Below are 123,151 nucleotides of genomic sequence, written 5' to 3'. Positions count from 1 at the left end.
CCCCCACGGCTGAACAGGTGGGTAAACTGAGATCAAGGGCAAGATATGGCTTCATCAGTCACCTGTGTGTTACAGGCGACCTAAGTCAGCAGCCCAGAGCACAGGCCAAGGCCTGTGGGTTCTAGACCTCCCAGAGCTAGGGGCAGGGCAGGGCACGATGCCTGCTTCCAGCCTGCGCCTGGGAAGCGGGGCAGGGACTGTGCTGTGTGGTTGACGTCCTACAGCAGTGTTAGGCCACCTCTGTCACTCCCCTCCTGCCCCAGGGAAGGAATCTGGGGTGGCTGATTCTACAGAGAGACATTACAGACATCAAGGCCGTGGAACCAAGGACTGGTATGCAGAGTGCCCTCACCTTTGTCTCCAAGCTTTCCCGGGTGCCGAACGCTCAGATCCCAGTGAGCTCGGCCTCCGTCAGTGGATCCACAGAGCTCCCACGGTGTCCGCAAAGCGCCAGGTGCCGTGTCGGGTGGGGTCGAGGAAAGCAGGTGCAGGCCTCACCAGGCAGGAAAAGAGCTCCAGGCAGGCTGCCGTCTGGGCAGGGACCCTAGCAGGGCCGACTGGTCAGGCTGAGCCGGGGGGGAGGGAGGAGGTGATAGAAGCGGGCTTGGCGGGTCCTGGGCAGAAGCCCACCCGGTTTGCCGAAGGGGCTTGTGGGGCTGGGGAGCCTGGAGGGAGCCTGCTCCAAAACCGGAGGCTGCAGGACTGAGACATACAGAGGGCCAGTAACTGGGAGAGGGAGGCCGAGGGAAGCCCAAGAAAGACTCACGAAGAGGAAAGGAGGGGACGGGGAGGCCAATCCAAGGACTGTGTGTGTGTGTGTGTGTGTGTGTGTGTGTGTGTCTTAGGGGAGAGAACCAAGGGCTGAGGTGACCATTCAAATAGCAGACATTCTCTCTCTCTCTCTCTCTCTTTCTCTCTCTCTCAAAATAAACAAATGAACTAAAAAACATTTTTTTAAACATCAAAAAAAAGGGGGGGGCACCTGGGTGGCTCAGTCGGTTAAGCATCTGACTTCAGCTCAGGTTATGATCTCATGGTTCTTGGGTTCGAGCCCCACGTCGGGCCCTGTGCTGACAGTGCAGAGCCTGCCTGGGATTCTCCCCCTCCCTCTGCCCTTCCTCCCCCACTTGCACACACGCTCTCTCGTTCACTCTCTCTCAAAAGAAATAAATAAACTAAAATTTTTTAAAACAAAACCATCAAAGAGACAGACGCTCTGTCTCCTTTTCCATGCCTGGCTGCATGGAGCGCCAGCCTGGACAGGGACTTGAGGCCAGTGCTGGCTGTCCAAGTGCCGTGGTCCCCGATTTCATCCATGGTCTTCCGGAGCCATTGCTAGAACAAGGGATTAGGAGCCAGAAGGCCTGATTTTCAGTCTCAGGTCCGCTAATCATCTGGCTAGAGGAACCTCAGTTTCCTCTCACGTAAAATGGGTCTCACAGCACCTAACTTACAAAGTTGGTGTGAAAAATGCAATATACCCATCAGCAAGTATCTTTTAATAATGCACAGTAATAAGCCTTTACCGAGTGTGGCTTCGTCTCTGTGCCCTCCCGTGTTCCAAGCAGACCTGTGCTCCTGGACGCGGGGACTGGCATGGTCACTAACATGTTCCTAGATCTAGGATAGAGACCTCTCCCAGGCCCAGCATCTCGGACAACCAAAGAGCGAGGGTACAGCCGGAAGCCCCCTGTTCCCCCCCTCACCCCGACACGTAGCTGCACCATAAAAACGTATTCAGGCCATGCCCCTGCCGCAGGCTACTGCCTCAGGTCTGTCAGCTCACTGCGGTGTCCCCAGACTGGACAATCATCTTCACCTTCCTAACCTTCTACGGACACCAGGCCCAAATCCGTGGGCCTCGAATGTTCCCATCTACAGGTGGTCAGGGCAGCCTCAAGTCTAGGCCGCGGCCCCTTGATGGGTGCTGGGAAGGGGCTGGTCCTCCCACGGCCACTGCTCTCCACCGGCACCCACCTCTGCAAGGCCACCTTGGCCCATCAGAACCCTAATGGTTCCTCCCCGGCAGGGGTGGGCAACCGTTTGCGGAGACTTAAGGCCTGGCCTCCCTGCGTGGCCGGCCTCCGCCGTGGCCTACTGGCCCCTGGGCGTTGTCTGAGCTCAGGCACCCCCGGTGCAGCCCAGTACTGCTCAGCAAGCATCCCCACCTGGCCGCAGCGCTGTCCCTTTACGGCCTCTCCCGCGTGTCTCCCGTGGGAGTTTGCCCAGAAGCAGAGTATGTCTGCAGCAGCCAGCAGGTGTGGTCCAAAGACTCACACAGGTCCCACCCTGTCATTAGCAAGCAGGGTTCTTCCCTCCCAAACCAGGGCACAGACCCAGATTCTGGGTCAGCATCTGCCCGGCTGGATCTCAGGACCAACGCCCTCACCTTAGCCCATCGCGTTGCCATGGCTGCATGTCCATCCACACCCCTCAGTGAATGGAGTCCCACAGCGAGCCCTCCCACCTCCTCCACTCGGTGTATGCGGCCCAGATGCACCCCAGCGGGCAGGCCTGCCCCCCAGGGTGAGGGAAGGTGGCGGCTCACGGCCTCCTGCAGGGGCTCCTCCTGATTCTCGCAGCTTGAGCCCCACATCCCCACAGCCTGGTTGGTCTGGTCTCTGAGTGTATCAGGATGTGGCTGACCCAGGCCTGGGAAAGAGCCAGGGTCTCCTCTTTTCTAGAAGGCTTCGCTGGGTCGTCTGCTCCGCACAGCTCTGAGGATGCGAGTCACATCTCTGCGTAAAGTAGCATCCCAGAGGAAGGAAACACTTCTCTCTCTGCCCGTCCCCTGCTTGTGCTCTCTCTCTCTCTCTCTCTCTCTCTCTCAATCTCTCACAAAACTAAATAAACATTGAAAGGAAAAAGAATAAAGGCAGAAATGTCCAGAGCAAATGTAGGGATGAGATGATGTCCTTGTGTTCTACCCTCTTCATTCCCCAGGAAGGAGAACGAAGTCTCCTGCAACAGTCATCAGATTTGGTTCCCGGGTCATCTCTCATGTCCAGCAGGGGAAGGAGGGTATGTCGCACCACTACTTCGTTCTAAACTTGCTTCAAAAAATAATAAACTCTTGGTCCTGTGGTCACATAAGACCTATTATGAGACGTCACTAAGCGCGGGGCGGGGGGCGGGGGGGGGGATATTTGAATGATTTTTCTGCTCCTTAGAATGAGTGAGAGAAAGCAGAACTGAAAACAGGTGCCTTGCGTTCCTCATTCTTCCCTCCTGGGGTCAGCGGGTTTGAAAGATAAGAGAAGAGTTTCATTTTATTTCCAATCTCTTCAAAATTACTTCTCAGGTAACACCTGTTCCTTAAAGACAACCCAGAAAGTGCAGAAAAGTAAGGGGAGTCAAACCCCGCATAGTCTCACTACTCCCGTGCAACACGCGGCCGGAAGGCAGCTTGTGATTTTCTTGAATGAGCACGGACTGTGATGGGAGTGTTTGATTCCCGTTATCCCTAAGAGAAACTATCTATGTAATTATTTCTCTTCCCCTAGAGGACTCCATGCGAGCTCACACAATGGAACTGATAATTGTAGAGTACTTGAAAAATCGCAAAAGCAAGAAACGGGGGGATGAGGGGAATGACCCCAAGAAACCCAGTCTGCCTCTTCCCATCGGTGACAGCGGTGATGTTTGGGCTGAGTATTTAATGTCAGGACTGCGGGTTGGTGCACCTGCAGAATACTCCAAGTCCCAGATCCACCGCGATTGGGAAATACGGTGGTTGCAAAAGATATAAATGGACTTCATTAGAGAAGCCACAACCCAGCAGGTGTGGTCTAAATATCATGCTGCTGCCTCCGGGGATGAGGAGAAGCCCCCGAGAAGTGGCGTGGCCACTGCTCCCAGAGTCTCCATCACCTGCCCACTCAAGCCAGCTAATTTTATTGGCCTTCGGTCTACATTACCAAGAGGCCATGGAAGTATAAATAATAAAGCAAGAAAACCAGATCCATTTGGCTGGCTCAGTGGATTTCTCCTGAATGCACTGTGAGTATGATATCTTGTCTTTGGAAAAGCCCAGTGTGGTTGGTTTGTTTGCTGTCTATTCCAAACAAAGTTTGCTTTCGCCCGTGGGAAAATGCGGCGCCGTCCCAGGGTGGGTGTCTTGAAGAAATTCCGGAGGAGTTCCAAATCTGGGAAACCCCTCTCTTGAAGAGCCTGATTGAGTAGGGATTTCCACTCTGATCCGGCAAAATGCATGTCGTGACCTTAGACAGCTCCTTTGTCCTCTGTGCCTCTGTTTCCCCTTTATGGCACAAGTGGCCCCGAAATCGATGGTCGCTCAGCCTTCCCAACGTACATATTCCCTCATCCTGGAATGAGGTCACTGAAGGCAGGAGAAACGGGCCAAAGAGCCGGAAAGTGCCTGAGGATTTGGTGAAGTCTGTGGGGCTGGCTGTGGTCATCGCCTCTCAGGAGACACAGCTCCATGTTTAGGCTCCAAGGAAGGTCACAGGGGGCGTTGCACCTCTGCCCCTGTGCCTGGCACGGAGGGAAGGCTCAAAATATCTCTTAAAAGAATGAAGGCACGGGGCACCTGGGTGGCTTAGTCGGTTGAGCCTCTGACTTCGATTCAGGTCATATCTTGTGGTTCGTGAGCTCGAGCCCCGCGTCGGGCTCTCTGCTGTTAGTGCAGAGCCTGCTTCAGATGCTCTCTCCCCCCGTCTCTCTGCCCATCCCCTGCTCGTTCTCTCTCTCTCTCTCTCTCTCAGTCTCTCGCAAAGATAAACAAACACTAAAAAGGAAAAGAGTAAAGGCAGAAATCTCCAGGGCAAATTTGGGGATGAGACGATGTCCTTGTGTTCTACCCTCTTTGTTTCTCAGGAAGGAGAACGAAGTCTCCTACAATAGTCATCAGATTTGGTTCCCGGGTCAGCTGTCACGTCCAGCAGGGGAAGGAGGGTATGTCTCACCACTATTTCCTTCTAAACTTCCTTCAAAAAATAATACAGTCTACTCTGTCTAAAGCGATCTCTCCTTAAAACGGTATTAACCCCTGGGGCGCCTGGGTGGCTCAGTCGGTTAGGTGACTGACTATGCCTCGGGTCATGATCTCACAGTTCATGAGTTCGAGCCCCACGTCGGGCTCTGTGCTGACAGCTTAGAGCCTGGAGGCTGCTTCGGATTCTTTGTCTCCGTCTCTCTCTGTCCCTCCCCTGCTCGTTCTCTGTTTCGCAAAAGTCAATAAATGTTAAAAAAAAATTGTTTAAAAAATGGTATTAACCCCCTTAAAGTAGGTAGACCGCAGAGCGTGCCCGGGACATCTCCTCAAGCCCAGGGTTTGGTGCCAGTCTTTCAGGATGCCAAGGCACATCTTTAGGAAGTGTCCTTCAGGTCCCGCAGTCCAAGGGAAGGCATTAAGTTTATGCAGGTACTGTGCCTTCCGTGGAGAACTCTGGAAGGGACTGGAAGAAAGCTGGGGTCTCAGAGGGCCCGTGGTTACACAGGGCATGGCAGGACGCCTCTGTCCAGCCTGTGCAGGAAGAGGCCCCTCGTGGAGCAAATAGCACCGTAGCTGCCTGGCAGTCACTCAGCAGGGCTCCGGCCACTGGGGAGGGGAGCTCATCCAAAGCGCCCTGAACTTTTCAGTCTCATTGGTGTGAAGACAGACACTACATGAGCTTTTTCTTGCCAGGTGGCTCCAAAGAGACCCCAACCACTGTGCATCAAGTAGTTCTGATTCCCACGTGGGCTGTTGGCCGCTGTATTGTTTTTCCCAAACTACTGGTAAGAGTAAGAATGAAAGGACTTTCAGCATTCTTGTTGAAAGTGATAGCATGTCCCACTCTGCCCACCCCTTAGTCCCTTTGATGGGCAGATCCCGGTTACTAAGCTCATCAGTATGGTGTGGGAGGGGAGACCAGAGCTCGCTGCGGCAGCCCTGCTGGCCTCTCCCTGAGGCACCCCTGCCTGGGCTCTCCCCGCAGCGGCCCTCCACATGCAGACTGAGGGTACCTGAGCTGCTCATCCAGAGGGCTCCTCACCTGGCTTCGACCTGTCTCCAAGAGGAATGACTCCTGAGTCAGGGCCATACTATTTATCTATTCCTAACTGAAGGGAATTGTTTCCTGAAATTAATAGGAAGTGTGGGACCAGGATGGTCAGAGAGGAGTTGAAAGACTGATTCCCCCGACGTGGCTCCAACCAGGTTCAGATCTTTTCTTCTTATTTTGTTTATTATTTTATTAGTGAAACAACAAAACACACACACACACACACACACACGTGCACGCGCGCGCTCACTCCAAACTAAAAACCAACAAAGAATTGCTCAACACGGGCAGTCTATCAATTTATTGGGAAACAACCAGTTGTTCAGCTATTTTAATGAATGAAATAAAAGTTAGCCTACTCAGGCATCTGGGACCAGAGCCCATCTGACAAGTCTGAGTCAGTTTAGAGCCCGTGATGACAGATGGAGAGGCCCAGAAATGGGGCTACTATGGGCCATTTGGGGGGAAGAGAGGCCAGGCTGTTGGGACTCAGTGGGGTGGGGCAGGAGGCCGGTGAGGAGGTGGGGGACGCAGGCTCATGGAGGTGGAGGAAGCTGAGACCCAGCCGGGGTGTGGTCCGCGTCTGCAGGGCCAGGGGCAGTGAGATGAGTAGCCGCAACTAGTGGGGAGGAAGTCAAAATGTCACTCCCCTCCCCATTTAATAGATGAAGAAACTGAGGCTCTGAAGGGTTAATAGGCTTATTCCGTGTCACCTAACAGACCCACAAGCAGGAGAGGACCGATATCTACACTTGTAATTCCATAATCAGTTCTTGTTCCAAGAGCTTGGAGAAGTAGAAAACACTTGTAGGGACCACTAACCAAACATCGCTTTAAAAATGTGGTGTGTGTATGTGTGTGTGTGTGTGTGTGTGTGTGTGTGCGTGTGTGTGGTGTGGTCTATGCCAGAAGCTTCCAGCAGCTTCCCTTCTCTGCTCGAAGGTCTGGCCCTCTGCCCAGACCCATACTCCACTCCCGGTAAGTTGCCCAAAGGCTTTGCACCTCACCTGGCTGGTGAACCTACTGCCGAGAATGTAGGTCCTTTCAGCTCCTTAACTGAGGTGGATAAGTTCTCCACTCCTGGGTATCGAGAACTAGCATCCAGACAGGCAATTATCTATTCTGAATACAAGAAACTTCTATTTTTAAACCACACAAATTTTGTAAATAGTCTAACCCACTAGCCTGAGAGATCGACTCCTTTCTAGTTTCTGTGTTCTTTCCTTTATCTGAAACATCCTCAGGGATTTTATGAATCTTCCTTTTTATTACCTATTTTCAGACAGCTCCTAGAGCCCTTGTGCATCACCATCGATTTTTAATTTTTACTAAAATATACATCATGAGGAGTATAAGATGCTGAGAGATCACATAAGCTGAGAGAGGGGGATGACCTTTCCGAGTGTCACACAGCCAAGAGATCGGAGATCAGAGCCCAGAGTCCTTACTGCTTGGTCGCTCAGGCATTTTTTAATATACATTTGTATTTTTTAGGATGCTTTTGGCCTTGAGTAGCTGACTACATTACTCACACCAGCACCACTGGGAGTCTGGAGGCAAGGCGGGCTCTGAGTTCACCTAATCTGTGGCCCAGCTCTGGTTTCTCTGCAAAACCCTGCATGTCCCTTCTCTGTGTTGGCTTTGCCCCAGAGTCACTTCCCCCATGGGGCAAATGGTAGTCCCTGGCATCCACACCTTCCTGCCCAGGAAATCCAGAGAAAGAGAGAGTGCAGCACCCCCATATGCCAACAAAGAGCCCCAAAATTCATTCATTGGATCACATAAGTCATGTGCCCCTCCCTGAACAGCCATCAGGGCAGAACCTCACTGCATCCTGCTTGGATTGGGCCCAGCTCCTGAACCACCACAGTCAGGGCCCCCTTGGAGCTGGAGATAGGGCCCTGCCCCTGAGGCACATGGGTTGTCTGTCTAAGGAGCGGGAGATACCTAGAAATATAAAGTCCTGTTAGGAAAATGGAAGAAATGGGTAGGATTCACTAGAATTTTCAAACACTGGGTCAGAGCCTCTTTGAAGACCCTGTCCACGGTGCTGAAGGCTGTGTCCAAAGGACCTGGCATAGAGGGTTTGAGGACATGAAGAACTTGGGGATTCAGGGCACCCCTAGGTGTAGATCCTGTTCAGGTATTTAGTTACCCTCTTAGTCACTCAACTGGAAAGAGCCCACTAGGTGGGCTCAGTTCCCCTAGGATGGGGATCCTGAGGTTGGTTGCTAATAGCTCACAACTTCCCTCCCCATTCTGGAAAATTGCCTTTGGTGGGTAGGAGCTAACTGACCTGGGAAGTTCTACCCCAGGATCTGCATCTTGGGGGCAGACTGACCATAGCCACTGACAGTTGTCCAAAAGCCAGCCCCCTTTGTCTCACAGGGTCAGTGCTGCCATATGGTTGATGCTCCAGAGCCCTCTCCTGTGGATCAGGCCAAGTCTCCATATTACATGGGGCCACATCCGTGCTCAGTTCTTTCCCTCTCTGTCCTGCTTGCCTCACTTCCTGAGGGACTCCTCCTACACAGGCAATGAATTCCTGAATTCTCACTGCGGGCTCTGCTTGTTGGGAACCCACTCTAAGACAACCATGAACAGTCCTGACTGTTGAGGAGCACATTATTTCCCATGGATTGCAGATAAATAGAGATATAAGTTACAGGAAAATACACAGTAAAAACAAAGGACGGAGCAAAGAAATATAAATTGGTGTAAAAATCATTGACAGTAGCATGTCCAGCTAGAGAAGTCAACACACTTTTTAGAATATCATGCTTTTGGCATCTCTCTGTAGCCTTAGGACTAGAAATTGGGGAAAAGCAGAAAATGAAACTTTTGTCCCCCAAAAGCTCAGTCTTATTGGGAGATGCTGTGCTGAGAAGTGGCAAAAAGGAGCAGGAGTCCTGGGGCCAGGCAGATTTGGCTTTTCTTCTCTATAACACTGCCTCTCTTTCCTGGAAAAGGGATATGGAAAGAGGGTTATTAGAGACCTGGGCTCTCCTGGGCTGGGTATCCACCACTTATAGACCATGTGATATTAGACAAAGGGATTTAGGGGCGCCTGGGTGGCGCAGTCGGTTAAGCGTCCGACTTCAGCCAGGTCACGATCTCGCGGTCTGTGAGTTCGAGCCCCGCGTCGGGCTCTGGGCTGATGGCTCAGAGCCTGGAGCCTGTTTCCGATTCTGTGTCTCCCTCTCTCTCTGCCCCTCCCCCGTTCATGCTCTGTCTCTCTCTGTCCCAAAAATAAATAAAGGTTGAAAAAAAAAAGACAAAGGGATTTATTTCTGCAAATTAGTCAGGATTTTTGTTTGGTTTTAAGGAAAAAATCCAACTCAAACCAGCCAACCCATAAAGGGAAATTTACTGGCTCTTATAACTTGGAGAAACAGAAGTGAGTGAGCTTCGGGTGAAGCTTGATCCAGGGACTCCAAAGATGTCACCAAGTATGTCTCCTCATTTCTTTCTTTCCATCCTTCTCTCTCTTCTTTCCTTCTATATATGGAACCCATGGCCACCTGAGTTCTAGGACTGCATAATGAAGCCAGACACCCCAAAGTTAAGAGTATTGTGCATTCTCAGGGAAAGACAACGACTTTTCTGATGCTGGTCATTCTCATCCCTTAACCAATCAGTGTGACAGTGGATGGAGTATTCTGATGGCCTAGCCCCAGTCACATGCCCACAGTGTGGGGTAGTCTTATTATGATCCAATGTAGTGGAGGGAGTTTCTCAAAGGAATTGAGATACCATGATTATAGGATGAGGAGAGGAGTACAAAACCAAGAGATTTCTTCTACACTCAGTCGTCTCATTTATGAAATAAGGACAAATGTTTCTAGTCCCCAGAGTGATTGTAAAGTGTAAATGCTAAAATGGATGCTAAAGAATTTATAAACCTCACTGTGCTGCTTCTTTCTTCTGGTCTTTATGAATAATAGAAGGGCAGTAGGATTGTTTTGTTCTTTTTTCTACTAACCTCAGGTCTACTACTCAACAGGACAATCGCCAAAGAAAATGAACCCCATCTTGGGCCTGGGCCTACTTTTGGCTGGCCTTCTCACTGTGGAAAGTCTTCAGCAGCCCAACCTCCCTCTGAAGAATCATGTACCAGTGAGCCAGATCGAATCATGGAAGGGAAGGAGGGCAGCCCAGGAACTCACAAAGCGGAACACAGAATTCGGCTTCAAGCTTTTCAGGAAGCTGGCGTCCAATAGCCCAGACAAGAACATCTTCTTTTCCCCCTTGAGCATCTCTTCAGCCTTTGCTATGTTATCTCTGGGTGCCCAGGATTCCACCCTGGATGAGATCAAGGAGGGTTTCAACTTCAGGGATATTCCAGAGAAAGACCTTCATGAAGCCTTTCATTACCTCATCCACAGGATAAACCAGGAGGGCCAGAACCTAAAGCTGAACCTCACAAACACCTTGTTCATCGACAAGAAGCTGAAGCCACAGAGGAAGTTTCTGACAAATGTCAAGAACCAGTACAATGCAGACACCGTCCCCATCAACTTCCAGAACTTGGAAGATACTCGGAGGCAGATCAATGACTATATCAATGAGAAAACCCAGGGGAAAATCAACAACCTGATCAAGAATATAGATCCTGGCACTGTGATGCTTCTTACAAATTGTATTTTCTTTCTAGGTAAGGCTTGGGGCATGTTGGCATGGAAAGGATAGGATGACCAGTAGACTTAGATTAAAAACCTGGGTTGGCCACTTGCTTGCTCTGTGACCTTAATTCATATGTAATGAAATTATCAGAACTCTACTTTCCCTATCTGCAAAATGAGTACCTTTATTCACAACTCATAGGGCATTTATTGGGATCCAAAGTAAAAATGTATGAGAAACTAATTTGGGGAAGTCTAAATTATTCTCCATATGTGCATTTTCATTATTACTGATTATCCTAATACAACATTGGTTGTAGAGATTGGAGTGACATTCTTTTCCCTGTTTCTTAGATGAGGGATGTGTAGCTTGGAAAGAGATTGATTTAGGGTTACAAAGCCAGTCAAAGCAGGACTAGTCAGGACTAGATTCTAGTCAGGACTAGAATCTACTTCTCTTGACCCACAGGCTGTGCATTTATAGCACTCCAAGTAGACACCCAGGATGGTAATTGTGTTGATGATGGCGATGAGGTTCACTTTGGCGGGTGCCCTGGTCTCCTTGTCACATTTTGTAGATGTGACAAATCTACAAGGTGAGAGACTGAATCTGAGGGTGAGAGACTGAAAAAGAAGATGAAAGAATATTCCCAAATCTAAGTTTCACTTACCACCCCCCCCCCAACCAGTCAACACCACACACAGCCACTCACATGCCACATGCACACTCAAAGGTTGGCCAATATAGGCAAGAATCAGAGGCCAACAACTCTCAGATCAGGCAAGATCATGTCGGGGCTATCAGAAACATGGTCCTGAATATGGAAGTTCAGCTCTTCCCAAATCCACAGTGAGACTGATGGCATAGAGGAAAAGAGCAGAGGGAGAGAGGAGAATCTGGAATTTCCCAAAGTTTCTACATCCCCTATATTAAAAAATTTTTTTTTCAACGTTTATTTATTTTTGGGACAGAGAGAGTCAGAGCATGAACGGGGGAGGGGCAGAGAGAGAGGGAGACACAGAATCGGAAACAGGCTCCAGGTTCCGAGCCATCAGCCCAGAGCCCGACACGGGGCTCGAACTCACGGACCGTGAGATCGTGACCTGGCTGAAGTCGGATGCTTAACCGACTGTGCCACCCAGGCGCCCCTACATCCCCTATATTTTAAAAGCAATGACAACAATGATGCTGATGATGACTAGCATGCACTCAATACTCAATGTACAAGGTCATTGATCTGTGCTGCCTTTCCCACTCAGTCACACAGCAGCCCTCTAAGGTACTCATCAATCTCTTCATTCTTCAGACAAGGACGCTGAAGCCGAATGCAATTGAGACACTTGTTCAAGGTCATCCTTCTGGAACAGTGAAGTCAGAAGTTGAGTTCAGGGACTTGGCCCTCAGGGTCCCTTACTGGGGGCTCTGAGATTAGTGGGTGTGAAAAGACCCAGGTCTCACTTTATGCTAAATGGTATCAAAGAGTAGTCAGGATCAAAATGGAGGGGTCCAAACACCCAGCTTTGAGTGTTTTCTTCTCTTCGGTAGGCTCCCCAAAGCAGCCTGTTCCATCGGTTTTCTCAGTCCTACCTGAGGGCAGCTATTCCAGGACTGACTTAGAACAGAGCTGAGTATTTTCACTCACATAAGACCAAATAGTTCCTACTAAGTATAACCCAGGCCTCTCTACTGGGACACAATCCAAGGGCTGTCTCAGCCTCAGCAGCACCTGGGCTTCAGGCAGTCCACAGGTTCCCTCTCAGCCCCGCAGCCCTGATCATGGCTTCTTTGGGAACTGACAGTCAGACCCATGCCACCTTACCAGGAGATTTCAGGGTATGGCACATGGGCAAGGATTCCTGGAGACATGTCCTGATATCCCAGAGTATCCAAACCCCGTCCTTGAATCCACGTGGATAGAGATCATTGGTTAGCTGGGTCCAGTCACCTCTTCCCTTTCAGGAAACTCATGTCACTTTGTCCTTCTTCAATCCTAAGCCAGGTGGAAACAAGAATTTGATCCAAAAGCAACTAAAGAGGAAGACTTCATCCTGGATGGAAAAAAGTCAGTGAAGGTGCCCATGATGTTCCGCGGGGGCATATATGAAGCCGGCTATGATGAACAGCTCTCCTGCACTGTCCTGGAAATGCCCTACCAGGGCACCATCACTGCCATCTTCATTCTTCCTGATAAGGGTAAAATGAAGAATGTGGAGGAGGCCATAAACACGGACACTTTGGTCAGATGGAAAAAACTAACAACACGAAAGTAAGAGGGTGCCTGCCATATTCAGCAACTCCCTTCTTCCTTTTTACTTCTTCTAGCCCAGATCTATTGAGCTCTAACCCCATGACCAAGTCCTATTTTGGGCTCCGTGATGAACTTGTATTTTGGTAGGAAGTAGACCAGAAAACGAGTCCTAGGAATATAGCAAAACACTTGTTCTTAGAGGGAGATGGTTATATCATAAGAGTGGAGTGGACAGAGAAAAATCATGGTGGGCAGTGGTGGGGGGCGGTGCTCTATGGAGCAGGTGGCATTGGGGTTAAGTCTTCAAGGCTGAACAGTGGTGTGTGCGGATGAGAAAGAAGTGATGGAATCCTAGGCAGAGAGAAACTGCAGGGACAAACATGAGGTGTCAAAGGGAGTTGTCTGTCATACACAGAATCATGTTTTTAACTGTAATGTTATCATAAAACGGGTGAAGTGCAGCCCAAATAAGTTATACTAATAACAGTTGAAGGACTAAAGTGAGTAACTAATTTTTTTAAGCATAAAATTAGAACAGATTTAAGATGAGCCTACAGAATTCTTCTCAGGCATTTGCTTAATAGTAGATGTTCTTGGGAAGAGTAAGGGCTGGGGACTTGGCATCAGTGTCGACTTGGTGTCAGTGTAGATGTGCATGGTGCCTGGGGAGCTTCAGGGCCAGGACAAGCATATGGCAGCTGGAAGTGCACAGGAGCGTATCCCCGGAGCAACTGTTGAACACATGTTGGATCTCTAAATTGAGCTGAAAACTCATGAAAGAGAAATTCCAGTTCTGAAGGCCTCAGATAAAGTCACTGTGTCAGAATGGGGAGGAACAGCAGGCTAGATGGTAGGTCTTCCCAAGAGGGCTGCTATGTCTTGGGATCTGCACAGCAGCTCCTGATCCTCCCTGCTGAAAACCAGGGCCCGCGGTGGGTAATGGCATCTGGGCCCTGAAACGGGAGGAAGTGTCTGGGTTCCAACCTTAGCTGAGACCCAGTTTTCTCTTCTGTGGCATGGTCCACTAACGCCGGCCTCAAAGGACTCTTGAGGGGATCAAATGTGCCGTAGCAAATCATGACCCCACGGAAGGCACAGACCTTTGCCTTCCAATGGGTTGAAGAGGCAGGGTTCCAAAGTTCTCAGAAGAGCATCTGAACTTCAGGTTTATTGAAAGACAGGCGTCTTGTAGGTCTGGTCCGCTTACCTACGTGGTGAACCTCTGGGATGGCAGCCCATTGGTTGAAGATGAAGGCACATCTCTTTTAACCTGGGGATGCCACCAAGAAGGCTGGCAGTTTCCAGCCCGTGCCCTCCAATTTCTGAGTTCACAGAGGTGCCTTGGGGAATGAAGGGTATGGAAGGGTGTGAAAAGTGGGCTGCACACCCTCCACCCACACTTTATCCAGAAGTCCTGGCTTCATGAGACGTGACCTCCATAAGGTCACATTTCTCTTAGTATTCAAATTATGATGACCAGAGACCCTGCAGCTGGGCTGGAGGGACTCAACATCCCCATCTCTAGGCTATTCCTACCAGTTTTCCATGGGGCGCAGCTCTGGTCCCAGCAACTGGTGCTGCATGTGGCCTGTGCCCAAGCCCCTCTGCAGCCCTTGGAGCTGAGACTGCCATCAGGACACCGGTTCCTAGAAAACTGTGGCCATCTCTCTGGTTTCGGGAGAAGGGCCCACGCTCCACCCTTTGTGAGATAGGCCCTTTGAGATTTCCTGCAGGCCAACAAAGGCCTTCCTGGAGGTTTGGGCTTAACACAACCAGAGATCTTCGCAGAGGCCCGGGGATACTCATAGCACATAGAAGCGGCTTCTTGTGAAGTCCAAGCACAGGCTGCTCATAGGGGTTCCTCCACAGTGCATCCTAGCTGGCTCCTGTTCCTGACCCTCCCACATCACAGTAGGACTGCAACCGCTTCCCAGGGGAGTCCTGGCACCAACTCCTGTGACCCCCGCCCCACACCAGGAGCATATCCTTCACAAAGTGGACAAAATGACCGTTTTCAGCCCTAAGCAAGAGCGTGTCGAGCCTCTCTGGTCAGCACCCTATTGTGGCTCCCCATTTCACTCAGAAAAAAATGACCCAGCTTGCCTGATTCCTTTGTCTCCTTCAAAGTTTCTCCAATCTTCCCTGTGTCTCAGCATCCCTAATTCCCCCAAGTTGATCTGGATTTTTTCCCATCGCATGCATTGCCTCCTTATACACAGGCTCCCCGTCTATGCATCGATGCTTATGGGATGCTTTTCATCGTTTGGGTTTTCTTGTCTGTCTTCCCTGCTAGAGCACACAATCAAGGTCACGAGTTTTGCCTCTTTCATTCACACATGCATCCAAGCACCTCGAACACCACCCCCTGTATACAAGAGGCACTTAATTTGTTGAGTGAATGAATGAGTGGGAAGGTAAGTCTTGGAGCCACAGGCCTGTGGCTGGTATTTAAAGCCCTGACACTGAATGAGATCCTTCTGGAGGGAGGAAAGATAGAAAATAAGAGGACCGAGGGGGTGGGGCTTGGAGCATCACAGACAGTACAGATGGGCAATGAGGTGATGCTGGCAAAGGGGGAGAGAAGGAGTGGCCGGTGAAGGAGAGAGAGCTGGACTCAGGTTGGAATGCTTCCACGTGGAGAAAGGGGACCCACTGTCTGGGAGCTGTCTCCTGGGTTAAGCGAGCAGAGGTCAACGGTGGCCCTGGACAGTGGGATGTTGATGGCAAAGGTCTAGGTGGAATGGGCCGAGACATAGTGGGAGAAGTAGAGATCTCTGGCAGAGATGATTAATTTCTGCTTAGAAAAGGAGGAAAAGAAATGGGCTGGGAGCTGAGAGGTGACTCGGGGCCAGGGGAGATGAGTTTGCTTCTGTTCTGTAGGCTAGAGGTCATCAGAGAGCATGACCTGTTCCTGGGGGGTGATCAGGCAGATGCCATTTATGATGGGGGCTGCAGAAGAAGAGAAGAAACGTGGGCAGGAATGAGGTTGTGAATAGGCAACAAGAAATAGAGTTCAGAGCCAGGCGGACAGGAACCCAGGGCCCGCGGGTACCCCAGGGCCCCTGGCCCCAAGCCCCGGGTGGGGAGGCCGATCCGGATTCCACCTGCAGAGGATGCGAAGCCACCAACTCATGGGTGAAACGAGAAACACTTGCTGGTTGGTCACCAGCAGTGCCTACACGCATTTGCTTTAGCATCCTTCCTGCCTCATGCTTGCTGTGATTGGCATCATCATTTCGCCCAAGTGGCTTAAGAACGTGAGATCATTTGTTCCAAGAGTCGGAATGGATTTGAACTCAGTTCTGCCTGGCTTCAGATCCCAGGACCTTGCTGCCTCTGGCATCTGGCTCGCTGGGTCAGGACTGGTTCAGGGCTTGGGCAAGGCTGAGACCGCGGTGGGGACACCTCAACGTCTGTGGCCCATGGGGCCCTGAAACAGTGGAAACTTGAGAACATTTCTGTGGATGAGGGCTCTGGGGCAGGTTTGATAGGGAGAAGGGACATAGTTGAGAGGTGTTTTGAAGCCAGGGTCCCAAGGTCAGAGTCCCTCCTCAATCTGGGGACAGAGAGAAGGTCTGAGACCCTCAGTGCTGAGAGGGCCAACGTCCCACTCATCCCTGCCCTGTGCCTGCCCAGGGAAGCAGGGACACCCTGCTGCTCACCTGTTACTCCCATCTCCCCCAGGGTCGTGGACATATCTTTGCCCAGATTCTCCATCACCGGGACCTATGACCTGAAGAGGACGCTGTCCTACCTGGGTATCACCAAAATCTTTGAAGAGCATGGTGATCTCACCCGGATCTCCCCTCATCGAAGCCTAAAAGTGGGTGAGGTAAGCGGGCCTGGCCTGGATGCCACCCCCTCCCACGGGGAGCCTTCGCACAGCCCTGGGCCAAAGCCATTGTCACAGCAGCCATACGAGCCAGGTCTCATCCCTCCAGTCAGGCCGGGTGCCAGTCCAGCTCTGTCCTTAACCAGCCATGTCATCCTGGGCGGACCACATAACTTCCCATGCCTCATGTTTCTGGTCTTTGGAGTTGGAAATACCAAGCTCCTGATGCTATTTTGGAAGTCGATTCTGTGCAACGAATGACTGCTCAGGGCCTGGAACATTTGTTAAGGCCTAGGACTGGTCTAGCTCAGACCCAGAGTCTGTCCCAAAGGCCTCACGGGCTTGTTGGGAGTAAGTCGCAAACATGTTCTACGTGAGCAAGCCAAGGGCCCTGTGATTTCCAATGAGGCTGAACACCTGTGTGCTGGGGGCAGAGAGAACCGCATGGGGTGGTGTCCTGGGATATAGCAGATCTCAGACAGGACCTTCAGTTAAATCCAAATTTCAGATACGTGACAAATAGTTTCTTTAGTCCAGAATATGGGATATACTTACACTAGAAGAAAGTCATCATTTCCCCGAAATTCAGCTTGAATTGTACATGCTATATTTTATCTGGCAACCCTACTTTTAAGGTAAAAGGGCGTTGGGGGGTGGGGGGAGACTTCAACAAGCGGGGATAGGCGTAGGGAGGATCTTCCATTAAAGGGAACGGCTTGGCCAAAGGCTTGCAGCCTGGACAGCACGGCGTCCCGAGTGGTGGAGACTGGCTGGTGCTACCTGGGAAGTTCAAGCCGATCTGGGAGAGATCTTGGTTGCCAAGCCCAGCTGACAGCAGGCACTGATTCAGATTTATTTCCCACTTTGCCAGAGGAAGAAAGACAGTTAATAGAATTTTCTCGCTTTTAATTTTTTTTTTCAACGTTTATTTATTTTTGGGACAGAGAGAGACAGAGCATGAACGGGGGAGGGGCAGAGAGAGAGGGAGACACAGAATCGGAAACAGGCTCCAGGCTCTGAGCCATCAGCCCAGAGCCCGACGCGGGGCTCGAACTCACGGACCGCGAGATCGTGACCTGGCTGAAGTCGGACGCTTAACCGACTGCGCCACCCAGGCGCCCGAATTTTCTCGCTTTTAAGTTCTTCCTCCCGTAAAGAGTCAATGCCAGCTACCCCTTTCCGGCAGGCTTTTATTGTGTTCAGTGGCTCATTTCTTTTCCACAGTTAGACGTGCTGATGGCTGTGATTCTATGTGTCAACAACGGCTACCGGCCCGCTAGTGAACTTGGTAGAATTCCGTAGAGTGGAATGCCATGCGTCAGTATTCCGGGAAGCCCATCCATCCCCCCAGGGCGGGTCACCTGGTCACAGATGTCGGTGTCCTGGGGTAGATCTGGGGTCTCGGTCATCTCCAACGGCTCCCCCAGAATCTGGCTCCTTCCTCGCTGTCCTCCAGGCAGATGAGAGGACTATGGACACGACTTGGTGGGGATACGATCCCCTCCCTTCCATCTAGCTGAGGTTCAATAGACTCCTTCTGCCCTTACACCCCTCGACACTTCCCTGTAATTCACGGAAGGTTAGCAAACCACCCCACCCTCCCCGCTGCAGCTGGCACTCCCCTCGCCTCACTCTTTCCTTCACGCTGTTTGCCCATATCCTTCTGCAATGATGGCGGAAGAACGAGGAGCCCCGGGGCAGCTGGCACCAGCCAGGTTACTGCCGTGCTGGGCAGCCTCGGCCGAGACCTCTCCCTCTCCGGAGCTCCGAGGAGCTTGGTGACACTGACCGCACCCCTGATTTCTGCAGGCGGTGCACAAGGCAGTGCTGAAGATGGATGAGAAGGGGACAGAGGGAGCAGCGGGCTCCGGAGCACAGACGCTGCCCATGGAGAAGCCGCTCTCCATCACCATAAACAGATCCTTTTTGGTGCTTATTGAGGATAGCGTCCTGTCTACTACAATCTTCATGGGAAAGATTACTAATCCTACTGGGGCATAACGGGGACTTCCAGCGATGGCTCGGGGCTGAGAACGTTTTGTCTGCCTGAGATCAGGATTGAGGACCTTCTAATCTAATCCTACACCGTCAAGAGCTCCCAAGACCACCGTCCACACAGGCAGCACGGCTGGCTTTGGGGGCTCCTGTGCCTCAGCCCTCTCCCTGCCCTTTCTAGTGTAGGATTCGGACCCCCACCACCACCCACTTGGCCGGCTGTGATCTTCTCTCCCCGGAGAGGCAGAGGGGCTTCGTGATTTAATAAACCCCCCCCTCAGTTCTGCTGTCTGTTGGTGGATAATTTGGGGAAAGCAACAAGATGGCATGAGCACCCAGACTTTGGAGGGAGAGACGCTTGGGTTCACATCTGAGGAACAGAGTGTCTCTGGGAAAGCCACATACCTCCTCTGAGCCTCTATTTCTGTGTTCCTGAAACGGGGGCAGTGACAAATCCCGTCTGGGGCTCTGAGGAAACTAGCAGCCTTCGTTAGAAAAGTTAGTTCCCCTTGGTGAGCCCTTAGCCTTGGATCTTTGGTATGCGATCTACAAAGTTATGTCGCCCGCGGTGTCCCCATGGGAACTCCAGGATCAGCCAGGCATCCAGTTGGAGGGTAAAGTAGGGGTGGGGCTGGCCCAGCGCTGGGGGGTGGAGCCCGGAATAGCAGCCACGAGGGTCCAGTGCCAGGTGTATCTGATTCCAGAGCCCACAGAGAAGAGCCTGGGGTTTGAACCTGTTAGCGAGCTCAGCTCAAGAGTGAATGGGGTGGGGGCAGGGGGTTCCCTGCACCTGCCTAGAAAACGTGGCCCCGCAAGATCTGTCCCACATGCCCATGGAGCTATGTAGATTAGAAGCATGGGAGCCCTCGTTTCCAGCAGCTGATTCCTTTGCCTCCTGCCGTAAATGCCCACGGCCCACGTGTTTTGGGGGGAGGGGGTCCTGAGTGGCGTGGCCACGAAGAAGCCTGAGCTGGCATCCCCTGGGGGTGCCTAGCAGCTCACCGCTTACTGTGCCTTTTGTGTTCTGGTCACAGCTGCCCCGTGGGGTGGCCAGAATGGACAGACGTGGAAACTGAGGCAGAGCCATAAAGTGATTTTCCTACGGCCTTGTGGTTTGCCGTGGGCCGCAAGCACTTGTCTTCTGGGCCAGGGCAGGGAGGGGTTCCACGTGGACTTGGGGGCCTAGCTAGCCACTCCTGAGCTCCTCTCCCAGCTAAGAGAGCTGCCCAGTCCACTTCAGCATGGGTGTATCCAACAGGCGCCCTCTCTTCCGTCCTGGGCACCCCCAGGGCCCTGGAGACCCCGCCCACACATGGGCTGGCGGAGGAGGTCGTCTGGAGAAGGATTGGGCTACTTTACAGTGTGGTGAGGGCTAAGATGGGGGGGCACCGGAGTAAACATTCCTCTTTGAGAGGGTGGGAACCAGAGAAGGCTGAGACCCTGTGCCAGTGACACAGACATGGGGCAAAAAGCAGGGAATCCCTGCAGAGCACACTGTTGATGGTCACCATTTCCCCTGCACCAGCCTGAGGGAGGTGGGGGGGGGGGTGGTGGGAAGACACCAGATACACAAGGGAACCCTCAGTGGTCGGCTCAGGTCTGCGACATTATCCACTGGGGACAAGGGACAGTCAGACAAGCCACATAGTAGCTGGGTGGCTTGGACATGTCACTTAACCCCCCTGAACCTCATTTACTTTACTAAAACACGTGTAATAATACCTAGGTCCTGGGGCTGAGGAGCTCTGAGGGTTACAAGGCATGACATGCAATCCATGCCCGGCACATGGCAGGCATTCAGCAGTGGCCCCTGTTAAGCTCTCCTCTCACCGTCCCCCAAGCGTCTGAGATGACGAGCTCTTTTCCAAAATTCAGTGCTCCGGGCCCTTGCCTTGGCATTCCCCTCTACTGGGAATGCCCTCATCCTGCCTAACGAGCTCCTGCTCGTCCTCCAGCGCCCAGTCCATTAGGATATCTCTATGAGACCGTCCCTACCTTTCCGGCATCTTCCAAGCAGCGTCTCAATAAAGCACTCACCTCCATGGCTCCTGGGTCTGAATTTCCCCTCCACCCCCACGCGGGCTGCAATCAATCCTGCATTATTAAGCAGCGAATTATGGGGCGACAGCCTGTGCACGGGTGGCCGTTACAAACAGACCTGGCCCCTGCCTCCGTGACATTACTATCCAGCGGGAGAAACAGCCGTGAGTTGCAGACACACACACGTGCATTTCTGATCACGAGCTCCGGTGAGCATGAAAAGAAAGACAACCCTGGGGGCCTTCCAAGGTAGGTAACGGGGGTCCGACCCGGTCTGGGGGCTCCGAGAAGGCTGAGAAAGCTCCAAAGGCTGGGAGCTTATCTGTTCTTGAGTCGCCACAGTTAAACCCGCACACAGGTATGATTGCCTCAGTGTGGTTAGCGATCTAGAAAATGCTGGCTGGGCTTCCAGATAGAAGTTGAGCACAAGCTCCAGTGCTCACTGGTCTTCCCTCTGACCAACTTTATTGTCAAAGGACTGTTGCACGTCTTAAACACTTTTCAGACGATGTCCCACCTTCACAGACATACTTTTGCTCTGCACGACAGAAATAAATCCTATCGTGGGGGAAAGAAAGAGGAAGAGCTTGGAGTGGGAACACAGACAGATTCCGCCAAGCAGGGGAAACAGCAGGTGCAGAGGACCTGGGGCAGGCAAGCGGCAGGGATGAGGAACTGAAACGGGATTAATGTGGCCAGAACAACAAAATAAAGCAGGAGGAGGTGGGCAGTGAGTGAGCCTGGGGCCTCGGGGGCTACAGGGAGAACGCTGATCTTTAGTCCAAGAACCACGGTGAGCTGTCACCGGTGCTGAGCTGGAGGGTGTCTTGGGCAAACACATGTGTTTATAAGTGTCCCTCTGGCTGCAGACTGGGGCGTCCCTCGGCCCCATTGCCTGGGCCATGTCTGTGTTTGCTGCAATGAAAGACTGGCACAGCAGTCCCCTTGCTCCGGACGCAGCCAGCCCCCCTCCAGAGCTCCCCACTCCTCTGGGACGGAAGGCCACCGCCTGGGGAGATTGGCCTTGCCTGCTTCTCCCCCTGGGGATTGCCGCCTCCCTGCACCTGCTCACTCCACCCCACCCTGCTCTTGCTCCCCATTCTCTGCTACACCCACCAGCTTCTTTCAGTGTGTTACTCCCGCTTCCAGAAAGATCCACGCCTACTTCTGCTAGAACACCTTCACAGGCCACCTGTTTGTGGATGGACTGACCCCACGGATGAATAAGTGAGTAAATTCGCCTTTGAAGCAACCAACACTGACTACCTGCCTCCCGCGGGACTGGCATCGTGTCGGTTTTTCCACCAAGAAACCGACCCGCCAACCCTTCAAGCTGGGCGACGGTTCCATTCTACGGATGAGAAAACCGAGGCTCAGGAAGACCACGTAACTTGCCCAAGTTCCCACAGCTGGAAAGCCACAGATCTGGAACTAAATGCAAGTCCCCTGAGCATTTCAGTTTTTCTTCGTCCACCCCCCCCCCCCAGCAAATATTTTCTGTGTGTCCGTCCTGTGCAGGGACCGTTCTACGGGCTTGAAACGCATCAGTGGACAAAACATACAAAGTGTCTTGCCCCCCCAAGGGTTCCAAGCTAGCAGACAGAGGCATACGATAAACAATAGGGTTAATAAATGAAGAAGACAGGTGAGGGTGGTCGAGGTGCCGGTGGGGCTGGCGGGGGTCAGCTCGGCCTCCCTGAGAAGAGGACACCTACTGCTCAGACAGTAGATTCTGTGGTTCTGCTCTCCACGGCTTCTGTGGCACGATCAGCTTCCGGAGACTTCTGGCCCCAGGGATGCCCGCCAGGAGCGTACCTGACGATAGGAGCAGGGTTACAGCCCCAGCCAAGAAGGGAAGTGCCCCCATCAGTGTCCCACCTTTGCGATGACGGGGTGGCCCCGGATGATCTCCAAAAACCCTCCTGTCTCCAACAACACTTTGACATTCCTCTTGGAGATGAAAGAGCCTGCTCCAAAGTTTCACTGCCATGCGTTCATTTAGCCAGCAAATACTTAACAAGCATTAAGTGTGCCAGGCGTGGTCCCAGGCGTGGAGAAGCCGGATGAGAGCTTAGGGACCCGTGGCCCTGCTTCCTCCCATTCAGGCCCAGCTGGGTCACATCAGTGCTCAGGGGCGACAGTAGGAGTGTGAGGCCGGGACTCCCTTCTCTTTGGGAAACATGCTCACTATTTCCACTCAATTTCCTCTTTTAGTTTCAGTCCCAAGCCGCTCTTGATATTGCGGCTGAATCCACACCTCTTTTGTGCTACTCTTTACTCAAGATGGATCTTTAAATCAGCGTACGTTAAAAAGAAAGCAATCGGTTCGAACAGAAAAAATAATATCTGGTTTTCTATAGATGATAGGCATCATCTATAGAAACGTATATACATCATCTATACATCCCAGGACGCCATGATGCCTGGTGCGGCCGTCTTCCATTTCAGGGACTTTGTCAGGGGCTTCAAGTGGCTGGAGGTGGGCGGGAGGTCCCGGAGTCGGACAGACTGAAGTTCGAATCCCAGCTCTGCCGTGTATTTGGTTCGTGATATTAGGCAAGGCACTTAATTGTGCCCAATCCTTGGTTTTTCCTCTCTGTGAAGCGGGGATCATCATATTCATCTCAGAGGATATTTGGGCAGGGGAGGGGGTTACATAATGTAATGTATATGAACCTACTTTGCACACAGTAGGCACCCATCCGCATTAGTGACGCCTGGTAAAGGCATCCAGAGCCAGGGAGGAAGGCTACTGGGTGGGTGTCTCTCAAGGTAACCTTCCAGCACAGGTAACCTTTCGGTTGGTTTCTCTTGGTGGGATGCCAACGAAGGAATCCCAGATTCCAAGACTGGGCTGGGAAAGAGTCCCGGCAGGGTGAAGATCCTTCCTGGAACAGGAAGCCTGTGTCTCTTGGAATGTTGAAACAGTGACCTCTTTGCCAAAACCAACAGAAAACAAAGGAACAATTAGACAAAACTCCTCAGGGCCTGAGGGTCCGTCTGGATCTACCCCCTTCCCCGCCCTCAGCCTGGCTCACGCGGCCACTCTGGGCGGGCTAAGGGATGAGCAGGGTTGCAGCAAGAGAGTGCAGGGGGCTCTGGGGAGCACCCCCACCACGGGACAGGTGCTCACGTCCACACTCGGTCATGTTGGGTCCCGACAACATTGTGGGGTCGCCCTCTTGGCGAGCTTCTGAACAGCAGCTTCTGGTTGACGTGACATGGCAAATTCCAGCCTCCAGGCGTCCCATGTGCCCCACGGTCCCAGCAGGAATAGGCGACATTAAAAAAATATATGCGGGGCGCCCGGGTGGCTCAGTCAGTGAAGCAGCCGACTCTTGGTTTCGGCTCAGCTCATGATCTTGCGGGTTCCTGAGTTGGAGCCCCGCATGGGGGCTCTGTGCTGCCAGTGCAGAGCCTGCTTGGGATTCTCTCTCTCTCTCTCTCTCTCTCTCTCTCTCTCTCTGCCCCTCCCCTACTTGTGCCATCTCTCTCTCTCTCAAAATAAATAAACTTTAAAAAATATATGAAAAAAGTACCAAGATATAGCCAAATTTAAAAAGTGATGGGAAGATCCATATAAACCAGAAATGGGGCAGAATCATAAAGATGTGTGAGGTAGGCAGGAGATCTGACAGCCAGGAACAGAAGAGTCTAGAGCAGCCTGGGCGCAGCAGGAGAGGCCCCGAGGAGGTGGACAGATTTGGGATAAGGCTCCATCTAGATGGGACCTGGGATGGGCCCGTGGGATCTGCATCCGAGGCGTCATTTCTCCAGCAGCAGGATTGGTCTTGTGAATTTGGGGAGAACCAGGGGTTTGCTTTTCCCGGGACCCGAGGTGTTCAGAGCCAGAGATAAGAATATCTCTGAGAGCTTCAGAGAAGCCCCAGAGAGATTCTGTCTGCAACCTGAGCGGAAGTCGTGCGGGAAGGAAGCACCCAGCGCCCCTCACTCCTAAGTTGGCTCATCTTTCCCTGGAAAGTCTGACTCAGTAGTTCTAGGCGGGGCCTGGGAATGTGCATTTTAATGAGAACACAGGTTCTCCTGACAATTAACCCAGCCTGGGAAACTCCATCCTTCAGGATGCCAACCTGTCTCACCAACTGTAGGCCTTTACAAAAGTCCCTGGGTGTGGGCCAGTCAGCAGAGCCTGGCCCTCCGGGTTCCCTACATTCCTCCCACTGCCCTCCCACCTCCTCCCCCATCTTTATACTCCCTTTATTGTTCTCCCTCTCTCCCCGTCACTCACCGATTATGGTCCCTGCCCTGGAGGAAGCCACACAACATCCAGACTGTGCACTCGGGGAGACAGACACCCGAGGAGGTAAATTGCAATGGTTTGCTCCAGGTGTGGGCGAAGGGAGGGGCTGACTTTCTGTGGGATCTGGAAGACTCTGCGGGGTGAGAAGTTTGGAGCTGGAGCCGGCAGGATGCAAAGCAGCTTGTCAGAAGGGGAGGGAGGGGAGAGCAGCCTAGACAGACTGAGAGTCAAGTGCAACCATACAGCTCAGGGGGAAGAAATGACCGGGCCGTATTCATTCTACTGTAGTTCGTCTTTTTTTACTTCGTTTACGTAGAGTAAGGGGCACAAATATTTCTGCCTGTTATTTCTTCCAGGCTTTTCCCCTCCCACCCCCTCCTTGCCTAGGACTCCAGCTGCCCATCTGTTCGTCCGCTTGCTTTCATTTCACAGATCACTGGGGCTCTGGTATTTTCCTCCCCCCGCCTGCTCTCTTTAAAGTTTGGACAGCTCCTGTTGACGTGTTTTCAAGCTCACTGAGCTTTTCTTTCAACCATTTAGATTTTCTCTTATAATCTTTTTGGTCTGGATTTTGTTGTCTCTCTTTACAACGTGTTGACACTTGTTTTGGAACGGCCAACACAAGTACACGCAGGACTTTTGTTTGTTTGTTTGTTTAATCCTGTCCAGGATCTTATCATGGTTTATCATCTTCTCATGATAAAATGTTGCATTGCAGACCAAGTGTGTTAAGGTGTCTACAGCGGCTTTAAACTAAAGTTAGTTGAGCCCTAACGTCAAGATGTGACGCTTCTAGGGTCTCTGCTGAATGCCTTAGGTGCTCATTGACAGCCCACAACTGTGTCCAGTCGGAACCTCCCTCCCTCCCCGTGCTATGAGAACTCTGGAAATTGTTCTATATCTTCACGGTGGTTTTGGAGATTTGCTTTTGCTTTCGGACCGTCCTGGTGGAATTGCACTTTACGCACGCAGCGCTGAGTGTTTAGCTTCGGGCCGAGGCTAACGCACCCTTTTGCTGCACAAACCATAGCTGCTTCTGCTTTCCTAAACTCCTTGTATCTGGAAAGTGTCTTTAGACAGAATATGGGGACAATCACAGGGCTTCCCTCATTTGTTTGCCTTCTCTGCCTGTTGTCCAATGTCTGAATTGTCTCACATATTTTTTAGGGTCTCGATTATTTCATGTATTTTACCTAATTTTCTATGTTTTTAAATTTTGTAATGTTTATTTATTTTTGAGGTGGGGAGGGGCAGAGAGAGAGGGAGACAGAATCCAAAGCAGGCTCCAGGCTCAGCTGTCGGCATAGAGCCTGCCATGGGGCTCGAACCTATGAATCGTGAGTTCATGACGGGAGCCGAAGTTGGACACTCAACAGACTGAGCCACACAGGTGCCCCCAGTTTTCTTTTTTTTTTAAGTTTATTTATTTATTTCTTTTTGAGAGAGAGAGAGAGCACAAGCAGGAAAAAGGTAGAGAGAGGGGGAGAGAGAGAATCCCAAGCAGGCTCCATACTATCAGCTCAGAGCCGACGCAGGGCTCCATCTCAGGAACTGGAAGATCACGGCCTGAGCCGAAATCAAGAGTCAGACGCTTAACCCACCGAGCCACCCAGGCGCCCCTTTTGTCCAAGTTCAATGTCAGTTACTTTGTCTTGGCCAAAAATCTAAGTCAACTCCAATTTCATAGATGGGGATGCCATGTAAGTATCACCTTAATTAAGACCCTGCAAGGGTCTTTCTCGCTGATTTCCAAGCAGTATCACCTCTCAGAGGTAAATTGCACACTTAATTTATTTCAATTCATTCCTTCCTCAAACCCTTAACTGAGCCCTTTGTACTGGCCACACCATGAAGTACAGCAGGTACGAGAGGGACAAGTTCTCTGTGACTCCTTTAATTTTGCATCACACAAAGAAATGTGAAATTGTAGCCATGGTAAGTATCTCACTAAAAAATTAATAGTGCTGTAAAAACGTTTCGAGGGGGGAATTTTCCTCATCTGAGTGTCAGAGAACTTCCTTAAGGGTATGACATGACATAGGACCTAAACAGTAGAAAGACATTAATGGGAGGTGGGGGGAGGGCAAGGAAAGTTTGGTGAGGGCAGCAGGGCACAACGAAGATCACCTGTGAGGATCAAAAAAATGGGTACAACGGTTGGACGCAGCAGTCCCGAGCAAGGGGCTCTGACATCCGAACTGAAGTTAGAGGGGCCGGTGGATCCCAGGTTGTGCAGGCTGGATGGGACACTGGTACCAGCTCTGGAAAATGGGAGGCTACTGGAAGACGTGAAAAGAGGTAAGCGATGTGTCGGCGTGGACAAAGAGGAAGAAGGACACACAAAGATGAGCCCTGGGCTTGAATAACTAGGTGAACGAGAGCGCCGTGGACGGAGATGTTCAAAGAAAGTCTCAGTTGAAACTTTTACTGGGAGACGGGGTTTGGGAAACCGTGTGAGTTCAGTTAGGGTCTTACTGAGTTTCAGGTTCATTTGTGACATCAGGAGAAAGTATCAAGTAGGTGGTTAGAAATACAGAGTCCGTGGGGCGTCTGAGTGGCTCCGTCGGTTAAGCGTCCGACGGCGGCTCAGGTCACGATCTCGCGGTTTGTGAGTTCGAGCCCCGAGTCGGGCTCTGCTCTAGCAGAGGATTGGGATTCTCTCTCCTCCTCTCTCTGCCCCTTCCCTGCTCGTGTGTGTTCTTTCTCTCCCACTCTCTCTCAAAATAAATAAATGAACATTAAAAGAAACTTTAAGGGCGCCTGGGTAGCTCAGTTGGTTAAGTGTTTGACTCTTGGTTTTGGCTCGGGTCGTGATCTCACAGTGCGCGAGTTCGGGCACCCTGTCTGGCCCTGTGCTGGCAGCACGAAACCTGTTTGGGATTCTCTCTCTGCCCCTCCCCCCACCTTTCACACACACACACACACACACACACACACACTAAATAAATAAACTTAAAAAAGAGATACGGAGTTCAGAGGAAAGGTGTGGGCTGGGGATTAAAAATAATACGCAATTTGCTTTTCAGTCATGAAGCCCCGGGAGTGATGAGATCAGCGGAGGTGGAGAACACCGCAGAGGCCGGGCTCGAGACAGAAAGCACAGAGGTGACTCAGGAGGAGGAACAGAGGGAGAGGAGAAACAAACAGCAGGAGAATGTGGTGTCACAGAGCCATGGGGAGGGACTGGATAAGAAGAGGGGGGTGGCCTCCAGTGTCAGATGCTACCGGGAAGGCAGCTGAGGTGAACCCAGACGTGTTTGCAGGCTGGTCCCATCTCTGTGGACCCGGAGGCCAGACTGGAGTGGGCCAAGGGTGAGCGGAAGTGAGACCGTGAGGACCATGAAGGATCCGGGCCAGGATCCGGATCACAGCTCGTGAGGATTCGGGCCAGGATGGGGAGGACGGAGACAGGGCAGCAGCTATAAGGCAATGAGGGGCTGAAGAAAGGTGTTCACTGGGCTGATGGCGGGGGGCCATTCGTCTCAGCCGGGAACGTGTTTAAAGGCCGATGGCACGGACGTAGTTGAGGGGGAGCGTTTTAAGTACGGAAGAGAGAGGTGTGAGGGCCCCGGGACGGACAGACGGATGCTCTCTGAAGTTTGGAGAGGGGTGGAGGGGAGGAGTGAGATAGGTTCCTTTTCTGAGGGTCCTGCATGGGACGCAGGAGACGAGGCGGTCTGACATGTGTGCGTGTGTGTGTGCGTGTGTGTGTGCGCACGCACACGTGCATTCGTGGACGGCGAGGAATCCGTCGTAAGGAAACGGAAAAGACTGAGCTGCGCCCTCTAGTCCATGGGAGGGTGAGGTGACCGTGCTCTCCTGCCAGGCAAATAAAAATTGCAGACTGGGGATTCACCGCGGACCAAGCTGCCTTGCTGAGCCACAGTCTGTCCAACATTTGGCAAAGAAGGAGCAGGCGGGTGGGCTCTTCCAGGTCTGGGGCCTCACCAGGAGTGTGCGTCACAGGGAGGGTAGGGTTTTACAATGGAATGAAGCCCTCAGACAGTCGAGCTAGCTAAGGAGGCCGATGAGGACGGGGCAGGGGGGCGGGGCTGAGGGCCATGCCATCTTTCCAGGGAACTGGAACAGCTTTGTGCTTGAGGATGAGCTGGGGAGGTAAGTCGGAGCCCAACAGAGAAGGACTGCGAACGACAGGTGCTTGGCCTTTCCTCCCAAGGTCAGTGAGGAATCTGAGTAGCTGAGGGACACGTGAGCTTTGTGGCTAGAAAGCTCCCCCTGTCTGCAGTGTGGTTGAGTGACCGAAGCTGGGAGCCAAGTGGGGAATTGAGCAGGGGAGAGAAGGTGAACAGGGGGGGGGGGGGCCAGAGGGGCCCCGGCGGGGGGGAGGGGGAGAGGCCAAGTGTCAAAGGAGGTTGGATTTCAAGAGCCGAATGAACAAGCTTCTGTGGAGCTTTTCCTCAAGAGCATAAGGATCTCCCCCTTGAGACCCATGGCCACAGACCCCTTTGAGGCCACCTCCCTGGGGCTCAGAGAGAAGCAGCCACTTGCCTAAGGTCAGGACCATGAGGGGCCGAGATATTTACTAGTTGACTGCCTGGCAGGACTACTGGCCAGGCCGGTCTCCCCTGCTCAGCCCGGGACTTGGGACACGTAACCAATCTCCTCTGGCAAGGCCATGCCTGCTGATGGGGGTGTGGATCCTCGGCCTTAGCAGGTGCCCCGAGAGCCCCGCCCCCACCGGCACCCTGCCTCTTGTGTGGCGCCTCATCCCTGGGCATGGCTGGCCTTCTCATCCCTCAACCCCCTCCCTTCCCACAGTCGGGAAGATCCAGGGACAAGCCTGCCCTTCGCCTTGCTTCCAAGTGAGGAGGGCAAAATCACAACAGCAGCCACCCGGGGTGAGGGTTGGGGGGGAAGCAGCTTTGACCTCATGCCTTCCGCGGGCCAGACACGGCTCTGGGTGCTATACAGACCCTCTCACTTCTTCCTCGGAGCCGTCCTTCTTCACAGATGGGGGGTTGGGGGACACCCTGGGAGCGAGGGGGGGCACCCCGGGAGGACACGTGGCATAGCAGGGGTTGTGCGGGCCTCTGGTTCCAGGACAGCCTCCGGCCTGGGGTTTCCACTTTTTTTTTAAGTTCACTTATTTTGAAAAAGAGAGAGAGATCGCTTCTCGGCCTTTTGGCTAAGATCAAGTGGAGAAAGCGAGAGAGAAAGAGAGAGAGAGCACAAGTGGGGGAGGGTCAGAGAGAAGTAGAGACAGAATCCAAGCAGATGCTGCAATATCCCCGCAGAGCCCGATGCGGGACTTGAACTCACGACCGTGAGACCGTGAGACTCCTGACCTGAGCTGAGATCAGGAGTCGGACGCTTAACCGACTGGGCCACCCAGGCGCCCCCGGGGTGTCCACTTTTTGAGGGACATACCAGCAGATGCCTGGGGCAGGCGGTGGGCAGCCATGGAGAGCTGTGATCGTGTCCTCACAAAAGGGACCAAGACTATCTGGAGGGTTCTCTCAGGGGTAAGAGGGCGCGTCTGGCTGCGACGATTGGGACTGTACCATCTGGTTTCACTGTCTTACTTTCTGAACGATAAGCCTTCGGAGCAGAAACAGCAAAGCGCGTGGGATCTGAGATTGTGGCTTTAAGACCCGGCTTTGAATCCCAGACAGAACACGACCCAGCTGCGTGGCCTAAATCACACAACCTCTCTGAGGCCTGTTTCTTGGTTTGTAAGACAAGGACAACAATAACATCTGCATCAGGGGGGTTGCGAGAGCTTTGTTCACCGTCCAGTGTGTCCCGGTTCTATCACGAATGGGGGTGGGGTGTCACAAGGTCTCTGATTCCAGGCTGGACGCTCGGCTTACCTTCCCTCGGTGGTCCTTTCCTCTCTTGCAGACTTGTTTCGTCCCAAAATGGCCTCTCCCTTTTATCGACTTTTCCTGGTTGTCAGCATCTGTGCTCCGGTCTACTGTGTACCCCCATCCAGTGGCCCCTGCCCTTCCCCCACAAGGAACAGCGCTACCCCCTGGGTATCTTCCAGCAACACCAACTTTGCCTTCCGCCTCTACCGGAGGCTGGTTTTGAAGACTCCGGATCAGAACGTCTTCTTCTCCCCCCTGAGTATCTCCGCTTCCCTGGCCACGCTCTCCCTCGGGGCCCGCTCAGCCACCAAGACCCAGATCCTCCAAGGCCTGGGGTTCAACCTCACACACGAGCCGGAATCCGCCATCCACCGGGCCTTCCAGCACCTGCTCCACTCACTCAGTGTCCCCAGCAAAGGCCTAGACTTGAGGATGGGAAGCTTCCTCTTCATCAAAAAGGAGCTGCGGCTACAGACAAATTTCTTGGACGACGTCAAGAGGCTGTATGATTCGAAGGTCTTTTCTACAGATTTCTCCAGCACCTCCACCACCCGGAAGAGAATCAACAGCTATGTGGAGAAGGAGACCAAAGGGAAGGTTGTAGACTTAATCCAAGACCTTGACCCTCTGACGGCCATGGTCCTGGTGAACCCCGTTTTCTTTAAAGGTAAGGCTCTGACGTCCGACTTCAGCCGGGTCACGATCTCGCGGTCCGTGAGTTCGAGCCCCGCGTCGGGCTCTGGGCTGATGGCTCAGAGCCTGGAGCCTGTTTCCGATTCTCTGTCTCCCTCTCTCTCTGCCCCTCCCCCGTTCATGCTCTGTCTCTCTCTGTCCCAAAAATAAATAAACGTTGAAAAAAAATTTTTTTTTTAAAAAGAAAAGGTAAGGCTCTGAGAGGCTGATTTTGATTTTAATGTTGTTTCTTTTTACCCCCAGTTGAATAAGCAAACTAGACAAGCCCTAGACAGCACGGTGAAGTAAGGGGAAGCCTGAGTTTGAATCAGCTGTGTCAGAAGCTGGCTGCATGAGACCTCCTGTTCCCTCTGCTAGCTTTAGTTTATCAATTACGGTGGTGGGGGGGTCATTCAGCTCTGTGTCTGGATAGCCTGATTATGCGTCCTGAGAGGCTGACCCTGGCCTCCATGGACAGCCCAGCAAATCCAAAGGTGAGAGCACTTTTATAGGTGGATGTGTAGACTGGCCAGTGTATGGAAGTGTAGACAGTCCAGCTTAACTGCCATTCACACCCCCTGGGCAAATGTCTCGAGCTTTACAGTTTGCAAAGACACTGTGCTGCCACAGAATGGACAACGGCTTTGAAGTCGGACAGCCCTGGGTTCGGATTCCACCTCTACCCCTTACTTGCTCCATGATCCCGGGCATGTGCCTAATGTGTGAGTCTCTCTACTAACTGGATGGGTGATGATACAGCCAGCACCATGGGCTTTTGCTTCTGCCGGTGTGCTGGACACTCAGGGCTGAGTTATCATGGATGCCATTGTACCATCCCTCCCTGCTTCTCCTCTCTCTCCTCCCCTTCCTTTCTCCCTCCTGCTGTCCCCCTACCCCCCATTTATCTTTCCCTCTATCTACCCGCTCACCTTTCCACCCATTTCTCCATCCATTCTGCAAGGAGGGAGGGGAAGGAAAAAGAATCAATACGCCATGAGCCCCTGTTATGTCCTCTGTGCTTTATCTACGTTGTTCATTTAACTTAATCTTATTTTCTTCTTGAAATATAAGTCACACAGCACGAAATTCGCTATGTTAAATGTACAGTTCAGTGCGTCTTGTTTTTAGTACACCCACAAGGTTGTGCAACTATGTCCATACATGACTCCAGAACATTTCCATCACCTCTCCGTGAGCACTCACTCGTCATTTATGTTCTTCCTCAGAAACAAGAATACACTTTCCGTTTCTATAGTTTGCCTCTTCTGGACATTTCATATAAATAGAATCCTTTAATATGTGCAGGGTTTTGTGGGGACACAGTTTTCAATTCCTTATGCCAAGGAGCATGCTTGCAGGACTGTTTGGCAAAAACATGCTTGGTTTGGAAAGAGACCACCAAACTGTCTTCCAAAGTGGCTGTACCGTTTTTGCATTCATGCCAGTGATGTGTGAGAGTTCCTGTTGCTCCACAGCCTTGCCAGCACTTGGTGTTGTCAGTGTTCCAGATCTGGGCCACGTGAATGGGTGTTTTGTTGATATCTCGTTGCTGTTTCAATTTGCATTTCCCCGGTGACATATGACATGGAGCATCTTTTCATCTTTATCTGTCACCTGCCTGTCTTCCTTGACAAGGTATCTGTCAAGGTGGTTAGCCCACTTTTTTAATCCAGTCATATGTTTTTCTCATTGCTAAGCTTTAAGAGTTCTTAGTATATTTGGAATAACAGTCTCTTATCAGGTGCCTCTGTTACAAATATTTTCTCTTAGTCTGTCGCTTGGCTTTTCATTTTCTTAACATTGTCTTTCACGGAGCAGAAGTTTTAAATTTTAATGAAGTTTGGCTTACCAGTGATTTCTTTCATGGATTGTGCCTCTACTGTTGTATCTACACATTTTTTGCCATACCCAGGGACATCTAGTTTTTTTCCTATATTATCTTCTACGTGTTTTATGTTTAGGTCTGTGGTCCGTTTTGAATTAATTTTTTTAAAAAATTTTTAATGTTTATTTTTGACTGAGAGAGAGGGGCAGAGTGTGAGTGGGGGAAGGGCAGAGAGAGAGGGAGACACAGAATCTGAAACAGGCTCCAGGCTCTGAGCTATCAGCGCAGAGCCTGATGCGGGGCTCGAACTCACAAGAGTTGTGAGATCATGACCTAAACTGAAGCTGGTCGCCCAACCAACTGAGCCACCCAGGTGGCCCATTTTGAGTTAATTTTTTATGAACGATGTAAAGTACGTGTCCAGATTCTTTTTTTTTCTCTTTGCATACAAATGCTAGTGGTCCCAACACCATTTATTGAAAAGACTATTTTTGCTCTATTATATTGGTTTTGATCCTTTGTCAAAGATCAGTTGGCTATCTTTACATGGGTCTGTTTGTAAGCTCTCTCTTTGTTCCATTGATCTAGTTGTGTATTCTTCACCAATACCACACTGTCTTGAGTACTACAGCCTTATAGTAAGTCTTGAAGTTGGTTAGTGTGAGTGCTGCAACTTTGTTCTTCTTCAGTAATGGATTGCCTATTCTGGGTCTTTTGCTTTTGATATAAACTTTAGTATTAGTTTGTTAATATCTATAATATAACTTGCTAGTATTTTGACTGAGATTGCATTGAATCTATAGATCATGTTGGGAAGAATTGACATCTTAACAATATTGAGACTTTGTATTCATGAACATGGAATATCCTTCTATTCATTTAGTTCTTTGATTTCATTATCTGAGTTTTGTAATTTTCTTCATATAGATCTTGCATGTATTTTGTTAGATTCATACCTAAGTATTTTTTTGGATGCAAATGTAAGTCGTATTATGTTTTTAATTTCAAACTCCACTTATTCATTGCTGGCATATGGAAAAGCAATTGACTTTTGTATATTAACCTTGTATCCTGCAACTTTGCTATACTCCCTCATTAGTTCCATGGATTCTTTTGTTTGTTGACTCTTGGGTTTTCTACATAGATGATCATGTCATCTGCAAACAAAGAAAGTTTTACTTCTTCTTTCCCAACCTGTATACACTCTATTTCTTTTTTCTTATCTTATTGCATCAACTAGAACTTCCAGTAAAATGTTGGACAGGAGTGGCAAGAGGGGACATCCTTGCATTACACCTGACCTTAGTGGGAAAACTTTGAGTTTCTCACCATTAAGTATTATATCAGCTGTGGGCTTTTCGTAGCTATTTTTTTTTTATCAAATTGAAGAAGTTATTCCTTTATTCCTAGTTTATTGAGAATTTTTATTATGACTGGTGTTGGATTTTGTCGAATGCTTTTGCTTCATCTATTCATATGATTAATTTTTCTTGCTTAGCTTCTTGATATGATGGATTGTATTAATTTATTTTCAAATGTTGAACCAGCCTTACAAACCTGGAAAAAACCCCATTTGGTTGTGGCACATAATTATTTTTATACATTATCGGATTTGATTTGTTAGTATTTTGTGCAGGATTCTTATATCTGTGTTCATAAAAGACACTGGTCTGTAGTTTTCTTGCAATGTCTTTGTCTGACTTTGGTATTAAAGTAATGCTGGCTTGATAGAACAAATTAGGAAGTATTTTCTCTGCTTCTATCCTCTGAAAGAGATTGTAAAGAATTCGTATAATTTCTTTCTTTTTTAAAATGTTTTTATTTACTTTTGAAGGAGAGAGAGAGACAGACAGAGCATGAGCAGAGGAGGTGCGGAGAGAGAGAGGGAGACACAGAATTCGAAGCAGGCTCCAGGCTCTGAGCTGTCAGCACAGAGTCCGATGTGGGGCTCGAACTCACAAACTGTGAGATCATGACCTGAGCCGAAGTCAGACACTTAACCAATTGAGCCATCCAGACGCCCCTATAATTTCTTTCTTAAGTGTTTGGTAGAATTCACTAGTGAATCCATCTGGGCCTGGTATTTCCTATTTTGGAAGGTTTTAATGATTGCCAATTTCTTTGATAGATATAGACCTATTCATATTGTCTATTTCTTCTTATTTAAGGTTTGGAAAATTGGAATATTTCATCTCAGTTATCAAATTTGTGGGCATAGAGTTGTTTGTAGTATTCCTTTATTTTCCTTTAATGTCCATAAGATCTTTTTCAGTGTCCCTTCTTTTATTTCTCATATTAGCAGATTGGCTTTTTCTTGTGTATGGCCCATACTTTCTTTTTATGCCTCATATTTTTTTGTAAAAGCTGGATTTTTAAAATAATGCAATGTTGCAGCTCTGAAAATCAGATTTACCTCATCCCAAGGATTTGTTGTTTTTGCTTGTTGCAGTAGTTGTTTCTTGAGTGCCTTTTCCGAACTAATTCTTTAAAGTCTATACTTTGTCATGTGTGGCCACCAAAGTGTCTTCTTGGTTAGTCAAGTGGTTAGTTATGACTGGGCAGAGATTTTTTTTTTTATTATTTTTTTTAATGTTTATTTATTTTTGACACAGAGAGAGAGAGACAGAGCATGAGCTCGGGAGGGGCAGAGAGAGAGGGAGACACAAAACCTGAAACAGGCTCCAGGCTCTGAGCTGTCAGCACAGAGCCCGATGCGGGGCTCAGACTCACAGACTGCGAAATCATGACCTGAGCCGAAGTCGGACGCTCCACCTACGGAGCCACCCAGGCGCCCCCTTGGGCAGAGATTTCTTAAGTGCTTGGACCAAACAAATCTCCTAGTCTTTGCTGAGGACTCTTGTGTGCATGGGGGGCTGATGTGTCATCAACACTCAGCCAGGCAGTTTATAACTCTGACTCAGTCTTCACTTTCTATCTCTGCAGACCCTCAAGGTCAGCCGTAAGTGAGAACTTACAGCCTTCTCATATGTTTTCTCAAATAGGCACACAGCTTTACACATGCATGAAGCTTCTAAATGCCCAGGATATAATGGAGGTTTCCAAAGCTCCAACGGACATCTTATGCCTCAGCTTTTCCTTCTAGAATTTTTTATCACTTTGTTGTTTGCCCCATCTGTTATCCCCACCCAGGCAACCATAAAACTAAAACGTTTGTCTGTAATTGTTTCTAGCAAAAAACTTCCAGCCCCCTGGGGAGAAGGCTTTGATCACTGACTGTGCACCAATCAACCTTGGAAGTGAGATCTTCCAGTTAACTATCCGACGGGTCAAGTGATAATAATTCTTCGAAAATGAGACTTTGAAAGACCTCCAGGTCAATCGCTCTCCCAATGGTAGTGGGAACACAGGCTGCTATTTGTCAAGGCTACTGCTGAGCTAGAGAGTAGAGGACAGGACTGGCACAAGTTAAAATAACCACAAAATTGACTGTTCTTTCTGAAATTCGGCCATTTGTCTTGAATCAACTCTCCCTAGGTTGCTACAAGGCTTTGATTAATTTCCAGAGTTCCAAAGAAGTTGCTTCTGAATATGTTTGCCAGTTTTCCTTATTGTCTTTAGGGAAGGGTGGCAATGCAGAGGTCATTACTCTTGTCGTTTTTGCAGATGTCACCCCCCACCCCTATCCCCAGCCTGTCCTGTTAACCTTTTTGACTCGTTCATTGTTTGCCTCAAGTGTTCTCTACTGCCCCTGGCAGCTGCAAAATGTATCACTGCCTGTGACTGCTTTTGACTAATTTCCTCTGAGGAATAGAGTTTTTTGCATTGGTTGAGCTCCAAATCAGATCAAGTACAGACAGTTCTGCAAATGATGCCTCCCAGGGAAGCACAGGATAGGTCAAATAACAGTGTTTAGGGATTGAGTCTTTGAATGGGTTCCAGCCCTATTTTTTCCCTCCTGGGGCTGCCAGGTTTCTGGATTTCACTGGAAATGCACACTCTTGTTGTTCAAGTCTCCTGAAGAGTTAGGACATGGGGAATGGAACTAGGGCAAGTTAAAATACCCCAAAGTTCACCTTCTTCCCAAGATTTAGCTGCTTCACTTGAATAAACCATTCCCTAATTTGCCGAAAGAGTTTGGTTAATTTCTAGAGTTCTAAGAAAGCTCATTCTGATCATTGTTGGCAATTCTCCCATTGCTTTTATGGAGGAGAGAGTTTTCAGAGATCCTGACTTCATCATTTTTGCTGACAGCACTTTGACACAAAGACCTCTCTTTTCTCTCTGTGCCAGCCAAGTGGGAGAAGCCCTTTCACCCTGGATATACAAGAAAGAGCTCTCCGTTCCTGGTGGGCCAGGGGGCCACTGTGAAGGTCCCGATGATGCACCAGGTGGAACAATTTGCTTTTGGGGTGGATCCGGAGCTGAGCTGCTCTGTACTACAGATGGAATACAGTGGCAACACCGTGGCCTTCTTTGTCCTCCCTGGCCAGGGCAAGATGAGGCAGCTGGAACAGGCCTTGTCAGCCAGGACACTGAGGCGATGGAGCCTCTTACTCCGGAAGAGGTGGGAATCTGTGTCCATTTCCAGACTCCTAGGGCAGGTGATGGTGTACACCCAAGCATGGGGCAAGGGATGAGGACGTACATCCAAGGGTGGCAGCTGTTGAGTAATCGCTCCTGCCAACTGAGCGGCCGCTGCACGCTGGATGGTGAACTTGGTGCCGTGTGTGTGTGTTCCCACTTGAACTTCACAGTCACCCGACAGGTGAAGAACACTGGAGCACTGTCACCCCCACCCACACGTAAGGAAGTCGAGGCTCGGAGAAGGGAGGTGAATTGCCCACAGCCACGTAACTAATATGTCCTTGCAAAGCTCTTCCGTCATGGCTAGCAGAACTCACCCTATCAGCCAATCCAATATTAAACTCCATGGACTGATTCCATAAAAATAAATAAGCAAAGAAAGCATTGATGCTCACCTATAAAATGAGAATCATGATATTACTGAGCCCATAAGTTGTGGAAAAGATAAAACGAGTTACTGTGCATAAAGTACTTAGCTGATTAGTTCTTTCTTTTCCTTTTCCCTTTCAAGTTTTGTATTTTATTTTTTGTTTTAAGTTTATTTATTTAGTTTGAGAGAGAGAGAGAGAGAAAGAATGAGCTGGGTAGGGGCAGTGAGAGAGGGAGAGAGAGAAAGCATCGGGCTCCACACTGCCAGGACAGAGCCCAACGCGGTGCTTGAACCCACGGACTGTGGGATCATGACCTGAGCCGAAATCAAGAGTCGTTTGCTTAGCTGACTGAGACACCCAGGCACCCCAGATTATTATTAGTTCTGTAACCATTATGGAGAGTATCAAGAGGATGTTAACCATAAGATACAAAGGACTATCAAGGCCTCACATACAATCTCTTAGCAATATTTTCTTGGCATTCTTGGCATCATTCCCAGGTGCCCACAGTCCAAGAGGAGAGAAGACAGGGCCAAGAGAAAGACAAAGATCAATGCCCAGGGGGAGGCAGGCAAAGTGCTAAGGAGCTTCAGAGCAAAGAGAGATCACTTTTAGCAGAGACGGAAGAAGGCTTCAAAGAGATGGTACATTGGAGTCAGGAGCATAGATAGGACGTGAAGGGATGGATGGGACATAGAGGCTGAGGCAGGGCGCTTTTGGCAAAGGAAACAGCCCTGGCAAAGAGGTGAAGTTGGGAATTAAGGAACACTGTAGGATCCTTCAGAGGTTTCTTCTCTTTTCTGACTGCAACCAGGGCTGGACAGAGGAGGCAGCAGGGAGGCTGGGGCAGGGGGCGGTTCATAAAGAGCGGCAGACAGCTCAGGGAGGAGATGGCCAGGCGGGTGCTGGAGAAGCAAGAGGGAAGAGAGAGCTGTCCATTGTGCTGATGCCCATCAATGAGGACTTGAGTGTCCATCCAACACTTTTGTGCTTTCAGTTTTGTGACTCACCGAGTACATGACCTTGCGCAAAGCACTAAAAGTAAGTTTTGACATCTTTAAAATGGAAATGACTAAAATTATCTGGGACGATGCCTGGCGCATAGTAAATGCTCAGTAAATGCAGGCTGTTCATTCTTGGTTCAGGGAAATTATTGCTGAGGAAGAAAAACTTATGTTGACCTGGAGGGATGTGTTATCCCACGTAGTAGCCACTAGCCCCCTGTAGTTATATAAATTTAAGTTAACTAAAATAAGTAAAACAAAAAAAAAATGTTTTCCTCACTGGCACTAGCCACATTTAAGCTGTTCAGTATAACCATGCATGGCTAATGGCTAAAATGTGGAACAGCACAAATAGAGACTATGTCCACCCTTGCAGAAAGTTCTGTTGGACTCTGCTGCTCTCAGGGGTTAGCAGAGTTTGTCTCAGGAGGGGCTGGGGGTGGGGGATGTGCTGGGCCAGGGACGGCAGACACACTTCCATCACTGCCTGGTGTCCCCCATTGGTTTCTGCCATAGGCTCCCTTGCTGGATCCCCGTGTATTCTCTGTACCTTCCTTCATTAGGGCCCTCCCTTTCATCTCATTTATCTCCAGGGCCAGACTTGCCCCTAGATAGGGGGCTTTACCTCCAGAGCAACCTGGGTTGGTTGTCTGGGATGTATTGACTACTTCAGCAGCAGCCAGCAATACCTAGAGGAAGAACAGAGTCTCCCGAAATGCCACCTAGAAGCAGAGATAGAGAGCAAGGGGCTCATGACCTCACTTTTTCCTTTTCTCCATCTCTGCAGGTGGATAGAGGTGTTCATTCCGAAATTTTCCATTTCTGCCTCCTATGACCTGGAAACCATCCTCCCGAAGATGGGCATCTGGGATGCCTTTAATAATAATGCTGATTTTTCTGGAATCACAAAGACAGACTTCCTGCAGCTTTCCAAAGTGAGTTGGTCCACGAGAACATTTGCCTGGGCAGGGAGAGCAGGAAGAGTTTACAGTACCTGGCTAATCGAGCTCTCACATCTCACTGATAAGGAAACGCAGACCCTGAGAGGCACAGTGACTTCTCTGGGGCAGAAGTTGGGCCGAATTTCATGGCTGCCAGGCCTGTCTGTGGCTTTACGACCATCATACCTCTGATACACAGGCAACTTTTATCCCTCTTCAAACAAGTGTTCCTAAGGTCCAACCACACAGTTCTGTGAAAATCAGTCCTGTCTGGGGAAAGCAACTCTGCTGCCTCGATACCCATGCAGATAAGCAGATGCCCCCTGGCATTCGACCTCGCCCCTGAAGCCTGGGACTTCACACTGCAGTCAAATTGGCTGCCCATGGGCCATTACTACCCTGTAGATGGGTTGTGTGTGACCTCTGGTATTAAAAAGAAAGAGAGCCAACTTCCATCATGTAGGATATTGTACCTGAAATTATAGATTTCTGACCGTCTTGAAACAAATCTCTGAGTCCAATTCCCGCATGGCAACAGTGAGCCCAATGCCCTACAATAGCACCCATCAGCCGGAGCTGAGCTGTGAGTGTCCCTTTTAGTGAGGGTGCACCCTCCAGGTCCCCTGTGGGCTCCCTGCTCTGACAAGAGGTCTCCCTGTCTAGTCCTTGTCTGCTCATGGGTTTCTGATCCCCAACTTAAAAGTGTATTTTGATAATACAAATAATGGTCAGAAGTGTCCCTGGGTCATGGAAGGGGAGCTTTGTCATTGGCGTCCGGGGAAAGATTACGGAGGTCCCGATGGAATACGGTGGGCGTGATGGTCCTTTTCCCATTACGTGTTCATGGGCACATCTGAACAATAATGACTGTCATTGTTGGGAGTCCTCAGGCCCCCCTGAAGCTTGGGAGAACATGAGCCCCAGGGTAAGTCTCTTTCCTAGGAGACCCAGAAGGGATCCAGCACTTAATAACACCTCCTTATGTCTCCAGGGCACGCATGTAGCAACACTCCCGCACACATACTTTGTGTGATCTCCTTTAATTCACCCAATGACCTTGTGGGATATACACCATTATGATGACCCTTCCAGAGATTTGGAGAGTGAAGCCTGCAGCATCTAAATATCTTTTGCAACAATAAGTGGCAGAACTGGGAGTCAAACCTGGGTCATTTCTGGTGTGAATTTGTAACCACTCAACTCCACGCTTAAAGACCAGTGGACCGGTACCAATGACAGCTGCAAACCTAATGCCAGGCACCTGGCATAATAAGGTTGAAGCCCCTCGAGGCGTGGCATCGCCATTCCCAGGCAGAACCCCAAAGCTCAGTTAAGTAAAGGTGCCCCTCCCCCGGGGACCACTGACGTTTGTTTTTTCCCTGGCAGGTTGCCCACAAGGCTGTGCTGGACGTCAGCGAGGAGGGGACCGAGGCCTCAGCAGCCACCGCCACCAAGCTCATAGTCCGGTCAAAGGACAGCCCCTCTTACACCGTCATCCGCTTCAATAGGTCCTTCCTGCTGCTGCTGATAAACAAAGCCACAGAGGCCATTCTCTTCCTAGGGAAAGTTGAAAATCCGACTAAATCCTAGGTGGAACTATCCTGCTGGCTGCGTACAGGTTGAAAATGTCCAGGAAATAAACCACGTTGTATGATGCTCCCGGTGTGACTTTAGGACGTGTCCCCTCCCGCTCTCAGGGTCCATTTGACCCTGGCAGATTTTCTTGGGGGATGCCGCTTTTAAGGCTCAGTCATCAGATCCGCAGAGATTGGGGCCTCAAACCAAAGCTTATCAACCCCCAATCAGTGCTCTACAAATCCCGCCAGGTAACTAGCTTCATGGGTGTTTCTGGTTGGCATATTCCCATTCCTCGGAGCCCCTGGGCATGGAAATATGCAGGTCAGTCACCTTTGTTGAAAAATTAAAGTAGGGGCGCCTGGGTGGCGCAGTCGGTTAAGCGTCCGACTTCAACCAGGTCACGATCTCACGGTCCGTGAGTTCGAGCCCCGCGTCGGGCTCTGGACTGATGGCTCAGAGCCTGGAGCCTGTTTCCGATTCTGTGTCTCCCTCTCTCTCTGCCCCTCGCCCGTTCATGCTCTGTCTCTCTCTGTCCCAAAAATAAATAAACGTTGAAAAAAAAAAAAAAAAAGAAAAATTAAAGTAATAAACTCAACAAGTCTAAAGCGTGAATTCAGCCAAGAACACTGCTCCCGCATGCCCTCGGGGCCCTAATCTGATAATGGTTTATCCGCTAACTCCCAGTGTGATAGTTCAGTGGCTGGGTGGATTCATTCATCCATTTCAACAAAAACTCACTGAGGGCCTAATACGCGCTAGGAGTGAATCAGACAGACAAGGTCCCTGGACTCCTGGGCCTAGACGGGGGTGACAGTCCACAGCCAAAACATGTAACCAAACCTATAAATAAACAAACCATGGAGGCTTCCGGGTGGCTCAGTCGGTTAAGCATCCGACTTTAGCTCAGGTCATGATCTTGCGGTCCATGGGTTCGAGCCCCGCGTCGGGCTCTGTGCCGACAGCTGGGAGCCTGGAGCCTGCTTCGGATTCTGTGTCTCCCTCTCTGTCTGCCCCTCCTCTGCTCATGCTCTCTCTCTCTCTCTCTCTCTCTCAGAAATAAATAAACATTAAAAATTTTTTTTTGATAAAAAAAGAACGATGGAGGCTGTGAAGGCAGAGCATAGGGTGACTGCAAGAGGGGAGCAGAGCAGAGGAAGTGCTTCTGTGAGCACAAAGCCTGAGTCAACAATGCGTAGGCATGCTGGGGCAGAAAGAGGTCCTTGTGACTGGCATGGTAGAACCGAGGTCGGAGAGGTATAGAGACGTCAGCGTTGCTGGCCGAGGATAGAGGTCTGGGTGTGGGGGGGGGCCGTTCCACTAAACCGCTTGAGTGTCTCAGACAAGAGGTTGGAAGGCTAGTGTCTGGGTATGATGACCTCTCTTGAGTGGGTGCCATGGCTCTCCAGCCAAGCTTTGTCAGGGCTGGCTGCCTTCTTGGCTCTAACGCTGTCACGCATGCGTGCACACACACACACACACACACACACGCACACAGCCCTCAGGGTGTTCAGCCTCCTCCTTGCTGGCTCCTGGAGACAGCGACCAGGCTCTCTTACTCTGAGTCCCGAAAGCCTCATGTGGGGCAATGGGCCACAGCAGCTCCAGGCCGAAACAACCTTTCAATCCTTCCCTGCTTTCCTCCGGACAGGCTGTTCTGGGTCCTTCTACCTCACCTTTCGTCACCAAGGGTCTCTCCTGCAGCCTCTCCTGGAACCCCCATGCCCATCAGATCCAGAGACTTCTTTTTTGGGGGGGGGGGGGGGGAGGACTGGCGCCTCACACGACCTCAGCATGCCAGGGCCCTCACACTGGCTTTTCTGAGCCCTTTTACACAGGAAGAGACAAGACAGAAGGGGGCTATGCCGGATAGCCAGAGAGAAGCTCCGGGGGAACCCCCTACCTCCACACTCCCACAGGAGAAGAAACAGGAGAACAGAGAGCGGAAATAATTAACCACAGGGCCTCCCTGGGCTGCACGAGAACCGGGACCAAAGCCCAGTTCTCGTGGTGGAGAATATTCTAAATATCTTCCTACCGGGGACTCCCGCACTGGCTTCCACCATGCTGCCTGTACCGAACCCTGCCACACGCACAGGGCTCTGCCCACAAAACCACGGTACTGAGCCACCGATGCTGTCCTCTGAGGAGCACCTGGGGAGGACCCGACTCCGCGCACATGCACGCAGGAAGTGGCAAGCGTGAGGAACCGGGGAAAGACGCATCTGCCGTGCCCAACTTCTAGCTCTGTGACCATCAGGAAACCCCAGTAGTCAGGGTGGCGGAGGGAGGCCAGCCTCCTTCCCCGCAGCCTCACCCCCGGGTGGCCCATGACAGTGAAAGCTGGCCTTGGCAGACTTCCTGTGCCCATTCACACTTGTGTTAGCAAGCAGGGGCGAGAACGGTCGTAAAACCGAATTTGCCAGCTCTCGGCTCTCTCTGTATTTTTTGTTTTTTCAGATGCCCACGCCTTGCATTTGTTCTGAAACACGTGCAAGACTCGTTCTCATCAAATATGACAAGATGGCAGCAGCCCCCGGGTGGCTCAGCCGGTTGAGCGTCCCACTTCGGCTCAGGACATGATCTCACGGTTCGTGAGTTCGAGCCCCGCGTTGGGCTCTGTGCGCAGTGCTCGGAGCCTGGAGCCTGCTTTGGATTCTGTCTCCTTCTCTCTCTGCCCCTCCCCACTTGTGCTCTGTCTCTCTGCCTCTCAAAAACAAATAAATGTAAAAAAAAAAATTCTTTTTTAAAGATATGGTAAGATGGGGCGCCTGGGTGGCGCAGTCGGTTAAGCGTCCGACTTCAACCAGGTCACGATCTCGCGGTCCGGGAGTTCGAGCCCCGCGTCAGGCTCGCATCAGGCTCTGGGCTGATGGCTCAGAGCCTGGAGCCTGTTTCCGATTCTGTGTCTCCCTCTCTCTCTGACCCTCCCCCGTTCATGCTCTGTCTCTCTCTGTCCCAAAAATAAATAAACGTTGAAAAAAAAAATTTTTAAAGATATGGTAAGATGGCAGCCACAGACACAGCCGCCTTTAAGAGAAACTGTGTTACCTACAATTCCCGAGAAGGCATGTCCACCATGCAGGGCCACATGCTGGAGCCCCAGGGGCGGTCGGGAGGCAGAAGGAACAAGGGGAAAGATGGACACGAGCCTTTATCGCTATAGTGGGGAGAAGCGGTTAGGCGGGAACAACACCCCGTTGGGCAGGAGGCGAGACACAGACGTTGAGGATGCGGCTGTTGGAGTCGTCATCAGATTCTCGTGTGTTGGTGAAAATGCAGCCTTCCCGCGGTGGGGAAGAGTTTCAGGTGTTAGTCCCATGATTTAACGATGCCAAATAAACTTCAGAACATCAGGAATGATTTTTACAGAATTGCATGAAGGCTTCCCTCAGGGCGGAAGTAACAATATTCCGAAGGCAGATTCAGAGAACTTGCTCGTCAGAGCCAGGTGACAAAACCCCATGAAAGCATCTAAACAAGCAAACAAAAAACAAGCTCAGAATCCTGAGTCCAGGGACAGAGGTACCCATGCAATATTTCTAAGCCAACCCACACCTCTGACAGTCCGGCCAGTTCATGATTGGAAAATCACTTTTTAAAAAGTCATCCGTGGGCTTTATCAGTGTTGATTTTTTTTCAAGAGAGCAAGAGCGCGAGGGTGGGTGGGACAGAGAGAGAGAAAGAGGCAATCACTCCATGCTCAGTGCAAAGCCAGACTCAGGGCTCGATCTCGCCACCCTGGGATCACGACCTGAGCCAAAGTCAAGAGTTGATCGCTTCGTTGCTCAACCACTGAGCCACCCAGGGGCCCCTCACTAGTGTTGATTCTTCATCTAGTGTTCTAGATCAAACTAGTGTTGATTCTAGCTAGCCAAATCTTGAAGTATGGAGTACGGGTTTCTGATTAGAATCTTTCAAATGCTAAGTATCTGTATCTTCCTGTATCCTGTATCCTTCCTGCCCTGTATCTTCCTCATCTGCCAGGTGGTTGACTAAGTGCCCCCAGAATGTAAGTAAAAATAATTTCCATTTCCTTCATGTCTGTGCTGGAGTATCTTAAAGACAGTAGGTTGGCAGAGCTCCCAGCAGCCCCCGGGCCATCTCAGTTTTCCAGGTGGGTATTGCTTCCCCACCTGTGCTGCCATCCAGGTGAATGAGCGGAGGCTTCGGGTCCCACAAAAAGCTGCCTGCACCGTGGAGTTAACAATCCAGAGAGGAGGCGGGGGAGACATCGCCAGTACGGCGCCTCAATATGGCGTTTCTCTAAATTTCAGGACTAGGAAGTGAAGCTACTGATGTGGTCAAAAGGACTGGCTTGGTCTCCAGCACTGAGAAGTACGGTGTAGTCATCCCAACTGGGGCCGCCGCCCCTGGGGCGACTGGTGGCCACCCCTGTGCCAAGGCAGACGGAAGCTGTTCCTGGGGCTGTGGCATCGGTGACCTCACAGGCAGGATGGACGCAGCTCAGAGACGGGGTGGGGGGGGGAGGTAGGGGGGTGGAGGAAGACAGAACTCAAGAAAGAGGATTTCATGAGGTTCCAGAATCCCAGCCCCACCATCGTGGAACCACGGGATCTTCAGTGCCTTAGGGAATCTCTTTGGGCTTCACTCTCCTTGAAAACACTCATGGTTCCTGCGTCATTGGGTTGTCATGGCAGTAAACACACAGAAAGTGCTTAGGACAATACCTTGCAAATTGTTGGTGCCCAGAAAGTGCTACCTGTAAATGCCGTTGTGCTCATCTGTTACCCATATTGGAAACCTTTCAAAAAAGGGTGTCCTTTTCCAGCTCAATTCCCAGCTGAGAGCCCAGAAGAAAATTCAGGAATTCCCGCAGAATGTTGCCCACCACCCCCCACCCCCTGCTCACACTGTGCGGCCAACATCCTCTGTCCCTCTCAGGTCTCAGAACCATCTACAACTTTGGCTCAGGTCGTGATCTCACCCTTGTGGGTTCGAGCCCCACGCCCGTACCCATAAAAGTTTGCCTACTGCCCATTGAGTCCAGGGCCCACTTACCACAGAGAGGAGATCTCTGGTCAGGGGGCTCTGGGTTGGGAGCACGGCTGTGGTGTCAGGCAGATGTGGGTATGAGTCCCCAGCTCTGCTGGGGGACTGTGAAGTCACTGAGTGTCAGAGAGGTGGGTGCCCCCCTCTAAAATGGGGGCAGTAATAACAGGAGCTGCCTTGCACGTTTGTTTTGAGCGTTAAGTGAGATACTGCAGATTGGGGGTGCGACGCCTGAGTGCAGATCAGGGAGCCCCGCATGCGGCGCCATTCGGCGCGGGGATAACCACCATTCCTGTACAACACCACAAGGGTACTTAGGGAGGGCTCGCTCCTCAAGCAAGGAGCAGCTCCCCAAATGGCCCACCTCCTACTGGCAGAGGAATGGCCCTGGAAGGGAACGAGGGCTTCTCTATGGAGAAGATGGAGTCCCCCGGGGGAATATAATATACTCATGTGTTCCTTTACGGAACAGTTGTACACCCATTTGTACATCCTGTGGGCCAGGATGAAGGAGGCAATCATATTATGTACAGATTTCTCCAACAAAGCTTTCACAGACCACCAGGAAATGAACCAATGTATTTTGCAAGCCAGCATGATATGAGAGAGGCGAGAACGTGGTATCATGGGAGCCCGCGGAACCTAACTCTGCCTGGGTGGAAGGACAGAGAGGTGGCTGTCAGGAAAGGCTTTCTCAAGGGGAGATCGGAAGGGAATCCTGACGAGTAGGTTGGAGCTGTGTTAGCCTGAGAAGGCAGAGAAGTGGGGTTCCAGGCAGGCAGAACGGCACGTGCTAAGAAAAAACCTGGTTACTTTGCTTCTCGGCAAGGATTTGGTCCGGCTGGAGAGCAGAGGCCCGAGGAGTGAGCGGTGAGATAGGAAGTTGGCCGTCAGCAGAGGCACATCATGAGGGTCCTGCGAGAAAGGGGCCACTGAAGGCTTTGGAGTTGGGTAAGTGGCCCGTTCCATACCAGACTGGAGAATGAGTGGAGGTGGCTCTCCTGCAAACAGGGGGCCAGCAACGAGGCAGAAGACATGAGCCATGAGGCAGGTAGTAGAGAGACAAGGGTCAGCGGGAAGCCAGGACCAGCGAGGAGGCACTGTAGAAAAGGAGAAACACAGTGACGCCCGACAGGAGGCCAGCCAACAGGCAGCCACACAAACAAATGGGACTCAGAGCAGAGACCCAGTTCTGGAAATCGGGGCACGGGGAACGGGGAGATTCTAGCGCACAAGGGCAAAAGATACCTGGGGACCAGGCATCAGAGATTCCCCAATCAGGTTGGCCACCAGGGGACTCCGAACCCCACAGAACATCATCTCATGTCAGCCAGGAGGGTGTCACGGATGAGGTGCCCGCTGTGTACGTGCATCATCTCCTTGAGCATGGGCACTATTTCCTCCACGACGGATGAGGAAGCCAACGCTCCGAGAAATGACTTGCTCGAGGTGGCCCCGTAGATGCCAGCTGGGGCACTGGCGCTCACCTCCAGCTCCATGTGACCCCCCCGGCCCACCATCTTTCCAACAAAGCCTGCTGCCACTGCTCATCTTTTTTTTTTCTAACAGCTTTATTGAGCTACTAATTTGCATACCATAAAATCCACCCATTGGCCGTGTATAAGTCCATGATTTTTAGTCAATTCAGCCTCACTTCAACCCAGCTTTAGAACATTTGCAACAACACTAAAGCCTGTCCTCAAGCCCGTTTTCGGTCTGTCCTGGCACCTTCTTTCAGCCCCAGGCAACCGCTGATGTGCCTTCTCTGTCTAAAAATGTGCCTTTTCTGGATCTCTCGTATAAATCGAATCCGACAGTGTGCAGGGCTCTGAGCGACTGCTCTCACCCACTCTAACGCTCTAAGAGTCCGTCCATGCTGTGGCTGGCGTCGTGTTTTGCAGTCCAACCAGCAATGAGCGAGAGTCCCGGTTTCTCCACATCCTTGTCAGCCCTTGGTATTTCCTGTCTTGTTTATTACAGCCCTTCTGACGGGTATGTAGTATCATCTCTCTGTGGGTTTAATTTGTATTTCCCTAATGACTGGTGATGCTGAGCACAGCTTCGTGTGTTTATTGGCCATCCTCTTTGGTGAAATGTCGATTAGAGTCCTTTGCCCATTTTTAAATTCGGTTATTTCTCTTTTTATTATTATTTATCTGCTGTGAAGTCTCTGGCTGCGAAGTCCAGTGTCTGGAGACCCTCACCAGCAGTGTCCTATTGACTTTTTTTCCTGAGTATGGGCCACCTTTTCTTGTTTCTTTGCATGTGTCGTGATTTTTCTTTTCTTGAATACCGGACATTTTAGATAATTTAGTAACTCTGGATTCTGAATCTTCCCACCTGGATGATTTAGTTTGTTTGTCGACTTAGTAATTTGCCTAGACGAACTCTGTGATCTGGCCACTGATGTTTTTTCTGTTTTTCTTGTCTTTATTTTATATATAAGCCTGACTCCTAGAGGTCACCCCTGTAATTGTGTTGCTTATTGTTCAGCCACATATTGGTTAGAAATTGTGTTCAAACACCTTGAGCCAATAAAGCTTCCACTTCCTGCTGATGGATCTGTACGGAGGCTGGCGAGCCCATTTAAACCTCAGGCAGCCCTCAAGTACCCCCCAGATTGTACATTCTACTCTTCTCTCTCGCTTCTCCCTGGACCAGGGAGCTATGTGTAGCTTGCACCTACTCTAGTCTCTGTTGGGCACACGAAGAGCCCCCACCCCACCCCACTGCCTGGGATATGAAGAGGGCTCATCAGGCCCCCAGGAGTGGCCACAGTTCTTGGGACTCCCTGTTGAACCTCCTGCTACTCCGCTGGCCTATTTAGTGCCCCCAACCCAACCACAGACCAGCAGAACTTCCGCCCCCAACAGTCCCACCCCCCTGCACACACACACACTGCTCACCACTGAGATCGTTGCTTCAACAGACAACATACCAAATCAAGTGGTTTGACCACCCACCACCAGATCCGGGTTGGGGGGAAGCAGCCCCAGACAAAAATGTCACAGACTCACTCTGTGCTTCCTCAAAATTCAGTACTCTTCATGAATGAATGCTTCCGTTTGCCACAGGCCTTTGGTAGATCACGAAAGCACAGAAATGGTTGCTTTTGACGATTGCATCCAGCTCTTTAGTTGTTACCGGGAAGACGATTCGTAAGTGGTTTGTCTCCAACACGCCAGGAGTGAGTTCCTTCTACACTCGGAATGACCCTACACACATAGCCTTGATTCCCCACCCCTACTCCCAGGCGCCCCCACCATACATACCCCACCACCTAGAATGCCCTCTTCAAACTTCCCTGAGGATGTGTAGACTCCTGTGTTAATTCTTAAGACCTAGATGAAAGGTAGCCACCCTCTGCTGATGGCCCCAGGTCACTCACTGGGTCCTTCTCTACCCTAAGTAGGTGTTTGCCAAAACTCTGCCTGAGCAAATTCATGGCCAGTAACACAAATGGCCCCGTAACCATTAATTTGCTCATTGGCTCACGGGGGACTGATGCGCAAGGAAAAAAATAACGTAAATGATTCAGTTGTTGTTTGCTTTGGACAGTATTTGAACACGATCTGTTGGCCGTTAATATTAACTCAGGTTTATCCATTCCACTGCCCCAGCGGCCATATAAATATGGCATGGGCAGATGCAAAGAGCTCGTGGCAACAGCAGTTTCCTCTGGAAGGTAAGCCACCTTTCTCTTGGGGACAGAGTGGGTTCCACCTGACTGTGTTTTCTTGCTCTTTTTTGCCATGTTTCAGGTAGTAACTGCCTGAGGGAAGACAATGGAAGATCCAGGGTAATAAGCACGTGTGTGTATTATTCGGGGGTCTCCTCCATCCACTGTTCCCCATCCCAGAGCCCCCTCCTGTTCCCTGTCCTCCTCAACCACAGTGTCCTCCACCCTTCACCGCCCCATCCCCCCTTCATACGAGGCGGATGGAGGAGGCAGTGAAGGATGGGGGCTGTTGGGGCAATGGGGGGAGGGCGTGGGAGATAGGGGGGCCATTGCTGGGGGCTGGAGGGGACAATGAGGGCGTAGGGCAGGCTGCTCAGGGCCAAGAGTCTGGTTGACTTCACCTCTGCACCACAAGCTAGAAGCTGGCAATAAGACCTTCGCCCACAAATTGTCCAAAACTCTGTTAGTGGAGCATCCCAGAAAGAATAGCATCTTCTCCGCTCTGAGTATCTCTGCCTCCTTGGCCATGACTTCCCTGGGTACGAGATCCACAACGCGCACTAACCTCCTGGAGGGCCTTGGATTTGACCTCAAAGTCATCAGGGTGTGGGACATCCACCAGGGGGTCCAGAGTGTCATTCAGATGCTGAGCCGGCTGAAGAGGGAGGGACATTTGAAGCACAGGGACATCCTCTTTATCGATGGTGATAGGAAGTTCACCTTGATGTCTCCGTGGGACACAGAGGGCATATATGATGTGATGAAGGCCCAGATGACTGACTTTCGAGATGCAGAAAGAAAACAAGAAGCAGATCAAGCACTTTGTGGCTGAAAAAAAATGCACACAAAAACCAAGGAATTCATCACCTCTCTGAACCCTCACACCTTCCTGCTTCTCGTTAACTATGTTTTCTTCAAAGGTAAGGTTTATCGAGTGCATGAATTCCTGTTTGGGTATAACGTCTGCCCTTGCACTTCCTAAAAGATTTCAGTCAGAAACACATGTAGTTTTGGTAATTATATCCCATTTCCCATAGACCAGCAGACCCGAAACTTTTTGATTTGCGTTAATTTCATTGTGTTGTCCGGCCTTTTTAAGTGTTTCTGCTCCCAACCCTCTCAATCATATCGTTTGCCATACTTAAGATATTTTGGAGTAAAATGGAGTAACTCTTGATGGTAGAAACAGATCGCATGCAGGAGTGTGTGGGCAACCACGTGCACGCAGGTCTATGTTTTTCTGACGAAAAATTTCCCTCCTTGAATAAGTTAAACCATTTCAAACAGATTTCTTTTGTCATAGGACTTCTTAGGACTCTTAATACACTAAGAGGCATTGGGAGTTTTCAAAGAAGGGATGTTGGGGTCAATGTTTCCCAAATTATTTGACAGCAAAATCCTTTCTTGGTGCTACAGGTCCAGAGGCAGGTAGCGTTTTGGTAAACATCTTCTGAGGAACACAGATTTAAAGAAAGCCTATGGTGAATATTTTCAAAAGTCATGTGTTTGCCTTTCTTTCCTTTGCATCAATCCGGAATTTTAAATATTCTGTTCACTGAGGTCAAGGCATCACTGGAAGGAGACTGCTCCCTTCGCTAGATGATCACCTCTGGGGTCCCCCAAACATGTGGGTGCTGATGCCTTCTCCAAGAGGTCACTCTTTGATTTCTTCCTTCCCGGTTCCCCTAGGCGTCTCGGAAATGGCTTTCCATCCCGACCTCATGTACAAGGAGGACTTCTTTGTGGATGAGCGCACACCACAGTGCGGGTGGACATGATGTGGAAGACGGAACAAGTGATTTATAGCCGATCGGAGGAGCTGTTTGCTACAACGGTCAAAATTCCTTACATTGGAAACGTGTCCTTAGTCCTCATGCTCCCAGATGTGGGAAAGCCCGACTCTGCCCTAAATCACATGATTGCTCAAAACGCCACGCTTCTGAAATCCAGTGGCATGAGGTATGCTACTCTGGAGGGACATTCTAGATTCACGTTGAAATTTTGCTCAGATCTCACTTCCTCTGTGCAAAAGTCTTATTTCCGGGGAACTGAGATTCTGCTTACTTCCAAGCATCTTTGTGGAAAATGAAACAAGCCAAGCAGGGACAATGGTGGCCTGGCTTCCGTTATCAGCCGGACGCCCCTTAAACTGTCTTAATTCTTCGGGCTGCATGTATCAGAAACCCACTTCGTACGCGCTCAAGGGGGTAAAGAAAGGAACGTATTGGAAAGATACACCCAAGGGGATCAACACAGCCAGGTGTCATGAGGGGCTGGACACGGGACGGCGACGTCATTAGAAATTCCGTCTCCCCGATGTTGAACTCATCCTTGCTCCTAACCTCTCTAGCTCAGCAAACCAGCTCTCGTCCATGCAGCGCGTGGTTTACTCACCCAACACGTGTTTTCTGAGCACCTATGCCACACCAGACACCCCCTGGTGCTGGGAACAGAATGGCTAGCCAAACGCGTCTCTGCCATTGTGGGATTTTCCATCTAGTGGGAGAGGCAGTGAGTCCACTAACAAAGGTGTAAATTCGAATTGCATTGAAAGCTACAGAGAGAATGAGTAGGGTGATAGAAGACAGGATTCAGTATGAATTGGGGATCTTAATTAGGTATGATGATTGGGGAAGGATCCCAAGAGGTAAATTTTCAGCTGAGACCATTACGGGCAGACACGGCTGCTTTCCAGTCAAGCAAATGCTCCACCCCGGAGTGAGTCTAACCTATTTCGGTTCCGATTACATATTCCTGGAAGGGAGAACTGGATTGATACAGCTTAGGTAAGGTGTCCACCATGGCCCAAGCGGATATGGACAGATCACATAATGAAAGCATGATTCTCAATGGCCCACTGAGCTTGGCGGGGGCAGGGGCAGTCTTGGGGCAGTAAATGCGTAGACTGGGAAGAAATCTCCAGATAGTTTTCGGCCCATGCCACGTGGAAGCCCAGACTGTTGCCCAGGCAGCACCTGCTGTGGTTGAGGGCCCTGAGAGAGTGTGCGTGCCATCATCTGCCACAGCCGTACTTCATGCCATGTCATGGCTGGGACGGGGGGGGGGTACACCAACAGAGGAACCCAACTAGTAACTGGGTTACTATCCAGCCAGAAGCTTAACATCACATTGGCACAGGCTAAACTATATTGCTCTGTGAGCAACTACGCCCCTGCCTATAGCTGGAGGGTTGCTGAGACATGGGGCTGGGATCCCTGGCCTGACCCTCATCTTCTCTGGGATGGGGAGGGCACAGCTTGAATAGTAAGGAATATTTTAAGAAGGGCTTTGTTTGGTTGCAGCCCACGCTTCCACACCACTCGTCCCTCGGCACACACACACTCGTGCCCCACCCTTTTCTCCCCTTTCTCTTGGAAGAGGTCTTAAAGCCCAAGCAAAATGCTTCCCCTGGACAAGGAGAGAGACGTATTTCAGCTTCCTTGGGGGTTTCGCTCCTAACAGACTGGTGCACTTAATTATGCCCAAGTGCAAGATCTCCTCCAAGATAGACTTTAAAAAACGGCTTCCCAAGGTGGGCATCAGAAATGTGTTTACTCCAGCAGCGGACTTCTCCGGCATCACACAGGAGGATTTCCCAGCTGTTTTTGAGGTGAGCAGAGCAATTTCTAGAGTTTCTGTGTGATTCACAACCGTCCCGATTGACAAACAATTTTTTGCCTCGGTGGCTCAGTCAGTTGAGCTTCTGATGTCAGCTCAGGTCATGATCTCACGGCTTGTGGGTTTGAGCCCCATGTCGGGCTCTCTTGCTGACAGTTTAGAGCCTGGACCCCACTTCCGATTCTGTGTCTCTGTCTTTCTCTGTCCTTCTCTCTCTCTCTCTCTCTCTCTCTCTCTCTCTGTCTCAAAAATAAATAAACATTAAAAAAAAAGAAAAAAGAAAAACACTTTTCAGAAAATAGCAGTTATAAACCTTATCCGCCTTGGTTTTTCAGTCACGCAGATATTCACAAATCATTACATCAAGCACATTTTCAGGCTCTGAGGATGTAGTTATGAGCGAGCCAGACAAAGTCTCACCCTCACAGATGTTCCGTTCTCCCGACGCGGTCAGACAGTGAGCATGCCAACAAGTAGGTCCGTATCATGTCAACCAGTGATACGTTCTGTGAAGACGGGAAAACAGAGAAACTGTGAATAGCGCGCTGGGTGCGGTGAGCAACTTGGGGAGGGCCGGCAAGGAAAGGCCTGGGGCTGGAAGGGAAGAAGAGGGCCAGGGGACCTGGAGGGGATGTCGAGGGGAGGCATGTTCCAGGCCAAGGGAACAAGTACGTCCTGAGGGAGACGTGGGCTTGACATCCTCGAGGACCCCCAAGGAGGCCCACGCAGCTAGCATGGCACGTGGGCCGGAGAGGGGCAGAGGGCGAGTGTGAAAAACAGGCAAGGCGGGCCGCATGGGTCCCCACGTCCTGCACAGGCCCGGGGTCTGCTCTGACTCACGTGGGGGACCTCCGAGGCTGCCATGAGCTGACGTGTGTTTTATGCCAGACCACCCGCCGTGGTGAGGAGGAGGGGTGGCTGATGACTCAGGGGAGGGGTGAACCAGGCTTGATGGGGCGTCGGCGGGAGCGTTAGCAGAGGTGCGGAGCTCTGCGTGAGTTTTGAAGACAGAGCTGGGGTGCAGGGAAGGAAGAGTCAGAGACACCAGCTCCCGCTACCAGGGCCCGAGGTAGGGGGGGCGGGGTGCGGATGAGCAAGCAGGGACCGGCTCTGCCTCCCCCAGACACCTGTTAGACGGTCCAGACGCCGTGGCGCGTTTGTGTGCACGAAGGGCTGCCCGCCAATTACTCCCCCAAGGTCACCGCTGACCCGCTGCTCTGCCCACCCCCCCACCCCCCCCAACCCCGTGACACGCCGCCCTGGACGTAAGCGGCGATCGCAAGCCTCACCACCGCACAGCACTCGATAGATCACAAAGCACTTTTGCAGGTTTCTCTCACCTGACTCTCCCAACGACCTCGGGGGAGGGGACAGGATCTGAGCGAACTGTCACTCGTGGAAGGCATGGAGCTCCCAGGGCCGACCCGGCTGGGATGCTGCTCTCAAGGGTATAAGCTCTCCTTACTGTGTTCCATTCAAACAGACCCGCTGGGCCACTGTTCCCTGAGTGCGGGGTGTGGGGCCGGGTCTAAAGGATGCCAGGCCCCTCACCGTACAGGAGCCATGTCATCACACATCCCCCACCCCCCAAGGCCTCCTAGGGGGTGATCTATAGATCAGAGGGGTGGACCTGAGTGTTCTGACCCAAGTGTTCCCGCACAGAGGGAAAACTGTGTGTGCTTGCACGGAGACAGGAAAAACTAGCCCCCTCCGGCCCTTTCTCTCCGGGGATCCTTCCCGAAAGCCTTTGAAAGGCCCCTCCCTCAGTGATTCTACAGGGTTTTTTTTCCTAAGCCTTGAGACCACCCAGCTTCCCTCTGAACTCTAATCCCCCTTTCCTCTCATGTAAACACCTAAACTCCTCAACCCCTCTGCCTACACTGGGGGAGACCGAGCTCAGCAGTTAGTGCGAACCCCTCCCTGAGGCATCTGGCCTTCAAGGGCGGGTCAGACAGCCGAGAGCCTCGGGTGGTTCTTCTGGAATGGGCGCCAGCTTTCCCCCACCTGCCTCAGCCATGGAGGGAGCCGGCCTCCCCGCCCTGGGCCGCGCTGGGCCAGCTCGGCACACGGCCCTGACTCGCTCACACCCAGAGTTGAGACGGGACCTGTTTCTCCCCGGGCGACGCATGAGGCCACAATGGAGGTGAGCAAGGAAGGCGAGCTGGACGCCCGCCGGGACACGGACGCGGATAAGGCCATCCCCCTTCACTCACATACAGCAGCCCCCTTGGTGGCGAAGTTCAACAGACCCTTCTTCCTATTTGTGTTGGACTGGATGACTCAGAGAGCCCTCCTCACGGGCAACGTCTTCAACCCCGCGGCGGAGTAGAGATGGGGCCGGGCTCCGCGAGGCTGGAATCCAGTTGCTTCTGAATAAAGTGGGTAAAATCCACTGCTATTGAATCCGAAGAAGCTGAGCCTGAGAGCTGTGGTCTGAGAATGGAATTGGGATGGGTCGTCTTTGCTGGCCTTCTGTCCTGGAACAGGGCAGGCCAAGGAGAGGTGGGGGGCCTGCTAGGGACGTCTGATGGGTGTGTCTTCTGTCCTGAGAAAGGGCAGGGAAGCGACGCTGAGGGGTGTGAGCTGGGTGCGAGAGGGCCTCTTCTGTATGTGGCCATCTCGTTGGTCTTGCTTCCTGCCCAGCTGGCAGTCAGAGACTGTCCCCTCATCTACCCTGCCAGACAGCCCCAGGCAGGAAGCTGGGTGTGCAGAGGCAGGGTCCTACCACAGACAGGAGCGGTCAGCACCCACAAACACCTCAGTGGGCCTCTGTGTGTCCATCCAGCTCCGCGGGGAAATAAGGCACCTAAGAAGGCAAAGGCCCCCAAGTATGTTGGCAGCAACTTCTCTGTCCAGACCCCTTATGAGAAAGTTATCATTGCCTCCCACCCCCCAGAATAAGAAGTAAAACGGATGAGGTGGAAAGAGGCAGGAGGACGGTCATGCACAGAACGGGGTGTGTGTGTGTGTGTGTGTGTGCGCGTGTGTGCAAGTGTGCGTGTAGGGGACCCTGGGACCTGGATACCACCTGGCTGGCCATGACTTGCCCCATGGACATACAATCATGGGGTCTGATAGCAGCAAGTCATTTGACAACAGAGGTCAGACCATGGGCATGGTCTGGCAAAGACATTGAGCAAACAAGCTGACCCAAGAGTGACGTCCAGAAGGCTGGACCTCACCTGGGTGGGCTAGTTCGGTTCGGTAACCCAGAGAAGGTTAGGTCAGAGGGTGAAATAGACCTGGGCTGGCAGAGAGCCAGGGGGCCATGCTGGAAAGGCAAGGCCGGGGATGAGATTGGATGCCAAGAACGGGGCACCAGGGGCTGCTAAGGCATGTAAAGACGTGACCAAGTGGGAGTCACCTGGAGGCGGGGCATTAGATCTCGGAGCCAGGAGAGGGGGGAGGGAGGCCAGGTCAAAAGGTCCACTGCAAGCCCAGTGGTGGTGGAGTCGGGGACAGGACACAAGTCTCTTCTTTTCCGGGGATGACGTGACCCTGAGGGAACCCCATCTGTTACCAGAGGAGTCACTTCAGGGCTTGGACTTTCCTTCATTTAACAAGTATGTCCAAATGGCCAAGGAAAGAGCTGCCACATGCATCCCACTTAGCACACGAGCTCCAAGAGAAGAGAGGCATGGAGAAGGAGCTCGGGCAAGGCGCTCACCTGAGAGAAGAGCAGTAAGATAGATTGTTCTAGAATATGTGGAGGAAGCGATGTCCGCAGCGTAAGCAGATGGACAGAGGCCTGGAGATCCCTGTTTGTGAATATTTCACGTCCAAGCCAGGAGGGCGATGCTCACAGAGGATGCCGAGGGCCTCGTGTTCTACAGAGTAGATGGTGTCCACAGAGGACAGTGAGAGCGTCGTGTCCTGTCGTGCATTCACAGACACCGTTCAGCCCTCGTGCCCCGTAAGCTGAAGGGTGTGCGTGGAGGGTGGTAGGGCCCTGGTGTCCCGTGCAAAGGAGGGTGGGCGGTGATCCATGAGACAAAATAAATCTACACTGGCACATGTAAGAAAAAGGCTAGGGCAGGACGGAGAAGAAATAGGCGCCCAGGTGAGTTCTGTCGGCTCCTCAAAGCCCGGCTGCCCCAGGGTCACGGGAAACCGCGCCTCCTCACAGACCTTGGTGCCACGACACGTGACGCCTTCACGGGAGGCCAGGATAGGCTTTTTCCTGCCCATGGCAATGAGCTGGTATGATTCCAAGGTGAAGTTGAAGATGAAATGAGTTAACATCCCTGAAAGTGTGTAAGAGCACACTTTCACGTTCTTGGACTCTGAGATGGGATGTACGAATGAGGTGTCTGTGCACCAAGGTCAAAGGTTTTCGCTCCAGGAAGGAAGGCGAGGCAGCTCAATCCTCTTTCCCACCAGCACGTGCCATGTGTGATGGTTAACTTTGTGTCAACTCGGCTGGGCCAGGGCAGCCACATACGTAGTCAAGCATTATTCTGGATGTTGCTGCGAAGGTGTTTTTGGAGGAGATCGATGTTTAAATTGGTGGACTTTGGGTAAAGCAGAATGTTCTCCATGATGTGGGTGGGCCTTATGCAATCAGTTGAAGGTCCACTGACAGACCTCCCCCAAGCAAGAGGGAATCTCACCAGCAGTCGCACTTGAACTACAACGTCTACTCTTCCTGGTTTCCGGCCTCATGGGCCCACACTGCAGATTTTGAACTTGTCATCGTCCATAATCAGTTCCCTAACATTTCTCTCACTCTCCCTCCCTCTTGCTCTCTGCTTGCTGTGGGCCAGGGACAGCGGAGACCCTGCCCGCATAAAATCGCCTTTGCTTCCCACCACAGCTGCAAGAGGGGGGCTCTGCCGTGCCAGTGTCTGGAATGGAATCCAAAATGCAAGGCTACCATGATTAGTTCTCCTTCCCCTAACATATGATAAGTTACTGCAAAGGGCCGAGTAACTTATGTGCAAGCCAAGCGTGAATTGGATTCCTATTAGGTGAGGAAAAAAAAAACAAAAACAAAAACAAAACTCTAGCCATATATATCAATTGTCTTGTTTATTTGTACTGCAAATGTGTCCTTACAAAACATCTAGTGGGTTCCCAGCACTGTTCGAGACCCAGGGGGAGGGTCTCAAATGTCGGTGGGTGCAGCAGACCCCATCAGTGGTTGGTCCAAATGTCCTTGACCTTCATCTCAACAGCGCACACTGACCGAGTCCTACCTTGGGCACCTACAGCTTTCCTCCCAGGGCTTTCTTGTGCGACACACACAGGACAGGCCAGAGGTGCCTCCAGTTCCCCCCCACGCCCCCCGCCCCCCCCCCAAAAAGCAGATTCAGTCTCCTGGGGGGCCTTTGTGTTTTAAAGTGCCTGTTGTGGGAATGCAAGCTGGTGCAGCCACTCTGGAAAACAGTATGGAGGGTCCTCAAAAAACTAAAAATAGAACTACCTTACGACCCAGCAATTGCACTACTAGGCATTTATCCACGGGATACATGTGTGCTGTTTTGAAGGGACACATGCACCCCCAAGTTTATAGCAACACTATCAACAATAGCCAAAGTATGGCGAGAGCCCAAATGTCCCTCAATGGATGAATGGATAAAGAAAATGTGGTATCTATATACAATGGAGTATTACTCAGCAGTCAGAAAGAATGAAATCTTGCCATGTGCAACTACGTGGATGGAACTGGAGGGTATTATGCTAAATGAAATTAGTCAGAGAAAGACAAAAATCAGATGACTTCACTCATATGAGGACTTTAAGAGACAAAACAGATGAACAGAAGGGAAGGGAAACAAAAATAATATAAAAACAGGGAAGGGGACAAAACAGAAGAGACTCAAAGATGGAGAACAAACTGAGGGTTGCTGGAGGGGTGGTGGGAAGGGGGATGGGCTAAATGGGTAAAGGGCACTAAGGAATCTACTCCTGAAATCATTGTTGCACTAGATGCTAACTAATTTGGATGTAAATTTTAAAAAATAAAAAATAAAATTAAAAAAAAAAAAGAGTGCCTGTTGATTGGGGCCACTGTGCCAACCCGGACGTGCTTTTCTTTTGCTTTATGCATATGATAATATAATTCTACTCGAACCTTTTAGTGTGGGCGGGGGTTTGTATAAATAAGATACTCGCTCTTTGTGAGAAATTAGATGAATGCAAAAATTTACAAAGAAGAACATAAAAGTCACCCCAAGGTGACTTGCCATCACCAAAATTTCACTCACACAAAATACTCATTTAGTTCCAGGCTTCGTTCTAGATCTTGGGTGATTCATGGTGAACAAGACTCAGTGGTACCTTTTATGGGGATTCAAAATAGCAGGAGAGAAGATTTTGCTCCGTTTTCCAATTTCCTTCTATCTTTTTCTTTTTCTACATATGGACAATATTTGTTTAAAGCATCAGTAAAGGGATGCCTGGGTGGCTCAGTCAGTTAGGTGTCCAACTCTTGATTTTAGCTCAGGTCACGATCTCACGGTTCATGACATTGAACCCCGTGTCTGGCTCTGTGTTGGCCAAGAAGCCTGCTTGGGATTCTCTCTCACTCTCCCTCCGCCCCTCCCCTGTGCCTACCGTCTTTCTAAAAAATAAATTTTTAAGTGTCAGTAAAGGATTAGAATGGTAAGAATCAATAAGATATTGGAGCCTCACCACCCGCTTCACAAGCAAGTAACTTAACCTCACGGAACCTCAGTGTCCCCATCTGTTAGGTAGGGATGATTGTGCCTCTCTCCCATTCTTTTTCTGTCCAGTTTTATTGAGAAATAACCCATGTACATCGCTGTGTGTGTTCAAGGGGTGCAGCCTGATGGTCGGGTTTACGCATGTGGTGAAATGATGACCCCAACAGGAGGCGTTAGCGTCTCGCATTCTTATCGTGAGGGTGATCTGGAAAGCACGCTGTCCGGAACCCACAAAACACCCGTGATGGTTCAGCAGCAACCGCATCGCAACCCCTGCTGTCATCACAGGTATCGGGATATCCTCAAGGGGAGTTGGGTCCGGAATCATGACTCACTGTTTGTAGGGCAGGCAGGCAGGACAGAGCCTTCAAAAAAAAAAAAAAAAAAACAGGTCCCTTCCTGTTCGCCGCGCACAGTCTTTGCACTGTTCCAGGAATGGACCTGGCAAATATTGACCAGGGCGCTGTGACCCTCCGACACCATTTCCTGTGGGTAGGAAGCCACGCGGTGCTGACGACCCGGGGCCCCCAGCCCAGGGAGCTTTGCTGTGAGTACCTGACTTATGCAGGGGTGGCTCTGCCCCTCTCTCTCCCTCCCTGTCCCTCTCTGTCCCTCCCCCCTCCCCCTCCTCTGGCTTTGGCAGCAGGGAGAGGAGAAATGAGGCCCCTGAAGGAAAAATACGATGATGTACTGCTTCTGAGCTTTAAGTCGGAACTCCAGGTTTCAAGTGACCTTTTATGGAAAGCTTGGTCATCAGAAATTTTGAGAGAGGAACTCCCAGTATTCCTGGGAGAGACAAGAAAGCAGAGTAACACAGCCCAAAGCAAGATGACAACGTTGCTGCAGCAAATTTACTAGAGACTCGGTTGTAGCAAAAGGCTTGAGCTTCAGAGCCCTTGTCTGGGATCCGAACCACCCTCCAGCCACTTAACAGGTGCCTATCTTGAGCCTGCGTCCAGTGTCCCCATAGGCACAAGAAGGCACCAATACCTGTGTCTTAAGGCTCTCATACGGATTCAATCTAGTGCCACGCACCGCTGGCACTTAGGCTGGCCACTCTTCGCTGCCTGTGACTGTTTGGGCATTTCGAGAGCTTTCTCTCCCACCCAACTCCAATAGCACCCCCTTCTCCAGTCTCTGAGATGCTCCAAAAAAATAGCGGATCCCCCTGCATTTGAGAATACACCTGGCTGGGAGGAGGCTGTGATGCACCAGATATAACATCCCCACACAAAATAAACAATAAGTGGGAATATCATCATTAATTACTGGAGTTCTTAGTTTTCCCCTGGGATCTTTCTGGAAGAGAAATAAAGAAACAGATTAGGTATAATTACACCCAGCTTCTGTAGAAAGCAGTGACAATTCAATTGCACGCTTCCTACATGTCGGGTGTTTCACACACGGTATGCCTTGTAATCCTTAAGTGACTCCGCCTCCGGAAGGTGGGCATTGTCCTTTGCATTTTGCAAATGCAGACACTGCCGGTCAGAGAGTTTTCCTTCCCACAGTGGGATCCACAGATCCCACAGTGAGATACTGCAGAGCCTTAATTCAAACCCAAGCCCTCCCTCAGACTTTTCATCCTCTTGGGGAAATAGAACCTTCTACAAGTCTGGCGATCCTTGGGGTGCAGAAGGGTAGAAAACGGTGAGTTCAGCAGGATAAAAAGAACCAACCAGTTTTATTACAGCTGTATTTCTTTTTTTTTTTTTTAATGTCTATTTATTTTTGAGAGAGAAGGAGAAAGCGTGCTAGTGGGGGAGGGGCAGAGAGACGGGGACAGAGGATCGGAAGCGAAGCACAGAACCCAATGTGGGACTCAAACTCACAAGCCAAGAGATCGTGACCTGAGCTGACGTCGGACGCTTGCTGACTGAGCCACCCAGGTGCCCCATGGCAGCTGTATTCCTGATTTTCTCCAGGAGCAAACTGATTTTTAAATTGTTTGACTTCCCAGCATGAATGGAACCCGACGTTAAGGGAGCCCACCAGAGCTTTGGAGGAGGGAGGGAGGTCACGGCCTTGGGAAATCGCCCGCAGTACTTTGTCCAGCAAAGTTTCAACATAACTGATAATCAGGCTGTACTGGTCCCTCCCAACAACCGGCCTTTGGGGCATTTAGGGCCCCAAGTGCTATAAACCGTCTAAAAATACGATCTCTCCCACACCACCGTGGCATCTGTAAGGGCTCCAGAAAACATTGGTTTGCGCAAACGGTGCCGATTAAGACACAAATGTGGGGCGCCTGGGAGACTCAGTCGGTTGAGCGTCAGACTGCGGCTCAGGTCGCGACCTCACCGTTCGTGGGTTCGAGCCCCGCGTCGGGCTCTGTGCTGACGGCTCGGAGCCTGGAGCCTCCTTCAGATTCTGTGGTTCCCTCTCTCTCTCTGCCCCTCCCCCCCTCAAAAATAAATTAAAAACATTTTTTTTAAAAAGACACAAATGTTATCAAGATAGAGGAGCACCAAGAATCGTGTGGTCAGTGGAAGGGTCAGTTCTGAAGGGAGCAGGGGGACGACACTGTCCTTATTGAGGATATTGAGGTCCGGGGGAGAGAGGGGGAGGGCTCCAAGTGGCCATGTGACAGTGTGTGCACTGTGAAGATGTGCAGTGTGTGCGTGGAAACCCTGAAAGGGCACTAGACGAGGGTCAGAATGAGGAGAGATCAGCCACGTCTATGCTGCAGTGTCACCTCGAGCTGGAGCTCCGTTCCATCCCCTGAGGAAGGAGTCTCCTGCCCCTGCACCACTTTGACTCCCTGGAAGTAGCTCGAAGGCTTCTCTGGCACATTCTATAACCTGAAGTATAAGAGAGACAGTATTCATTTCCTAGGGCTGCTGCCACAAAGCACCACACCCCGGGGGGTCTCAATGACAGACAGGTATGGCCCCACCATCATGGCGCCCGGAAGTCCAAGATCAAGGCGTCGCAGTAGACCACTTCCTTCCGAGGCTGGGAGGGAGAACCTGCTTCAGGCTCCTCCCCGAGCTGTTGGGGGTTTGCTGGCCACCTCTGGCATCCTCGGCTGTAGGAGCATCACCCCGATCTCTGCCTTTGTCTCCACAGGGCCGTCTCCCTGTGTGCGAGTCTGTGCCAAGTGTCTCCTTTGTAGAAGGACACCAATCATATTAGATCGGGCCCATCTAATGACTTCGTCTTAACTAATTGTACCTCAACTACATTGCCAAACAAGATCGCATTCTGAGACACTGGGGAGTAGAGCTTCGAGCTATGAATTTGGGGGGTGCACAATTCAACACAGGTCAATAGGCATCTTCCCTAACCCTCTGCATCAATTAAGATACAGCTGCTGCATGTGACAAGGGCTGCATGTGACAGCTGCTGCTTCAGACAGCAAGTCTGATGGAGATAGAGTCGGTCTGTGCTCCCGGGCTCCGTCCACGCCTCGTGGGTGGCCCGCATCCACCGGGCCCCCGTGACTCACCACCACATCAGCACCCCAGCTAATGAAAACCCCAAACACTGGCGAACACTCCCCTTTCCTTGGGGACCTGACCCAGGAGTGCCTCCCATCATCCTCTCCCTTCCAACGGGCAAGGGTGGAAGTTGATGTGGCCACACCTCGGTGCTAGCAAGGCCCAGCGTCCCTCACTGTCACAGTGTCCTGAACATCTGCTCCGTAGTCACCCCAATCCTTGAAAGGTGATGAGTGATTCAAAGAAATACTTGAAAGAAGAAAAAGAAAGGAAAAAGGAAGGAAGGAGGAGGTGGGGAGGGAGGTCGCAGGTGGGGGGAGAGAGGAAGAGAGAATAAACCAGGGAAGTTTCTTTTTATAGCCCAAGTCCTTTTGTCAACAAAACCTTGTAGACGTATTAATAGTCAAGCAGATTTAGGGCAGCTCTTCAGACTTGGGGGAAAGCGACAGAGCCCCGCCGGCTCACCTTCCACCTCGTCCTCTGCAGGGCCCCTCATGACACCTATGCGGGGTACAGCTTGGGTGTGAGGCTCACTGGGCGAGCAACGGGGACCCTGAGGTTCCGGATGCGGTAGAATGGTGTGTTCACTGTCTTGTTTTCAGAGGATGGGTCCAGCTTGGCTGTGGCTGCTGGGAGCAGCGATCCTGCCCTCTGTCCATTGTCGGCCCTTTCCTGCCCATGGAGATAAGAGTCCGGGGGCGCCTCCAGCCCCCAGTGATCAGCTGTCCGTGCCAGCCCCCGCCTACCGCAAAATCACACCGACCATCACCAACTTTGCCTTGCGCTTGTACAAGCAGCTGGCCGCGGAAGCCTCGGGCAACATCTTCTTCTCCCCAGTGAGCATCTCTGCCACCCTGGCCCTGCTCTCTCTGGGGGCCCAGGCTGACACCCCGACTCAGATCCTGGAGGGCCTTGGCTTCAACCTCACGGAGATCTCGGAAGCGGACATCCACCGGGGTTTCCAGAGCCTCATCCACACCCTTGACCTGCCCAGCCCCAAACTTGAACTGAAGGTAGGCAACTCCTTGTTTCTGGACAAGCAGCTAAAGCCTCGGCAGCACTTTTTGGACACCGTCCGGGAGCTGTACGGAGCGTTTGCTTTTTCTGCCAACTTCACAGATTCCGCCACGACCAGGAGGCAGATTAACGAGTACGTGAGAAAGCAGACGTACGGGCAGGTGGCGGACTGCCTGCAGGAGTTCACGCGAGACACGCTCATGGTTGTCCTGAATTACATCTTCTTCAAAGGTGAGGGCTGGCTCGGGCCGAATCCCTTCTGCCTCCTTGCCCCTGAAAGGCACCTGTCTTGAAGTCTTGCAGCGGCTCCAAATATTTAAAGCGTCTTAGATGACTACTTCTTGACTTATCGACATTTGTTCGCTCTTGCCATTTCCTTCTGTTCAGTTTTTACTTATTTTTTGTTATACACCCTATCATACTCTCCTAGGAATAACTCCTTTTTTAGAAAAATTTTAGTTTTTATATGACTGTCTATCTTGAGCATAGACAAATTTTTTTAATGTTTATTTCTGAGAGAGAGCGAGAGATAGAGTGCGAGGTGGGGGGGGGGGGGGAGCAGAGAGAGAGGGAGACACAGAATGCGAAGCAGGCTCCGGGCTCTGAGCTGTCAGCACAGAGTCCGGTGCGAGGCTCGATCCCATGAACCGCGAGATCCTGACCCGAGCCGAAGTCAGACGTTCAACCGACTGAGCCACCCAGGCGCTCCCGAGCATAGAAAAGTGTATAGCATATTAAAACCACCATATACTCCCCCGCCAAGAATGGATGTTTACATTTTACCATTGGCTTCAGATTTTTATTTTATTTTTTTAAAAAATGCAATGTTGCAGGTAGAGTTCACCTCCTTTTGCACCCTTCCCTGGTCCCGTTTCCTCCCAGAAGCAACCACTGTCCTATGTGTTCTAAATTTTACCAGAATTGTATCATCCTGTACATATTACCTCGGGCTTATGTTCTAGTGCCCTCACCACATCTTAATTTGTGTGAACAGCTTATTAGCCCATTGTGACTGCCGTGTGAACACTCGCTCCCTGTAGGGCTCATTTCTTCTACTCGGGTTATTTCCTGACTTAGTAGCATGTATCTCGATTGTGATACTAGGAAAGTGAACTCCTCCATTGTTTTAAACTCAGGTCCATTCAGATGTTTGTTTTTACCTGATGTTTGTGTCTCTTCCGGGATCCACGTTACGCTGGATCGCCACGTCATTGGGGGCTCCTCTGGACTGTGACGGTGTCTCAGACTTTCCTTGCTTGTAATGACCTTGCCAGTTTCGAACAGTGCCGGCGAGGTACTTGGTAGCGTGTCTGTAAGTTGAGACTTGCTTGTTTTTCTCGTGATTAAAACTGGGGTAACGGGACGTGGAGAGGAGGGCCACACAGGGGAAGGGCCATTCTTATCGCATCACGCCAAGGATACGTACTCTCGGCGTGACTTACCGCTGTTGATGTTGACTTGGACCATCCGGCTAAGGTCACGGCCATCATATTTCTCTGTTGTAAAGTAACCCTTTTCCGAATCGCCAGACTGTGCTCTTTGGAGGAAGTCACCGTGCCCATCCCACACTTCGGGAGTGGGAAGTTATGTTCCCTCTCCTTGAGAAAGGAGGACCTACCTCAATTATTTGGAATTCTTCGGTATGGAAGATTTTTCTCTTCTGTCACATTTATTTATTCAATCATTTGCTCACATCATTAGGGACTCAAGGGTATGCATTTCATATTCTGGGTTGCAATCGACTAATACTTAGTTTTGTCGCTTAAAATTTTCTGGCACTGATCATCAGGAGAACTTTTCAGTTGGTTCCTTGATATGCCCCCATCATTGCTGATTTTCCTTCCTTTCTGGAGCACTTCCTTGCTTTCTGGCAGGACACCTCAAGCTCATCTTTTATAACTCCCGCCCCACCCCACCCCACCCCCACCCCAGAAAACGTCTCTGTCTCTCCATGCTGCCATCTAGCTGATTCCTTCCGCCCAATTTCCCTTTTACTAATTACCTCAAAAGCCATTGCTGCTTATTACTTCAAACCCGTCCACTGAATTCTCAATCTCACTGACTGTATTTTCGCCTCGAGGTCTCAGTTTTTCAAGACCTATTGTTTTGTCCCAGTGGCCCATCTGATGAATTTTAGTCCTTCCGTTTTTTTAACACACTTTTCAAAATGTCTTTCGGATTATTCCATTATCTGGAGATCTCGAGCTGTGAATTCTTGGGTTCGTTACCCCAACTGCTTCTCTTTCAGGAGAGGATTGAGATTTTCAGCTTTGAGCTCATCTTCAGTGGAAATTCTCTTTTTGTGAGTTTCTTACGGCCTGTTGTGGCAAGGTCTCTGGGAGACAATTTCACATTTGCCTCTGGTTCCCCTGGTTCTATTTTAATTTCTAGGTTGGGGAGTCCCTGCACCGAATGAGTAATAACAACAAAGAACCCAGAGCAGGTGACTCCTCCCATCTACCCCCAGCCTGGGAATGCGGTGACCTATCCTACCTCATCCCTGGGCTGCTTGACAGAGTTTTGCAATCCAGTCTTCCCGGACGGGGAAGGGATTGCCTTTCGTAGCTTTTGACTATTTGCAGAGAGATCGGTCCCAAGCGTGGTCCTGAATTTTATTTATTTCCCCTGAGAAGGCATTAAGTACCACCCCTGAAGGGCTGTATCTGATTCTGATAACCCCTGAGCCAAATGACTTCCAAATCAGAGACACACATTCCTGCTTTGTATCTGGAAGCTTTGAGTCTTGTTGTTGAACTCAGTTATTTATTTATTTATTTACTTACTTATTTTTCCATTAGAGCAGACAAAGGAAGAGCTGGGAGAGGGGACTTACTTGAGTTTCTTCTTGGGGAACAGTGCTTGTGGCAGGTGACAGCATGGGGACCCAGGCGAGACCGGCACTTGCAGCAGATGACCTTGTCATAGTCCTGGGCCAGCTGGCGGTGGGAAGGCCCAGCGATGCCACCTCCCAGGTGACACAGCGAGCACAGGGTGACTCTTCCTGGACATCGTAGCCTGAGAGAGGACGGCCATCCTCCAGCTGTTTGCCCGCAAAAATTAGATGCCCCCCTTGTCTTGGAGTTTTGGCTTTGACATTCTCAGGGGTGTCACTGGGCTCGACCGTGATGGTGATGGGCCTGCCAGTCAAGGTCTTCACAAAGCTCTGCCTCTCTGCATCTGCCACAAGGCCACGGCCCCCAAACCACTCAGCCGCCTAGTCAAAGGGAAAGAGAGGTCAAGTATGTTTAAAATGTTTGCCGAGTGAATGATTTCAAGTCGAACTTAGGTCTCGTTTTGAGGCCTCTAGGAATGGTATTCATTAATTTGTTTTCAAATATACATCGAAATTAGTCAGAGAAAGACAAATACCGTATGACTTCACTCTTATGTGGAATTTAGGATACAAAACAGATGAACACAAGGAAGAGAAGCGAAAATAATATAAAAACAATATAAAAATAATATAAAAACAAGGCGGGCAAAACACAGCAGACTCTCATGTTTAAATCAGAGAACAAACTGAGGGCTGCTGGAGGGCTTGTAGGTGGGGGGATGGGCTCAACGGGCCAGGAGCATTAAGGAAGACACTTGGTGGGGTGAGCACTGGGTGTGACACATAGGGGATGAATCTCAGGAATCTATTCCTGAAATCATCATTGCACTATATGCTAACTTGGATGTAAATTTAAAAATAAATAAATTAATGAATGAATGAATTAAATATACATCAAGTACTTACTACGTTTCAGGGACTTTGTTAGTGTCTTGGGGAACTCTATGAATAAGATAGAGTTTTCCTATCCTTATGTAGCTCATAGTCCCAGGAGAGCTGGAAATGAGTAAAAAGGCAATTGCAACTCAATGGGAAAGTAAGTTCTGCTTGAGTCGGCATGGGTGCCATGGAGTTCTCGAAAGGTACAGTTTTCCAGACTTGGGGAGTGTGGGAAGGCTTCCTGGAAGAGAAGGCATCTAAGCCGAGACATGAAGAGTGAGTTGGATTTACTCAAGCCAAGAGGTGGGGAAAAGAGGGTTCAGGTTGAAAGCCCAGTGCGTGCAGAGGTCCAAGGAAAAGAAAAAACTGTGGCACTTTCAAGGAACTGAAATGAATTTAGTCGGACTAGAACACAGAACACAAGAGCGGAGTGCCTGGGGGACAGTACCAAGAGTTGCGATTAAAGGATAAGCAGGAACTGTGTGGAGAATTCTAGGATTTACCTGTAGGATACCAGAATTACCAAGAAGTTTGAAGCAGTGGCGTGGCATGATCACATCTGTTTTAAAACGATCAGTCTGGCTACAATCTGGAAAATGGTTTGGAGGAGAGGAAGGGTGGGAGAACAGAGACTGGTCAGGAGGTTCTCGAAGGGCTCCAAAGTAAGGAAGGTGGCCGCTTTGGATAAAGTTGCAGCCTTGGAGGCGGAATCGGCAATACTTGGCCACTGATGGGATGTGGGCGAGAGGGACAGGATGAGCCAGCTTCCCATCACCAAGACCAGGGCTCTCAGGAGGCCAAGTCCGGAGGCTGTGGTGCGTGGAGACCGTAAGGAGAAAGAGAGGATACTGCACACGTGGACAAGGCTGTGACCCACAGATGCCACATTTCTTGTGTCTTAATGAGCTTTTTGGCATGATACGTAACATTTTATTAACTGAAATCTTTCTCCTTTTTCAACCTGAGTATTAGGAAGTTCAGAGGTGGCGGGGGGGCTCTTGACCTTCTCTGTAGGAGATTGTTTAGCGTGGCAGTGAAGGGTCAAGTCAGTGTTTGCAAAGAACATGAGCTGTGGAGCCGGTCAAGTTCTAGTCCCTGTTCTACCACCTAATGGCTCTGCAAATTGGGTATGCTTCTATAAATTCCCAGGGACTCAGCTTCTCGTTGCTGACATGGAGATCCTAATACTTGTTTAATATGAATGTTCATGCAAGTGTAAAGAGATAATGCCTTGCACATGGAAGGTGGTTAATAGATAGAAGAACCTTTTAGCTTCTTGAAAGTTACATTGCTCTGAAATGGAACAAAATCGTAGACCATTGGAGCTTAAGTGCTGGGGGGCTCACTCTGGCAGCTGAGCCGGCCCAAAATTCTGGCCCCCTGATTCTGTATCCACACCACTTCTCTGCCTTATATTTACATACACCCCAAGAGGAAATCACCAAACCAGTGCGGCTTAGTACGTGTCTGCCCACAGTTGCTCTCTTGGAGTGTGTTCTCATAGTTTTGTGGATTTTGTGTCCTAAGCTAAGTGGAAGCATCCTTTCGATCGCTACCAGACCCAGAAGCAAGAAAGCTTCTTTGTGGACGAGCGGACCTCCCTCCGCATTCCCATGATGCACCAGAAGGAAATGCACAGATTCCTCTATGACCAGGAAATGGCTTGCACCGTCCTGCAGATAGAATACAGTGGAAACGCCCTGGCCCTGCTGATCCTCCCCGACCCAGGGAAAATGGAGCAGGTGGAGGCAGCTCTGGAGCCAGAGACCCTGAGAAAATGGGATCGATGGCTTCTGCCCAGGTAAGTGTCAGAGCAGAAGGACCCCGGCAGACTTGATTCAAGAATCCAGGCCGGCCTTGATCAATGCCAACTGCAAAAGCCCAACCCCTAGGTTTGGCTCATTATTCTGCCTTTCAACTAACCTATGTGGGTTTGGGGCAATTTTCTTGCCTTTTGGGTCTCCAACTGCCGCAAATGTAAAATGAGGTCATAATAACTGTCCCCATTGGGTTGCTTGGAAGATTGATCAAGTTAATACATATAAAGTCCTGAGACTGGTCACGATAAGTGCTCAGCAGGCATGCATCATTCGTATCCCTTCCCGAGGGTTTCTCTGGCCAACTTGTCCTTCCTCTGGTTTCTCCCTTTTTTCCAAATGATTTACCACCAGAATGTAGCGAAGTGTAGGCAAAAAAAAAAATCAGATGAAGGACAATTATTAAGAATACTTATGACTCCCACAGAACAGTGTATATTTCTCAAAAGAGCTCCTACTTTTTTTAGTTTACTTAAAAATTCATTTGACCAAAACGTAGAAGGAAGGGATACCACTACCTGTGACCCAGTTGCGAGAATCTCCATGAACAGTGTAGGTTTTGTTTAGGTGCCCAATCTGCTAGTGCACCTGCTGGGTGGTGTAATGCTGAATAAACAGGAGTGAGGGATTCTGTTTTCTTCTCTCTCTGTCCCTCCCCCCACCCTCACTCTCTGTCTCTCAAAATAGACGAACTTAGAAAAGGAAAGAGAGTATCTGTTCTCTCTCTCAATTCGGTGGGTGGACTGGGCTCGGCCGAGTGGTTCTCACTTGGGGTTTTCCTGCACTAGAGTCAGATGCTGGCTGGGGCTAGAGCATTGAAGCCTCAGGTGTCTCCTGGGCCAGCTGTCTCCTCAGATAAGGGCTGAACAGGTGTCTCTCTCTCTCTGTGCAGCGTCTCCAGGAGACTAGCTTGGTCTCCTGCACGGCAGCTTGGTGCAGCTGATGTTGTTATATGGCAGCTCAGGTCTCCGGGAAGGGGTGTTCCAAAAGACAGGCAGCGAAAATTCCTGCTCTTTTAAGATCTGGGCTCCAAAGTGTCTCTTCTGGCATATTCTTTTGGCCGGAGCAGTCACGGAGCCCACCCTGGTGTGGGGGGAGGGTGCATATACCAAAACTCCTGATGGCCAACTTGAAGTTCTAATACACCATCACTTGGTAGGTACCCTGTAGGTGCCCACAGGAGCCTCCCCTCAGCTCCCCAACTGTACTGAGGGGTAGGAAAAGGTGTTTGTGTTTGGGCAGAGATTCAAGTACCAAGTAAAAGAGACAGAGGTCAAGGACCTCTGCCCTTGAGAGGACAAGAAGAGAATAGCCCTGTTGTCTATGAATCCACATAGCTGTGGCCGGTTTCTGATTCCAGCCCCATATTTTCAAGCTCCTCTGGGGTGAGCCTGTCCCTTCCCCCCAGCACAGAAGGAAATACCATAGCATCTTCTAGACCAACAGATTTTCCCTCCAGAACGTCTGTTTTGACCTCTCGCTCTGACTTTCACGAAGCAAGACCAACTGAAGTTATTTTTCTAAACCTCGGACGCCCCCTGTTCCTGGTTCTCGGGCCAGAAAGTTATGATACCACAGCAACACTGGGCGGCTTTCCGACACGAATAGTTCAGACTGCCAGGCCTCCCTCCGTTCAGCTGTGAGGAAGGTTCACTTGCCCAGGGGACTCGGGCTCACTGGTACCTGTTCATTCCTCATTGATGTGGGTCGAACACCTGCTGTGTGTTGGGCTCTCAGCCAGACACCCCTCTGCTAGACTCGACTCAGACCCCTTCATGGGCTGGGCCTGCCCTCAGGTCTCCCTGTGGACAGTTCGCCGAGTGGGCCGAGATAGCCTTGTTTTCTGTTTCCCACGACCTTCCCCTGCTCTTTGCTGTTCAACCCTTGACTTCCAACTGCCTCGTACTCCCACTGGGCATCCGGACACTCCTATTGCCGCAGAAGTTAACTGGCAAGGACGTGATCAGCAGCTTTAGGGTCTGGATTCATCAGAAGCAAAGGTTTCCAAGCGGGTTCTTACCTAGCCCAGCTTGCAGGTGCCCTGCTCTGGCAACAGTCAAGCAATAATCGAGAAGAAGAATCCCAAGAATGGAAGGACAGACTTACTCAGTGTCAAAGGAGACTTGTGACTTTACCACGGGCAGGGTGCTGATCTGATGGCAAAGGCCAGTCGTAGGGCAGAGATTGGCCCACATCCTACACACGCTTTCGGTCATAAGATCCTCACGATGGCCCGAGGCCCAGACAGGAAGAGCTGACATTGGCTTGTATTAGGGGGTTGTCAGCAGACGGATTCAGGATTCAGTTCTGAAGCGGGGCCGGCAGAACCTGATGATCAATTGGATATGGAGGCGGGAGAATGTTAGCAGTATTTACCTTGCGTGGCTGTTATTTGAATTTGATCAGTTAAGCCTTGTGAAATCCCTTGCCCGATGTAGAAAGTCCTCCAAAAACGTGCCTGAGATGAGGACACATGGCCATGCTGGGAGTCTTCTCAGATCCAAACACAGGAGGGCTGAGGAGATCACAAGAGGTCTGGAAAGGTCCGAAGAGGAGGGAGCTGCAGGGGGGGTGGGGGGGGTGGAATGTTCTCGCACCGCAGGGAATATTGTGGTAGGACCGGCTCCCCCTCACCCTGGAAAACGCTTCTCCCTCCCAAAGCTGGAGACAGCCTACAGACCGGGCGGGAGCAGCACAGTTAATGAGACCACACCACCTCTCTGTCTGATTCTCCCTGCAGCCTGTTGGATTTACACCTGCCAAGGTTTTCCATTTCTGGAACATACCACCTTGAAGAAATACTTCCCCACATTGGTCTCACCAACATCTTCAACCTAGAAGCTGACTTATCAGGAATCACTGAGCAGCTCAACAAAACCATCTCCCGGGTAAGGTGGTAAACGTGGACGGAGGGGACAGTCTTTTCTCCTTTCAAGTGTGCGTTTGAAAGTCAAGTTTCCCTTTCCTTTTCCTATTCTGGGTCTGGATCGCAATCTACAAGGCTTATTTTCAGGGGCAGCGCTCTTTCCACCTCTCCGCCCTATCCTTCGGAGCAGGGACACCGAGTCCTGAAGAGACACGCACTAGGGGTCATCCACAGTGCCAGAATTTTCCCAGGTGTGGGAAAAGCTTTGCCTTCGTTCCCCATACTTCTGCAAGGGCAGGCATTGAAACTCCATCTGTCTTTGTTATAGTTAGAGAGAGTAGTGGGGCATGAATACAAAAATGTATCCATCAGCCTTGCTGCAGAGACCCGTAAGCCCCAAATCTCAGTGCATTATGGTGACAGTGGCTTACTTCCTGTCTACGGTACATGTCAGAGGTATGTTACTACCACAGGGCTGTGGACTTACTTCACACTGCGTCTCCCTTCCAGGATGCAAGAGAAAAGAGAAGTCCCTATTGGGGACATGCCATTCCCACGGTGATGGGAAAAAAGCAAGAGAAACTGTGTGATCGCTCTCCGCGTTTCTCTTCGCTGTGGCCTATGTCAAGGCCCCTCACGTGCTGCTGGCCAAAGCAAGTCCCGTAGTCAAGATGGCCATCAGTGGGGTGGGTCTGTGTTCTCTTCCAGAAGGAGGCCATTGGTAGTCACAAGGCATGGGTGGGGATCCATGACTCTCTACCAGGAAGAGAGAGTTAACCACTGGGAATAACCATGCAATTTTCCTTCCCTGCTCTATCTTTTATGTTTTAGGAGAGAGTCATTAATTGTCGCTTGAGTCTTTGTTATAATTTTTTTTTTTGAGAGAGAGAGAAAAGACGGAAGTGAGTGAGGGGCAGAGAAAGAGAGAATCCCAGGCAGGGCAGAGGGAGAGAGAGAGAAGCAGGGCTCACACAAAGCAGGGCTCGAGCTCACCCAAAGCTGGGCTTGTGCTCACCCGATGTGGGACTCGAACTCACGAACCGTGAGATTATGACCCGAGCTGAAGTCAGAGGCTTAACGACACCCAGGCACTCTTTGCTACAAACTTCATAAGGAAAGCATTCTGTCTTTTGCTTGGGAAAGATCAGCTGAGATCAGGAATGTAAAACAAGGCAACAGGGAGTGTGTGCACGGGAGTGTGTGTGTGCACGGGAGTGTGTACGTGCATGTGTGTGAACAAGAAGGAAAAGAAATAACTTGGCTTTTTAAAGGACTTATTTCTCAGTGTATCCCTTCATAGAACTTTTCAGAAGTGAAAGGGATTGTCAAGGCCAAAATTTTTCAACTTTTTTTTAAAGCCTCAGAATCCTTTCTTCCGAAGAAACTGTGTGACAATGAGGGTTAAAAAAAAAAAAAAAAAAAAAAAAAGGAATCTTCTCACAGAGGAGGATAGAAGGTTTGGCACATCAGACAACCCGGTTCCCGGAGCTCATGTTAAAAACCAGTGATTTAGGCTGAGCAGGTCGTTATAGAGAAGAGGCGACCGAGGCTTAGAGAATGTGCGTGCAGCTCGGAGCGGAAAATGGCCCTCAGCTCGTGCCGCCTGTGCCCAGATGCTTCTGTCATGCTCCCAGAACTTGCCGTTGGGAGTTTGCGGCCAGGTTCACGCTCGGCCCGGCTCAAACCCATCTGTCTTCTGCCAGAGAGCAAACAGCACCATCAAGGCCAGCCCCCGGGATGTGGAAGAGGGAAAAAGCAAGAAAAACAAAGGCTGCGGTTGCCTCCTTGGAAGGCGCCTGAGGGGGTGACTCTACGTCCATCTCCCTAGAACCACACCAGGTGGGATCTGTCCCCTGAAAGCGCCCGGGGCTGATGCTGTCCCTGTCCCCTTCCCCCCCTCCAGGTGTCACACAAGGCGGCAGTGGACATGAACGTGTGGGGAACCAGGGCAGCAGCTGCCTCGGGCCTGCTCTCTCAGCCTCAGGCTCTGAACACAACTTGGGCCCCACAGGCACGTTTCAACAGGCCTTTCCTGGTGCTCTTTTGGGAGGTGACCACTCAGAGTTTGCTCTTCCTGGGGAAAGTCGTCAACCCGGCTGCAGGCTGACCGTAGTGGGAGGCCGGGTGGCGGTTTGTCTGCCCCGGAACAATCAGGAAGGCCGGCGGATGGGCAGCCTGCACCGTGGGCTGCCATGAGGAGCAGTTACTCAGTGTGCAAAGATCCCAATAAATCTTGGTTTTTGTGAACATTGGGTTTTGGGTTTTGTGAACATTGAGGTGTAATGTTTACAAGGGAAGGTCGGCATGCAGAGCAGCCTTGAGCCGTATGGCCTACGATCTCCCTAGACCGTGATTGGATGGTCAAAAACGAACACGGCTCATGCGGTACCCACCCCCCCACCATGGGAGATGCCCACCACTCCTTCCATCACAGCGGGTCTTTCCTGAGGGTCCCAGGAAAAGGCACAAAGGACATCAGAAGGAATGGGGCGCTTTCTCCCTTCACGGTGGCTGACCTCGGCTCTACCGCCAAGTGAGGCCGTCCTGAAATGTCAGGGCCCCGGTGTCAGGGATGAGATCACTTTCAGAGGAGATTGGGGCCAGGGCAGGGGCTCCAAATCACGCTCTGTGGAAAGAAAGGGGGCGGGGTGAGGATGGCCAGTGCAATAATGGGCCAATGCAGCATGGGCGGTCAAATGCCCAAGGGCAAGATGAAAGAAAGTGCGAGGGTCAACATGGCCGGGTGGGCACAAACGTGGTCTGTGGGATGCACTGGGGAGCCATAACCAGTTGCAATGGAGCCTCTTTAGCGGTTGGAGGCTCCCTCCACTGCCACAAGCGCCCCTCCAGTCTCAAGGAGGCATCTGTCTGAATCTACTGGGGGAACCCAAAGGATGTCAACCTAGCTGCACATATGTGCCACGCATGTGACAAGACTCATCCCCATAGTGAAGTTGGTACCAAGACCTAGAGGGTAGCTGCAGGTGGTTCACATCTAGGAAGGAGTCATCGCAACAAGTGTCATTGGAAGAAGTACTCCCATCCACACCCTAGGAAGGTCAGACTTGAGTTGGATCCTGAAAACCAGGTAAACCACAAATAAAAGGTAAGAAGGTAAGACAGTTTGGGGGAGGGTGGAGACCCTCTATGGGTAAGGGCCCCTGGAGAAAGGAAAGAAAGGGTATGCTCTGATAAAAAAGAGAGAGAGAGACCCAGTTTTGCAGTAATAGAAAGTTCAAGAAGGGTGACAGTGGAAGGTAATGCCGGAGAGGTATTTGGCGTCAAAGGTTGGAGGCTTTAGATGCCAGATAAGAAGCGTGGACTTCATCCTGCAGACGGTGGGGAATAGCTGTGGGCCAGCGAGCAGATGTGGATGCGGACAAAGTGTAACTGCGAAAATCATCTGAGAGCTGAGTATAGATAAGACCCAGGGTAGTGAGACCAGGGTGGGGGCCGGCAGGGAAAATGCCGCACCAGGGTCCACCCGACCACATGCCCTGTCCTGGCCCATATCCCTCCTCTGACAGACCACCAGCACACAAGTCCCCTGTCCCAGCCAGACCCCTGTGGCCCTCGGCACCTCCCCACCCTACACTCCCTGCCTATTGGTCCTGTGGACACGACTTCTCTTATTAGAAAGGAAGGAATCCCAGAGAGCCCACCCCATGCCCTGGGCAATCTAACACACGCCATATCTTTCTGTTGCTTTGAACTAGACATTGAGTACTAGCTACCTTCAAACGCTTGAAGATCTGCCAAAACCCTCTCCAACTGTGGAATTGGCTCCTGCGGAAGTAAGTGACTAATTTTCCTGGGGGCACGCAAGTCAGAGATGTTAAAGGAAGAGCTTCCTGAATCGAACATTTTATATTAGGTCAGACATTCTGGAAGATTCTGAGTGAAGTCGAGAACCTGATGAACATGGGTCTCATGCCATGGGGCTCACAGACTCCCAGGAGAGATAGACTCTGGACAAGTACTTCTATTAAAGCGTGTGGGCAACTATTTCTTGGCTACATGCAGGGCTGTTGGGACACACGTACTCCCTGCTACCTCAGAGCCGTACTGAACGCTTGCTGTGTGCCAGGCACCTCTAGTTAGGCCCGGGAACAGAGCAGTGAACAGAGCAAACAGTAAGCCCAGCCCATAGGACTTACTTTCTAGGACAAATGTTTGCCCCAATGCCTCATGCTGAATGTGTGACAGGGGCACTGTCCTGCCCTGGCTGTCCACCTAAGCAAGAAAACCCTCCCCCCGAGTTAGAAGAAGGGGTGACCAAAGCCCGCTTGAAGGGCTCTGCCCTGGACCCCCTTACTCCTGGACTCACACAACGTCGTTAGAAAGTAGGTGTGGTAGCCCAGCCTTCTCCTGTGTGGACGGAGAGCCAAAGATGAGAGCACATCCTTCAACTGACATTTTAACCCACGGGGTCTGCGCACATGGGCAAAGTTCCCGAACTCAGCTTGTGGGCCACCAGCTTGAAATCTTACCAAACGTTCAGGCTCCTAAATATCCAAATAACAGCAGGATACCCCGGGCTGAGAAGTCCACCCACTTCAGTACCAAACAGAGTACAATGAATGAGGCGACACTGACTCTTGCGCACCCCTGCCGGTGCCTCCATTAACGCCACGTTTGAGAGTGAAATCTTTCTCAAATTAATTGGGACCCCTCACATCATGGCGACCCTCAGCCTACATTTTATCACCCACTACTTACACGGAAAGAAACAGTGAGAGAGAAAGATGTCGATCCCACACCTACTCCCCCATCGTCAAAGGCTAGTCCTGCCCCCCTGCTGGTTACAGAGGGTCCTAGATGCACCCTAGGAGCACGTCCGTGCACCCTCTTCTCTCCTGAGGCTGGGCTCAGGAGTTGTGGGAGGGGAGAGTTGCCAGATAATCCACACGATACCCAGATAAACTTGAATTTCCACAAATACTCGTTTAGTATAAGTATATCCCGGGCAGTGTTTGGGATACACTTCCACTAAAGAAATTTTTGTTGTTGTGTACGTAATACTCAAGTTATTTGAACAGGGGGCCCTATATTTTTATTGTAAATCAGGCCACCCAGGGCAGGGTATATATGGTCCACACTCACGGGAGGATCGGAAGAAAAGCAAGTTCATCAAGCTGAAGGGAAGGCTAGCCAGGGCACCAGGGTGGCAGGAGCAGTGAGTTTGGTCAAAAGAGGATTCAGAGAAGAGAGAACCGTGAGATGGCTCCAGCTCAGCACCCCGGTGTCTGCTGTGTAAGCGAACCCAGGTTGGTCTGCTAAGGGGTTGGAGACATCTGGTTCAGGTGCCACCAACACCGAGGTTGATAGCCAGCCTATGACAAAACTGTGAGGCCACCTAGACCAGTAGCCCAGCTGACCCACCAGCTGACTGTCGATGCTGAGCCGCGCCAAGGTCAGCCCGGCTCGGCCCGGGGCCAGAACCACTCGGCTGGCCTGCAGGTTCCTGAGCTAACTCCCGGATGGTTTGTTATGCAGCATAGGTAACCAACGCAAAGAGGGGGTGTTGGGACTTGGGAATTCCAGACGGAGAAGGCAGTGTGACAGGTTGAGGGTCCGAGCGCCCCAATTTTCTGAGTTCTCCCCAGTCCTCTCCCCAAGGACTGACACAGCAGGTTTCAAGGTCCCTGCTCATGCCTTCCATCTCAGGAATCTTCCAGCCCTGGAGAGCCAACTCAGCCGGGGAAAGAACCTGGCTCATGGGCAACCAACGCTCCACTGGCTGACTGCCCATGAGTAGCGTGGCCTGGACCAATCAAGGCCTTCCTGGCAATTTGTCAGAGCGCTGTGGGTTAGAGCTGCAAGGTCATGGGTCTCTAAAGGCCACGGAAAAGCAGAAGGATGCTTAGAAGAAACGGAGTAGACGCACAGAGAGACGCAGAGTGGCCCAGGAGAGAGAAGGGGGGGAGAGTGGCCCTTCTCGCTCTCAGCACGGCACCGGGAATTTGCTGGTGATCTCTGGGTCTAGGGAGCTGAAGACCCTCACGCCAGAACCTTCTCTCCTGCTTGAGCTCCGCCTCAACGCCGGTTCCTTTCTCTGCACTGATTGACTTTCCTTGTCTGCAGTAACCCCATTACCGGGGGGATACCTACCAGACCAAGACTAGGCCCCTGCCTCCCAAATTCTGCTTCATAAAGAATTCAGGTTTATGGACTGAATATAGTTGAGGAAAGGCCACGTCAAATCCCTCATAATAGAATTGCACTTTAGGAATGACTTCAGCTAATCAATTAAACTTAAAAATATGTTTTGAGTTCCTAATGTGCATAGGCAGCGTATTCGTTCAGTCAATGACGCATTCACTCATTCGTTTGTTTAGAAACTACTCATTGAGTACCTGCCATTTGCCAGGTAGTGCTGGAGGTCCCAAGGTTGTAGGGGAGAACAAAATAGGGCACTGTTGTCATGTTCCCAAAACGGATTGTGTGACACACAGGTCCCCTAAGGAGCTCTATGAAAAGCTTAAATCTAAATAACTTTGGGGGGCACCTCATTAGGTACCTCCCTCTTAAAGATTTTAAATGCAGGGCGCCTGGGTGGCTCAGTAGGTTAGGCGGCCGACTTCAGCTCAGGTCATGATCTCGCGGTCTGTGGGTTCGAGCCCCGCGTCGGGCTCTGTGCTGGCAGCTCGGAGCCTGGAGCCTGCTTCCGATTCTGTGTCCCCCCCCCCCACTCTCTGCCCCTCCCCTGCTTGCTCTGTGTGTGTGCATCTCTCTCTCTCAAAAATAATAAACATTAAAAAATTTTTTTAATTAAAAAAAAGATTTTAAATGCATAATCATGTCAAAGGCACAGATAAGTCCTGCAGTAAGAAACTTGTTTTGCTTTCTTTAGTCCAGTACTTACCAAGGACATTGGATCACGGGAATATTTTTTTCCTATGAAACTTCTTTGCATGCCACAGATTGGGGGCTCTGTGTGACCCACTCTAAGGAATGGCACTCTGTGGTCTGCGTTGTCTGTATCTAGAGTCTTCTTTTTTTTCTTTCTCCTTCCTTCTCTCCTCCCTCCACCCATTTTCTTTAAAGAAACATCTGAGGCCAAAAGACATAGTGGTTCTGCCCAAGGTCACTTGGGACTCACGGGAAAACCTGGACTAAGCCGGGTGCCTTCCCAGCATAGACTAGCAGGCACCATTAGAAACGCTCACCCTATACATAGGAAAACTAAAACAGCAGCCACCTCTGCCCTGCATTAAGTGAAAGGCACCGGTTTGAGATATGACGGGGTTTGAGAGGCAGGCGAGAGAATCCTCCGGGTTGATGGAGAAAGGAAACCAAAGAGGGACGGAGTCCCTTCTTGGGGAAGTTCAACTCTGCATCCGGCCAGACTCTTCATCCGCGCATGCTCAGTGATGCTCTGCACCGGGGATACAGAGGCGGGTCCCCAGGGGCAGGGGGCGCTCGAGAGCCAGAGCAGGTTGAATGAATTGGCAGATGGGCCGGGAGTCAGGGGCGCTGTTGGAGAATCAGAGCCCCTGGAGTCAGGACTGGGCCCGAAGGACAGGGACGCAGCCACAAGTGCCCTGTCGCCGAGTGATGGAGTGAGCGTCCCCATCGTGGCCACCACCACTGGGCCTCGCTGTTAGTGCCTGCCGCCTTTCGCGTGCTGCAGGAGACATGCTTGGCTCAGATGTCTCCACCCAAGGCAGCGCCCTCTCTCTGGGGTCACCCCCCAAGCCGAAGCCGGAGTCCCTGAGGCTGGGAGCGCTCAGGAAGCTCCCTCCAGGCCTCACGCGTGAGAGAAACCAGACAGAACCCGCAGGACACCCCGTCTCCAGTTCCCACCAGCCTAGAGGCTGAATCCCCACCTGCAGCACTGGGCTCCTCCAAGCTTGTGGGGCTATACGTGTCTCTGAAGGTCACAGTTTCCTTGTCATCTTGGCCTCCTTGGAAAGGGGCTCCAAATCTAAGCTTCTTCCGACAAGATTTGAGGCTGTTTACAGAACGAAACAGTATGAAAGAAGGTATCTCAAAATGAAAAATAATGATAAGAAAGGCCATTTTAAAGAGTCTGAAAAATGCAGAAATAAATGTTGGCACTCATTTATATCATCCACACTGTGCACTGAATTCAGTTAGAAGATCTTGGCTCTTGAAACAAAGGGAAATATGTGACCTACATAGCTTTTAGTGACAAGAGACAGCATGGATGTTTGTGGGCATAAAACGCTTTCATCGTCTCTTCCTGGAATCCAGCGCTGATTGAATTGGGCTTTATATTGGCACCATGCTTTCTGTTCTGATTTTAAAAGACACAGAAGTATTGTTCAAGTGAGTGACACCTTGAATGGCTCCAAAAAGATCAAGGGTACGCCACGGATGTCTGACTTAGCGTGATGAGATAAGACCGTCCGAACAATGGGGCTTTGAATTTGAAGTTCAGGTTTCAGGTGATCGGGACAAATAGGAAGCTAAATCGGGGTGCAGATTTTTCAGTGTCCACTAAGACACTTCCGCTCCCCCAGAGGGCTCTTCCTGAGGACTAACGTGCCCTGTAGCTAGATGAGTAAGACACTTAATGTCATCAATTGTACGGTTTAGCAAAGGAGAAGACAGACAGAGCTGCTCTGCCAACAATAAGATTTTCAAGCCCCTCTACAAAAGCTGCCTTTATTAATGTTTAGTTCCATGAATCATACATGCCCATTATACACACTTCGTAAAAGCCATAAAAGCAATATGAAAAATAAAATGTAGTCCCTCAAAAACCCACCACCCAGACTGAGTCCCATTAGCCTTTTATTATACGTTTTTCTTATGTAAATACATTCAGGCTGAAATAGATGCGCACACACACACACACACACACACACACTGAAATGGACCCCTTCTAGACACACTGCTCCTTAAACATTTTTTAGACATAATAATGTCTTGTTTTAATAACTGTATAATCTTCCAAATTTTAGGTGTGCCATAAGTTTTTAGTTTGAAAATTCTCTTTTAATGGGCTTCTCCGTTGTTTCCAAATTCTAAAAACACCAAGATGCATACCCTTTAACTCTAGAGGTAGAATTCAAGTTGCTCACTTAAAGGACATGCAGATTACAGGATGCCGAAGCATCTTCATTCAGATTACCTTCCCCGAAAGTTGTTACCCGATCAACTGGATAGCCATAGGCTATTTGAACCGTGATCTTTTGTAAATCGAACTCTCATATACACATGGATCTGTTTCCTGAATCTCTTGGCTAGAATGAAGCGTCTGTGGTTTTGAGCCCTGGTACCTTATGTGCTAATACAGTGGTTTTACTTCATGGAGCAAAGTGTCCTGTGTGATTTTTCTAGGATTTCTTAAAAACAAAATGAGCCTTCTAGATGAATTTTAGAATCTTTTTGTCAGAACCAGGAAGAGTTCTGCTGGAATGTGGATAGGAATTATATTGAATCCATAAATCAATCTCGAAGAAATTTATACCCTATAACATGTAGAGTCTTCCCATCTAAGAACAAGAAGAAGCTCTTCTTACCCTTATCTTTATGCTGAGGTTTTCTTTATGCTGATTCTTTCTTTCCTAAAACTCCTGCCCATTTCTTATTCTTATCATCCATGGGCATACTGTACGTTTTGTTGCTTTTGTGCATAAGACCTTTTCTTCCATCCGATGACTGCCTTTTATGCCATATACAGGAAAACTACAGGCTCACATCTCAACTGACCACCTCCATGAACATTTTGAACATGATGATTGCATCCAACAACTTTCCAGGCTTTCTCTTGGCTCTGCCGTCACGATAACGCATGGCGTCTGCATATAATGAGTATTCTGTTGCCTCACCCAGTGTATTCTGCTCAGGGCCGGAGATGGAAGGAAGAGACTTGAAATTTGGATTTGCAAACGGGCTGGGGGCAGAGTTGAGCAGCTATCTCAGCAAAAGGTAGCCTCGGCTGGAATGTTCTAAGATTGGATTTTTTACTGTCCTGGCCCAAAGCCTCCAAGTCTTCTAGATTCATCTGCACCTGTAGACATGTGTGATTTTTGTGCACAAAAGAGCTCCTGATTAAGTTTCCTCCCCCCCCCCCCCCATCACATGAACTCTGGTAGCCTCTGAGCCCCCTTGCCCCTTGTCCTGAGACAGCCACCCTCCCTTCCAGATGGAGGATGCCCAGCTGCGCTCCGCTGAGCTCCCCGGCCCCTCCTGCCCCTAGGGTGTGTTTCGGGACAGCTGACTGTTGTTTCCACCATGTGCTCTGTCAATGTGAAGCTTTGCTTTCTTTAAGTGGTCTGTGGGGTCTCGGACAGAGCGGGAAGAGGTTCAAGACCAGGAGGCTTTCCCTCATTTTCTCTTGGATCTTGTTCTACCTGAACGCAACGGTGAGATTTCAGGCCGCAGTAAGTATCTTGGAAGAATCACGCTCGGGGGGGTGGGTGTTGAGACCTGGCATGACTGATGTTTTAAATACTGTCTCCCCACCTGCTTCTTTCTGTTGGTTCCCAATTCTATAGCCAGGGCCTCTTACTCACTTTGCTTTTCATTGTCTGTTCCTTCTACTCTCAACGAGAGGAGCTCCAGAAAATCCCTTACAAAAAGAATCATCATTTCCATTATCCTGGAGTGGAAAAAGGAAAAAAAAAGCGGCATGCAGATTGTGCAAGTCGTCTAGAGAACAAAAACGCATGGCTTTTCCCTCCAGTTCTAAGAATTGGGCAAGTCATTAAAAATAACTGAAAACCATCAAAATTTCTGAGAAGTACGCTGCTTCAACTCTTTCACATATACACACATATATAACTGCACATACATATATAATCACACACATATATATATAACCACACATATATATAACCACACACACATACACACACATATACACACATATATATAACCGCACATATATATATAACCACACACACACATATATAAATGCACATATGTATATACATACACACACACACACACACACACACACAGTAAAAGCTTGGATTGCGAGTAACTTGTTCTGCGAGTGTTCCGCAAGACGATCAAACATTTCTAATAAACTTCAGCTTGATAAATGAGCGATGTCTTGCAATACGAGTAGTACATGATGCCGAATGTCACATGATCACCACTGAGCCAAAGGTTCTCCGTGTCTCTCACCGCAGCATTGTGGGTGATCATCTCCCATGCTCGGTTGCTTGGTCTCAGGCCCCGGTGCTTGGCAGAAATCAGTGATCCGAAATCAGTTTTTCAGAATGCTGGAAGGTGCCCACAACGGGCACTAGTGTATTTTTTGTGGAGAGTCCTTTGCTTTTCCTGTGGAGAGTCCTTTGCTTTTCCATCCAAGAGTGAGCTTAGGGATGCTTTGTTTCATTCTAGGTCAGGCTGCCTGCGGATAGAGACCCTTTCCTCTGCTGCCTTATTGCCAGTTACGTTAAATACAGTATATGACAAGAGTTTATTAGCACCGTACTGTAGTTAACACCGATGCAAGCGTATACCACGGCCCCCACACAGAAGATTCCATTGATAGGTAGCAGATTCCTATCTATCCAGATAGAAAGATTCCACTGATAGATGGCAGTGATTCCGTTAGTGATCATGAAAGTCATCCTACACAATAACCCTCCTCTCTCTCGTCTCCCTCACACCAGCCATGAAGGTTTTCAAAGGTAAGTGCAAGTTCATTTGTTTATTTTTCTTTGTATTTTATATTTTCTTTATTATTAATTATTATTATTTATTCTTTATATTTCTTTATTATTATATTTATTATTAATATTATTTATTATATATATTAAAGTATTCTATCATTTTCTACGAGTATTTTTGGGTTGTAGAAATGAATCATCTGAGTTTCCATTATTTCTTATGGGGAAATTCACTGTGATAATCAAGCGCTTTGGATTGCAAGCACGTTTCCAGAACAAATTATGCTTGCAAAATATATGTGTGTGTGTGTGTGTGTGTTATATAATCGTACACACTCATATATAACACTTAAATCCCAGCTCCTCTCTTTACTATGTAACTTTGCAAAATTACTTACACTTTCCTTTTTGTTTTTTGATGTTCACTTATTTTTGAGAAAGAGAGAGAGAGCGTAAGCAGGGGAGGAGCAGACAGAGGGGGACAGAGGATCCAAAGCAGACTCTGTGCTGACAGCAGAAGACCCAACGTGGGGCTCGAACTCACAAACCCTGAGATCATGATCTGAGCTGAAGTTGGACACTTAACTGACTAAGCCACCCAGGCGCCCCTGGAAAGTTAAACTTTCTAAAATGTTTTAATGTTTATTATTTTTGAGAAAGAGACAGACAGAGGGCGAGTGGCAGAGGGGCAGAGAGGGGCAACACAGAATCCGAAGCAGGCTCCAGGTTCTGAGCTGTCAGCACAGAGCCCGATGAGGGGCTCAAACCCACGAACCGTGAGATCATGACCTCAGCTGAAGTCAGATACCTAACCGACTGAGCCGCCCAGGTGTCCCAGGTACTTAAACTTTCTGAGCCTCTGTTTTCCTCACGTGTAAAATGGGTATAATAATGTCTCTGTTTTATTAACAGTCCTAATAACGGACTCCTTTGAGCGCTAAGTATTGTCCAGCACTTTCCCAGGCACTTTGCATGCAGTATCTCACTTAATCCCCACAATAATTTCGGACATAGCTGTGATCAGCACCTCCCCTTTACAGGTAAAAGAACAGAAGCTCGAGACAGTTCCATAACTTACCACTGCAGCTCAGGGCCCTAGCAAACACACTCGGAGATTTGCATGCAGGAAGCATATTGGCCAACGCTCTCGGGAACAATCCCGGCAAAGAAGATGCGTACCGAAGACCGTCCTGCAGACCGCAGAGAGAATCACATCGTAGAAGCAGAAAGCATCTCGGCTTACTCCAGGGCAGCTCACTGCCATCATGACAGGAGAAAGGCATTTTTCTCTGTGGATATTTGGAGGTTGTGTGGGATTTTACAAGCAGATTCTCTGCGGAAGAACCGGTTGGAGACGATGAGGGATATGTTACATGACACGACCCCCGAGCACAAATTCATCTAATTCATCCGAGGTCTTCCCACAACAGTGTTCTTATAAAAGCAACCCATTGTCTGTTCCTCAGGCAGTTGCTTGAGAAGATTATTTAGAGCGTTTAATTGATGTATTTTGATGCTTTTCACCTGAGATGGTAACTGATGATATGTTCGTCCATCTTTACTACGTGTTCAATCTTGGGCGGATAATACTAAAATAATTTTATAGCACTGAAAAAGACGGGAGAGAAAGTTAAGGGAATTGGAAAATAGGTCGGAAGAAAGTCTCCCGGGTACGGAACGGAGAGATAAAGCTAAAAATACAAAGAGGGGTCAATGGATATAAACAGTGCCATCAGAAAGGCTAAGATACACATAACTGAAGTCAGAGAGACAGAAAAGAGAAAATGGACAGAAGCACGTCTTAATAATGGCTAAGAATTGGGGCGCCTGGGTGGCTCAGTCGGTTAAGCAGCGGAATTTGGCGCAGGTCACGATCTCACGGTCCGTGAGTTCGAGCCCTGTGCTGACAGCTCGGAGCCTGGAGCCCGCTTCAGATTCTGTGTCTCCCTCTCTCTCTGCCCCTCCCCCACTAGCACTCTGTCTCTATCAAAAGTAAACATTAAAATTTTTTTAAAAATAATAATAATGGCTAAGAATCTTTCAGAACTGATGCGAGACATCACTTGCAAAATTGAAGATACCTAATAAATCCCCAGGAGAATTAAATTCAAAAACAAGAAGAAGAAAAGAAATCCAAACACAAGTGCAGCATCGTTTTCAATTGCAGGCAATAAACACAAAGATAACTTTTTCAAGCAGCCCAGGTGGTGTGGTCACATTATTTTCAAGAGGACACCGGCCTCGCGTGTTTCAAGGACCCCTGTGCACACCAGAAGGCAATGGGAACAGATAGAGGATGTCATGAAAATAACTGCTGATGAAGAAAGGAGAATCCTCTCAACCAGTCACAATATCCTTCCAGGATGAAGGTGAAATCAAATGGCTTCTGAGGAGGAAAAGCAGAGAGAATTTGCCAAGAGCAAACCCCACTAAGAGCAAGGATAAGCAAGGGGGAAGGTCAAATGCGGGAAGGACTGGAGAAGGCAAACCAGCAAACATGTGGGCTTACCTAAGTAAACATGGCTGTGTGCAATTATAATAATGTAACTGAATAATGTTTACATGGATTTGCAAGTACACAACGACAACCACAGCTGGTGTGTTAGGACAGAGGTCTGTGAAATGCAGGCGTTCTAAGTCCCTTGTATTATCCAGGAGGAGGGTCAAAGTACTACTTAGTGCTTTTCCTCGGTAAATCAAGGAACATGCTCCAGTTTTAGGACGAGCGCTAATAAGTAGTCCAAGTGTTTGTCTTCCAATTTAGCAAGGAAAAATAACATAATAAAAATATCAACCCTGGGGAGCCTGGGTGGTTCCGTCGGTTGGACATCCGACTCTTTGATTGTGGCGCAGGTCGTGATCTCACGGTCGTGAGATTAAGCCTTGCATCAGGCTCCACATTGAGCGTGGAGACTCCTTAGCATTCGCTCTCTCCCTCGCCCTCTGCCCCTCCCCCACTCGCAGCACTCTCAATAAATAAATAAATACATAAATAAATAAATAAATAATCCTAACCAGAGCAAGAAAGGAGAGTAAAAGGACAATTAAATAGAAAAATTATGGGAATGCCAGCTGGTGCGGCCACTCTGGAAAACAGTATGGAGGTTCCTCAAAAAACTAACAATAGAACTACCCTACGACCCAGCGATTGCACTACTAGGCATTTATCCACAGGATACAGGTGTGCTGTTTTGAAGGGACACATGCACCCCCGTATTTATAGCAGCACCATCAACAATAGCCAAAGTATGGCAAGAGCCCAAACGTCCATCAACAGATGAATGGATAAAGAAGATGTGGTTTATATATACAATGGAATACTACTCAACGATGAAAAAGAATGAAATCTGGCCATTTGCAACAACGTGGATGGAACTGGAGGGTATTATGCTGAGTGAAATTAGTCAGTCAGAGAAAGACAAATATCATATGACTTCACTCATATGAGGACTTTAAGAGACAAAACAGATGAACATAAGGGAAGGGAAATAAACATAATATAAAAACAGGGAGGGGGCACAACAGAAGAGGCTCATAAATATGGAGAACAGACTGAGGGTTTCTGGAGGGGTTGTGGGAGGGGGGATGGGCTAGCTGGGGAAGGGGCACTAAGGAATCTACTCCTGAAATCAGTGTTGCACTAGATGCTAACTAATTTGGATGTGAATTTAAAAAAATAAAAAAGAAAATTGAAAAAAAAAGAAAAATTAGCACATGACAATGTAAATGTAAACCCTAAAATGGCAGGCATTCATTAAATATAAATAGAATATATCAGGCTGGGTTTTGGCACATCTAGGATCTGACACCTGAGTCCAAGAAGTGATAGAGAGAGCGAAATGAGAATGGTTTTGCCAGATCTTTTAAAGTCACTGCCAGGAGCAGGTTGGTTTCAGATTCACAGCTGTCACAGGCTGAGACATGCACGGAGAAAGAATCCACGGGCACCAGAGACAGGTGCTAGGATCTGGCCAGGGCTTGGTCACAGGCAATGGCCAGGACCGTTGTTCCAAGACCCCCTGGTCCCAGCAGCCAGTGAGCGACACAAAACCCAGGGTGATGAGAGAATAAGTGTTGGAGTTAGCCCAAGTGACCCCTGGAAACGACACGAGGTAGGTACAAGAAAGAGAAAGACAGAAACCATAGTCCACAGGGCCAGCCAGAAAATTGGCAGCATGTAGAAGGAAATTGTCAGACTTGAAAAACAGCGAGCCTTTTAAATGGGAGGAGATGATGTGAACGCCATTTAACGGACATCAGATTGGAGTGATCACAAGACAAGGGTGATGCTGTCTCCATGAGCATGTGGAGCCTCACCTGGAAGGCTTAACGCTGGGTGATGGTGATGTTCACTGTGATTATAATGAAGAGGAGAAAGAGAACATAATTTGTATCCAAATAGTGCCACGCTCTCTCTCTCGGACATTTATTTTGGCAAAACCACCAGGTGCATAATAATAACAGCGCGTGAAAAGCTTGTTGTTATCCCTGGAACACCGTCAGCTTCTCTATCATTATCTGCCTTCATCTCACAGAGCCTATTCTCCCCTCAATTATAGAAGAGGAGACAGAGGCTCAGAGTGGGGAAGTGACATGCTCAAGGCCACTGGGGAAACCCATACTCAGATTTTGTCCCTTTGTGTCATTCTATTTCTTTTTTTTCACAGAAGTAGCTACATATATCAGAAGACTCGATACTGCTCAGATGTCAATGCTCCCAAATAGATCTAAGATTCAATGCATGGCAATAAAAATCCCACTGTGTGCTAATGGATACATTGAAAAGCTGCCTCTAAAATCCATGTGGAAAGGCATAGGACTTTGAATAGAGAAAACAACTTGGAAAGAAAAGAACCAAGTTGGAGGATTTATGCTACCTGATTTCAAGATTTATTATAAAGCTACAGCGTGAAGCTACAACATATAGCTATACTAACAGTGTGGTAAGAACCCAAATACAAATAAATAGATCAAAGGAACAGAACAGAAAGCATAGAAATAAACCCACAAATGCATGCTCAATCGATTTTTGACAAAGTTGCATGGGCAATTCAATAGACCAAAGGATATTCTTTTTAACCAACGGTGCTAAGACGACCTGATACCAAGAACGCACGAAAAACAAAACAAAACCCTTCGATCCATATCTTACAGTTGATACAAAAACTAACTCAAAATCTATTGTAGAAGTAAATCTAAATCTTGAAACCACCAACTTCTAAAAGAAAACAAAGAGGAAAATTTTTGTAAGCTTGGATTGGGCAAAATTTTCTTCGGCATGACCCCAGAAGCACAATCCATAAAAAGAATAAATCAATTCGGGGGCGCCTGGGTGGCTCGGTCTGTTAAGGGTCCAACTTCGGCTCAGGTCATGATCTCATAGTTTGTGGGTTCGAGCCCTGCATCAGGCTCTGTGCTGACAGCTCAGGCTGTCCAGGCTTCATGGCCTGGAGCCTGCTTCCAATTCTGTGTCTCCCTCTCTCTCTCTCCCCCTTGCCCGCTCACATTCTCTGTCTCTCTCTTTCTCTCTCTCTCTCTCTCAAAAGTGAACTTTAAAACAATTTAAAATAAAGAATAAATCAATTCAATCAAAGTTCATCAAAATTAAGAACTTTCTTTCCTTGAAAGGCACTGTTAATAGAATGAAAAGACAGGACAATGTGTGGAAGAAAATATTTGCAAATCACATATCTGTGAAAGGGCTTTCCTGAATATATAACAACGCTCAACCCCGAATAATGAGAAAACCAAAAAAAAAAAAATCCCAATTCAAAAAAAATAAGCAAAAAATATTTCAAGACATGTCGCCAGAGTAGATACACAGGTGCCAAGTGAAAGGAACCAGAGCAAAAAAGAGTAGATTACATAAAATGCCATTTGTAAAAGTCCTAGAAGGTACAAAGTGATCCATAGTGACAAAGAGCCCATCAGTTGTCACTGGACATGTGGCAGGCGGGGCTGAGAGGGAATTTCACTGGAACACTTAGGGGAGAGTGTTATGTATATATCCATTACACTGATGATTGTTATGATTTCAGAGGTGTATACATACGTCAAAACTTACCAAATTTTATGCTTTAAAATGTACAGTTGTTGTATGTCAATTATACTTCCATAAAGTTGTTTAAAAAGAAACAGAATATGACCAGAAGCCCCCAATCACCCCACTGTGCTCCATTTAAATCACTAATGCCCCCTCAAGGGTTACCAGGATCCTACTTTAAGAGCATAGATCATATAGGCTAGTTTTGAGCTTTACATAAACAGAATAACACAATACGTAACCTTTTGTGTCCAGCTTCTTTTATTCACCGTTATGTGTCTGAGGTTCATCTACATTGTTATAAATCTGATCAAGGTAATTGCTTGCTAAAACAACCCCACCAGCACTTCTCAGAGAAATACACCAAAATCCAAACTCTTCATGCCTTAATATTCACAATGTCCAGAATACAATCCAAAGTCGCTCACAACACAGAGAGCCAATGACTCTAAAACAGTGAACATAATAATGCTCAACAAGGAAAATGATAATTTACCTACAATGAATGAAAAACAGGAAGTTTCTGGAAAAAGAGAATGCAAAAAATAACCACATTTTAATATTGAAAAAATACACCAGCTAAAATAATAATAGGGACACCTGGGTGGCTCAGTTGGTGAAGCATCTGACTCTTGATTTCAGCTCAGGTCATGATCTCACAGTTCACGAGATCGAGCCCCACATTGCGCTCTGCGCTGACAGTGTGGAGCCTGCTTGGGATTCTCTCTCTCTGCTCCTCCCCTGCTTACACACTCATGCTCTCTCTCTTTCTCTCAAAATAAATAAATAAACATTAAAAAGATAATAGGAGCACCTGGTGGCTCAGTTGGTTAAGCATCCTACTGTGGCTCAGGTCATGATCTCACAGTCCATGAGTTCGAGCCCCGTGTCGGGCTCTATGCTGACAGCTCGGAGCCCGGAGCCTGCTTTGGATTCTGTGTCTCCCTCTCTCTCTGCCCCTCCCCCACTCGCACTCTGTTTCTATCTCTCTCAAAAATAAATAAACATTAAAAAACTGTAATAAAAAATAAAAATTAATTAGTTAATTAAAATTTAATTTAATTTAATTTAATTTAAATTTAAATTCAAGAAATGACCCTGTAGCAGAATGGAAATGATAGAGGAACAAGCCAGTGAACTTGAACATATATCAATAGAAAGTATCCAAGCTGATGACGAGAAAGAAAAGAATAGGTGGAAAAATGATCGGAATTCAGGTTTGCATAAGAGCAAAAGATTTGAGAGATCAGCAGTCGGAGTACCAAAAGTAGGGAAGAGTGGGAGAGAGAGGGAGCAAGAGAGAGCAAACACGAGCAGAGCAAAAAATATATAACGGTCAAGACTTGGTCAAAGACGTGAATGTATCGATTCAGGAAGTTCAGTAAACTTTAAATGGGATAAGTAAGAATAAAAAAGAAGTCCTTGTAGACCCATGACAGTCCCACTGCTGAAAACCAAAATTCAGAGACAGCCTTGAAAATGTCCAGAGACAACATGACACATCACAGTTCCCACAAACATCTCATCGGAAGCACGAAGGCCAGAAGACTGCGGAACGGTATCTTTAAACTGCTGTCGGAAAATTTTCCACCCAGAATTGGAGTCAAAGAAAATGCCCTTCAAGAATACAGAGGTCTCCACAGGGGGACAAGGGAGGCATGGACGTAGTGACATTCGGAAGAATAAGGGTGGGGACATGAGATCCATCCTGTCCCATCTATGCAAATCTGTCATGGAGGTAGCGGGTGACCCTGACTGCTAAGACCAAGCACACAGGACCAGGACGGCCTCAGGAGGGCACGGAGAGCTTTATCGAGCTGCTTCAGAGCAAGGAAAGGAAGGTCAGCTGGAAGGACTGAATGGCAGCTCGGAGGCTGGGGACTGAATGTTTGTCCCGTGAATATACAGCAGTTTTACCAGCATTTTAGTGGAGGACAGGGTTTCACAGTCAATTTCTTTTTGGGAAACCCAGCAGTTTGGGAAGACGGTCCCTATTCCTCTCTATCCCGTTAATTGCGGAAGTAACCAAGGATTCTCTGGAAAAAGAAAGGGGACTGGAGACGGGGGATGGATTGCCCGCTGACAAAAAAATCAGTGCACTTGGTTTATGGCCCACAGTGTGTACCAAGTCCTAAACCACCTTTGAGATAACCAGAGCCTCAGTTTACTCAATAGCAATTGATTAAAAACATTGTTTTCATGTCAAAACAAACATGACTTATTATAGAGCAAAAGGTAAAATTTGCCAAATTTTCCTTTTTTTTTTTTTAATTTTTTTTGTAACGTTTATTTATTTTTGAGACAGAGTGACGGAGCATGAACGGGGGAGGGTCAGAGAGAGGCAGACACGGAATCCGAAACAGGCTCCAGGCTCCGAGCTGTCGGCACAGAGCCCGATGCGGGCCTCGAACTCACGGACCGCGAGATCGTGACCTGAGCCGAAGTCGGCCGCTCAACCGACTGAGCCGCCCAGGCGCCCAAAAATTTGCCAAATTTTCAAAGGAACTCATGCTTTTGGAGCCCCCCCCCACTCCCAGATCCCAGGGAAATATACCCACTTTCCCCTGCAGCTTGGGGGGATTTGATGACAAAGTCTAGAAAGGGCTGACCCAGGTGGCTCTGAGCAATGTCCAGCCAAGCAAACTTGGAAGAAGGGATTCTCCTGGCAGACCTAAACTGTTCCCGGCACAGCATCCATGGTTAATCTGCTGGATGAGGCAGGTGTCAGGTCAACATTTCTGTTCCTTTTTTTGGGATCTAGAGCAATCCATAGCAACCTGATGCCATTAATACTTGGTGGACCCTCATTGATGTGTTCTTCCCAAAGACCTCACTACCTCAAAGCATTAAGCTATAGACACCAAACCTGACCAGCTAGGCAGGTGGCACGATTTCTGGCCATTCTTAGCGAGGTATTAAAGACCTTTTATTTATTTATTTATTTTTTAATTTTTTTTTTCAACGTTTATTTATTTTTGGGACAGAGAGAGACAGAGCATTAAAGGGGGAGGGGCAGAGAGAGAGGGAGACACAGAATCGGAAACAGGCTCCAGGTTCCGAGCCATCAGCTCAGAGCCTGACGTGGGGCTCGAACTCACCGACCGCGAGATCGTGACCTGGCTGAAGTCAGACGCTTAACCGACTGCGCCACCCAGGCGCCCCATTAAAGACCTTTTAAACATTTATTTAAAACTTGCTACCCAAGGGAAGTCATCACCAGAGCCAAGATGATCAATATGGTGGAGACACATTAGCTTACAGACTCTTGAGTTTTTCCTCTGGACCCTTGGCTGACCATTGGGCTGCAACACCCCCTTTGGACTCACTGCACACACTGTAATTCTGTGTGACCAACTGTCTTGCACACCCCCTTCCAGTTTCTGTCACAGCTTCTATTCTTTTCTCCAGAACTTTTCAATCTTCTGCTCCCAGTTATAAATCTATTCCCCCACACAAGCTAGATAAGAAGAAACGGGCGTGGAACGCGTAAGCGAGCACACTCTTAACAGAATGGGCAGAACAGACAGCCTCCAAAGGGAAGGGCTTATAATCTTGCAGAGCTGCTCCGAAGGAGACCACAGTTTCCAACGATACACAAAACGAAGCAGACAGCTGCCGTGGGACGGGGTGTGGCGTGGGCTCAATACCCAACCTCCCTTTCAGCCAAACCACTAACTGAAAGACCATACAGAGGGGACCTGGGTGCCCTCCTTGAGAAAGTGGGATGATTTCCTGACTGCTTCTAGCTGCTTCACAGTGAAGCCATGAACAAACACTACCAGAGACGGGCATTTCGGGGTTCTCTTTATAACAAAGGGACACAGCGAGAACAGAACGGCTGGATTCGTACATAATAGTTTAAATTCGGCCGACGGCGTCTTCTTTGCTCTCTGATATGCATCTTTCTCTGCCTTGCGTCCAGCTTATGAGCAGGTCGGTAAGAATCCAAATAGACTCTTTGGAAATCTTTTAGCCTCGGCCGGGTCTTGAGCCCAGAAGGTATGAATGATGCCCAGTGTGCAGAAGCGGGGCGGGGGGATGAAGCTCAACAAGGAAGCTAGGCTGGTGTGAATCTCCTTCGGCGGTGTCCACACCGCCCGGGGAAGCTGTGTCTCCAATAACAGAGAAGCAATAGGGCGACACCCATCTCTGTCCAGCGGGCGGGGGTCACGCTGTGCAGAATGGAGGACACTTGGGGTGAGAGCAAGCCTGCTGTGCCTGTGCGCAGGCCTGGCCTTCCTCGTGCGCGGCCAGCTCCTACAGCTGCCATCTGTGACCCAGGAGGGTCTTGCAAGAGGCCGGGGTGCCATTGAACATTCTTTCAGCTCAGAGGCTTGCCACCCCGCAGCAGGAAAAGGATCCGCAGCCAGGTGGAGGGAGTGGGACGTTTGAGGCGCCCCACAAACTCTACCAGCAATTATTCTAGTCTCCCTGCTCTCCCACATCCTAGCCCCTCGGCCACGAGGGAGATGCCCCAGGGAGAGGGTCGCCTCACTGCTGGGGATCAGATGAGGTGGTTGATGCGAGCCTGCTTCAGATGTATGAAGGGCTGGGTTTATAAACCGTGAAGGGCTGCCTGAGACGGTTGCCAAAAAGCAGGCGTTCTGAAATCAAATGTCTACGGGGTTCTGGAAAGAAATGCAAAAGAATACAAGAGTCTGATGGGGTGCAATAGTCCAAAAGGGCCAGAGAGGCCGTACCCGGCGGTGGCAGGGAACACAGGACCCCAGCTCATCCACATCACAGCTGGGTGACTTCGCGCACTCTCCCTCATCGCGCAGTGCCTCAGCTTCCCCTTCTGTAAAAACAGATGACCCTAGTAATCACCTAAAGACTTCTAATGAGGTGAAATGCATTAATGCATGTAAATCTCTTAGGAGAGAACTCAGCACCTAATAAGTGCTCAGTAAATGTTTGCCATAGTTATCATTATTAATTTGGCTCAGACGATCGTTGTCAGATAGGATACACTCGTGTTGCCCGTTCTTCTCATTTTCTTTTTCTTTTTTTTTTAACGTTTTTATTTATTTTTGAAATGGGGGGAGGGGCAGAGAGCTAGGGGAACAGAGGATCTGAAGCAGGCTCCGCACGGACAGCAGAGATCCCAAGGCGGGGCTCGAACTCACGAACCGTGAGATCATGACCTGAGCTAAAGTCAAACACTTGACCGACTGAGCCACCCGGGCACCCCTCTTCTAATTTTCTAAATAAAAATGAAAACTCTCGCGTGTTGTGTCGATGATTAGTTTTTTTAAAAAAAAAAAAAAACCTGTGGAAGTTGGAATAAAGTCTGGGATTTAGTTAATACCGATACAATAATTCTGGTTGCTCAGTTTGACAAAGATACCACGCTCATGTGAGAATTTAACCATAGGAGAAGGGGGCGGGGAATATAGGAATTCAGCCTTTGTAGCTTTTTCTGTAAGTCTAAAACTATTCAAAAATTAAAAGGTTATTTAAAATCTGCATGCAGTGAATTTATGGGCCAGGCTTTGCTTTAGGACCAGCTGGGAGCGAGCTTTGGTATAAAGCTTTTTGCTGGGTACACGGATGGGACTAAGAGATACAACAGGAGTGAGGCACCTGCTTCCACGCAGCTGGTAACTAAGGGGAAACACAAGCATTCACTGGTGAAAAGGCAAGTGATAAAATAAATACCTGTTGCCAGGTGCTGGTCAGCTTGTTTATGTGATTCAACCCTGCCGTTAACGACAGCTAGGAAGCCTGGTTTTAAACGACATCCTTAAAAGTATCAAATAGGTGATAATTCTTAAAAGTATCAAATAGATGACAAATTAATTGCCAGGACAAAAGGGTAAGAAACCAAAAACCCAGAGGAATCAGCAAACCCACAAGCTTCTTTTACTCTGAAGATGTGAGCCAACCTCCCAAAATTCAAACCTTGCTTTTGACGGCTGTCCCCAGCTCCCAAGGGACAGAAACACGCCAGCTGGCGTCTGGATCTCTCACGTGCGCTCACGCACACGTCTTTCTCTGGACAGAGGGCCAGATGTTATTGTCCATTAGATTTTCTTTAGGGTCCTTGACCACGCTGTCCACCCCATACACAAACGGTTAAGCAAAGCGAATGCAAAGGAACCAGTCAACCATTTTGGGGGGGAGGGGTGGGAATTAAGAAGATTTGGTCTGCGAAGACACCTACTGCTCAAAACCTTCCTCCTGTCTTGTCACTAAGGCCTGACATCCCACCACCAGGGAAGTGGGACCCGGCTCTTCGGATTTTGCAGCCTTTCCTACTGTATGCACCGTGGTCAGAGCCTCTCCAGCCAACAGCCCGTGACATGAGAAGGCAAAGAATCTCGAAGGTGTGGAGGGGGCCCAGGGGTGAGGGATGACACCGGAAAAGAAGAGCTTCCTGGTAAAGGACAGAATTCAGGAAACGGCGACCCGGGGTGGGTGCTGGCACTTTTTTTTTTTTTTTTTTTTTTGTCTTACTAGAATCCAGGTACCGTGGTCCTTACCCAGCCAGTTTCCTGCGATGTTTACCTTCTGCTTCCCTCATCCCTCCAGCAGGGGACGCTGTTCCATGCAAACAGAGTTGGACGTAACCCCTAAAGCCGCACCCAGTTCTACCCTGACGTCCGGTGTGGGGAAGCATCCCGCTTACGGTTACCCGCAGAACTAGCGTCAGAGCTGAACCGGGACCCTCGCCTTGTGACTCCAGGCCCGGTCCCTCACCTGCCCGGCCTGTGCAAAAGTCACGTCGGTGTTGGACGATGACTCTGGACTACCGGAAACATAATCGCGCAGGTCCACCACACTGATGACATTATGCACATGGGATCCGAGGAGCAGGAAACGGCAGGTACGGCAGCCCCCTTAGGAGGACGTATGCAGAGCAGAGGTATTCACAGGCCTGCCGCCCCTCTGGTGTTTCTGAGGATTCGGTGGTCTGGAAGCGAGTGGGGTTATTACTTTGATTTGCAGCAAACCAAAACTGGGTATAAAGATCCCCGATGTTTGATGTAAGATTTTTTTCCTTCCAAAATCTCAGGTATATCGGACTTGAGGTTAGGTGGCTCCTTGAAAAGTCACAGAAGATCTATTTAGCAACTCTCCAGCTGAGGCCGGTTGCCATGCACCCGAACCAGCAGCAAATGTTTAGGAATCACTAATGTAGGCAGGGTGAGTGGCCAAAGTTAAGAGAGGGCTGGCTTAAATGCCGTGTTATTGATTCCTGATTTACACTGCAGTCTGTTGACCTTACCTCTCCCTCCCTGACAACTGCTTTTCCCTATTTCTGTGAACAATGCCAGTGGGTATTCATCGGCTCGCCCCCTACACGGTTCTTACGTGCAGGTCGTAGGACGTTAATCATGAGCCAAGTTGATTAAGTAACCCCGTAAGATGTATAGTTGATATTTCCCTATCAGTTTGCTCAATTATTTTATAAGTAACAGTTCAGGGGCTACAAGCCAACATCCCCAACTGGCCATCTGCTTAGAAGCTGGCCCTCCAGCAGCGCTAGCCTTTGGCCAAATCTGTCTTCAGGTACCAGCCACCCAGTGGCAGTCTGAACCATGGGGGCAAAGTATCTCCATTCTTAGACGTGCACAGAAAACACATCACGCCCGGAACTGAGTTGCCCTCATCAAAAAAATAACCAAGACAGGTTTCTAAACACCTATCAGCAAAATCTATGTCTCAAACACAAGCGAGGCCCAAGGAGTGTTGCAGTGATCAGATCCCAGGGTGCGGGGACCCTAAACAATGACTCTGGATAGTAAATGGAAGTAAAGGTATGAGGCGTTTGACTCCAAGCCCCGTCTTGAGGAGAAGGGCTCACGCCAGTCCCTGAAATCCCAGAGCATCTCACTCCATGCTGTTTATGTGTAACCTCAGTTCAGGGACAGGATGGGGTACCGGCCCCGGGGCGCCTGGGTGGCTCAGTCAGTTAAGTGTCCGACTCTTGATTTCAGCTCAGGTCACGATCTCATGGTTCATGGGTTCGAGCCTTGCATCAGGCTCTGCACTGACAGTAAGGAGGCTGCTTTCGATTCTCTCTCTCCCTCTCTTCCCCTCACTCTCTGCCCCTCCCCTGCATGGTCTCTCTCTCATAAAAAAAAAAAAATGGGATACCAACCCGCTGGCATATTACCAACAGCAGGCACCCCCCTCACCAGGTGTCTCCAATCTTTGCCATGTCTGCCCTCAGGGTCCCTGGGTGACCACGTCTCTCCCCAGGATTGGTTCCCTGGTTAGCTGAGCAGGACCCTTGCCTTATGAGAGGCTTCCAGTTACTGAGGGAACCACAGTCAGGAGATGCCAGAGGGATTGAAATTGCTCACATTTTCAGCCATGTCATCTGTAACTAGCATGCAGGAAAGTTGAAATATCTCACCTTCAGATATAAGAACGTTGAGTCTTATCTAAAAAGGTAAAAGCTGACTTCATATGTCCACGAAGGGACCGATGAGGCTTACAATCCCATCTTACATTAAACACATGGGATTCTTGTACCCACTTTTGGTTTGCTGCAAACCGAAGTAATAACCCCACTCACTTCCGGGCGAAGAAGAGATTTACTATTTTAACGTGGCCCTTTCTATAACAGGAATTCTCTGGTCACAAGAAGAACCAGGCTGTAGCATGAAGTGGCATCAGCGAAGTATTTATGTCTTACTATATGAGTCAGGACAGATTAAGCTATGCTTCAGCCACAAACAACCTCTACAACTGTAGTGGCTTACGGACAACGTTTCTCTCGGTGTAAGGAACTCTCCAGAGCGTCTGTCCTTCACGAAGTGATCCAGGAATCCAGGCTGCCGTGGCTTCCCATCTCAGCGTGAGGCCCCCACGTTGACCGCTGTGAGGAGAAAACAGACTCCAGAATCACTCAGAGGCTTTGCCCTCCCCCAGTCCAGAAGGGATGCTCAGCATTTCTTCTACATTTCTTGGGCCAGAACGCGGACCCACTGAACTTCAAGTTGACTGAAAAGTGTTGCCTCCCAGAAGAAAAGGAGACCAGACGTCGGAACCTCTAGTAGGGTCTCCACGCTCAACTTGGTCCTCCCTCTTCTGGAAGCTTCCATTCGGTCATCTGTGGACTGCCATTGGGATTCTGGAGCACCCCAAGGAAAAGGCGCTGGTCCTCTGTGAATAATCAATAGCTTCTTTGTTAGGGTCGGTTTATAGTCTCTGCAGGACATAAGACTCACTGAAACGGCCCAGTCTTTCTCAAAATGGACTTTTCCAGCTTTACTGATGTGTAATTGGTGAACAAAAATGGCATGTGTTTAAGGTATACCACAGGATGCTGGGATGGACGCATACATTGTGAAATGATCACCACAGCCGTCACCTCACAGAGTTACAGTTATCTTTTTGTTGGGGGGTCGGAGGGCGGTGAGCACGTTTGAGATCTGCTCTCTCAGCAAATTTCAAGTGCCCAATACAGTGTCATTAACTCTAGTCACCATGTGGTGCACCGCAGCCCCGAACTTATCTTATAACTGAAAAGTGTGTACTCTGTGACATCTCCCCATTTCCTGCACCCCCCAGACCCTCGTAACTACAGTCCTACTCTCCAGATCTATGAGTTCGCCTTTTTAGGACTCTACGCATAAGTGACATCGTACGGTATTTGTCTTTCCCCGTCTGGATTATTTCACTTAACATAATGCGGCTGCTAATGTTCTTGACATGAAACCCAGAGGTAGGGAATTTAGGAGAACAATAAGTCACTTCTCTTCTTTTTCCATCATACCCTTCCCCACTGTCCCTACTGGGAATCAGGCCCATTTTCCCTGGTTACAAAGGCAGAGTGGCTATGAATTCCAAGGTCCTCAGAATGTCAGGTGCCAACCCCACGTGCGTGTTTGTGCGGATGTATGTGCGTACTCACACGCTGAGTATGTGAACCCTTCCTGAATGTCTCACTTCCCATGAAAGGGTGGGATAACCCACAGAGATAAGGATGAGCGAATATTTCAAATTGTCACCTACGCACAACGGATATAACAAAACCCATCAGTACACTTCAAAAGGGTAAAATAATTTTTCAAAAGTTTGTGCCAATCACAGGGTCAAGGTGGTGCTCCTGGCATCCGAGGGGATAAGCCATCCGGAAAGATATGCCGAGAGGTTTACTGATCAGGCTTTCTGCACATTTCTAGACAAATGATCAAGAATATAAACTGGCTTCCTTCAGGGGCTCTTACTAACCCCAATTTTAAGTGAAAGAAGAAAGAAATTGGGGCAAGACATAGAAAATCTTAAGTTGTAGATGGAAGGCATTTTATTCAGCACCTTCCTCGGATCAAGACCACCTAATCCCGGGGCTCCGGGAAGCCCGATCTGGTAGATTCCTAGGGGCTCACAGACAGGTAGTTCCTTCCCAACGCGATGTTTTTTAATACCCTGTGCTTGAAGTTGCAGGGGGAAAATACGAAAAGCCTTTTTTTGGTGATTCATTTCCGTGTTCAGACATGCAGAGGCTCACACGTTAGTCTGGAATCATGACTTAGAAAATCATGCCTGGACACTGGTTTCCAAACTGCCCTGAGCTCAGGAGAATTGAAAATGCTCAAGAATCAGGGCGCCTGGGTGGCTCAGTCAGTTAAGTGTCCGACTCTTGACTTCGGCTCAGGTCATGATGTCATGGTCCGTGAGACGGAGCCTGGCAGTGGGTTCCGCACTGACAGGGTAGAGCCTGCTTGGGACTCTCTCTCTCCCTCTCTCTCTGCCCCCCCCCCACTTATGCATGCATAGGCATGTGCACTCTCTCTGTCTCTCTCTCTCTCTCAAAATAAATAAGCTTTTAAAAAAGCCATTACAAAAAAGGGAAATCCTCAAGAATCACCAAACCTGTATGTTTATTGCAGCATTATTTACAATAGCCGAGACGTGGAAGCAACCTAAGTGTCCATCACTGGACGGTTGGGAAAGAAAGATGTGCTATGTATACGCACTGGAATGTGATGCAGCCACAAAAAGGATGAGATCTTGCCATTGGTGAAAACATGGATGGACCTAGAAGGTATTAGGCTAAGCGACCTAAGTCAGGCTGAGAAAGATGAATTCCCTATGATTCCACTTGTAAGTGTCATCTGGAAAAATGAAGACACACACACAAAGCAGAAACAGACCTATAAACACAGAGAACAAACTATGGTTGCCAGAGGGAAGGCAGTGGAGGGATGGGCACAGTGGGTGAAGGGGAGCTGGAGGCACAGGCTTCTGGTTCTGGAACGGAGAAGTCACGGGAATGAAAGGCACAGCACGAAGTATGTAGTCAATGGCATCGTAGTAGCAATGTGGTGGCCACTCTCGTGGAGAACACACCATATAATGTACAAACTTGTCCAATCACCAGGTTGTACACCTGAAACTAATGTAACATTATGTGTCAACTATACTCAGAGGAAGAATAACCTGGGGCGCCTGGGGGGCTCAGTTGGTTGAGCCTCCGACTTCAGCTCAGGTCATGATCTCACAGTTTGTGAGCTCAAGGCCCGCTCTGGGCTCCGCTCTCTCTCTCTCTCTCTCTCCCTCTCTTTCTGCATCTTGTGGGATTCTCTCTCTCTCTCTCTGCCCCTTGTGCACTCGCACTCTCTCTCAAAAATAAAAATTAATTAACTAATTAAAAATTTTTAAAAAGGAAAAGGATAAACTACAATTCAAAAAAGGAATTACCAAACTATTTGGTAGAAAATAAGTCATCGTTTCAGAAGGGTTTAGGCATGAAATGTATGAAATTTAGAGATTTTAAATGCGCTCATCAATTATCTATTCAGTGGCTGTTATATATGTGTGTGTGCCAAGCACTGCGCTAGAAGCTGGGTGTGGCTGTGACAGTAAGCACTCACGAGTACCTACCTGCTTCCCTTCACCTCCCAGCTTCCCTTGCAGTTAGGTGAGGGTCATGTCCAGGATGGGGGCCAATGGACAGGGAGCAAGGTGAAGTGTGTGGCTCCCAGGCCAATGCTGTTAAGAACCAGTGTGTCCTCTCCAATTCTTTCTTTCCCTGCCCCCTTGGAAGCCATGTGTTCCAGAAGCTGTAGCTACGAGATGGAGAAAGACCCCCTAATCCTCTTGTAATATGCCCCTGGGATTTGGAGGTGGTCACAACAGCTAGTGATTTTGGCTGGAGACTCGGCATAGAACAGTCAGACGTGGCTGGGACCTCATCAAAATAAAAGGCTTCCGCACAGCGAAGGAAATAATCAGCAAAACTAAAAGGCAACCGACAGAATGGGAGGAGATATTTGCAAATGACATATCAGATAAAGGGTTAGTATCCAAAATCTATAAAGAACTTCTCAAACTCAACACCCAAAAAACAAATAATCCAGTGAAGAAATGGGCAAAAGACATGAATAGGCACTTCTCCAAGGAAGACATCCAGATGGCCAACCGACACGTGAAAAAATGCTCAACATCACTCATCATCAGGGAAATACAAATCAAAACCACCATGGGATACCACCTTACACCTGTCAGAACAGCTAACATGAACAACTCAGGCAACAACAGATGTTGGCGAGGATGCAGAGAAAGAGGATCTCTTTTGCGTTGTTGGTGGGAATGCAAGCTGGTGCAGCTGCTCTGGAAAACAGCATAGAGGTTCCTCAAAAAAGTAAAAATAGAACTACCCTATGACCCAGCAATTGCACTACGAGGCATTTATCCATGGGATACAGGTGCGCTGTTTCGAAGGGACACAGGCACCCCCATGTTTATAGCAGCACCATCAACAATAGCCAAAGTATGGCAAGAGCCCAAATGTCCATCGATGGATGAATGGATAAAGAAGATGTGGTATATCCATACAATGGAGTATTACTCGGCAATCAAAAAGAGTAAAATCTTGCCATTTGCAACTACGTGGATGGAACTGGAGGCTATTATGCTAAGTGAAATTAGTCAGAGAAAGACAAAAACCGTATGACTTCACTCATATGAGGACTTTAAGAGACAAAACAGATGAACATAAGGGAAGGGAAACAAAATAATACAGAAACAGGGAGGGGGACAAAACAGAAGAGACTCATAAAAATGGAGAACAAACAGAGGGTTACGGGAGGGGTTGTGGGAGGGGGGATGGGCTAGATGGGTAAGGGGAATTAAGGAATCTACTCCTGAAATCATTGTCTCACTATATGCTAACTAATTTGGATGTAACTTTTAAGAAATAAAAAATAAAAATTAAAAAAAAAGAACAATCAGACATGGTTCTTGCTCTCAGGGGGGCTACACTCTGGCAAGAAAGACGTTCTAAGTGTTTGCAACTGTCTTTAGAGTTCAGACCTCAGATTTCACCCAAATTATTAAACTCAGTTTTAAGGGAAAAACATGGTACTGAAAACAAATTATGCCTGACTTCATTCCACTCAGACAGTCATGCAAGGAGTATTTTTTGAGCTCCTACTGTATACCAGTTATTGTTCCAGGACCTGGGGATACAGCAATGGGCAAAATAATGTTCATGCCCACATAGTCTAGTGGGAGAGACAGATACAAACAAATTAGCAAGTGGACGAATAGTACAATTAACAAATAGTAACATGCAATGTAACTATAGATATATAACATCATGTCAGGTAGTGTTAAGTGTCATGAGGAAGAAAGCAGGTCAAGGACATTGTGTCACAGTGTAGGAGGGCAGATATTTCAGAGGAGGTGACCAAAAAAGCATTCTCTGTGAAGGCTCATTTGAGGCAGGAGCTGGTTGCGATGCAGGACCATCCATGAGATTTCCCCGGGGTGGGGGAGAATGTTCCAGGCAAAGGGGCCAACACAGGTGAGTACCAGAGCTGTCCTGATAGGCTGGGCTCTGTGCCCAAACTCTGAGAAATGGCTAGATCCTCCAACAGCAAGGGAAGCTTGTGGTCAGGCTGAGGTGGGCCCTGACAAGCTCACATTTCTGGAAAATAATTTAGGCTCTCAAATCTGTTACCATTGATTTGACCAATCTTACACCCCGGCTTTAAGCTGTGTCCATGCATTTCTGAGCAAATAGAGCTTAGTAAGGTCACCTTTTGTATCTTTCATGTTAACGTCAATGTGGATTTCCAGGGAATTTCCTCTACTCTGTGATGCCGTGGACATCTACAGCCTTGCACGACTTTCCCTGCCTAATCCAGGGGTGCCCAATCCAGGGGTGCCCGGATGGATCCAATGGGTTTATTGGCATACAGGAGAAAATAGTGTAAAATTTATTAATATTTTTCTCTCCTTGTTAAAATGTCTATTTTTATTTGTTTTATCGAGGCCAATAATGCATCAGGACAGTTGCACATGTGTCTAACTTATAAATAACTATAAGTTGGAAGTACTATTTTTTTTAATTTTCCTAACAGGATGCATCAGCCCATTAGGGTAATTAAAGCCTTTGTTACCCATGTCATTGTGAGTTATGGCTGCCCTCGATTCAAGAGAACAGCTCCAACCTGCCCTAGTTGACCGGATGACCGACACACAATTAAGAATTTTGAGAAAAGATCTGAACAAGGATTTTGGTGGGTGATGGCTTTGCATCTGGAAAATGTTCTTTAGATGCCAAAATAGTGGATTTTCCAGGGTCTTTCCTGGTCAATGAGGCTAACAGGAAAATCTCGAAAGCCAGCCATGGAGATGCCTATCCCCGGGGGGCCTCCAATCTCCAGTTAGAGGGTGCTCGCATAGTACAAACTGAACGAGGACACGTATGTGACAAACACAGACCTTAAAACATGTCCAGGCACCAGAGTCAAAGCCAAAATAGGACATGGCGGTAAGGGACATCACGTTCTCGTTGTCATATCCAGGGGAGAAGGAGCACTGCTGGTTTTCCAGGGCAAACCTAGACAAGTCGCTTAAACTCTCAGAGTTTCGGTTGCTCATCTGCAGCCGAGATGATAGCAGGCAGTGACTATTGCACAGGCTTGCTGTGGGATCGCCAGGGGCCATATCCATGAGGACTGTGACCTAACACATTAGAAGCTTCTGTGTGCTCGGACCTACACAGCCATCTCACCCAGACCTCCCCAAAGCGCGGTAAGGTAGATACAATCTCTATTTTATTGCTGGGCTCGCAGAGACATTAAGTCATCTTCACAAGGTCCCACAGCTAGTAAACAACTGACTAAGATCTGAGCCCCGTGCTGTCTGACTTCACCGTGGAAGCTTTTCCACTCTGTCAGGCTGACATCCGGAGGCAAGGGCATTGGGAGGAAAGCCAAAGAGGGAAAAGAGAAATTCTGGGGAAGTCACATGAAAAAAAAAAAACAAAAAAACACTCTGCCAGAAACTGTCACGTATATAAAGATAGCATCTTTCTGTGTGGCTGTTAAGTCAAAAGGCATTTTTAACCGTTTCATAAATGCAAACCATTCTCGCGAAAACATAAATACAGAAGAATATACAGAAGGAAGCAAAAGTCACGCCAGCTGGGAAGTGTGTGATCCCCAATAATCATTGGTTTCTCTCCTTCCAGAACCTTCTATGCATATACTTTAGTTTCTACATAAGGAATCTCTTACTCTATCCAGTACACTCTGAATGACTTTATTCTCTTACTTCTTTGTGATCAAAACAAACCAAAGACCAAGACAGAAGAGGGAAAGACGAAGACAGGAGGAATCTCTTTTTACTGAGTGTTCACTATCTGCCTATCTTTTCCAATTATTCACTTATTTGACCCTAACAACCACCCTGAGACCCTGGAGTCCCAATCTCCATTTACAGATAAGGTCAGTGAAGCCTCGAGGGGTTGAGGAACTTGTTTGCGGTGAGTGGAGGCTGGCTCCAACTGTCCCCAAATCCCATGGGCCTTTCCTACCAAAGTCCACACTGTCCCAGACTCTGTCAGGGCCATCCTCTTTTCCAAGGGTCTGCATACTAGAAAGGGGAGCCCCAGCGTCTCCTGGGGTGGTGGTAATGTGTGTGTGTGTGCGTGTGCAAAAACATTTGCTTTCAACCCCCTGCGTGAGCCTAGGCTCCAGCCACGACAGGAGGGCACTGGTCCCTTAATCCCATCTCCCCACCTTCCAGCACCTGAGCCAAGTGGCTTAGTAGACCCTTCCCCACCTGCTTCCCCCTTTAGCCCAGTGAAGGCCACAGGTGGAGGGAAGAGGGCAGAGCAAGGCTGAAAATACATGTCCTCATTGTTTGCTCTGCACAGACCTTCTTCACAGAAGGCAGTGTTGACCTAGCTTTGTTTATCTTAATTGCCCAACACTCTGCAGAGTGGAAAGTTGAATACAGGGCCCTGAGAACCCGGGTAAGTGGGATGGCAATCATTGACTTCTCACTGCGTTTCTGGAGCCGGTTTGTTTTTTGTTCCCAGCCGTCTCATTGAATTATTTCATTTCTCTTTGCCTGCCATTAAAACAAGCATTGCACTGCCAGGAGCGGGAAAGGAAAGGGAAATAATATTTACAGAGCCTGGGCTTCCATGGCCCATGTTTCCCGTAACCTTCTCTGGAACCAGGGGAGGTCCAGATTATCATCCCCAGTCCACACAGTGGGCGAAGTGACTGGCCTCAGGTTCTCAGCGCTGGAGGCAGATCTGGCATCTGAGCCCCGGCCCCACTGCAGGCCTGGAAACCCTCGTGGACATCGGCAGGGAGAAGGGAGACAGGAGGGAGCCGTTCCTTATAGAGTCGAGCATGCACTACCCTAGAACTAGCCTGTCCACCCAAGAGAAATGAAAACAGGTACCTGAGTGCTCACTGACGCTTTATTCATAATTGTCAAAGCTGGAGACACCCAGACATCTGTCAACAGAAACTAATTGTGGTACACCCATTCAGTGGAACTCTACTCAGCCAGAGACATGATGAATTTCAAAAACATGATGTGGAACGAAAGAAGCCAGATGCAAAAAAAGGACACAGCATCCTAGAAGCCAAACGGACCCGTAGAAACAGAAGTTGGAGGAGAAGTGACATTCGGTGGGAGACCAGAAGACTGATGGAGGGAGCTTCCCGGGCTGATGGATCTGTTCTCTTATCTCCCTCAGAGCGGCAGTTACCCAGATATACACAAATGGAAACACGCGTTGAGCTTTCCGCTGAGGGTTTATGGTTTCACTGCGTGTAAATAACACCTCAGCAAAAGTAAACACATACGATGTAAGACAGAGAGGCAGCGACCACGCAGGTCAGGCAGTAGCAGTGGAGAGGGGGAGGGAAGGGAGGGTTCAGGAGAGGTTTCGTGGAATCATCCTATTTATCCTCTCTGAGCCTCGCCTGCAAAGTGGATATAATGAAACGATCTTTGCAGAGCTGTCGGGAAGAGCACGGTTTGTGCACACGGTACCGGGCACCCGGCAGCCAGAGAAAGCTCCCGGGCAGTGGGACCGAGAAGAGAGGCCCCTGCACCTGCCAGGCCGAGTCACGGGGGGGAGGCACAGCAGACGTGATACAATCCCCGTCCCTCGGTGGCTCAGTCCCCGAGCTGTCGTCTTCCCATGAGCCCTTCCCCTTTTCTCGTGGGGCAGACAGGGGTGGCAGATGGGGGCCGCCGCTTTTCGCGGGGGGCAGGACAGCCTCGCTCCAGGTCCTGGCTGTGAGCCCACGGCCCCTCTCCTGGGGCTGGGCCAGGGGCCCAGGGGAGGCTTCCCCACAGGATGATTTCCAGCTCAACAGACGAGCAAGTGGTTTTCAATCTGGAAGCTGCATGCCCCCCACGCACATCTATAGCATTTTGTAGGCTTTTACCCTCTCACCCTGGCAAGACCCCTCGGCCATCCGATGAAAGACACACTCAGTTTCTGCTTCTTCATTCTCTCCACCTCGGTTCCCCAAGCAGACTTCGAGCTCCTGTTGTGTGCTCAGCACAGAGCCAGAGTCGGAAAACAGGCGGTCCTGCCCTCAGGTGACTGCAGTCCGGTGTCAGGGCTGAGCTCTGGGTTCTGTGCCCTTGCCCCGCAGGCACACGGCCTGCTTCCATCTATCCCCCTTCGCCACTCGCCAGGTCTGTGACCTAGGGCTAGCTGGCTTTTCTATGAGCCTCAGTTTCCTCATCTATAAAATGGGGGTAACAAAAGCACCCACGTCCTAGGCCTATGGGTGGGTAAGCTAGTTCTAGGGCAGCACACGCTCAGCTATAAGGAACGGCTCCCTCCTGTCGTGAGGATGAGAGAATTCATCTCCCTGAAATGCTTTAGGATGGCTCCTGGCATGCACGAGGTGCTTACTAATTGTCAGCTCTCACCATAAATACTCCAAAGCTTGCTGTGGAAGCAGCAGACGTCCCCGGGCATGGCCATGTTGTGGGGGTGGGAGGTCAGGAAGGCTCCTCGGTGACTTCATCCGGGCCCCGGACGTGATGACTCAGGGTGTCCCTCCTGGGACAGAGCGGCCTGTCCCAAAGCCTGTCCCAAGGCGGCCTGTCCCAAAGAGGCACTGCTGAGAGGGACCAGGGGAGGCGGTGTGGTCTGTGGTCGCGGGCACGGATCAGCAAACTTGTTCTGGAAAAACCAGGTAGTACAGAGGCCTAATTTTAGGCACGGCAGGCCCCACGGTTTCTGTCACAACCATTCTATTCTGTCACCGCAGCATGACAGCAGCCGGGAACGGTAAATGAACGGTGTGACTGTTCCCATGAAGCGTGCTACGTGGACGCTGATTTTCGTGTTACAAACCCCTTCCCCACACCACCTTGACCTCTGCTTCTGTTGCCACACTCCCCTCCCTGGCTGTGACCCTGCTGTCCCTCTTTTATGAGGACCCCATATGATGATCAGGGACAGAGAAAGAAAGGGAAGGATGGCGGAGGGAGAAGGAGGCAGACTGGCCACACTGTCAGCATCAGGGTAACGCTCTGTGCCTCAGTTTCCTCATCTGTACTAAGGGGATATATGCCACCCACTGTCCAGGATTAAAACAGAGCCCAGCAGGGGCACTTGGGTGGCTCAGTCGGGTAAGCATCCCACCCTTGGTTTCTGCTCAGGTCGTGATCTCACGGTTCGTGAGCTTGAGCCCCGAATCGAGCTCTGCTCTCCCCTCTATTTCTCTCTCTCTCTCTCTGCCCCCCCCCAACGCTTGCTCAAAATGAATAAACTTTAAAATATAGATAAGTAAAGAAAACAGAGCCCAGCAGACAGTAAGGGCTTGAGAAGTATCAGCCACACCACACGTGGTGCCAAGCCCACTGGAGTCAGTCTGGGTCTCTGTCTCCCAAAAAGAGAGCAGCGAAAGACTCCTTAAAAGCAAGCAAACAGAAACTCTTAATGTCAACAGGAATGAAGACAACAAGGTAAATCGTACCATTTCCACCCAAGGTCAGGGCTGGGTAAGTTCAAAGATCCCTAATTGCCCTCTTTATCTGAGCCACCCACGCAGGGCTCGAATTTCTGGAAAACAAGTCCCAAAGTCCTTCAGGGTCTCCCTTGGCCCCCGTGCAGGAGCAGGTCCTGCACGTCCGGTGCTCGCCGGGGTCCCTAGGAAGACCCTTGCCACACCTGCTCCCTTCCTCCCCCAGAGAGGGCTGCTGGCACCGTGTCTAGGGACAAGAGAAGAGAATGGGCCTGGATCACCGCGTCGTTGCTGGGATACAAGTGCATGCTTTCCGAAGGTCGGCTAGCATCGCTAAGAGGAGAAAAGAGGAGCCCGTTGGCCAACGTGTGGCAATTGACCATCCTAAAGGAAATAGCACCGTAGTTGAACAGGATAAGTTGAGCCTCCTGAAAGTTGGAAGGCCATGGTGGCCATAATGGCCCATAAATTCAAGAGAGTAAAGTTAAAGTGCAGGAAGGGTTAGTTATACCAAAAATGCTGGCTCTCTTAATTTTAACACGTAGGGGTTAAAACTACAGATGTGCGCTCTACGCCTTCTACCAACTCTGTTAATAGAACGCACTTACGACGCACACGTTGGCCTCCTTTTTCTCTGAGTAAGGACGAGCCGAGAAGGCTCTGGATAAGCCAAACATTTCCAGAAAATGCAAGAACCGAACCACACACAGGAAGCAGGCCCAGAGGTGCCGTCCAGGAGGGAAGAGGGCCCAGTAAGGGGTTGCAGGTTGGATGATTTGCAAGGTGCCAACCGGCCGCAAATTCACGGCGCAAACTGAACTCGTGTCCTGGGAGAGAAAGCCAGGAGCATCCGACCAACCCTACTAAAGTGAACGGGCTGGGAGAAGGCAGACACACACGGGTTTCCGTGACATTCAAGAGCAGGCCTGGTGTAAAACACCCCACGAGCATCAGTTCCCTTGAGCCTCTCTGAGAAAAAGACCCATTATCCCCATTTCGCATTGATTCCTCACAATCCTGGGACAAGTGATACCTCTCCGGGGCACCTGGGTGGCTCAGTCGGTTAAGCAACTGACTTCGGCTCAGGTCACGATCTCAGGGCTCGAGGGTTCGAGCCCCGCGTCGGGCTCTGTGCTGACAGCTCAGAGCCTGGAGCCTGCTTCCGATTCTGTGTCTCCCTCTCCCTCTCTTCCTCCCCTGCTCGTTCTCTGTCTCTCTCTGTCTCTCAAAAGTAAATAAACGTTAAAAAAATTTAAAAAGCAACAAGGGATACCTCTTAACGCGCGTATTACAGATGAGGGAACCGAGGCAAGCGGTGAAGCTTTCGCAAAGGACAGCCGGTGGTGTAGTTCAGGATTGAACCCAGGTGTTTAGCTCCTGAGCCCGTGCCCTAACCACCACCCCACGCTGCCCCCTGAGGAAGGGAGCCGGTGCTGGGGGACCAGAGAGCGCGTGAGAGCTCCAGCGTTGCAAGGGGCCGTCGGCACAGTCCAGGGAGCTCTCCCAATGGCCCCGAAATGCCCCTGAAGTACACCCCACTCTCCTGACCCGCCTGGTCACCCTCCCCCTCACGCCCTTTCCACTGCAGACACAACAGCTCAGCGCTCAGGCTTCTCCCACCTCTAGGCAGGGCCTGGGGACGGGGAGGGGGCCCCCAGAAGCTTCGTATTTAAACCAGCCCACGGGCTCTTCCGAGGACGCGTTCACTCCCAGCGCATCAGCTCAGAGGCTGCAATCAACAATTCCAGCAGTAACCAAGCGGACCAGACCTGCCCCACCATGGTTTTTGGTTCATGGGCCGCTGTCCTCGAGAAAGGTCACTGGGTGCCCCCTCCCAACCAGGATTCTATCCCAGCTCAGTTTCCCCGGATCATCCCACACCTTCTTCCTGGATCAGGAGCCCTCTGCCACCAGCCTGCCCGCCCGCGCTGAGGCTGCAGAAAATCCTAGGACGGTGGGGATGGGGGAGTAGGAGGGCGGGGAGGTAAGGAAGAGTTGAGCGTGGAGTCCTGATTCGAACGGGACAGGGTCCCTGAGCCCCTCACGTGGCCCAGCCCCTGCTGGGACGTCTGGCATCCCTTCTGCACCCAGCCAGAGTCCGGGACATACACCTCTGCCATACACGCAGACCCTTCTCGGCTTCTGTGGGGGTCTCATTGGGCATTTGTCAGGTGGCTCCGTCCTCCCCTCCACGGCTGGCCCTGCAAACCCACCGAGATGCTGGTGCCAGGCCGTGGGCTAGAAGGGGGACTGACACCTGTTGTCTCCTTTAACCCTCTGAGCCCAGGGCCACCCTCCCTCTGACAGAGGCTTATGGACACAGCCAGAAGAGCAGGTGACAAGCAGGACTGCCTGGGCCAGGAAGGGCTGACTGGCACCCGCCCGGCTACCCACAGCTTTGTGCTGGGCGGCTTCCTGTCCCAGTTCCCCGCCCCTCCCAGGCCTGTTGCCTCGGACACCCAGAGCCTCCTTCCTCCGAGGCTGGCAGAGACCGTGCACTCCTCCGGGCGCACACGGAGTCTCAGAGGAGGCAGAGAGGCCAGGCTGTCACAGGAGGTGTGGAGGCCAGCACAGCACAAGGATCACAGGTAGAGGGGGCATGGGGCGGTCCCTCCCACCAGCCCCGAGGCCACCGGGCCGGGGGGACCAAGCTTGGCAGGAACATGGACGGGGGGACACTGGGTGTTGTCCATCCACTCACTGCGAGAGGTGGGGGGCGGGCAGCTGGGGTTGGAAGGAGGCCATTGTACAGATGGAGAAACTGAGGCACAGGGAGAGGAAGAGATGCTCGGGAGGTATGGAGGTCAGGCCTCGCCTCAATCACAGCCCAGCTCTCCGAGCCATGGCGGGGGGAGGGGTGTAGAGCCCCAGCGGGGAGGTGCCCAGCCAGCCAGCTGAGGGGAAGGAGCCCGAAGCCATATCATGGAATTAGGGGGGCAGGATGGGAGTGGGGCTTCTTCCCCTCCCTGAGGTGGCAGGTGCTCCCCTCACAGGGTCACTGAGAGCACTGGACAGGAGAGCCTGGGGGGATAGTCCTGGAATGCCTCCCTCCCCCACAATGACACCAAGGAAAGCCACCGGCACGAGGTAGGGCCCCCATCACAAGGGCTTACTGTGCACGCCCGACGTTGGGCTCTGAGCTAACCTTGAACTACTGCGTTGAATCCTCACAGCGGCCCATCGAGGCGGGTACTGCTGCGACAGGTGGGGAAACTGAGGCACGGGGAGGTTAAACAGCTGCTCTGAAATCTCACAGTCAATGAATGGGAGAGCTGGGTTCCCGGGCCTGAACGCGTGTCCCAGAGGAAACTACAGGTCGTCCGCCTGGCAGAGTCCCACACTTGGGACCAGGGGAACGAGAGGAGGGACAGAAACGCACTCACCCACTCGTCTGCCCCTTCGACGAATGCCCGTAGAGCGCCTATCCTGCGCCAGGGACCGTCAGGGTGCACAGAGAGGGGGTGAGGTCTGCCTTAGGTTTCTAAAGGGATCACGGTCAAGTGAGGCCCTGCCAAGCCTCTACCCTGTCCCACCATCTCCGCCCCCAGCGGCGCTCCAGGGGGCTGTAATAGCCCCAGAACAGGGCCACATGCCCAGGAAAATCCAAGCAGCTTGTGAACCACATTCCTCTGCCGGGAGCCACACCCAGTGGAAACAGTAACAGGCTGAGGCTGGCCAAGAACTAAGCCTCCTCCTGCCCGGAGAGGTCTGGAGAGCAGGGCTGAGCAGAGGGCTGTGCGGGCCAAACGGAAGAGCCCTCTGTGCACCAGGCACTTTACAGAAGTGGTCGCGCACGTCCCCCGACACCCCCGCTCGGAAGCCGGACTTCCAAACCCCTACGACACAGACAAAAGCCCCTCCTGGTTCAGAGAGGTGAAGCAGCTTGCCTGAGGCAGCACAGCCCTTCTTTATCGATTTGCCATCTGCCCCCTGGCCTGTGCCTGTGGCCGCCCGTGCCAGCCCAGAGCGGCTGTGTCAGCATTGGTCATGGCCCGTGTACCCCTCAGGAAAATCGAGAGGGTTTTCGCATCTGGGGCCAGCTGGCTGACTATGGACGAGCAACCTCTCCGCTCCGGACCTCAGTTTCCCTGTCCGCCAAATGTGCTTTTAACTTCCCCGCCCGCGCCCAAGGCAGCCGCGCGTCTCCAGCAGGAGGCATTTCAAGGTGGCTCCTTGCCACCAGTGGGGCAGCCACTGAGAACTCCCCAGGGGGAGGGTAAGCCACCAAAGTGATGCTGTCCCAAAGAGTGCCTGAGTCATGCCCCCACCCCCACCCCCACCCCCGTGGATGCAGGACGCTGTGGTTTATGAGCTGGGCACAATGACTCCCTTTCGTGTAGGGAACAGAGGGCTGCGTGCCGTCCAGACAGAGCACACAGGGGCCGTGCGAGTGGGCAGCTCAGAACTGGCCTATGGACTTAGTCCCTATTTGCTCCTCTGATAACTGGGGTGACCTTAGTTAATATTCACCAGCAGCCTCCCCCGTCGTCCCTCTGGGTCCACTGCTTAAATACGAACCACAACTAGGCTCTGTCTCCTCAGCCTCGGTCACCAGCCCCGGCCTGGGACAGTAAACCGTAAGTATGCCTTCCACTGGGGGAGCCTCCGGAGAGGCCTCGGGGCCCCTGCACTGCCAGGCAGGCCCCGGGAATGCGGAGAGGGTGGCACAGGCCGGGGCCGGACCCCCTGTCGTCACAGCAAGGGCAGCCCTGGAGCTCCTTTTCTGCTCCCAAGCCTGCCCAGGGCCTCCCCAGGTCCTACTGGAGAGAACACTGGCCCTCTGTGAGTGGTGTGGACGTGGGACCCCGGGAGGGAGGTTGGCAGAGCTCTTGTGTCCTCCCCATGGGCTGCCTCCTGCAGGGCTCACCGCCTTCCCTGTGCCTGGGGGCGTATCTTCTCCCCGCTTCTAAGGATGAGAAAGATAAGGCCCAGAGAGGGACAGTGGGAAGCCCGGACTCATATAGGGACCTCGGGGGAGGCAGGTGGGACCGGAGCCCAGAGTTCCAGCCGTTCACTCCATCCTCCGCGGATATGCCCAGATCAGAACCACGCTGGGCTTCCCTGTCCGTGGGCTTCTGGGCGCCCTCGTTCGTGGTGCAAGATCCAAAACCCTGGGAGGGCACCGTCCTCGGGGCTCGGAGCTGTGCTCCTGAGCCCTTGCTGTGGCCAGGCGGCTGCTGATCTCCTTACATGCCGTCAGGACTTTAGACCTCATAGCAGCCTTCTGCAGGGGTTGCTGAGGTTATTCCCATTTTACAGATAAGGAGGTCAGGAACAGAGAAGTTTAGAACTTGCCCCAATTACACACTCTCCAGGATTCAAACTGAGGCCGCCTAACTCCAGAGCTCACGTTCCCAAACCTCCTCCCCCTGCCAACATAATTGTCTCGGGTCTTGGGTGCCAGCTGGGGAATGGGAAGCCTGGGCTGCCCTTGAGACCTCTTTGATGCTGGGTGACCCTGGACCACTGCTCAACCTCTCTGTCCCCTTGGACAAACCGTAGACAGCTTTTGCCCTCTTTCCCCTCACCCCACCCCTCCAGCCTTGATCTCCGGAGCACGGGAAGGATAAAATGTCTCTGTCATCGGTTTTTGGAGACGGAGGCTACAACGATGGCCAAGGCCACCAGACTCCCACGTGGTGCTCCAAAAGGTCCATAACAATATCAGTAACGGCTGAGGCTCCCTGACAGCTGACAGTGTGTGAAGCGTTTCTTGGCACTTTGCACATATTTAATTTGCACCATCGCTCCGTGAGGAAATGCACGCTGGTCGTCTCCCGGAAACGGAGATTCAGAGAGGTTACGTAACTTGCCCAAGGTCACACAGCTGATATCGAACTGAACGCAAGCCTTCTGGCCTCATAGCCTCTGAGCTTAGCCCCAAGCGATGCTTCCCCCCCTTCCCTGAGCCAGACCACTCCACCGATTTCCTGTTTCAAGGTGTCTGGCTTCAGCTTCGTACACAGAGAAGGACGGAAGGCCAAGTTCCGGAATCAAAATGCTTAGTTAAGATGAAATCCCAGATTCATAAGCAACCAGGTCTATGGCTTTCAGTAAGTCACGTAACCTCTGTGACCCCAGTTTCCCCATTTCTAAAACGGGGCTGATAGTAATTCCCACTTCGTAGGGTAAGGTTTGTCGGGGACATTAGATGACACAGAGACAGTGAAACTGGACACGATGGTATTTACTGGACACGATGACAGTGACGGTGACGCTGAGGCACAGGTTTGGGCACAGAATTGAATTTAAAATTCTCCGAAACTCAGAGGCCGTTCATCGCTGAGCACGGACCCTCTTCTCTGGTCCTGGGCAATACGGCAACCGGCCGGGAAGGGACTTGCCAGTTTTTCCACTTGACCCCTACCTGTGCGTAGGTACGAGGGCGTCCACACCTGGCAGGTGCCCACCCACCCGTCACCTTGTCTGCACCTCACATCTGCCACGCACAGGCATCTTCCCTCCGCTTTACGGAGTGAAGTCACCTGCCCAAGGCTATCGCCCACAGGTGGTTGAGCTGAATCACACCTGTGCTTATTCAGGGCCAGGTTTTAGCAGGTGGTCGATGCCCCAGTGGCTTGCCTGGACCCCACTGGGTCACCCAGGATCATTCCTTTTATGCTTGTGGGTGGAAATAGTATTTGACTCGGCAAAGAAATGGCTCACTTCACGGGCCCCCTCCCTGGCAGACTGCTCCCACCTGCCCTGGATGCCGGAGATGTCGCCATGACGTCCTCATTCCTGAGGTTTAAAGCTCGGTCTCTGCACCTCCGAGTGCCTCCCCGTCCAGGACACCATCTTCCCCAGCATCAGGCTCTGGGGGCGCCGGGTGCCGCCTTTGACAGAAGGGCGTGGAGAAAGGAGGCTGGGGGCCCTGAGTTGGAAGGAGCAACTGAGAGGCAAAGGGAAGCCAAGAGGAGGCTCAAGCCCCACGTCAGCGTCCCCCGGGGCCCGGTTCTGACGCCCGCAGAGTCTGAGACCCGAGGACACGGCTGTCTCAATCTGCCGTTCAGGTGGTAGGGAAACCAAGGCTCGTTCCAGCTCTGCCACCGATTCGCTGTGTGGCCTTGGCAAGGCCCTGACCCTCTCTGGGCCTCAGACTTTTTACCAGAGTAGGCGATGTTACACGCACTGAGACGGCTGTGCCCACGATGGCGGCGGCCCCTCCCCAGCCAAGCCCCCCAGCCAGCAGCTCCCTCCTCCGAGGGAGCCTCTCCCACCCCCCACCTCCCCTCGCCCCACCCCTCACTCCATTTCGCATCACCAAACCCAGACCGCTGCTAACGGAGAATCCAACGTCGGTGCAGGGGAAACTCATTCAGATGTCCCCCCACCTGGATTTCTACAGCTGCGTGTGGTCGGTCATGTTTGGATTATTTAGAGCCACGAAGGCCAGGAAAAGGGTGGTGGAGAGAAGCCAGTGTTGTGCTGGGTCTTGCTGGTTTGTCCCAAAGACACCCGTAAAGGTCGGGGAGGCTACACGAGACCCAACGTTTCTTATTCCCAGCTTTTTCCCCTCCGGGTTTCAAATTCCAACTTTAAGGATTCCTCTGCCTTTTTGTGCTTGATGGTTTTCGTTACATGAGAAACAGCTACCTGATGTGGCTGTGGGCACGTCCTCCTCTGCTCGGGCCTCAGTTTCCCCACCCGTGAAGACAGAAGGTTGTGCTGAGGGGGTGCAGGCTGGTGGCCTGTGGTGGGGCCACATCTGGGGCAGGGGGAGCTCAGAGGGGCAGGGCGGGCTCTGGGTCGCTGTGAGTGATGTGGACTGTGACCAGCGCCAGGCAGAGCCTGCTCTAGCTGGTTCAGCCATGAGCCTTCCTGCTTCCTCTTGTGTCCCCAGAGCCAGGGGACCCATGTCCGTCCCCGGCCTGCCCTCTGAAGGCCTCTGGTTGTAAGCCCCTGCCAGCCTCCAGAACCCGTCAGGGTTCAGTCTGGTGTCCGACTTACTTCACCGGATTCTCCCAACAAGCTCACTCTCTATAGGAGGCAACAGGAAAACCAGAGAGACTGAGTGGCTTGTCCTGGTCACCCAGCTGGTAGTGACAAAGCCCACCTTAGAACTCAGGTCCGTCGGAAAAAGAAATGCTTTTTCAACGCCTACCCCCCTGCCCCACGTACGCACACAAACCCCTAATCTACTGGGGAAATCAGTATGTCGACCGTCCACGTCACCGCCGACCCAGCTCTGGGACGGAGGTGTGGCGAGGATGTGCGGGTAAGCTGGCTGCAGGGACTGGACCCCCTTCCCGTGGCCGAGGCCCCAGACCCCTGTGGGGCTGTCCTTCAGCTCCGGCAAAAGTACTAGGGGCTGAGGCTCACCCTGCGTGCTAAGTGGGGACGGCCCCCCGGCCCCTTGTGACCTGGCTGTGTGTCACTGGGCGAGATCTCGCCCCCTCTGGGCAGCAGCCTCGTGTCCGGTAAATAAAAAGAGCTCACAGAAGTGTTCCCATTCCCATCCAGTCGTACCTGAGCCTGATCCGGCCCATTTCCCGGGTAAGTGTGCACAAATCTCCCGTGCTCATTGTTGCCTTAGTTTCCCCTTTTGCGGAGCAGGGACCGTGGCGCACAGGCCATTGCGGGTGTTAGTGCCACTGCCAAGACCCAGCCTGCCCGGGTCTGTGATTCCGGGCCTCCTACTTCCCTGCCCTGCGGCCTCGGGCAGGTGACTTAAACCTCTCTGGGCCTTTGGTCTCCTCCTCTGTAAATGGACGATTGTCGTATGCCCCGGGTCACAGGCCATTACAAGAGGGCCAAGAGATGAGACAGCAAGGGGCTTACAAGGGGGCCTGGCAGGTGGGGAGCCCCGTAGAGTCTTTGCTGCTGTTCTGTCCTCCATGATGAGGGTGAAGGGAAGTCCTCGGCACTGGGCCGGCACACGGTAGGGGTCGGGTAAGCTCTGGATGCTTCCCGTGGTGTCAGTCAGTGGCCGAGGGACTCAGCGTGCGGCCTGACGTGGGCGTGGTGCCCCCTCTCTGTCTCGCAGGACGATGCCATCCTCCATCACGTGGGGCCTCCTCCTGCTGGCGGGTCTGTGCTGCCTGGTCCCCTGCTCCCTGGCTGCTGGTCTCCAGGGAGACGCTGTCCAGGAGACAGTGGCATCCCAACACGACCATGAGCACCACGAGGCGCCGGCCTGCCACAAAATCGCCCCGAACCTGGCTGACTTCGCCTTCAGCATGTACCGCCAGGTGGCCCATGAGTCCAACCGCACCAACATCTTCTTTTCCCCTGTGAGCATCGCTACGGCCTTCGCGATGCTGTCTCTGGGGAGCAAGGGTGACACTCACACCCAGATCCTGGAGGGCCTCGGTTTCAACCTCACCGAGAGAGCAGAGGGTGAAGTCCACGAGGGCTTCCAGCAGCTTCTCCACACCCTCAACCGGCCAGACAGCCAGCTGCAGCTGACCACCGGCAGTGGCCTGTTCATCAACGAGAGCGTGAAGCTTCTGAACAAGTTTCTGGAGGACGTCAAGAACCTGTACCACTCGGAAGCCTTCTCCATCAACTTCGGAGACAACCAAGAGGCCAAGAAACGGATCAACGATTACGTAGAGAAGGGAACCCAAGGAAAAATTGTGGATTTGGTCCAAGATCTTGACAAAGACACAGTTTTTGCTCTGGTGAATTACATTTTCTTTAAAGGTAAGGTTGTAACAGCCACCTGAGCTGACTCCCACGAGAACGTCCAAAAATAGTCTCAAACACACAGTTCGTAAACTTGCCGTGGCAGGGCAGGGTGACTAAATCAGTGCACCTCTGCATATGTTGTTCAACTAAGGTCAGGGGGCGAGGGGTGGGACAGTCAAATCGTCCTCTTCTCTGCAGGACTTTTCAGAGCCTTTAACGTCCTAGTGTACGTTGCCAATCCCCAGCAGGGAGGGCGGTGAAACAGGCGGGCTTAGCAGAGCGTATGAAGGGAAGGGGCGTTCTGGGAACACACTTCCGACAACTCCAGTGCGGTGGAGGGAGGGACGGCTCTGGAGACAGAAACACCAGGGTGCAAACCTTTCCTCTATCGCTTATTAGCTATTTGACTCTAAGCTATTTGACTCTAACCTCTTTGAGGCTCTGGTTTCTTCTCTGTAACGGACACGTAATCATGCCCTTGTTGGCGGGTTTCTGTGAGGACTGAACAAGTTACAAAGAACATGGGGCTGCACGCTCGCGCAGCAGGTGCTCAGCTGAACTTGAACCTCAGCCTGGCCTCCTCCCTGAGGGATGGCAACGTGGAGGGGGGCGGTGGAGGGTGCCTGCAGGCCCCAGAGGGCACTCCAAGGCAGTGGAAATGGCCTGGGGCAGGGAGGTGAGAGCAAGGCCAGGGATGCCTCCTCTCCCCTGCGGGCTCCTCGCTCTGGAGGCAAGAGTGTGATGGAGAGCACGGGGCCAGAGCGGGCAGATGTTAGGTCCCAGCTCTGCTGTGTGACTTCTGGTGGGTCTGGCCCTTCTCCGGCCTCAGTCTCCATCCCTGTGCAATGAGGAAGTTGGGCACAGGGGTTCCCGGGGCGCCCTCCCTCTGGGCCTTGCCTGGACAGTGCTGCTCTCTCGGTGCAGTGGAGGGGAGCTACCCAGGCATCGCCATTCTGCCCAGCGGTCCAGGGAAAGTCTTGGGGGGGGGGGGGGGGCGAGAGCGATTTCCTGAATGATAAGAGCCGCCCGTTAACAAGGGGCAGGGAGACTCCCACAGGGACGTGCCGAGTATGACCGATGTCAGTAATTTTCATTTAGCATCTCCCAAGCCACCCTCAAATACGTGAGCAAGAAATACAAGTAAAAATGCTCGCTTTGCCTATCCAGACTGGCAGGCCTTAGCCTCGATAACATAGACCTTCTGGAGCCTCCTCCGGGCTTGCATTCTTCTCTCCAACGTCCTTTCAGTAGACTGTTCACGGCAGCCCCATTTTACAGGTGGTGACACTGAGGCTCGGAGAGAAGTTGTCTCACCAAGGAGACTCGGGGCTTTCTCATCCCAGCCTATTGTCCAAACCTTCCCCCACTGCCGGCTGAAGCCCACCTTCCCTTCCCTCCAGGCAAATGGGAGAAGCCCTTCGAGCCCCAGCATACCACAGAGGAGGACTTCCACGTGGACGAGGACACCACGGTCAGGGTGCCCATGATGAGCCGCCTGGGCATGTTCGACGTCCACTACTGCGACATGCTCTCCAGCTGGTCGCTGCTCATGGACTACGTGGGCAACGCCACCGCCTTCTTCATCCTGCCCGACCAGGGCAAAATGCAGCAGCTGGAGGAAATGCTGAACAGGGACATCCTGGCCAAGGCCCTGGAAAAGAGACATTCCAGGTGATTCCCAAACCAGAGAACAACCCGGGAGCCGCCGCGTCCGGCCGGGCCCCAGGGAGGGAGGGCGGCCCCACGCCCCGTGCGCCCCACAGCGGGGCAGGACCTGGCGTCCCAGACCCAGGCTGGCATCGTTCAGACCGCACCGGCCGGGCTCCGTGACAGGACGGTGCCCGCGGTGAGGAGGCCAGAGTCCTGTCCTTGGGGACTCGCTTCCCCACCGGGGACACCGTCCCTTCCCGGTGCCAGCAGGCGCCCTGGGAGGACCACGAAGGGAGAGGTGGGCTTCCGGCGAGGGGGGCAGCGGATGTGGAGTCAGCGCATACAACACCCGGGGCCGGACGGGGACAGCCTGCCTGGGGTCGGCCGGGAAGGCAGAGGCCCCGGGGAGGGACCCTCGGGCGCACCTTGGAGCAAGGTTTGGGCTCCTCTCTCACCAGACAGGTGTGGACTGATTGGGTCCCCGTAGTGAGGTAATGCATGAGCGTGCACCCCAAATTAGTGCATAAAACGCCCAAGCCCTCGTGACCTATTTTACCCTCCACACGATGACAAGATACACGCACGTATAAATGTGGCGATGGGAACGTATATAAATAATCAAGTACAATTCACACATGAAACTGACACCCAGAAGAATACATAATAAGTATATCCGTGCTTAAGTGAATATAAACTCACAAAAGAGCATAAGGATACAATTAAAATAGCAGTTTTCATACCTCCCCCCCCCACCCCCACCCCCCCCCCCCGGGCTGCCTGCGCCAGAGGCTGAAAGAAGAACAAGGCGGTGCTGAATCCGGATCGGGTCGAGTGGAGCCTCAGTGCCAGTCAGCTCGCTCTGGCAGACCCTGCTCGGGGCCACACGCTGGCCCCACGGAAAAGCAGAGCGGGGCATTCGGCCCGTGGGCTCACGCATGACTCGCCGAGCAGATGTCCCTCCACACTCACCCCACGTTCCCCTGGGATTCGGGCTCTGGGGAGGTCCCGGTCTGGGGGACACCTGACCCTGCAGGGCAGTGCGCTAAGCACTCCCCAGGGGACTTCCTGGAGGGCTGCTCGGAGGAGGCAGGAGGGGGCATCTGACACTTTGCAGGACAACCCATCCCTGTGATCCTACATCCTCTGACCCCGGGGGGGGTGGTGGAGGAGCTAGAAATGGAATAACCCGTGCACACCTCCAGCGCTCCCGTGGGGGCAGGGCGAGGGCCACTGACAGGGAGAAACAACCAGAAATGAAACGCTCAATGCTGTGAAACGCCTTTGTTTCTGAACCGTCGTCACAGGTCTGCCAATTTACATTTGCCCAAACTGTCCATTTCTGGAACCTACGATCTGCAAACCGTCCTGAGAAAAATGGGCATCACCAAGGTCTTCAGCAACGAGGCGGACCTCTCAGGGATCACCGAGCAAGGTCCCCTG

General features: G+C 50.6%; 4 protein-coding genes and 1 long non-coding RNA gene across 11 annotated transcripts in view; 4 read left to right on the top strand and 1 right to left on the bottom strand.

Annotated features, from left to right (window-relative positions):
• Positions 1-3,762: 3,762 nt before the first annotated feature.
• Positions 3,763-18,994, top strand: SERPINA12 (serpin family A member 12). Of its 3 annotated transcripts, XM_040478151.1 has the most exons (6): positions 3,763-3,999; positions 9,331-9,454; positions 10,009-10,659; positions 12,624-12,894; positions 16,561-16,708; positions 18,518-18,994. In XM_040478151.1, the coding sequence occupies exons 2-6, from the start codon at positions 9,445-9,447 to the stop codon at positions 18,707-18,709; spliced, it is 1,272 nt and encodes a 423-aa protein (XP_040334085.1). In that variant the 5' UTR covers positions 3,763-3,999; positions 9,331-9,444; the 3' UTR covers positions 18,710-18,994. The 3 variants fall into 3 exon arrangements, with proteins under 3 accessions (XP_040334085.1, XP_040334086.1, XP_040334087.1); XM_040478152.1 differs by lacking the exon at positions 9,331-9,454; XM_040478153.1 differs by lacking the exon at positions 9,331-9,454 and having other exon boundaries at positions 9,993-10,659.
• A 5,810-nt stretch (positions 18,995-24,804) lies between these two features.
• Positions 24,805-41,847, top strand: SERPINA9 (serpin family A member 9). 4 transcript variants are annotated; one of them, XM_040478147.1, is made up of 5 exons: positions 24,805-25,067; positions 30,867-31,499; positions 37,581-37,854; positions 40,037-40,184; positions 41,577-41,847. In XM_040478147.1, the coding sequence occupies exons 1-5, from the start codon at positions 24,827-24,829 to the stop codon at positions 41,778-41,780; spliced, it is 1,500 nt and encodes a 499-aa protein (XP_040334081.1). In that variant the 5' UTR covers positions 24,805-24,826; the 3' UTR covers positions 41,781-41,847. The 4 variants fall into 4 exon arrangements, with proteins under 4 accessions (XP_040334081.1, XP_040334084.1, XP_040334083.1 ...); XM_040478150.1 differs by lacking the exon at positions 24,805-25,067 and adding an exon at positions 28,053-28,109; XM_040478149.1 differs by lacking the exon at positions 24,805-25,067 and adding an exon at positions 28,171-28,326.
• A 19,314-nt stretch (positions 41,848-61,161) lies between these two features.
• On the top strand, positions 61,162-75,839 carry SERPINA11 (serpin family A member 11). 2 transcript variants are annotated; one of them, XM_040478144.1, is made up of 5 exons: positions 61,162-61,287; positions 64,783-65,428; positions 70,437-70,710; positions 73,467-73,614; positions 75,496-75,839. In XM_040478144.1, exons 2-5 carry the CDS (start codon positions 64,786-64,788, stop codon positions 75,697-75,699), a joined length of 1,269 nt encoding a protein of 422 aa, XP_040334078.1. In that variant the 5' UTR covers positions 61,162-61,287; positions 64,783-64,785; the 3' UTR covers positions 75,700-75,839. The 2 variants fall into 2 exon arrangements, with proteins under 2 accessions (XP_040334078.1, XP_040334079.1); XM_040478145.1 differs by lacking the exon at positions 61,162-61,287 and adding an exon at positions 62,238-62,390.
• On the bottom strand, positions 68,286-86,847 carry LOC121032241 (uncharacterized). Its single transcript, XR_005791160.1, has 3 exons — positions 86,265-86,847; positions 84,080-84,165; positions 68,286-68,411 (listed from the first exon to the last, which is right to left on the bottom strand). It is a non-coding gene; the product is annotated as an uncharacterized LOC121032241 (long non-coding RNA).
• A 28,042-nt stretch (positions 86,848-114,889) lies between these two features.
• The window catches only part of SERPINA1 (serpin family A member 1), a 9,195-nt gene continuing 933 nt past the window's right edge, over positions 114,890-123,151 (top strand). The window contains exons 1-4 of the mRNA XM_040478143.1: positions 114,890-115,008; positions 119,418-120,076; positions 121,462-121,732; positions 123,016-123,151. The exon at positions 123,016-123,151 is cut by the window's right edge and continues 12 nt beyond it. Of these exons, the coding sequence (XP_040334077.1) occupies positions 119,422-120,076; positions 121,462-121,732; positions 123,016-123,151 (1,062 nt within the window). The 5' untranslated portion in view covers positions 114,890-115,008; positions 119,418-119,421. The remainder of the gene's footprint in view (positions 115,009-119,417; positions 120,077-121,461; positions 121,733-123,015) is intronic.

The sequence above is a fragment of the Herpailurus yagouaroundi genome, unplaced genomic scaffold (genome assembly GCF_014898765.1).
Source record: "Herpailurus yagouaroundi ecotype Mexico unplaced genomic scaffold, PumYag 141, whole genome shotgun sequence".
Lineage (NCBI taxonomy): Eukaryota > Metazoa > Chordata > Mammalia > Carnivora > Felidae > Herpailurus > Herpailurus yagouaroundi.
This window is presented reverse-complemented; position numbering and strand designations above follow the sequence as displayed.

Coding starts and splice junctions, on each gene's coding strand:
- SERPINA12 (XM_040478151.1), top strand. Junction 10,660..12,623: donor AAATTGTATTTTCTTTCTAG/GTAAGGCTTGGG, acceptor TTCAATCCTAAG/CCAGGTGGAAACAAGAATTT. Junction 12,895..16,560: donor AAAAAACTAACAACACGAAA/GTAAGAGGGTGC, acceptor CATCTCCCCCAG/GGTCGTGGACATATCTTTGC.
- SERPINA9 (XM_040478147.1), top strand. CDS start 24,827: ATGCCAACCTGTCTCACCAACTGTAGGCCTTTACAAAAGTCCCTGGGT. Junction 31,500..37,580: donor GAACCCCGTTTTCTTTAAAG/GTAAGGCTCTGA, acceptor TCTCTGTGCCAG/CCAAGTGGGAGAAGCCCTTT. Junction 37,855..40,036: donor AGCCTCTTACTCCGGAAGAG/GTGGGAATCTGT, acceptor CCATCTCTGCAG/GTGGATAGAGGTGTTCATTC.
- SERPINA11 (XM_040478144.1), top strand. CDS start 64,786: ATGGGTCCAGCTTGGCTGTGGCTGCTGGGAGCAGCGATCCTGCCCTCT. Junction 65,429..70,436: donor GAATTACATCTTCTTCAAAG/GTGAGGGCTGGC, acceptor TTGTGTCCTAAG/CTAAGTGGAAGCATCCTTTC. Junction 70,711..73,466: donor GATCGATGGCTTCTGCCCAG/GTAAGTGTCAGA, acceptor TTCTCCCTGCAG/CCTGTTGGATTTACACCTGC.